Raw genomic sequence first — 107,205 nt, forward strand, 5'->3', positions numbered from 1 at the left:
CAGAATGGGCTTCTCTTCCTCTTCCCCGCGCAAAGCAAAGAAAGGCCCCCCCCCCCCCCCCCCCCCTTGCCCGCCCTCCCTCTCCGCGTGAACCTTTCCGGGGCTCCGCTTCGGCGCAGCAGCAGCAGCAGCAGCAGCTGGGTGTCCGTCTCGTCTCGTCTCATCTGGTACGAGTCTACGTACGAGCCGTCCTCGATGTGATGCGCTGCCGGGGACCCTGCAGGCTTAAATACCGACTATATACGTCCCCCCCCTCCCCTGCCCTGCCCTGCCCTGCCCTGCCTTGCCTTTGTCCTGCGGCGACCCGCGTATGCTCCGCGTGCGTCGTTCTCTGCAAGCGGTCAGTCCCCCCGGATTACATCGCCGCTCGCTCGCTTGCGAGGCCGACTGCATTGCAGCGAAGCGCCGCAGCGTAGTGGAGGCTCTAAACCACTTCGTACTCTTTGCATGGCCGGCGCCGGTGAGGCATGACTACCTCGCCTGGTTGGCCTCCTCTCTGCTCTCCACCTTCCTGACTCCTCTCCTGCTCCTCGGGCGTGGTCGTGCTCCTCCTCTCCCCGTTGACCCCCATTAGCTCACCGTTACCAACTCACGCTTTCCACCGCCCCTTCCATACGCACGACCGCTCTGGGCTGGGACTGGTCCTGAAACGCCCCTCGGGGCCGTAAGAGAGAGGAAGTAGTTCTCAACCGGCGCGGGAGGACAAGGTGGATGCATGTATATCCCGCTTGATCATCGTCGGGGCGGCGGCGGCGGCGGCGGCGGCGGGCGGCCCGGCCCCGTATCAGAGATCGAGCACGTCCTCTTCTTCGCGGACCACCAAGACGCCTCACCGCCCGCGACACGACGACATCGACAACGAGCAGCAGATAATGATGACGAAACCGCGAGGGCCGTCCTCTTGCCCCGCCAGTTCTCCAGCAACCCGAGCGACAACACAAACATCCAGATCGGCGTCGTCGTCGGCATCGTGCTCGGCGCCTTCATCATAGGCCTCTGCGTCTTCCTCTACATGTACCGCCACACCATCCGCTTCCGACACCGACACCGCCGCCGGGGCGTCCGCAAGGCGTCGAGCAGCAAGAGCTCCAAGAGCTCCGACGCCGAGGCGCCGCCTCCGCCCGCCAACGCCCCGCCGCCACCGGATGCGCCGCCGCCGGCGGAGGGAGCTTGATCGGGGGGAGGAGAGGAGAGGGGGGACGGGCCTGCTGACGACTCTGGCATTTTGGAATGAGGGGGGACGACCATTAACCCACGAATGATATAAGATTACAATACGGTAGGTTGAGATTGTGAGATTGGATTCATCAGTTGTGGTCCTGTCTTGCCGACGGTACATGGCAGTCGCAAGGCGGACCGACCCCATGCAACTCGTGTACATTACTTGCGCTGTACTTCACCTGGCCAGTAGGGGAGGGTATGGAAACTACATGCATGGATCGGTCGAGGGCGCGCGAGGTTGGAGGTCTTTGCAATCACGGGGCGCTTCAGAGACGGAAAAGGCACGAGGGGACGATCACACGATCTAATGACTCTTTTGGTTTCATAGTCTGCGATTCAAACAACAAAGGTATTATTCTTCTCTCCTTGCAGAGCGTTGTTCGAATCATGGTTGATGCTCTCACCTGGCCCAGACCCCAACGTGCAAGCGGGACACAACGACGTTTTTTCAACTTTCTCGTTGAGGAATTCACCCGCATCGCCGTCGTCGTCGCTCTCATCATAGTCTACGACCCGAACCACCATCAGCGTCTTGACGGGGCACCCGACTCTCTCTACCTCTCTCTCCTCCAACGGGCGAACCCTCACCGCAGATGAGCGCGGCGAGGCCTCGCCATCTCCACGTCGTCTCTCTGCCGCATGTCCCGCTTGCCCCTGCCGAGATCCCTCACGTCAAAGAACTTGAGGGGCGATAACCTGTCCCTCTGCCGCACAACACGCCGTGCGCTGCCGCCGCCGTCGCGGTGCGTACCCCTCCTGCCGCGCCGCGGGTGCCTCCTGGGCGTGCGCCGCGAGCGCGACCGATCGGCGTGCCGGACGTAGATGCACACGATCAGGGCAGCGAGCCCAATGACGACACTGACGATGATGACGCCGACGACGGCGCCGCTCGAGCTGCCGCCGCCGTCGTCTTCTCCTCGCCGGGAGAGAAGTTGCAGAAGGGAGACGAAGCCAGCTCTGTTCCGGATGATGTCGACTGTCGCCGGGTTGCTCGAGGCAAACATTGATACGCCACTGTCGGAGGAGAAGAGAACAACAAAAAACAACAACAAAAACAACAACGACGGTTCATCTATACGGACACAGGGTTGTCAAGCTTGCCGTCGAGGACAAATCCTGAACACTCGGCGAGGGCGGGCGACTTCTCTGCAGACTCGCAGACATCTCGGCGGCACGCCCACCGTTGGCGCCGTGTCCTGGTTCCAGACACGAGCTCTATATACCCCTCGTTCCGAGAGCGAATCTCGTTACGCACCGTGAGTCTTGTTTGTCCAGTCCCTCGCCACCAGACACACGACGGTTCTTTACTTGGCCGGGAGGGCATATATGCGGCTGCAGTCGTCCATGGGGACAGAGCCACCGTCCCCGCCTTCCCGTACGGCGGCGGCGGCGACGACATCACACACACACAAACACACAGAGAGGGCACGCACCTTTCGGCTGGTCGACTTGGGGCTGGCTGGCTGGCTGGCGGGATACAGTACCCTGTGAGCGACGGCCAAGATTGACGGCGGCGGCGACAACAACAACAGCGGGGGGGGGGATCGCGCAAACTGCACCCAGCAAACTGCCAGCCCGAGTAACTGCAACGCCTTGTTTGCCCCCACCCTTCGTGAGGAGGGCAAGCCGCGCCGTGAGTTGTCATCTTGTCGGCAGGTGCGATGCGATACAAGTGAGGCGTATCGCACACAAGGCAGAAGCTGGTGCTGTATATTCAGCCTCGCGTACGGGGAATGACGACGGCGACGGCGACGGCGACGGCGACAACGACAATAGTAGTTAAGGTGCTACCCGTCATAGCGGGGGAAGCTATTCACTTACTCCAGTCACTCACTCATCACCACGTCCACAACCACCATCACCAAACCAGGACCAAAGTGAATTTGTGTCGGGGCATGGATGGTGTCGGCGCAAACAGCTCACCCTCTTCCCTTAACCTCAAAACGGCGGCGGCGGGCAGCCTCGTTCCCGCCGGGCTGGGATGGATAGATTTCTCAGCAAAGGCAAACGCGGACGGACGGAGGGCTCAAGTCGCACGCCCCCCGCGTGATTTTCCTGCCATTGACTTGTCATCAAATGGTCTTGGAAAGCGACCAAGGGAAGCGCGTCATGATCTGTGCTGCTGTACCACCGGGACGACTTGGCCGAGCCGATTCAATTGTGAGCGTGAAACACGGCATCCATCTACATACCTTTTCGACTCTTGAGTTTCCGGGGCCGTCGCGTATAGCGCCGCGATCACTTCTACTATACTGTATTCCTACCTACTGTCCTGCTGCCGACAAGGGTTCCTGCTCCTCGCCAATCTTCCCCCTTGTCGGCTCATTTTGGCCCCTCCCCTTTTCGGCAATCCGCCTGCCGGATGAACAGCAACGATCCATCTGCCGGATGCCTCCAGCGGACGCACGCACGCACGCACGCACGCACGCACGCACGGCTAATTGCAGCATCTGCCGCCGTGCCCTGTGGCAGATGCGTACGTACGTACGTTCGTATATACGAAGCACGGCGGTATTGATTAGTAACTAAGTTTGTGACTACTGTAGCAACCCATGGTTGTTGCAGGAAAGGAGCAACACCGTGGCGGCGACGACGACTGACGTGATGTCTGATCCCTTGTCGTGTATGGACTCCGTACAAAGTACGTACAGTATACGGTATAGTACCCGCAAACAAACAACGAAAACTCCACCAACAAGGGGGGGCTCCATGCCAACCCCGCCCCCCGTTCCTTTCGGCGAGCTCCATGGAGCATAGACCCGGAGATAGAAACGAGGACATACCGAGTACGTGATACTACGTAAAGTTTTACCCCTCCAGGATCCGTGGTGGCAGCGACTGCCTGCCTAGGCGGTAGGGTGGAGGAGGACCATGCTGTCGGATCATGGCTCGCCTCATGATAGGTAACTTGATGCTAATAACCCTCGTTGTCGTCGTCGCGCCAAGCGCGGAGAAAACCCCGTCCGCCGTCTTTAACCCATCGTGACCACGTCGCAGTAGTGGAGAAAATGCCCGGCATGGCGCTCCGCGATTGGTAATGAATGATCCATAATAATTGTCCAAGGAGAACACGTAGAGGAGGGAGGGTCACGACGCTCCGACCGCGATTCCGCGACCGGTCGACACTCACCCTGGGCAGACAGAGAGAGAGAGGATCCATTCGAAGCTCCTCTTCTTCAGCAGCAGCAAAGGGGGGGCCAAAGAAGAAAAAAAGGGTTGCCTTGTCTGTCTGTGTGGCTTGTCGGTAAACCCCGCCGGTTGCATCATCACCCATTCCTTGCACCTTGCCCCTCGGCCTGCCCCTCCGCGGCTCCAGTCTTTTCTTATGATTTATTTTTTTAGTCAACTATTTTCCCTGTCATTGCCCTGTGCTGCTGTCGAGATTTCGCCGGCCGGCCGGCTGGCGGGGCAGTCGGGGCCGACCCTCCCCCCCGCCCCCCAACCGGTGGATAGGAAGGATGGCGCCAGTGTGTAAGTGGTGATGTGATGGTGCTCGAGGGGCGATGATGCAACGACGCGAAACCGCGGCGGCACCTCCCCCCCCCCCCCGGTGCAATGCGATTGAGTATAACGTTGCTCGCCATCTTTCACGGGCGGTATGCGTGACTCATACCCAGGATGAGAGAGCCCTTAACTCCGAAAGGGGAGAGGAGAGAAAAAAGGGGCCCCTTCTCTTGTGCCGTGTCTACGTAGTGGGACGGACGACTGAACCCTGAGGGTCGAAACGGGGCTTCTCTCGGCGGCTATATGTGTTTGTCTGCAACAAAAAGGCCAAAGCTAACCAACGTAGTCGATGAAGCCCGATCCACCACCACGTACGTAGCTCTCCATCTCCACCCGGAACGATGGCCGTTCATCATTGACTTCATATGAAAAGGGGCCGTCGCCGCCATCGCGCTTCTTCCTTTCCCTCCATCCCCTCTCTCATCACCATCACCACCACCACCACTTACACCAAACCCAAAACCCCAAACCACCCCCAACTTGAACAAAAGACCTTCGCCCATCATGTCCACCGGCCGCACCGTCACCCTCACCTCGGGCCACAAGATGCCGCAGATCGGCTACGGCACCTGGCAGGCCAAGCCGGGCGAGGTCGGCGACGGCGTCTACGAGGCCCTCAAGACGGGCTACCGCCACCTCGACCTGGCCAAGATCTACCAGAACCAGCGCGAGGTCGGCGAGGGCATCAAGCGCGCCCTCGCAGACGTCCCCGGCCTCCGCCGCGAGCACATCTTCATCACCTCCAAGCTCTGGAACAACAGCCACAGGCCCGAGGACGTCGAGTCCGCCCTCGATGACACCCTCGCCGAGCTCCAGCTCGACTACCTTGACGTGAGTAAAAAAAAATAAAAATAAAAATAAAAAAAATCAGAGGCTTGGATGAGTGATTGAATGAGCGAGTGGCCAAGTGACTGACTCTGTTTGTTTCGGCTTACAGCTCTACCTCATCCACTGGCCCGTCGCCTTCAAGCCCGGCAACGACCTCTTCCCCAAGACCAGCGACGGCTCCGAGCTGGCTCTGAACCGCGACGTCTCCATCTCCCAGACCTGGAAGGGTATGTCTCCAACACCTCCTTACAAGCATCTCTCGCTCAACACTGCTTGCTTGCCTTGTGTCCGTGGAGGCTGCTAACAACAACCCTTTTCAGCCGTGACCGAGCTGCCCAAGTCCAAGACCCGCTCCGTCGGCGTCTCCAACTTCTCCATCGCGCACCTCGAGGCCGTCATCAAGGCCACCGGCGTCGTCCCCGCCGTCAACCAGATCGAGCGCCACCCGCGCGTCCCCAACAAGCCCCTCGTCGACTACTGCGCCGCCCACAACATCGTCATCACCGCCTACTCGGCCTTTGGCAACAACGGTTGGGGAGTGCCCCTGCTCGTCAACACCCCCGAGGTCAAGGCCGTCGCCGACCGCCTCGCCAAGGCCCGCGGCACCGACGTCACCCCCGCCCAGGTTATCCTCGCCTGGTCCCAGCTCGGCGGCCACGTCGTCATCCCCAAGTCCGTCACCGCCTCTCGCATCCGCGAGAACTTCCAGGAGATCGAGCTCGACGACGAGGCCATCAAGGCCATCGACAAGCTCGGCGAGCAGCCCCAGCGGTTCAACATTCCCTATACCTGTGCGTCTTGCCCCCTCCTTTACCTCTTGAGCGCTTATTTTCATCCTGCCCCAAACACCATCTCATGATGCTAACTCTGCGCAGACGACCCCAAGTGGAACATCAACCTCTTCGGCGACGACAAGGAGACGGCGGCCGTCAACCAGGTTGTGCTGTAAGGAATGACGAATTTGCGCTGTAATGAATCGATGGGTTGAGAACATGATACCAATAGAGTAAAAGTCGAATAACGTCCACGTGTCACACGCCAGTCGTGGAGTCATAGTGTTCTGAGCTGTGTTTTGCCCCCATGCTATTATGCTTGCCGAATGTATGCCTCCCACGAGCAAACGCCTACACATGCTGCCATGCCAGTACCACGTACAATTGATATCGGTGCGCTGCGTTTCTAGCCCACATATCTAACTCAGTAATTCTTTGATGTCCTCGATGCGCTGAAGCTTCTTTTCCTCATCACTCATCATGCCCAGGGAGGTCGCACTGTCGTCTGGTTAGCAAAGTCTGTGTGTGTGCGTATGTCGCAGTCGCGTGAGCCACTCACATAAACTTCTTCCTCTCCTGGATCCGCAACATCCTCTCTTCCACGCTCTCCTTTACGATGAACCGCTTGATGACGACTTCATCTTCCTGTCCGAGTCTATGCACCCGGTCAATCGCCTGGGCCTCCACGGCGAAACTCCACCACGGGTCCATCATGAACACGCGCCCGGCGCTCGTCAAATTCAAGCCAACGCCGCCTGCGCGGAGGCTGATGAGCAGTACCATGAAGCCCTTCTTCTCTTGAAAGTCTTCTAGCACGGCCGCTCGCGCCCGTTGCGCCATGCTCCCGTCCAGCCGTAGAAACTTGACGTTGGCCCGCTCCAGCGCCGGCTCAATGAGTGACAGGAACGACGTGAACTGTGAGAATATGACCGATTTCATCCGCGGGTGCTCGCGCCGCAGAGCCCGCAGATGCGACATGAGCGCCGCCACCTTGGCCGACGAGTGATTCGCTCCCAGTCGCTGTAGGCTTATACGAGATTTCGAAAGCGCGTCGTCTTCATCATCGTGCCGCACCACTTCAAACAAGTCTCGCTGGTTCAAGGGCGCGCGGCAGTTGAAGCACTTAGCCACAACCCCACGGTCGCTCTCGTGCTTCATAAAGTCCAGGAGACACTTCTTGCATGCCGAGTGCCAACAGCCTGTGACCAGCTGTTCATTCATGGGCTCCTCGAAACAGAGCGGGCATTCTTTCTCAGACTCGTTGCGAATCTCTTCGAGTGCATGCGCGCCAAACGCAAAGTTGCTCTTGGCATCGTCATCCGTCGTGGCAGTGAACTGGGCAACAAGGGATTCCAAGTCCATATCATCGGCAAGCCCTGCTGCTGCGTCCGCCGCGGCTCCCGCCTCCTCTTCCTCCGTGACAATGTCTCTGTTGCGTACCAGCACGGGGTGACAGCAAGACTGTCGCAGCCGCAGAATCTGGGCAAAAATGGTGGTGAACGCCTTCATGACTGTGCCCGCCTCCATATTCTTTGAAAAGGTCCGCTTGGCTTTCGTGAAGATGTAGTCGTACACTGCCCGCTCTTCCTTGGACAGATCCACGTCCACAATGTCAATTTGCTTCGGCGGTAGGGGAACCAAGGGTTGTCCGTCGGGGGTCTTCATGTCTTTGGTGCGTCTCATCACCAGCGGCTCCAGCACCGTCTGCACCACGTTGAGAGCCCGAACAAAGTCGCCTGATTCAAATGGTACGGTGATGAACGTCTTCCAGAACGAGAAATTATTCCATGGCTCGACGCCGAGGAAACGCACGAGACTGAATAGGTCTTCGAGCCTATTGACGATCGGCGTGCCTGTCAGCACCCAGCGATGAGTCGAGGAGATGTCATAGCACGCCTTGGCAGTCTTTGACGATCTGTTCTTGATGTGGTGCGCCTCGTCCAGGATGACGCGAAAGAACTTGAGCGAAAACAGACCGCTGTGAAACGACTTGTCTCCGTTCTTGGCTGCAAGGCTGCTGAACTCGGACAGGACAACGCCGTAGCTTGTGATGACGAGGTCGGGTGCGTTGGACGCGTTGCCACTGCAGCAAAGGGCCTGGAGATTGCTAGACTTTTCGTTGCCGTAATATAGTTCAATCTTCATAGTCCCTTGCTTCGATGCCTTCTCAGCCTCGCTATGCCACTGGGCGAGCAGCGACATTGGCGCCACCACCAACGTCGTGCAAGGCGCATCGAGAGGGGTAGCAGATGTCGTTCCCAGTCGAGGGAGCTGGTTGACGCTTGAAATACCGCCGGTAGACATGCGGGATTTGCGGGCCAGTTCCGATCTATGGCTGTGGACCAAGCTCAGCATCTGAATCGTCTTGCCGAGGCCCATTTCATCAGCAAGAATGCCGCCCAAGCAATGCTGTTCTTGGACTGGAAAGTCGAGAGACAAATCTCCTGAGTAGGGGTTGACATAGAACTTGGACTGACCGCCCACTAGCGGCAAGTCCTTGTCGTCCATGTCCTTGACGGGCCAAGTATATTCTTCCCACAGGGGATGCATGGACGGCTCTCTGTTGCCCCTCTCGTCCTTCTCTTTCGCCATCATCCAATGCAACGACTGCTTTTGATACGGTCGCAGCGTCATTGCAAATGTATCGGCAGGTTCGGCTTCTGGGGTGTTGAAGTCGAAGCACTGGGCTTTCCTGTACAGGGCATCCAGTTGGTCTTGCTCCAACTCCTCGCCTTCTTCTGCATCTGATGAATTGGGCGGCGATCCCGAGTCTTTTCCGTCTTTGCTGTCCTTGCCGTTCGTTGCGGGGTTCTTGGCTTCTCGCTGCTTTTGTTCGTCCATCTCCGCAGCCTTGAGGAGACCGGCCCGTCCGTCCTGGGCTGCAGAGTTGGCGGTTATAGGTTGTAGGTTGATCTCTTGGAACAACCTCACCAGCGCCACCTGTCGTAGTCTCAGCTCCTTCTCGTCCGACGTCTCACTCTGCTCAAAGTACGTAGTCGGACGGTCATCGGCGAGCTGAAACCTCCTGTCTTCGAAAGCCGAGTTCAGGAGAGAGCAGCGTAGCTGTAGGAAGACTGTGTCGTTGGTTCGAAGGCGCTCCGGGGCATAGACGCATGTGCCTTCGAACATGCAGACTTTTTGGTCCATCAGCGTTGAGACCCAATTGGCCGTGTCCTTTGCGAGTCTCCCAATCTCCAGGCCGGACTGGTTCGTGAAGCGCACTATGACATCGACCCTTCGAGATGCGGCCGTGTTGTTGCGAACAGGGGTGCTGGGGCCACCTAGCTTTCCCTTGACCTTGGGCTGCTGGGGCGGCTGAATCTTTTGCCGCTCAATCCTGACGACATCCCCGTGCTTGATTATATTAGAGCCGCTCCGTGTCGCCCATCCTTCGACACCAAATGCACCGACGTATCGAGACTTTGGTATGCTGCGACGGGGGACAGCAGCGACTGGCTGAGGTGTGGACCATGATCCCGCTCGACTCGGACCCTGGGTCGGTGGGCGGCTCTGCGGGCTGTTCTTCAACTTTTTGTACGTGCCATCAAAGTACATATTGACGGCTCGCTCGAGGTTATCGCCGCAGTTGTCTTGTATGATGCGCATGACATCCGGGCTAACCTTGTCGCCAACGAAGCTTTCGAACGTGTCCTGGTCGAACGTCACAGACGATGACTCGTGCTTGAGCTCCGGTGCGTTTTGAGGTGCCGCAGATCGATCTGGAAGTCCTCCATTCTCGGGTATCTCGGCCAGAAAAGCCCGCGTGTCATCTTCATCTTTCAAAGGGCGCCGGTCCAGGGGTGGCGAGCTGCTCGGCTTCGGGCTGAAGGCAATGGGGTCCGACGACTCCTCAGCCCGGTCCTTGAAGAACCTCCGCTTCTTGGAGGGAGGCTCCTGTGACGGTCCAAAATCCATGGCGAGGCGGCAGCATCGGATTGTCAAGGCGCGGGGGGCCCTGGTTGTGAGGGTTCGGTTCGCCAGTGACCCTGGAAAGCGACGGCGGGGAGACGCGCCTGGATTTCAGCGCCCGCGTCGGCGCGACAGACCCGCGTTAATGGGGCACGTGACCGCGTTTTGTGCCCGTTCACGCCGGGATTAGCGGCGCGGAGTTCGGCGTCGCTCCACTGTAATTTTTCGTGAATGGAAGCTCCCACAGCGGATCCATGGATGGAAGAATCCACCTCGTCTCGCCTCGTCCAAGGCTGCTGACCGCGGATTTCGAATTGCAATCGCCATGTCGCCCATTGGCTTGTGACGTTCTTGCATAGAACGGCCGTCTTGCGCGAATTCGCTCGCACAACCAGCCGTATGCATCGCCCGCAGCTTGCCTTGGGCCGCGGCCTGAACAGGCTGGTGCCGTCGCCCTCGTCCCGCCGCTGCTACGTCACAGACGCAGACGTCGAATCGGCGCGGCGATACTGTTTGACGCAGCTCCAGTAAGTATGCGACGGGAAAATCTCATGCCCATTGAGGCCGGATACCTGACAGGATGCCAGCACGAGTGATTATGATGCGCACCTCCTTCGCCGCTTCGTCCCCCCTCCCGTTCAAGACACCTACGCCGCCCTCCGTGCCCTCAACCTCGAGCTCGTCCGCCTCCCCGAGCTCGTCTCCAACCCCACAATCGGCGCCCTGCGCATGAAGTTCTGGCAGGAGTCCCTCGACAACACATTTGCGGGCCGACCTCCCCGTGAGCCCATCTGCCTCCTCCTATACAAGGCGTTGCAGGATCTGGAGGAGAGAGCCGGCGGCGCGACCAAGAAGTCCATCAAGTTCTGGGTATCGCGCCTCGTCAAGACGCGCGAACGGCACATGGACAACAGACCGTACGCGAGCCTCGCTGGCCTGGAAGATTACGCGGAGAATACGTACTCAACCATGATGTACGCAACCCTGGCATCGACGCCTCTGCGGTCTATGCACATCGACCACCTCGCCAGCCACATCGGCAAGGCCTGCGGCATTGTCGCGGTCCTGAGGGGGATTCCGGTCTTGGCGGCACCCGCGCAGCCAGTCAAGACCCCATCAGGCGTCAACGCCCCGATCACGAGGGAGCCGTCTCTGCTGCTGCCCCTAGACGTAATGGCCGAGGAGGGCGTCAAGGAGGAGGAGGTGTTCCGGCAAGGACCCAACGCACCGGGCCTCCAGGACGCCGTGTTCAAGGTCGCGACGCGCGCCAATGACCATCTCATCACGGCGCGGGAGATGCTCAAGCGGCTCAAGGAGGGCCAGGACCCCGGCCACGACTTTGAGCACGAGGGCGAGGCAGAGCACATCTATGGTGAGGAGAATGACACTGTCCGCGAGATACGTCAAAGCTTCGGCGTCCTGCTGGAGGCAGTACCGGCGGCCCAGTTTCTGGAGAACTTGGAAAAGGCAAACTTTGACCCGTTTGCCGTGAGGAGTAGCGGCTGGAGGTTGCCTTGGAGGATATGGCAGTCCCTGTCCAAGGAGCGGCTCTAATGTCCTGGGCCGCGGTGTACCCCAGGAATGCTGTCCGACGCATGTACCATATGATGTGTACCATACTATAACACGCCGCTCGAACGGCAGGCCACGCGAGAGTGGTCAAACCCCATCTCAATGCAGCCCGGACTGGGAGGAGCCGCTGTGCAAGATCGGCACCCATCTTCAGTCACCTGATGTACGGAGTGCTTGGTAGTTCCATGACGTCCAAGTCATCGCTCGAGACAGCGACGACTTCTCGGTACAAAGTACTTCGTATTCTGTACTCCATCCTCGAGTCCTTGATTCGGTCGAAACCAGCATTTCCTGCTAGGAGTAAAATGAGTTATAAGTCAAAGTCGAGGGTGCAGCCATGCCTACGTATTGGTCAATGACAAAGTGATGCCGCAACAGGCTTCGACGAGGCCGAGCTTGCGCCCGCATTGCTACGTAGTGGGCGGAGCCGCTGTTGACCACGCCCCCCCCCCCAACCACCTGAGCCACGCTCGTCCTCGGTCCACCGGTGGCGCCGCCTTCACCACGGCAGATTCTCGGCTGTCCAACCACACACCCACCCCTGCTCCAAATTTCGAGACTGCGTCGTTCGACCCTGCTGCTGCTGCTTGCTTGCTGCGCTAATCTTCTCGATGCCGCGAATCCGTCCCTCCTCATCCTCCTCACCGTAGATGCCGTCGCCAAGATGCTCTACGAACTCATCGCCATCGTAAGCAAGCACCCTGCCCTCGCCCGATCCCCCGACGCACCATATTCTTCTCTGCGCGCGCGCGCCAGCAAGGTAGCTGACAATGGCAAATGCAGGTCCGGCCGGGCAACCTCGCCGAGGTGAAGGAGTATGTTCCCATGCCACTGCACGCACGCACCACCCACCTCAGCAGCTCTTCCACGACAGAGCACCGCTGCCTCACGCGGCTCATGGGCGTGCACCGCCGCCCTCCATGCGACGACACTGACAAACTTTTTCTCGCAGGATCGCCACCACCGTCGGCTCCCTCGTCCTCAAAAACGGCGGCGTCGTTCGCGGCCTCTCCAATTGGGGCGTCTTCTCCCTCCCGAAGCCCGTCTCTGTCCATCAGATGAAGCACACCCATGGCCACTACTTCGTCATGCGCTACGATGCTTCCACAAAGGTCCACGGCGACGTCCGAAACACCCTGCGTCTCGAGCCGCGTATGATTCGCGCCGCTCATGTCAAGCTCGGCGACGGAAAGCTCGAGACGCTGTCTCGATTCGGTGCGCCCAAGTGGAGGACCCAAGGCAGCGAGGCTTGAGAACTTAGCCGAGGGCATGGGCATCACGAAACGAACGACGTAACTCGAGACCTTCAGGTCTCTTTTGGGATCTCAACATGTATGAATACGGAAACCAAGGGCAGAATTCCGGTGGAAACGTGCCCCGGTGCAAATAGCATGGCGTCATTTGCGGTTATCTTGTACAAAAGTACTCGCTGCCGGATGGAAAGAAGCAGCAGGTTGAATGAATTCAGTTTTCGATTCGACAGCCAAACCTCCAGGCCAGAGCGGCGACGAGCGATGCGGTATGCGTGATGCAAATGCCAACGACCATATAGCAATGGTTGGCTTATATCTATCATAAGTCATATCTGTGGCTGATGCTCTCTGGCCATCGTGCAGAATGAGCTAGGAGCTGCTGTCCCGGTCTGCCCAGTCCCCAACGTCTCACAGATTCTCGGCCCCCAGCTCATCAGGCATCCGCATCGACGTCCATTGACTCGGACTTTGTGATGCCCTTCACTCGGCACCACTCGACAAAGTCGTCAATGACACTGGGCCATGCGCCGTCCTCGGTCCAAAAGGACAATGTCTCGTCCGCCATGGCCTTAAGGGCAAACTCGAGAGTCATGTTCCACATGTCCTTGTTGACGGACCGAGTCCACTTCTCATTGAGGAATGATTTCCAGAGCTCTAGCCAGTCGTGGTTGGACGTCTCCCAGGACATTCCTGGGGGGGAGAACAGGATGCTCCAGTAGATCATGGCGTTTTCGAGGCTGAGCGCTTTTTGGTCTCGCTCGCGACCGGCAACAAATGTGTACCGATAGACCTTCTTGAAGAGGGCCGGGTCCATCGACAAGGATGCCTTGAGCCTTCGGATGTGGGCAGCGTGCTCTTGGTGCGTTGCACCGACTCTGAGAACGGCATGAGCATCGCACGACAGGGCCCCGGTCATGATGCAGGGATTCAACGGCGACTTACCCAGTGGCTTTCCATCCGTCGACATAGCCCTTGCGAGTAATCTCTCCTACGCTCGGGGCCTGTACCAGCTCCAGAGCGATGAACAGCTCGGCGTTCTCGATGCTGACTTTGAGTCTGTTGCTCAAATAGTCCATGGTGGACTCCAACTCCAACTTGTTTTTCTCATCGTTTTCGTCGTCTGCAAAACCAGTCAGCAGGGCAACTCAGAAGCGAGGAAGAAAATGTAACCAGAACCTCTTAATGAGTCGAAGAGGCTATCGAGTTTAGCCTCCAAGGCCGACGTCTTGGGCTCATTGCCAGCGGCGTAGAACCTGCAACCAAACTATTAGCTGTCCGTCGGTCGCATCGAATCTGTGGCTGAAGGTTTCAGATCTAGAACAAGGGCCGTATCCCGATGTTCAACTACAAGTGCGGCACGCGTCGGTGGGGATGTGGTCGCCAAATGTGTACCCTTCATGATGGCTGTTGGCCGCGTTCGTTGGGCCTTCGGTTGTCCCTTGCTTCCGCTCGGCCCTTCGCGACGAAGACCAGAAAGGTGCGACTTTGGATGGAAAGCGACGGCCAATGCCCTTCCAGCCCATCATTCCAGTTGGGAGGGGTATGGACGGGCGACTTCAACGTCCAGCCTCGGCTGGTCTGCGAGGAAGACGGTCCGACGCCGAAGCTGCAGCAACGTGGCCCCGGCGTGACCCGACGATGGCGGAGGGATGATGGCGAGGGCGAGACGCAACAGCAGCCTCACTCAGCGGTGGTTGTAGTAGGGTTGAACAACAGTAAGGCATGGGCGTCGGATGGGCATGAGCTTGCCGTGGCATGTTTCAGAGCCGTCGGCGGCACTCGGCCGTACTCTGTTCGTGTGTAGATGGGATGGGCTGGGCCGTCTAGCGGGACCCCACCGCCAACCCACCCATGGCACAATGCATGCGGGCGTGAGATGCGGAAGCGGCAGTGAGGCAATGGGGTGCAAGGATCCATCATGACATTGCGCCAAGGGGTGCGGCGTGGACGACGGGGAAGAAGAAGGCCATGGAGTGAGAGACGGGCGGCGGATGCGAAGGTTAAGGTTGGAGGAGGCGGTAGGGCAGGCAAAGCAAGAAAGAAAGAAAGCAAGCGGCAGGCAGTAGCAGGGGGCAGGGGATTCAACTCACGCGTCGACAGCCTCGTTGATCTTGAACCCAGTCGACTTCAGGTACTACAGCGAATCAAAATTAGCCCAGCACTTGATGCCACGCCGCGGAGAATGAGGGCGTGCCGCGAGCCGATAGGAGGAGAATCTGCGGCCACGGCGTCGTCCGTCGAGGCTGAAGGATCGAGCGAGGACCCAGAGCAAGACGTCGGTTGCTGCATGCCGGTGCTGATGCGGCGACTTACCCTGGTGGCTTGCCGCTCCGACGCTCCCGTCAGCGACACGAACTGGGCGATGAAGACCTTTTGCTGGGCCGTGGAAGGAGGCGGCATCTCGGCTGATGACGCGTGCGCTCGTCGTCGTCACAGCGCGTCGGCGATGGGTGTTTGTTCGGGCGGCGCGAACCGTGGTTGCAGCTTGCGAGGGGAGCCAGTGATGCAGACTCCCGATGCAGTCTGGCCGCGACCCGCGTGCACTAGTCACAGGGCAGCGGCGAGGAGAGGGGGACGGCGCGGGACAGGCGGTGCTCCGGACGCACAGAGGACGGGGCCGTCGAAAGAGACACAGCGAGGGCAGCCAGTTCGGCAAGCAGCTATCCGTGGCAGGCTGGGAAGAAAGCACCGCCGGCGAGTGGGGAGCTGTTTCTGGCGCGAGGCTGCGATGGTGGGGTCGGAGGTTGTGCCGCAGAGCAGATGAGGTGTGCTCCGACGGCTGCGCTGTCTTCGTCTGGTCACGAACACGGCGGCGGGCTGAGAGGTCAGTACGACGTCGTTGTCGAAATACCGCCTCGGCACCTCTAGCTGTCGGGTTTTGCTTGGGTTGTTCGGGGAAAAAGGTGGTGGTCAAAGGAGCCTAGAGCAGTCGGGAAGCTTGAACGAGGCGTTAGGAAGAATTTCAAGTCTAGGTAACGCTCCAGAAAGAGCAGACTCTCGGTGGGAGCCCAGTCTGGGCATTAGGTGCCCCGCGGTTGCGCCAGTGCGGGCGCCCATGACGGATAACCTGGGCACTGTGTTTTGTCACACCTTCAGGGACCCCGCAGTAGCCTCGTGCTCCCACGAGCTCGCGTGCCAGTGCCCGAAGCACAGTGTGCAAGCGGCCACTGCAGCTACGACGTGCTTCTAGTAGTACCTGGGCCCAGGTACCTACCTAGCGCTACCAGCACCTCGCCGTCCACTGTGAGGTCGCCGCGGCGTGTTCGGGGTAGCACCTAACGGCCAGCTGAGCTCCAGTGAAACGGGAATGGAAGGGAGCGGATGACGTTGCGCTACTGTCCAGGCCGGTAGCTTGACCTCCACCCAGACACGCGACTCTACTCTTGCGACGCGTCCCACTCCCCGTCGCAAGACGACGCTTCAACCCCATGTTGTCTGCGCGAGCAGAACCTACACGACGGTCAACGCTCCCGCCTACAGACCGGCCCGCGGGGACACCAACGCGGTTGAACATGCCCTCGTCACCGCCTGCAGATGCCGACCGTCACTCCATCGATCCTGCTGAGCCCTTGAGGGGCTTCGTTGTCTGTTGCACGAGCATCCCGCCTGAGCAGCGAGTGCGTTCACCCGCGACCCTCCCTCCACCGTTCATACATGTTGCTGACCCTTGCGTCTTCCTGCCGCAGACCGAAATCGGGAACAAAGTCGCAGAGCTTGGGGGCATACACAAGTACGACCTCACGCCCGACTGCACACACCTCATCGTCGGCAACTATGACACGCCAAAGTACCGCCATGTCGCGCGTGAGCGACCCGATGTCAAGGCCATGGATGCCGCCTGGATCGAGGCACTGTCAGAGCTTTGGCGTAACGATGACGACATTGACTTCTGGACCCTTGAGAAGAAATACGAGTTGAAGCCTCTGGAAAGATGCGGCGCCAGTGCCTCCTCCAAGGCTCCCCACTCGCTCTTGGTGTGCCTGACCGGCTTCGGCGAAGAGCGCGAACAAATAGCGGAGACTATAGCCACGAATGGGGGCTGCTACACGGGCGATCTCACGCGGAAGTGCTCCCATCTCATCGTGAGCAAGCCCGAGGGCAAAAAGTTCTCCGCTGCCAAGTCTTGGGGCGTCCACACCGTCACACTCGCCTGGCTCGAGCAGACCATCGCACGCGGCATGATATTAGACGAGGACAAATTTGATCCCTTGCTACCAACGGAGGAGCAGGGTGTTGGCGCTTGGATCAAGAAGGACCTCAAACGTACGTCACTTGGTAAGAGGTCTAGGTCGGGGACGGCAAACCCTGCCGAGGATGGTGGCAGGAAGCTGCGCAAGACGGCCAGCATGAAACTCAACTCGCAGCGAAACAGTCTTTGGGGCGACATTTTGGGGCGCTCAACCTCACGCGAGTATTCTTTTGCCAGGGAATCTCCAGTGGACGAGCCGACCCAGGACGCTGCGCATAGCGACCTAGCCGTCGGGAGAGACGAACCTGCTGGTATATTTTCCAACTGCGTCTTCACGACACACGGCTGCGACGAGGCAAGACAGAAGGTTCTAGAAGACAGCATCGTCCCTCTCGGTGGGTTGGTGGTCCGCACGCTTGACGAAGTCGTGTCCTATCCCGCGCCAGCAGAGCCTTTCTTCCGGTTCCTCATTGTACCGCAGCTCTCGCAACCCGATACCCACCCTCCAGCGCCGCCCGACAAGGTCCACGTTGTTACACAATACTACATCGAGCGCTGCTTGCATAGCAAGAGCTTTCTCCACCCGAATAGCAGCGTGTTTGGACGACCGTTCCCGCGATACCCCATCCCTGGGTTCTCGGACCTTACGATATGCGGCTCATCGTTCACGGGAATCGAACTCAACCAAGTCGCTCGAAGCGTGGCACAGCTTGGGGCCAGGTATGATGAGGAGTTTAAACGCACAACGAGCTTGGTCCTCTGTAGGTCGCTGCCTGCCATGCGCAAGAACAAGCGCGCCTTTGCGCTCGAGTGGGGTGTACCGGTCGTGTCTCTGGACTGGCTCGTCGAGTGCATCAGCACCGGTTGCAAGGTTCCCATCGACGACTACATCTTTCCAGAGCTTAAAGACTCGTATGTTGCAAGGAGACGCGGAGACGGGCAACAAGACGACAGGAATCTAGCGAGGCCATCACTCTCGCGTCCGTCGGAGCCCACCCCTACAGCGGTCAAGCTGGAGGCGAAGCCGGCGTCGCCCAGAGGCCAGGGGGTCGATTCTACCGGCTTCGAGCGCGACTCGGCCGAGAGGAGCGACAGCCCCAAGTCGATCCCCGCGGTGAAGCAGGAAGACACCAACACGTCGGCGGACTTCATGACGGCTAGGAGCCGGCCCGTGGACACATTCGCCAGGGACTCGGACGCTCCTCTAAGCGAGCTGTCCTCTGCGTCTATCAACAAGTCCCCATCCCCGCCCAAACACGCCAATGCACCGAAACGCACGCGCTCTGAGCCATCGACGAACCACACCGCGGCAGACAAACCAGCGCGAGCCAGCCGGGGCCCCTCGGCACCTCCCGTCGACTTAGCCGGGGAGACGAGGAAGAATACGGACGCAGACGGGGGAACGGCCCTCAAGGTAGTGGACGAAGAGGCCAAGGAAAAAGCCAAGGCAGCAGAGCGCCAGGAACTCGCATCGACCATCAAGTCCATTCTCTGCTCGACCACCGCTTCCGCCGCCGCGGGCGCAGATCGTCCGGGGACTCTGAACACGCAGGCCCCGCCGTCACGCACGCGTACCCGCCGCATCCTAGGCCGCGCTATCAGCAACGTCTCCAACGCCAGCAGCGCCGACGGGCCCGAAACCCTCCGCGCACCTGCCGTCGCCGCCGCCGCCGCCGCCGACCCGGACCAGGACGACCCCGACGACAACGGATCGCTTGATGCGCAAGCCCCGCCCGCAACGCAGCTCCAGTACGGGGACGACGAGGCACGCGGCCACAAGCAGGCTCTCATGGACCGCATGCGCGGCGGCGGCGGCGGCGACACCCTCAAGGCCACCGCCTCCGCACCGGCCGCCGTCGTCACGGCAGATGGACCCGCCGCCAGCTCGGGACGCAGCAGGGCCCTGCGGAAACGATGAGGCGGGGGGAGCGGCAGCCGACGACAGGGTTGCTTTATGGCATCATGAACTTGTTTCCCTTTTCGAATCTAGATTTCCCTCAGGGGTCGGATGCATGCATGCATGGATGCGTGGATGAAGACATGTGCGACGGAATCCTACCAAGGTACCTACCTACCTACCTAGTACCTTATTAGCATACGACCAGCCGGTAGTATGCATACGAAAATGCTTGGGAATCGGGGAGTTTAGGTACGTACTACTACCAGCAACGGAGATTGCATGGGGCAGCCAAGGAGGCGCAATGGAGGCAAATGGGGGGGGGGGTTTCATGTAACATGCAACATCACGTCACGTCACGTCACGCGCATACTCGGAGCTTGCATGAATCAAGACGAACAAAGTAACTTTGATATAAATATAAATCTGATATTGCAAAGGCAAGGCAAGGCAAGGCTTACAATGACGTGACAGACGTACATACTCAAGACGCCATCAACACCGCGCGACGCATCGCAAGGCACTCACTCACTCAGCCCTGCACGGCTCATCAAGCTCGACAAACTCAACGAATATCGCGGCATCGCGGCAGGCAGCGCCCAACTCGGACATTACGATTCAACACTCTCTCGTGGAGATCTAGCTAGGTGGTGGTAGAGGACGCTTGCATGCCCCCGGCGGTCCCATCCCGCATGCGCATCCCAGTCCAATAACGAACCCCTGGTCGAACCCATTGCGCTCCGTCCGTTGTCCATCTGAATGTGTGTCCGTCCTTCCCAGTCTCGCTTCTCCATGCTCGTGCCGTGCCCGTGCCGCTCTCAAAGCAAAAACCGCCCATGGGGTATCTATCTCACACACGCGCAACCTTTTCTCTCGCCTCTCTTCGTCTGTCCCCTTTACCGCTCGCGCCGATGCGTCGCCCTCCTGGCCCGCAGCCGCTGCACGCCATGTCGCCAAGGCCACGTCCAGCCAGCGCGTACGTTCCATATCTAATGAGAAAGAAAAACCCTCTCTCGCGCGCGAGTGAGCGACGAGGCTGGTCCCAAGATGGGCTACCTAGGCCGCATCGCTGCTCCCGTCTGCGCCCCATGACCAAGAAAAAGACGCCGTGATGGATATGAGAAGAAGACAGCAGGTATAACCGGTAAGGGGTGAAATAAAGACATTAAAAAAAGAAGAATTGAGGGGTGAAGCAGGCACCATACGTGCCAAACCAAAGGTTGTGAATGGTGAAGAGGGGCGGGCCATCCGCGCCATGCGATTATCATCATGTCGCCGCGTTCGCCGCGGCCCAAAGCCCTGGTATCCCAAGTCGAGACTCACTTCGATCGGGAAAGCTATTCCTCCAGCGAAGCACCAGCCTCTTCTCCGGGTCCAGGCAGCTGTTCGGATTGCATCTTGCCCCACTCGGACTCCATGTCCTCGCTGTTGATCTGTGTCAGTACTGCTGTTGCTTGCATAGGTCGTTGCATGGAGTGAAGGGGAAGGGGGTTACTTACGGAGCCACCTCAATCGTGCGGAGTCTCTTTGCTCGGCAGAAATCAAGAAATCGACGAATGGTCCGCTCTCTCTTGAACGCGGCCATGACATCCCCGCGCGGCTTGCCGTCCTGTCCGGCAGAAGCGCTATCGTATCGGCTTATCACAATGTGCACCTGTAGCACGTCTATGTTCCATCTCACCTCGACAATGTCGTCGAGCCGAATGCTGAAGTCGATCGGATGTCGGTGCACACCCCACTCAATAGGCTTCGTGTCTTTGAGGAGCTGGTGCTCGAAGAGACGCCCCTTCTCCTTCCAGTTCCAATACTGCGTCACCTGGATGGAGCTCGTGAAGAGTCTCGTCTTGATTTGATAGAGGCGCCAATCGTGGCTGGCCAGGGGCGCCCCGCTAAATGAGTCCGCGTCCGAATACTCTCCGACGTCGAGGCTATCGTCAGCCGCCGCCGCGGGCGGTGACAGAGTCTTGAGCCGCTTCCTCGAGAATGTGTCAAACGATCCCGCGTCGGTCTGGACAGACGTCGCGTGAGTCAATGTTGGGGACGCCGCATTTTCTTCCACGTCCAGCGGTGACGGCGCCCGGGAGGGGGTCTCGCGGGGCGTGCCACTCTGAGAATGCATGCTCTTGCGCTTCCTGACCGAGCCCTGCGGAGTCTTGCTCTGGCCAGGCTTGTAGCCAGAGGGACGCCCTATGCTCTTGTACCCATTCTTGATCCGCAACGCCGTCAGCTTCTTGTCGTGGTAGAAGTCATGGATGACCTTTGCCACGTTGAAGTTGGCGCCTCTCTGCAACATAAGCTCGTGCAGGCGGTGTCGCATCCATTCAATAGGCGTCACGTCGAGCTTGAACTTGGCCAGCTCTGCAAGGGTCTCGCACATGCGGAACAGCGTGTCATATGAGGTGATGGCGCCCTTGCCGGTGTGAATGAATTTTTTGCTGATGAGCTGATACGGGCTGATCTCGCCCTGCTCGAGGAATTCGAGAATTTTCATGCCACGGTTGACCTGTCGCCCGGTCTGGAACTTGGCCGAACCGCCTTCGCCTCGGGCTTTGGCCTCGAGTGCCAGCGTGTTCTTCTCGCGCCACGTCGCCAGTTGCGCCTCGATCTGCGGCTTCAGGGGTTTCCAACCCAGTTCCCAGTACGGATGGTTCTCGTCAATTTTGACCAGCGGCACGCCCTGAACAATCTCGGGGTATGTATATCTGGTGCCGTCGTGCTCCAAGACGAGATTGGCTCGGGTGATCTCTTCGAGTGGCTCGGAAGCGGGCGGCGTCGGCTGCGGCGATGTCTCCACCGACATGGCCGAAGGAGTGAGGATGTCGCGTGACGGAGGCCTGCTATTTCGGGAATTCGCTGGCGTGAAGCCATTGGCGGGGGTGAAACCGCCGGTGGAGGGAATGTTGTTGGCGGCCGTGAAGCCGTTTACGGCCCTGAAGCCTGCAGCCCCAGCAGGTGTCGAGTTCACAAACGTGTGCTCCCTGGGCTCCTGGGGCGTCGGCATCTGCATGGGCTCCGGGAGAACGGGACTCTTGTGTTCCTTGACAGCGTGGCTCACATAAAGCGACTCCCGAAGGCTAGCGGCTGGGAGCCCTGACGCCTTGGTCAGAGCCTCTCGAGCAAGTTCGGCTCGTCGTGCCTCCCAGGACGCCGCGGTGTCGTCACGATCCATCTCCTCCGTCGTCGTATTGGTTTCGCGTGTCTTGTGCGGCGAAGCGGCAATGCTGGACCTGCTAGCCATGGGCATGTGGCAGCCTTGACGGTTCCACTCGCAGTTTCCGCACTTTTGGAACATGTTGCCACCAAGAACGATGCAGTCCTCAAAGGCCCCTTGGTTCTTATCGCAAGAGTGGCATCGCCGAGGTGCAACCTCTCCTGTTGCCTGAATCATGCAAGACAACCACTTGACACCCTTGCCTTCAGAGCGTTCGTAAATAGTGCTGAGGTGATCAGGTCCAAATCGTCTTCCGCGACGGATCTTTACGGCGCGTTTGATGGGCATATCCTGAATCTCTCTCACCCACTGGTTCCAACCGTCAATCCTCTTCACGGGCCCGATGACGTTGTCGTCCGCATCGACAACGTTGACAAGCACGTCGGCGGAGTCGTGGTTGCTGGAGCCTGAGGTGCCTGCTGTAGCAGACAACGAGTCGTACCCATTCGCATGGCCATTTGTACGGGGGGGTGCATCATTCATGGGGGCATCGTCATCGTGATTCAGGATCTGGTCATGCCATGAGGGCGTCCTCGCCGCAGGCAGAGGTTGGCGCTTAGGCGGTGGTCGAGCGCGGGACGCGCGCCCACTCACCGAGTCCTCGCCGCGATTGGTTTTGAAGAACTGCAGCATTTGAAGGTAGATATGCTCGCGCTTTTCCTCCCTGTCGTGCTTCCGCTTCGCATACTCGTGCTCCAGAGCGGTAAGCTTCATGCTCTTGTCCTCGCAAGCCTGGGCGACTTGGGCGAGGTCCTGCTCGACCTTGGCCAGCTCCCTTGCAAGGCGGTCGCGCGTTTCGGCAAGTTGAGATTTTTTTCCAGACAGCGAGTTGAAGTCAAGCCTAAGCTCCAATGTCGCATCATAATGGTCCTTCTCGGCGGCGGCGCGTGCCTCCTCCTGATCGCGCTCGAATGTGTCCCAGAAGTTGTTCTCCGTCTCATCCCACACCGAGCGCTTCTCCTCGGCAGGGAGTGCGTCCCATACTGCCATCTCGTCCATGTTGTAAGCGGTTGCGCCGGTGAGGCCAATGTTTGCTGCCGGGGGCTTTGACGGGGTCATGACCGCCAACGTTGATGTCATCTCGCCCAGCGATGGAGGGTGGTCCGAACGCCCGGTGCCCTTTCAAAGATGAGCTCCAGGCAGAGGCGCCCCAGGGGCTACCGTCCTCGGGGCTGAACAAATAGAAAAGGTGATTTCGAGAGACGAGGTCCAAGGGAGTCGGCCCATGGGGGGAGCTGAGGGTGGGGGTACCTAGAATAAGACGACGGCAGTCTGCTCCTAGAGGAAGGAAAGCGGCGTAGAAGTGCGTCAAGGCCGGCAAGCGCGGGTGGGCTCGTCTATGTGACGTGCAGATAGGTGCCTCAGAGAGATGGAATGCACTGGTGGATGGATAACCCTGGCTATGGTCTCGCACGTCGGCAGTGCATGAGGCATGCAGAGTCGCAAGCGCGATGGTGGTGGTGGTGGTGGTGGGTTTATTGCAGCGCCGGGGGGCGGCGGTTGAACAAAGTCAAGTAGAGAAAGGCCAAGGGCTAGGCGGAGTTGAGAAAGGAAAATCAACAAAGTGACTGTGCGTTTGCCGACGGGGCCGAGGCGGCGAATCGATCAGTAAATGGAACCGTGAACAAGAAGGCCACCGCACGGTGAGAGTGTAGGTGTAGGTAGGTGGTGAGTGAAGCGTCGTCGTCGGGCAGGCAGGGGCGCCGGGCACAATGGTATGATATGAACTATACGGGGGGTGGAGGGACCGGGTGCTCAATGCGAGGCGAGGCGAGTGTCGGGGGCAAGTTGAAGGGCGCAGGCGTGCGTGTGTGTTCGAGGCGACTATGCAAGCGAGCCGGCGCATGAATAGCCGTCGACAAAGGGTTCGTGGCAGGTGTGGTGGGATGCCAGAGGAGAGAAGGTTTGCCGGTTCGAGAGGCGTGTGGATGGCGCGCTCTGGATAAAATGGGGGGTGTGTGGACTGGCGGACGGTGCAAATGGCAAGGGAACGAACGTGGTGGGCGGGCGGCCGGGGGGGGGTTGCACGTATCTATGTATGTGTGTACATACGTACTATTATGTGTGTAATTAGTATGTGTGTGTGTGTGTGTGTGTGCGTGTGTGCGCGCGCGTGTGTTCATGTATGTATGGTTGAGGTGAAAGAACAAGATTAGGCTAGGCGGAAGCGGCGAAGACTAGTCGCGAGGGCAGAGAAAGAGGAATAGTAGCAGCGCACCGTCGTCGGGAAAAGCGTATTAACATGTCTTGGCCATGGCCAGGCCAGACCTTGGGGTGTGCCGTGTGTCTGCTAGCACTACTAGGTTAGTCCGTCTAGCTTGTCTGGTCCCATTCGTCAGTCGGTCAATCAATCAATCAATCAATCATTCATTCATTCACTCACTCGCTCACCTCGTCTGTCTGTCCGCCCGTCATGCGGCACCCGCCTAGGCCGACTTGGGCCGGGTGCGCTTATAGGGCAAGATAAGTCGCGAGACTACACCGACCGACCGTACGTATCTTGGGCACGGATTACCCAAGCAGGCGCGAGGAGAAAGGGGGAGAAACAACAAGGGCACCGCCTGCTTCCCTGCCGTCGACCAAGAGAAACCCTGCCGCAGTCGGTCCCGACCGTATTGCACTGCACTGTACGAGGCCGAGCGATGACGATGATGACACACGGCCAGTTGGGACGGACGAGTGTCGCATGTACCCAAGGCCGGCGTGCGGTGGGATGCTGTGCGAGTAATCAGGGTCGTCGCGAGCAGGAGATCGGCTCTCTGCTCTAGCTGGGGGTCTTGCCTGGGCGGGCGGGGGGGGGGGGAAGCGATTCGCGATACCCAGACCCGTTTTAGCACCGGCCAGCGTCCGAGGTGCAAAGTCAACCTAGGGGAGGGTTGCCCGTAGTCTTGGATTTTGGTCTGGGGTCTCCCCGACTGATGCAGCCGTGCGAGGAGGCTAATCACGCGGGCGGTGCCGTGAGCAAGGAGGAGGTATCTTACTTTATTACCCTGAGGTAGCACTAACGGAGTACCTAGGTACCTAGTAAAAGCAGTAGCTTTCTTTGTGTACTTTGTACCCGGCGTGGCAACAGACCAGCGAGGTAGTACTGCAACGACACCACCCAAACAGAGATGACGAGAGGAAGAAAACCTCATCTACGAGATGGCGCAACGGGCGCATGGCAAAATGTCTGCAGAGGCGTCCTGCCCTCGCGACATGTACTTGGTACCCGAGGTACCAATTTTGAGACCTTTTGAAATAGGTACGTACCTTACTAAAGGCAGGTGCGATGAAGGCAGGTACAAAGTGCATTGTGAAGCAAGGCCAAGGTTACAAATACGTACCAGAGGTGGTAGTAGTAGTAAGTGACCAGGTAAGGCAGGAAGGCAGGTAGCACCGAAGCTGCGAAAGAAGGCCAGCCAGCCAGCAGCGCTGCCATCCATCGGCGGACGGCAAGGAAGGAAAGGCCCGCGTCCACTTCCGTATCCACATGCACATCCTCATCCGCATCCGCATCCTCATCCACGTCCATGACCGCCATATCCATGTCCATGTTCCACGTTCCGAGCCCACCTCTTGGCTCCTTCCTTTGCGGCTCTGCTTGTTTCCGCCCATCGCTCGCTGCTGCCCATCGTCTCGCCCGCTTGTCACGATCGTTGTTTCGCGACTTGCTAGCCTGTCCATGATGGGTGTTATTATTAGTTCACTCGTTTCCACCTACCTGTCCAGCCGCAATAGTACTACTATAAAAGTCCATAACATATGTACTCAACTTTTTACCACAGTGTCCATCGGCCGCCTGCCCTGTCTCCAATGTCTAGGCTGCCCTGCCTCCTCCCCGGCTTCCTTCCTTGGTTGCTTCCTCCATCCTCCCTTTCCTCCCCTCGGAGGTCACTTTTTAACTTCCCGTGTGTTAATATATATAATCGCCCATGTGGTTAGTCGGCACCCGCGGACTTTGGTGCTGTCATGTCATCAGGGCTTGGCCAACGCGAGCAAAAAGGAGCAGCGGAGCGGTCGGTCACACACTTCTTTTCTTTTTCTTCTTTTTTTCTTCCCTTTTCCCCTTTGCGTGGCCTTGGTCCCACGCCAAGAACCAGACACGACCCACGACCCACGACCGCACGACCCACGACGACAGGTGACCGCCCCCCCCTGCCCTGCCCTGCCCGGCAGATGAAGTGCTGCTCGCTCGCTGGTCTGCGAGCGTACAGTACGTTATTATTAGGTACGAGGTTGTGCAACAGCACTACGACTTCAACTAGCAACCTCGCGGCGTAGCGTGCTTTGAGGCGGCACAGTAGCGCGGGTCTTGCGACGATAGCTGTGCCCAAAAAGTGCCCGACGCCCTGGCCGGCCCTGCATGCCCGCCTTTGGTTCTGATCCAGCATTGTATTATGTCACAGTAGCCGCCGCGCCTTGCGACTGCTATAGTACTTTTACGAACATGTAATGGACCCCGGACAGGGGGCGTATGTATAGCTACGTAATCGTATGGATACTGTGTCGAGTCAAGAATGAATGAGCGCATTACAATGCGAGGAGACTAACTGCCTACCTTCTAATGTTGTAGAAACGGACTTGCTTCCTGTCTACCTGCAAAGAAAAAGCGAGGGCATCCGTGCGACGTGCGGAGTGAGGAAAGAAAGGGAACCTGGGGAGGGGCGTCCATCACCTGGAGACGTTTCGCCGCCCCAGGGTGAAGATGGAAAAAAAAAGGGGGGGGGGGCGTGTGCCATGCGCTGGGGCTTGGCCTCTGCAGCGCACAGCCTGGAATGAACTAGCGCTCGCTCACGTGCTCTCGACTAACCTGCCTATGCGTCCACCATGAATCAACTGACTTTTTTTCTTGCCCCCTTGTCTCTGTCTCTTGGGCGATCAGGCCCATGCAGCAAGCAAGCACAGCGTCGTCGGCGTCAATCGGCTAGTATTGCTGTTGCTTGCTTGCTTGCTCACCTGCTTTCCAAATTCCACACATCTAATATCCTTTCGTCATTTTTTCTGCTCCGGCGTCCCCCCCCCCCCCTTTCCTTCCCCGTACCCTTCCCCTTGCTTTCCCCAGCACCATCCATCTCTCTCTCCCTCTCTCCCGCCCGTCCCAATGCACAGGGTTGCACCTCATGCCACCCTCCCCATCACCCCCAGGCTCATTTCGGTTCTCGCTTGCAAATTGCCTTGTCGGCCGAAAAGAGCATCTCCGAGCCCGCCTTGGGATGGTATGGGCGGGGGTTGCAAGCAAAAAGGCAAATAAATAGGTTACGATACTATGGAGTTAGGGGGGGGGGGAGGTTGGCTCGGTAATAAAGGCACTACTACTAAGTTACATACTACAACCTTCGGACTGCCTGTACGAAACGTACTACTCCGCCGGGACGATACTGTCCGTCTACCGACCGGGAGGAAGTGACGTAACGTAGGTAGGCCAGTGCGGACGGGGCAGAGGAATGAATGGAGGGCAAAGGGGGGGAACAAGGGCGCCCATCGGACGAAGACGGCCAAGCTGGCGCCTTGTTTTGCCAATCTGGTACGACTAGCAAAAAGACAGTTTAGTGTTACCTTGCTAGTAAGGCATAGCAGTACGACGGTATACGGGCGGGCTATGCTTGGAAACGCAAATCACCTCTATGGATGAGACAACCTAAAGAGTTTGCAACCGCATGCCGCGGCCGCCGCGCGCGCGCGCACAACAATGCTGCGTTCAGATCCTGTTCCCTCCTCCACCACCCCCCTTCCTCCCCGTGTGTGTCCCTCTTGCGCGCCGAAACGTTTTCTTCATCTGCACTGCTGCTCGTGCACGCGTCGTCTGGAGTCGGTTGACAAATATGGCAGGCAGCCAGGCAGCCATTCCACCGGGGCAGCGGAGCAGCATTGCGTCGCAACGTCACGAGGTAGGTAGGTAATAAAGGCAATACGTATGTATACTGTATGCAGGGTACGAAAGTAGAGTAGGTATGGTAGGGTAGGGGGTACGGTATCGTTTTGTGCCAAGCACGGGACGAGACACAGATGTGGCCCAACATGACGGACAACGCTCGGCGTTTACCAGCAATTTTTTCCCTTTTCTCTCTCTCTCTCTCTTGTTTTTGGGGGTGTCTTCTGTCCAACCACCCTTGCCTGCCCTTCTCGTGGCGGTGCGTCAAATGCCAACGCCGACGGCGACACGACGACGATAGCCTGCCGGGAGCAACACGAGTGAGCTGGTTAGCAATAGGGCACTGCACCGTAGCGTACCGTAGCGTACCGTGCCTATCTGACATCAAGCGTGGAGCGCGTGACACGCCAAGATGCCACCGCTAAATTGATGCATTGCGGTCCACGGGGAGAGGGGGCGAAACCGCCGTCCCGTATACCCTCGCATCATGCTCACATTTTCCAGCACATGTAACGACTCATCCTGCCGGCCCGATGATCTCTTCTTCAAGCACATTGGTACTACATACTACGCAGACCGTCTTTCTGTGTCCTTATCACGGCATGCACGCACACATGCATGGACGCCCGTCATGTCGACAACGTCTCTCCTTCTCCCCCTTTGGCCTAGGGAGGAGGGGGCTGGGGGTGGGTGCGGGCGCGACGCCGCGATAACCACACGCCCGACATTCATCAACTCCTTTTCGACGTGCTACCTAGGTTAGTTAGCACAAGTATGACGACGTAATACTACCGGTACGTACCCGTAAGATGTGCGCCGTATACCTGCCTATCCGCACATCTAGGCGTCGTAACACGCAACCCAACAGGAGCTAGTATACGGTAGTAGCCAGTTTGCCAGTGTGTTTCTGTCATGACCAGCGGCATGCAACGAGTATACCGAGCCAACAAAGCACGTACAGTAACTAGTACGTACATGCTACGTATCGCCATCTGCTGTTGTAGGCAGGTCGTCCGTACTGTAGATACTGTGCGTTAATTAGGCATGGCTCGGCCTTTTTGGTTTTCAATTCCCCAGCAATGCCGACCTGGTACCCGAACGCCGATCGGACGAGGAGGCATGACGGACGATTGATAAAACCTGCCCAGCCAACCCGGGCGCGTCGGCGCCGTTGCGTATGCGCGCCGCCACGGGGCTCGGAGGCGGAGAAAGAGGAGGAGGATAAGGAGGAGGATATGGACATGGGACCCAAGATTCATTCGGGGACGATAACCCGATCGAGGAAAAAGTGTACAAGAGTACGATGATGCTCGGCGCATTCTCAGGTCTTGACCCATGCTGGGTCCATGCCTTGTCTTCATTTGTCCCACTTTCCTTTTTTAATTAATTTTATTATAAACCTCCTTCATGACTATCTAGGAACGTACCCTCTTTTTTTTTGTTCCCCTCGGTGTGTGTCTTTAACACGCATGCTTCCTTGTTCTGTCCACCCCCCTGCCCCCCTGCCCCCCTGCCCCGTCCGAGCCACAGTGCCTACCAAAGAAGCATTTCCAATCGCGCCGTCAGATCTGGGCGAGCAGGGGAGGAGTCCCAAGGGAAAGACGGGGGGTGTAAGGGGAGGGGTGTGTGCCCGAAAAAAAAAAGATACGGAGTACAGAGACGAGAGGCGTGGCGGTGGTGGTGGTGGTGGTGGCTCGGCGGTCACCTTATTTCCCTCCAACGGCGAACCTCCCTTTTTTCGGGGGAGGAAACTATTCTTGCAGCCATGACCTCTCGCATTTCCCCTTTGGCGGCATGGCCGTCGTGTCTTGCTCATTACCTGACGCCATACGCCCTCCGGACATTTAGCAAGACAGACAGACAGACCACCCGCAGAGACCATCAATCCATTAGAGGCCACTAGGTTGGCTACTAGGGGGTGGTCTGGGCGATCCTCTGCTCACCAGCAAGCAGAGTCGATTAGTTTCTGCCGCTGCCGTTACTTTTTGCAGGCGGGCGCGCGGCCTCTGCAACCCCACCCCTGTTTGCAGACTTGAGCGCATCTACAGACAGACAATATCTTGCGCATTCTCGCTATGGGTGACGGTCTATCGTTCCGCGGCGCCAAGGCGGGACGAATGAGCTGCTAGTACCCTGTAGCTCCCTCCCTTTCTTGCTCTTGGTCTTTGTGCGCACGATTACGAACAGCAGGAAGTTACCTAGCTCGTTCATAGTTGCCCCCGCCGCCGCCCGCCCGCCATCCAACGGCAAATTCCATCTCATGTGTAGCCCCCCCCCCCCCATCCATGTGACGATCGTGGCTCGACTCGACTCCAGCTCACGTCGTCACCCAATCTACCGCAGGCAAAACGGCCAAACGGCGCCACCCCACGCGCGTCCCCTGTGTGATGGAAAAGCAAAGATGCACGTACTGACGTGCTTGCGCAGGCCGCTTTTCCCGGTTCACCTTTCCCGCTAAGGTAAGATACCTATGTTTCTCGTATACTACCTACGGCCTACCGACTCGCTTGCAGTGTCATGTCGACGACAGCGGCGACGACGGCGTCGATGATGATCAGGACGATCCATCCCACACCCCCCCTTTTTTGTTCAAACATCTCCTCCCCTACTTTGCCTGGTGCCTACAATGTATGTATGAGCCGGACCGTTGTTAGCCCTAGGCTCAAATGTTTCAGAACCCTCCCCACGGTCTCGCTCTCTCGATCCCAACGTTGGCGATTATGACTTGACTCTCTGCAATATCGACTTCGCAGCAGCGGCTAGTACTAAGTACCCTGACTTGATGATCATCTCCCCTTCCCACCAACCCCCCCAAGCCCCCCTACGTCCTCCTCATCCCACCAGCCTATCCTTATCACACCGCCCCAATCCAACAGAAAAAGCTCAGCTAGGTGGGGGGTGGCAGCTAGCCTGCCTTGTGCTACGTACCAAGCCGTGTGGCGCGTTCTTCGTGCGGAGAACTCGTGGGCAGAGAGATTCGAATAAGAAGTAAAAAAACGACAGGTAAAACTCCTGTTAGCGAGCAATGTTGGCGAGCAACAACTCACATCATGCAGCTTAGCCGCCGCAACAGCATGCGTATCAGTCAGCCTCCCCCTCCCCTACCCCCCCTTCTCTTTCAGTCGAAACGTGTGTGTTCTTTTCTCTCCGCCCTCTCTGTCCGTGCCTTATGCTTCGCTTCCCGCGTGTGCCCCCCCCCTCCCCCCTTCAAAAGCCTGCCTTTTTGGTGCAGCGGCTGAACCAGTTTCCCGGGACTCGTCGGGGCCAGTCGATCAGCCTTGGGCGGCCCCATCGGCGACGTCCATTTCGAGGCAAGTCCGGGTATTTCCCACTCTCCCAGTCTCTTCCTCTCATCATCCTGCCTGTTACGCCATCCGTCCTCCGCGCCCTCCTCTCCCCCCTCCCCTGCACTCAGCCTCTTCGTTATCGGTTGGTTTTCGCCCTGGCTGCAGCCGTTTTTTTTGGTAGCGCAGGACCAGACCAAACCAAACACGGGGAGAAAGTACTTTGCACCAGTAGCAAGACTGGACTAAGTAGAGACTTCTCTTCGTCCCTTCGCTCAGCCGGGCCGGTGTGGCCTGCACCTCGCAGCCCTGGGCACTAAACTACTGCCGACGCCGCCGCCGCCAGACCACGCGCGCGCGTGGCCGCCCGCAATGGGCGCCCGCGCAGACAAAAGCCTAGACGATGGCGGTGGGCGGCGTATAGAACCCCGTCAACACGAGTGAATGCGAACAATGGGCTTTGCAGGGAAAGGGGAAGCTGTGCGAGCCTGTCACATATCTTGCCCCGTCTCGCCTTTGCTCGTCTCTCTCACTATCTCTGTATCTATCTCCGCCAGTCCAGTCGTTCCCCCATCCCCTCTCCTCGTTCTCTTCGCACTTCCTTTTACAGCGTGGTGACCAGGGCCGTTTGACAAATACTGCAATACTGCAATGGAATCACGGCCCATCGCGCCCAGAGCGAAGCCCTGTTATGCCCTGCCCTGCCTGGCCCATCGGCGATTCCCACTTGAGCAAACAGGTGACAGGTAAAAAGCCAGTTAGTTAGTTGGCTACTAACTTGGGCAGTTAGTCCTCGTCCCTGGGCGTGTAGCCAGCCAGCCAAGCAAGGCAGGCAAGGCAGTCCGTCGTCCGGAACCACGCCTCTCTCTCCCTGTCTGTATTTCTGAAAACGGGCAAAATGGAATCAAAAAAAAGGTGTTGGGGAAGGGAAATAAGCACCGTCAGCAGGCCGGCCCTTGGTGGCGGCGACGGGGAGGCCGACTTGGTGTTTTCGCTTGCACGTTTCGGCGCTGCCCACGCACGCGGTCAAGCAAGCGATAGTGCATTGCAGGCCAGCCTACTAGGTACTACAGTACAGGTCCCCAAGAAAGTAATTGACCTACAAACTCAACTTCGGCACTGTACTGTACCTTCCAGGTTGACGACAGTAATATCCGACAACCTGAATGTACTTGGCTTTGCTGGTGCTGAGTGCTAAAGAAACTAACAGCCACCCCCCCTGCTGATAATGCGGAAAGGCGTGGGTGGGCGTCCTCTCTCCAGAAGGCTGCACAGTACGTCGGAGGAAACACTTGTCTCTGTCTGTCTGTCTGTCTATGCATTCAATCATTCATTCATTCATTCGTTCCCCATCTTCCCCCGGAGACTTTTCCCTCTCCCTCGCCATGTGATGATGCAAGCTCGCCGCTTGGCACACCTGTCCGTCCATCATGCCATATCGTACTTCGTACCTCACCAACACCGGGCCACCTACACACCACACCACCACACGCACGCACGCACGCACGCGCGCTCGCGCAGAGACCATCCACGTTTCCCTCCCTCCCTCCCTCCCTCCCTTCCTCGTCGAGCCCTTGGCCGACATCAATAGTACGGGGGGGCTGTCAAAGGCCTTAGTCACGGCGTAACTACCCCCCCCCTGGCTGGCTGGTGTCACGGCCGCGTCCCCATTGGCTGCGGCGGCTGCGCGCGACCGCCCGTTACCGCTGTGGTTTGTTGTTGGGTTGGCGGTAATAGCCGCCGCCTGAAGAGCTGGGCTGGGCTGGGCTGGCCAAGTCAGGAAAGGCAAGTAACTTAACCTATGTTGCACTATCTGTTGCCGACATCCCACGCTACCTACCTTACCTACACACATGGGACACACCTTAGTACTACACCGACCAGGTACCTAGTAACGTTAGCTGTTGGTATTTAGCATCGCCATCTGGAACACCTTTTAGCTTTCCGCGCTCTGCATCTCGCATGGCAAAGGGCCCATGAACAATGAGTGTCTAGCCGCTAGGAATATGTATTTGCCTTCGCTACGTCAAATGAGCAAGTATCCCGGTCATCGATTAATAATTGGATTGATGCGCATCTCTCACACGCCCCTCCTCTGGCCGGCTGGCCGGCTGGCACGCCCCGCTCCGTCGCTTTCCTGCCCGGAAATCCCACGATTCGGTAACGCCTGCCATCCGTGACGGTCCCCATCGTTGGGTCGTTTCATGGCATCGTGGAGTCGCTTCCGCGGACCTGCGGTTGGCCTCGACAACAAATGGTCCCTCACTCAACAGGCCAGCATGCGCTCCGTCCCACACAACAAAGCCAAGGGGATAAACGTCACGCCGAATCATATACATGCCCCGTCCTCGTATAGAAGAAAAAAAGTCAACGCCACGCAATGTCCCATGCAGAAACAAACACGCAAGCGAGCACCCTGCTCCTGCCAATGTTCTTGGCTGCCAAGCCTCCGAGACCGAGTTGCACCGCTTCAAGAGAAATTGCTCGCCTCTGGATAGTCACGCTGCCCAAGTCTGGTGGGGAATGCGACGGCTCAAAGGCAACAGACAAACCTCTCCGCCTCCGATGAGCCAACGGTCGATGCGTAAGTGACAAGTGACCGCGTTGGTCTTTCACCCTTAGTACTTGGTCGAGTATCGCTGTGCCGTAGGCGAGTACGGCATGTCGTAGGCGCTTGAATGGCCGTAGGGGTCGTCTGTATACACGGTGGCTCGGCGCTCATCCTCAGGAAGAAGCTCCTTGACTTCCCAGTTGTTCATCCTAGTGCCGACGGAGAACTCAAGGTCCTCCCTTGTGATCGAATCCCAGTACTGCAGAGTGTGAGCGCCCAGGTCAGCATGTCCGGCTTCTGGTTTCCGTGTGCCAAGCGGCGGTCCGCTTGGACGAGTCAGAGGATTCAGTCTCACCTTGTACACCATCATGACGGCTAGCAAGTTGCATACGGTTGCGAAGAAAAGGCCGTCCAGGTAGTGGCTCACGGCCGTGCAGATCTTGGCGCTGAACGCGTAGAGGATGACCTGTCCCACGACGAAAAAGAAGATGCCAAACGCAATATCGCCCAGCGGCCACCGGTCTCGCAAAGTCCTCGTCACCAGCAGGATCTGCATGCCGACGTAGATGAAGAGCTGTATGGCGTTGAGCAGGTACAGAACGACAAACAGGCCGACCGTGTTGGTCGGTCCAAGTCCAGCCCAGCCCTTAAAGGTGGCGAGCGAGACGAGGAAGCTGATGGCGAAGGCCACGAGCGAGCATATCCGCAGCAGCCAAACCGACAGCGGCGTGCCGTCCTCGTACAGCTGGAATCCGACGAAGCCGTTGATGAGCAGGCACGTTATCAGCGCGCTCGAGAAGCCGTTCTGCACGCTGACAAAGTACGGATATGGCCCGCTGCCGGGAGGCACGACGCCAGCGTCCACAATGAGAGAAATGAACGTGGTGAGCATGTAGATGTAGAAGAAGGTGAGAATCTCCCTCCGGCCCACGGCTGTGAACTTGCTGCGGACGTGAAGAATCATGACGACCGTCATGACGAGCGCCACAATGTGCATAGCGGACGCGGCGCCCTCGAAAATGATGGTGTTGGCCAGCTCGATGTTGCGAGCGTAGCAGTCGGGCTCGATGCCCACGCGGTTCGACGCCGATAGCACGGGGCCGACATTGGAACACAGGGGCAGCGGCGCATTTTCGCAGATGGACTTGAAGTCCCCGAAGCCCGACATGGCGGCGGCGGCGGCGGAGAAATTGGACTCTCTAGGAAACTCCCGGTCGTCGTTTTATCGTCGTCGTTGTCGCTCGAATTCGCTTCGATCGGGAGGCTCGATCCTACTGCCGCGACAAAGACTGGCCTCTCCGGAACTCAGCCGAGCGTAATAGACTTCGTCCTCCTACAAACAAAGATGCCGCGGGCCAAGGTCCTTCCGTCGAAAATCGTGGAAATGGGTGGCAGGATGGTTGACTGGCTGCCCACCGCACCTTGGGGCTTCGGTTCGATGTCTCGGTGCGCGTGCTGTCTGAAAGGCCGAGAGGGCTCTGTGCCGCGCGCCTGGCCAGCCGATTCGACACACCCGGCGAGAGAAAGGACGCACAAAAGCCTTGTGCGTTGTCCCGGTTTGGCGCAGAGCGAGAAAAAAGGAAGCAGAAAAACACGCGCGCGAAGATGGGCGAGGGGCGGCGCTAAAAACTGCACACAATTTCTTCGCGCTCGTCGTCGTAGTCGTTCTGCGGGGGAGGCCGCGGCGACGCGGGTTCGGTCAAGCGAGTGTTTCTTTCTTTGCAAGAGCGGTTGACTGGAGATATCGCCGTCGTCGTCGTCGTCGTGGAGGGCGGACGGGTGGATGAAGATGCAAGCGAGTGTCTAGGGCGAGTTGTTGCGGCGGCGGCGATGGGATCGAGTGAGTGGCCCGATGGCTGGCTGGCTGGCTGCCAAGGGAGGAGGAGGAGACGTCGACTTGGCCCGTTGCCTCGGAGAGGAGCGCACAGCCACTAAAGGGGGGGGAGGACAGGTCGCTGAGGCTGCGCCACTGCGGCGCCCGCCTCATTGGCGTCGCTGCCCTGAAGCGTTCTCTCTCCCGCCTGTGCGGCAACGGTTACACGAGCGAGGTACGCGCTACACCCCGGAGCTGCATCTTACTGCGAAGTCTAAAGTACCTTGCCTTACCTTGACCATCCTCTCATCCCATTCGCTTTATGCCAGTACGAGCGCCTGCCGATGTAGCAACGTTGAAACCGGCTGGGCCATGCCGTGAAATCCCACTCTCTGCCATGCTCTTCCTCCCGTCTCCTTCTTGCACCCGCCCTCGTGAGACCATGCCTGCCCCAGATACACACACGTCCTCATAGGTACTCTACGCACATACATATTCGTATATACCTTAGTACATAATTGTTCCAACTACCTAACTTAGCACCTGCACCGTTTCCAGACAGTCAGTCGGCCGACCCCGTACCCCTTGGTCCGTGTTCTTGTTTTGGGGGGGGGGGGTTCAGGCCGACCGACCGACCAACCCCTTGACAAAACAAACATCAGGAGAAGCAGGGGGAGTCCCAGTCCCGGTGCCCAGGCGACAGACGAGAAAATGCATGCTACACACCCCATGTCCCCCGGCAGCAAGGGGACGCCCCGTATCTGTGCGACCAAATTGATAGCATACTAGGTACGTACGTAGTACTATCCGAGATGCCGAGGTAATCAACTTGCCAAGCTTCGACGTCACGATGCGTCGAATTACTTCTCGTGGAGGAAGAAGAGTCATCGCCTAGACCGCAACGAGATGAGCACTGGACGCAACCCCGTCATGCAAGGCGGGCGAGGTAATCTTGGTAGATCAGCGGACCCGCCCGCGATCGGCACTCCTCATCTCGTTGGTTCAAGAAACTGCCGCAAGACAGAGGCAGTCCTCAGACACTCACGCGGAAAGGGAGCGAGAGAGCAGCAATATAGCTCTGCTAGTACGAGTACATCGTCGCAGCCACAAACATGGGTGCTGCGATGTGCGCTTCATTCATTCCTTGCTGTACTCATAGGTTGTCATTGCTGACTCTGGCGTCTATCTCGCCTCTATCCTTGGGACGGACGGTCCTCGCCTCGAACCTCAGGCTCCGCCTGATGGTTCCATGTAATGCTATTCCGCCCCTCATACCGCCTCACCCCATCCTTCTTCCCACTCAGCACGTGAGCCGGGGCCAGCCATCCTTTCACCTCCGGCTTCTTCCCGGAAAGGGGCCCCGCGGTGCGAAACGCCAAGCATGATGCAAACCATTGTGGCATGAGAGCGTCTCATTGCCGGCCGTTCACGGCCGGGTCGTGCGAGCTACGACGCGCCCACGACGTTGCCCGGCACCGATAAAACGACAACGTAGAAGGCGAAAACCGCTGAAAATGAGACCTGTCCGTGACCTAACCAACGCCCAGCCATGCCATACCGTGCCATGCATTGTTCTGAAGATTCGCCATCCGGCGAAAACGAGAAAGGAGGAGGAAAAAAAGGAAGACCCTGAAAAGACAAAACCACATCGAGTTGCCAGGTCAATCAGGTGGCACGCAGTCCACCTCACCGCCACCAAAGGCTGTAATGTCTGAGGCTGTAAGGGTTGTGAAAGCGCGCGTTGTGATGGTTCGACTGCCCGGCAGAAGGGTTCCACTCCCGCCATTCCTAGGAGGGGTAGTGGCCCTGATGCCCGGGTTGTGAGCCCATATGGGGTTGATGGTGCCCGCGGTGATAGACAACGAACTCGGGCACGACGCCAGTGCGCACGTCGTGGCGTCGCCCGAGGGGTTGGTAATGCATCTGGCTAGGGGCCACCGGCACCGAGAGGTGGTACTGGTCAAGAGACGCAGATGGCGGATAGAGCAGCCTGTTGACGTGGCGAACCGGCTTGTAAGGACTGGCGCGCTGCTGAAGATAGACACTGGGGGAATTGGATATGGGTGTGTGCACGGCCGACACAGGGCCCAGATGTTCCACCAGAGGCGACGAGCCAAATGGAGCCAGGCTGCCCGGACTGTGATGTTTCGTTGGGGTCCCGTAATTGACAGTCGAGTGACTGATAGGGGCCGCGGCCTGGTAAGCCGTCGCGGGAGGCATGCCGCTGCCCGTCGCAACGGGCATCACAGGTTGCTGCTGCATCATGTTTGCCACAGGGCTCGGCTGGTAGACCGTCGTCATAGCTCGGATTCCGGCTTGGAGCGGTGGCAGGGAGACCATTTGCTGGTGACTTGTCGCGGGTACCTGCGGACCGTACGCGTTGACTCCCGGATAGGGCTTTCCTGCGTGTTGTGCCGGGTTCGTGACAACTGTCAGTTGCGGGATAGACAGTCGCGCCGCTTCGGCGGGACCTGTTGGCCTACAGCTGGCAGAGGTAACGGGCGGCACCTGGCCGACTCTTGCAGGAACATGCCGCTTCGCCGGGTGATCTGCCAAGTCCTCTTCTGGGCTCCGCTTACGTGTCGCAGGAAGATTCATTGCTCGCTTGGGGCCCAAGGGGGATGTAGCATTGGTCTGGTACGCTGGAAAGCTCTTCGAGTGGGTTGACGTAGGCGATAGTTGGATAGCCGTCGCAGGCGTGTACGGGGCCATGTCAGGAATGCCTGGGTGGATCATCGCGGTAGGTGATGGTATCGGGGAGTTAAACGCCTTGCCCAAGGGCGAGGGTACGTGGACGGGTGAGGCGGGAAGATTGAGCGCCCGGTCGTAGTAGTCGTGGAAGCACGCAAGCTTCATGAGCCAGTCCTCCCACTCCGTCTTGGATGCAAGAAGGTTATACCGCATGTTACTGAGAAACTCGACTTCCATCACATGTATCTCCTGGACGGCGAAGCAAGACACTTCGGCCCATGTCTTGTTGGTGTAGGTATTGTCATCGAGAACTGCCCTCGCGCGTCAGCATAGTGTCCAGCCGCAGGCAGTGCGTGGAAAAAAGTGCGTTTGTACATTTGTTGCCGAGCATCAACGCCACAGTGAGGAGACGGTATTCACTACCAGCACGGCCCTTGATCTGTGGCGTAGACATCTTGAGACGGTAGATGAACAAGAGCGCCAGGAAGATGACGTTTTGCGTCACCTGGGTCGTCGAAAGCACGTTGTACACCCATTTCTGAAATTGCTCGTGTGGCTTCGCCAGGCCCGGCAGTCGAGGGATCGGGGCATTGGGCTGTCTTGATCGAACGGACTCGGCCAGCTTGAGGTTGTCGACGGTTTCGAACCAAAAAAGGCACGTCATCTGTGGACGCAGCGTTAGCAAGCCTAGGAAGCGCCCGTGCAACAGCTGCCGTGCTGACCTGGGCCGCGAAGTCAGACAGACTTCCCCCGTTGGGGCTGATACACTTAGGTATCTGCAGGCTGTGGTAGATGAGGGTGTCGGAGCCTCTCCTGCTCGCCGTGGTGTCACCTTTGGCCGATTCGAAGACCTCGGGCGTCGGCGTGGACGGTCGAGTGGAAGGCTGAGGTATTACACTGGGCAGCTGGGACGTCTGGAGAGATGAGCCGTTGTTCGTCCTGCCGTGGCCAACAGAAGTCCCCAGCTGCGCAGCGTGTGTGGTATAGCGGAGCGGTTGCGTGCTCCTCACGTCGTCCACGATGGCCTTGGGCCGAGTAGCGTGGGGAGCCATGGTCGGGTAGCCGTGAATGGCATGGCCGTCGTAGGCAGGCAAGGCGGAATGGTGTGTGGTACTCATGTCGTCGACTGGGGGCGTCCTGAGGCCGCTCCCCGCAAGCACGTCTTGTTCAGTCAAGGAGAAAGGCTTGAGCGTGGACAGCCGGCCTGGGAGCACGAGTCGGCCACGGCACCGAAGAACGTTGGGAGGGGAAGGCGGAAAAGTCGACGTCGATTGTTGAATTCGAAGGGACATGGGCAGGATAGATGTCTGCGTTCGTCTGGTCGGCGGCCCGAAGAGGTGAGGTGTGCAGTGACCAAGGACTGGATTGTCGGCGGTCGACGCGGGAGGTAAACGAAAGCGACAGGCGAAGGTGCCTTGGGGCGGCGATGCGTCAATGGGACGAAAATGGCGGGGCCAGGTTCGCTCGGTAGGCGAGATGATGCGAGTCGCAGCGCCGCTGGATATGCAGGGCCCAAGGTCCGCAAGGGAGGTTAGGGAAAGAGAAGGAGAGCAGGAATAGAGAAGATGATGACGGGAAGCAAGAACAAAGTCGACGGTGTAAGTGTCGCTTGTTTGGCCGCCGCCGTCGTGGAGCTCCGTATCAGCTGGCGATGTGCAGGGGGGGTGCGGCCCCTCGACAAGAGACGCCACGCTTCGCGGCCGTCTGTTCAAGGCCGGGAGCTGTAGGCCAGACACATGACGGAGAATGGAAACAATGAGAAAGTCGCGGCCCTTGGCTTGGGGGATGGGGAGGGACGCAACAGGCCGGGCCGGCTGTTATGGGAGGAGAGGGAGAGACGTCTCGGCGGGATGCTGAGATGGAGGGAGGATTGGCGATTTCAAGGTTCACACGAGCGCTGGTTGGCTGGTGAGGGCGCCCCCAAGGAAAGGCCGGGCCAGGCCAAAATGCGGCGGCGGGTGTCTGTGTCGCGGTGCGGCGCGGCGTGCTAGCAGCGGGTGCAAGTATAGTACTTGCTACGAAGTAGGGAAGGTACCCAGGTACGTACCCTATCCAGTCTGCGGGCCGGCAGGCGGGCGGTGCAATGGGTGGATGGATGGATGTTCCTTCAATGCCCTGCTGGGCTGGGTCCCGTCGGTCGCTGAGGTGCTCCATGGCTGCATGAGGTGGAGGGGCCGCTGATGCGGCGCCAGACGGTGGTGGCACGCCTGCTGTGAGGTGCGCTAGAGGCGGTGGCCCGGCGGCCGTCAGGAGCTCCAGACCACCTGGGCAGCCTGAGGGAGGCGCCTCGCTGTCTCCATGTCCCAGGCACTGCCAGTGGGGGGAAGGGACTCGAGATGGATGGGAGGAGCAAGGTAAGGTACTGCTAGACCGAACGCCCCCCCTCCCCTCCCCCTCTACTGGGGGGTACCTGCGGGGCCGCGTGCCCAGCTTTGAGACGAGTCGAGTCGAGGCGCCCTGGCGGTCGTGTTCAGTTCATGATGGGCTCGCCAATTGGGCCTTGGGTGGCACGGCAGGACCAGGACCACAGGATCGCGGCTACATCTTACGAAAGGGAGAGCAGAAGAACGAGACTTTTGCCCCCCTTGTCTGTGTGCGTGCGTGCGTGTGTGTGTGTGTGTGTTGTTATTGTTGTCAAGCAACCAAAGTAGTTCCGTGCGAGGGGCCTGCCATGGGCTGCTTGCCAGTCGGTGGGGTGTTCGCTCTGGAGGCGAACGAGCCTTTGTCGTGGGCACCTCAACTCAGGCACCTCCCGGTTGGCTTTTGTCCGGGCAGGCGTGCAACGAATTTGGCATGAGGGTCTCTCTCTCAGACACCTGCTGGCACACACGCGGGCGCGGGCGCACGCACACACGCACGCATGCACGAACACAGGTACTTATTGAGAGAGCGGGCGCACGTACACACACACATACTCACACAACACGCTTGGGGGACGGTCACGCACACTCGCAGGAGACAGACACACACACACATTCTCTCTCTCTCGCTCTTTCTTGCGCACGCCTCCCGTCTCCAGCGCCCCCCCCCCTCCTGCGGCCGCGGATGCCATTCTGTGCCATTGCAGCCACTGCTATCCCAGCCCGGGTCCTAGTCGAGGCGGGAGGGCGGCACCCACTAAAAACCCGCGCCAGAGGCTAGGCCCAATGGCGACGACGGCGCCGCGCCTCATGGAGCCCACGCCCAGAGCATCTCGGCAGGGACGGAGCACGGAGTTGCGACCGGAGGAGGACGGAGCATGAGGACGGCTCATGCATGCATTGCGCGGAGACTCGACTTTTTGCTTCACTCGTCTCCGTTCTACTACGTACCTACTGACCTGGCACTATACCTGTGGCACGTCTTGCTCAGCCTGCCGACTGACACAGTGGCACACACGTGCAAGCGCTCCGTTCATTCCACCGTCGGCAAGCTGCTCGCCCGGCTTCTGCCTTCGCTCCAGCGATCGCACCAAGTTGCGTACCACCCCCACCCCCCCGTCTGGCTTGCATTGCATGTTGTAGGTGGCCTTGGGTGCCCGGATGTGCGAGACGGCGGCGGGCACTCGTCCGCCTCAGACGGGTAATGAGATGCACATAGAGAGCCAGACACCAGGCTTGCCCTTGACAGGGTAAGATTACTGAAAGACTCAGTAAGTACGTAAGTACTAAGGTAGTATGTACTTTGGAGAATGAATGTACCGTGCTCTTAGCAAACGTCGCAAACGTCGTCATGCGAGGCACTTCTGGAACGAGATACCCACACGTCGTCCGAGTTGGATGGGCAGCACATGCGCACATTCGCAAGGCACGCACTCGCTCGGTCCTGTCCGTCTGAATGCGCACGTACTTTGATGTCTCCGTCTTCCAAGGTCAGGGTGGAGGCCATTTGGCTTCGAGGTCCCCTGCAGCGTGCGGCACCAGCCCTGGCTGGGAGGGCGGCGGGACTCACAGCGGGGCCTGGCTTGGACGGTTGGGTGATTGATTATGGTCACAGTGGACTCCTGGGCAGGATGCCAGGCATCTGCATCCAAGCCGGCGACAGCCACACGCAACCCCGGGGCCGGCGGTCCAAGGTCTCCAGCAAGAGAGAACACGACACGACACGACACGACACGACAACGACAGGGTAGCGGCTCGTAAGCCTCCCCCCAAGCCCAGCTCCGGATGGCAAGTGGTGAGGGTGGTGAAAGTGGTGAGTGGTGCGTGAGGTGGTACCCAGCCGGCCGCCCAGCACCAGCTGACACTCAAGCCGCGCCAAAGACTGGGGCCAGGCCTGCAAGCTCCGTCACTGGCGCCGCCCCAGGTATGAACCCTGCGATAGGTTCGACCGACTGCCCTCCATTTCATGTCTGTGCCCGCGCGCCTCGCAGGGAGCCAGCCAACAGCCTCAGCCGCCATGGTGCCGCGCAAGCACCCTGCGGCGGAGGAGCGGGACGGCGCTACCGAGTTCAAGTTTCGTGCCGCAGGGCTACTCACACAGAACGTACCAGAGCTAGGCCAGTGGTGACCTGGGGCTCCCACTGGTGGTGGTTTGCTTTGCGCTGGTCGGTGGGTGGGCGCCGTGCCTGCCGGCTCCATGATGAAAGGGCATTGCGGCGCCGACAAGACGAGCAGAAAGCGGTCGCAGTCCGTACCCTCGGCATGGCGTCTTGCTCACTTTCGTGGCATTGTCGCTATCACGGTAGGGTCTCTCTAACATACGAATGGGCTCAGACGGCCGACCCGCATCAGCACCGATACAAAGCAGAGGATCAAGAGTCCTGAAGCCCCGGCGCTGGTTTGATATATCTCGTAGTAACGTTAGTCGGCTTGTTGGGGGACCAGCAAGTTGTGGTGCGACGCGAGCACATTCATTAACCCTACATACTCAGATACCTTGGCTGGTGTAGTTACAAAGGTTTATGGCCCCGAGCAGCTACCTACTTATGATAACGAGCGGCCAACTTGCACATGGAAGCACAGCTGCAACAGGTCGGCAAGGGCAGGTCAGACCCAAGCCCAGAGGACCAAGTGTCTGCCCCCTGGGCAAGCACCTTCCATACCAGACATCACCTTGTTGCCCGTGTGGTGCGCGGTGGTGCCATATTGGTGACGCCAACGTGGGAGCTCCCAGCTGCTCTTTCCGTGCGCCGACTCGCACCTGCCCTGGCCCTCCGTCCCTTGGACCGCACCTGCCATCATCCAGCTCAAATGCATGTTGGTTGTGCCGAATTGCCTTGGTACCTCACCTGACGAGCCTGGATTGCCAGTCAGGTATTATTACTCGCACAAGTGGTAGCGAATGACACGCAGCCCACCAGCTGCTAGTCAGCGTTCCCACCGCCGGGATCTGGCCCGTTGATGACTCTTGGGGACAAACCATCCACGGAGGCACCCGCTTCCGGAAACCCCCAAGCACAGTCGTTGCAATGAACGTGACGTCGATCTTTCTTATCATTTACTACCTTCTTGCCTCCTTTGTCGGAGCGCGGTGCCACAATCGACTACCCGAACACGAATCGAAACCCCTGCGCCCAGTTGGGTACGTACGTGCCTAGAACTCGGACTTGACAGAGCTGCTCCATGTAAAGTCCCGTACGTGCTATACTGTACGTGGGTTATGGGGGGGCAAACAAGGTGCCATCGTCGTCTTTCGCACGCGCACTACTGGGTAGGTACAATTTGCATGCTCCAAGGACCGCAGGTACCAAGCATTTGGGAGTGTTTCGCACCGCTTACATGGCTGTACTCGCACACTCCTGGGAAATGCTCAAGGCACTTCAGGACCTACATTGTACATGAAAGTACCCAGGCGCAGCACGGCAGTCGCGGGGCGCCGAGGGGACTGCACCTTCCAAAGCCCTTCCGTGACCTCTCTGGCAACGCCCATCCTCATCATTGGTAGGTAACCCACCTTTGTATAGCCTCTGGTCAGAGCACTCCTGCTTTTTCATCTCCATCGTGTTTCCATTATCTGTTTCTGCAACTCCGCCCTCGCTTGCCGTTCCTGTGGCGCCAAGTGAACCAAATATTAGGCAAGGTACAGTACCTTCCTACCACGACATACAGCAACTTCCTTGTCGAGCAAGACGAGGCGAGGCGGGCGTTCCAACCAGCTAGCAGTGCCACCGTGCCGGCCAGTCTGTCCTCGGCGCCCCAGCGCCACTTGGGTCATCATTGATCCGTGTGAGGAACCTAAAGGTGGCTCGAACAGCCATGCAAAGCGCTTGCGCGCCGTCGTGGCCAAACTTCACCCAAAGACCAGGCCTAGGTAGGTACCTAGTACCTAAGGTAGGTATTTCCTGCGCTGCGCTGCCACTGGAGCCATCCATTCCACTCCATTCCTGTCGCCCATCCGCGCCCCCAGCTCAACCCAACCCACCATCCATCCACCCATCCCACCCGTCAACCCACCCACCCCTGCTTGCCGTCCAGCAACCCAACGTCAGTTTTTTTTGGCCTCGCTGCCCGTTCTGAGCTTGTCCCGTTCTTCTGTTTGAGACGGATTCCTCGCCAGGAGCAGGCAGCATTTTGGCCTCGGGGCGTCCGATGCTTTGCCCCACAAGGATGCTCCGCCAAAGGCTCGTTACGGATTTCACTTTCTTCTCCCTTGACCCTGTGGCTCATATCATAGGTTACCCAATTGCCGCCTAGATGAGCCGATGGACGCTTGTCATCCAGTACAGTACACTCGTAGTCCCCAAATGCCACCATAGTCAGTCACCCTGCTTTTGGCTCTGCGAGGCTGGAGAACTACTAGGGCCTAGGCTTCCAAACTCAACCGCGTCGTGATGGCACGAGCCGGCTCAGTCTCCGATACGTACGCCCTTGAATGATACGCTTGCCCCCCCGGAGATGCGAGATATGTGGTGCCTAGCAGTCGAGTGCGGTGTCTTGTTTCGCTAATGCCGGGCAAGCAGAACGTCTTCCCTGGCCTGGCCTGGGGACTGATTCACACCAGGGTCCCACCTGGTTCAAACCCATCTCAGGCTTTTGCCAAATAACCACCCCTGACGCAAGAAGTTTGTGGGCATGATTGTTCACACAGCATGTCCACAGCCTGCGGTCCCGCCCCAGCCTGGAGTGATTGTACTCGACAGCTTGGATGTCGTCTCGAGTCACCTGAAGAGTCGATGCCTGCGTCTGTTCGCCCCCCCACAGGACGAGAAGCCAGCATTGATTGATATGCTGAGTGGCCGCAGGGTGTGTTCCGAGGGACTCACAGGCTCCACAGCTTTGCGGCGCTCGGCGGATCGAGCTACGTACCAAGGCCTCCGATGCCATCCCCAAGCAGCGGATCAGCCTATGACGCCAACCGTGGAAACAAGGCCCAAACTCGAACTCATTCATTGCAGCACCAAAGTGTGCACCGCAGCAGACTCCCAAGACGTCAAGAGCTCAAACGCCGCTTATGTTTGACTCGTCAACCGCTGCGGAACTCGAGGGGCAAAGGTTTTGGCTGGAGACGAGACCAGACCAAATGGAGCAACGACCCGTCGAATCCAGAGTGTCGACGACTACGACCGACGGAGCTTGGCGCCAGCGACACGAAGCAGGCACGCGAGACGCAGCCGGGTCATCGAAGTTGAACCCGAAGCTACCGTCGGATGCCAATCAATTCATCACATCACAATCATCACTGGCGGTCGAAGGGATGGCGTTGGGCCACATGTCTCAACTGACAGATGCAGGCTTTGCTTCCTCGGGTCACTACGCAACAGAACGAGACGGTCGACCCGGTCCAGTGACAGACAGCTTTTGTCGTGTACGCGCACCGTCGAGTGAGCGTATGGCGGTTGTGAAGGGACTTGCGGGCGGCTCAGCAACCCAGCAGCCCCTCTGCTTCGACCCTTGCCCGCCCCGGCACACCAATCGCCGGCGGCCTGGGGCGTACGTAGCTGGGCGTTCGTTTGCTCTTGAGACCGTTACGCTCGCGCGGGCCGAGGAAAGAGGTCACAAGGTTCTTTGAAGAGGTCCGTCACGGCCGAGAACGGCTAGTTGCCTCCGTTCACTGGTGCCGCAAATCTCATGCAACGCCCTGAGTCTCCTGACATCTCCAGAACGGCCGTGACTGCTCGACATGGATGAACTCGACACCCGCTCTGGTGGTGGCGGTGACGACGGCGGTGGTGGTGATAGTGATTGTGGAGCCCTGGCAGAATATTAGTCCAGCCTCCTCCTTGGAAAAAAAACCAGGTTCGGCGCCTCGTCACTTCAACCCGGCAGTGTTGTTGGGAATGCCAACAAGGGGCACACGCATGCCACCACCATCCACAGCATCCTTGGCGGCAAAACCTGAAGAGACACGACAGGCTGGGCGCCACCGGCCATGGAGGCGTAAGGGGCAACACATTGCCATATCCGTCCGCGAATGCGACGACATGGACTGCAGAGGCAACAAGCCGCCGAGGGAGGCTCACACCACAGAGCGCTCTCAATGGCTGTAAATCGCGGGGATCATATGCTGGCCCGTACTAGTCGGGCCCATACTGTATCAACGCACGCCTTTGTTCGACAGCCACTGAGCTGGGCATTTCTCACGCAGCGGGGACTTTCTGGCATGCGATCGTCAAACCGCCACGGCGGAAGACGAACCCGCCTTATGTGCACGTGTGGATGGATGGAGTACAATACGAGCAAGTCGGCCGCTTGGCCATCTGGCTGGCGATGGATGCAGCAAGGACGAGCTGTGTGGCGGGCCACGCTGATGACAACGCGTGTTGCATGTTGCGTCTTGCCCATTCTTTCTCGGTAAGTACGAGCCACGTCCAAGTCGCCCCATCCCTGTGCCTCTGTTCCGGTGGCGCGGCCGTGGTGGTGTTCGCTCGCGCGTGGCCGGCCACAAGCAGAAACTGGTCAGTTTGACCAGGGGACCATCACGAGGACCCCAGCCAGCAAGCGGGACGCCCCTCCAACCGGCCCTGGTCGTCCTCTTCAAAGTGCTTGCATGATCACCTAGCCGATCAAAGCAGCTCCCGTGGCAAACGAGTAATGGCTCCACTAGCTGGATGGCTTTTCGTATCGTCGCCCGACGGTCAGTCAATGCATGAATGGAGACATGGTAAATACGTACAGTACAGCACTCGAAGGGGAGACAAATCGACGACTGATTAGCCGGGTTCCGCGCGTGGAGCGACTCACTCACTGGTGGGCACGCAAACACGCATCTCACGCCGGACTGCTCGCTAACTATCCTGGCGCCGGCTGGACGGCATGGGAGCGACAGGCCTGTCTCGACTTTGGTGAGTTCATGGTAGGTATCCAGGCATCCAGGATATCAGGGGCGGGGGGGTGGTCCTCTCGCTCGGTTGGGTCAACGGGATCGGATCCATCGAGATACATTGCCTGTAGCACTCGGCTGGCTGTCACCTTGGCCGTTGCACATAGATGCATGCTCTCGGGTGGCCATGCGCAACGGATTGGGGGCCTATGGTGAGTGAGCCGAGAAAAGCGCATTGGCCGTCGATATGAATGAGCGCCGCATCATCACACTGTGGTTGCGAACAAGGAGCAGGCCCCAACCGATCGGAGCGCAAGCCCATCCTGCATAGACCGTCGGCACCATGTCGTACGTAGTTGGGAGGCTCTGGATGTGGTGGTGTTCCGAGGTGGGTTGCCCGAACACGCCAACTTGATAACTATGTGCTACGACTACGGAGTACCACGACTACTGGCCGATCTGGTGGTGTTTATCATGGCGGCGGTCGTCGTGCCCCCAGGTTGCTCGATCTCCTCCGGCCATCATGATGCCGAGTGTCAGTCAGATGGCGGGACAAAGCCGGGCAAGGCACGGCGCTTCAGTTCCGTGCTTCGCCATGCCCCCCCCCCTCCTAACTGAAGACCTCCACCCCTCTCCCTGCTACAAGGCAGCGGCGATTGTCGTCGCAGCGAGAACGCCATGCGGGCGTCTGTCCCGTGGGACCGTAACACAGGTCCGGCAAAGCGTTTTGGAAGCACGGCGATCCGAGCAATGCAATGGTGCCCAGACCTTTGCAATAAACCAGCGAGGAAGGCCCCTCCACCCCCTACCCCTTGACCTCACTTTTTTGGGCGGGACACGGCTCATGTCCCCCCTCATTCCTTACAGTAAATGCGTCATTCGACTGTCTCGACCGCGCTTCTTGAAAGAGAGAGAGAGAGGCGCCCGGCTGCCTTTTCTTTGGCAGAGGGGGGAGGGGCTGTTGGCTAGAATTGTTTGGAGAGGGCGGGTGCGACGATGGACGCCGTCAGCTCGGACCTTTGCAGCTGGTGTCAAAGACATGTCGATCGCCTTTCTTTGCTTGATTCATACATTCCGTCGGGACGCTGTGAACGCAGAACAAACGGATGAAGCGCACGGTCAACCCAGCAGGCCCCTCCGGCCGCGGACGAGCTGAAAGACTCTCCCTTGCCTACAGCTCGGAGAATGGTACGACTCTCGCGGGATTCTTTTTGTGCCCCGGCGACCGGATCAGAGAGGTGAATATACCCGAGCCCAAACGAGCTGGACCGGGGGTTGGGTGCGAAGGTTATACTGCGCCGTTGGAGCACGCACTTTTACCGCAACGTCGTCGACGGAGCTCGCCTCCGTCAACCCGCATATGGGACGAATGAATTTGATGCATTGCTTTGGCCGGACAGGACAGGACAGGACATGCAAGACAGGGAAGCGCGCTGCAGCAAGGTCAGGTCCTTCTCTTACTTCCCCCCAAGCCCAGTCCCCCCGTCCTTGCTCGTCGTCCATTCTGCATCGGACACTGGGACCCCTTCCCCTTGGTGGTTGACAGATCATCTGCATATTCTGTGTGCGTGCGTGCCAAGCAGGGCCCGGAGGATGTCGGCGGGAAGGGGGGAAAGGCGGCCTCGCGGGCGGTAAAAGCAGTAGCCACTGTCGTCGCTGTTGTCATCGCCGTATGTCCCTCCATCGTCCGTCGGTCCGTCCGACTGTCCCCTCCATCCCGCTTCTGGGTGCCTTGCCTTTGGGAAGGATGCGGTGCTAAAATCGGGTCGCAAGCTGGAGCGCTTGGATTGCCGTCTTGCTTTGCTCTGGACGGGACCGGGACCAACGGCGGCGGCGGCGGCGGCGGCAACAACATCAGGTGCATGATGCACTCCTTGTCCTGTCTGTTGTTGGGCTGCCTGGGTGGAAAAGACGCCCGCCTTAACACCCTTCTTAAGAATCTGCGAGCGCTTGGCTGCCACGGCCAATATTGTCGACACACACAAGTCAAAAAGGAACAGCGGGCGGGGGGGAAGCCCACTCGGCCAACAGCATCATAACGAAAATGCAACCATCGAAATATTGGGGATACTAAGTTAGTATGAACCGAGGTCGTCGGTTTCTGGGCGCATGCGCGCTGGCTGGAGGTTGTGTCGTGGGCATGGACGTTTGCCTTGCCCGAGCGGCGGCGGCGGCGGCGGCGGCGGCGTGTGCATCATCCATCCATCCATTCCCATCCCTGCGTTGCTGCTGTCCGAACCCATTCTTTTTTCGTTTAGGTACTCAAGTCCCAACAGCGGCATCGTCGCCCTGCCTAGGTAGTTACATACCTGTGCGTTTTGTGTGTACCGAACAGCCGACAGCCAGCCAGCTTTGCCTGGCACGGAACCGCACCGAGCACAACCGGCGAGCAAAGCACGGGTAAATACTGGTGATGGGTTGCTCGACGTCGTCGCATGCACATTGGCCAAGTTTCTCATTTCGCCTGCGCAACGGCGGCGGCCGCCTGTGGTGGCGGACAGTTCTGAAACTAGTGTCCGTATGTACTAACTTCGCAAAGGGCACACGGCTGCTTTCCGCTTTCTCTCAGCCCCGTCGTGTTTCTTTCTTTCGTGCTCGGGGAAGAAACGTGCAGTACAGTGCTGCAAGTGCTATACGTGCTACATACGGCGAGATATGTGACTGACTGACTGACTGACTGGCTGCCCGGGAGACTGAATGTGCAGCGGTACTGTAGTTACCCATGCGCCAGTTCTACTACTACGTAGTACCAAGTATGTACAAACTAACACATGGGGCAAAGGATCGTGGCGGGCAAAGTCGCCCGAGGCCCGCGCGCCATGTCATGCGACAGAGGCAAAATGGCCTGCCAGAGATGACACCTTTGGCCCCCTATTGTCACATATCGTGGCTGCCGGGTGGAGGAGAAGTGCGGGCCAGACAAAGCACAATATCTATGGCGTATACTCTGTACATGCGGTCTGCTAGCTGTGTACGCAGTCCCACGAAGCACGATGTGAGCCGTGGGCCCCGTGGCGGCGGCGTATTAACAGACACAAGAAACCAGCCGAAAGGGGTGCTCCGTAGTAATATCTACTTGCTCGGAACCAGATGCAGTGAAATGACTTGTACGAAAACCAAGAGCCCGCTCGTCCCTTACCCCCCCACGGCGGCGGTGGATGCGTCTTGTCGCCGCACTCGACGCTTGTCCCGCCAGCCAGGAAACGGTGATAATAACTGCTAATAACAGCACCAACATGCACGCCACTCCTCCTCCCAGTGATGCTGGCACGAGCAGTGGTAGTTGGTACGTAGCGCCCCCCCCCCTCCTCTGGGGCTGGGGGACCATGCCACCTTACGCCGCCCCAGCTGACCGCCGGACATGGTCAGATCATTTAGCTGCTGACGCCTCGCGGGGCGGAGAGGGGGTGGAGGGGGTCTGCTACTACTATTGACAGGCTTGCTGTGAAACTGATCCTTTCCTTTTGTCGTTTTTTGAGAGAGGAAAGGGGGGGGGGGTTTCCCTTGCTCATCAGCGGCCGGGCCGGTGGTGCAAGGGCCGGGGACATGCCCGATCACCGACTGGGGACGGACTGCACGCGTGACCCGATGATGAGCTGGATGGACTCTCTATTCATCCGCCGACAATCCTGCGCAATTCCACAGGGACGTGGTGGGTAAATAATTGCTTGCGCTTGGTCTGCTACTCGTGGTAGAATGTACAGTACCTGCGCCTGTTGTTGACGACGAAATGTTTTGGGACTCCTGTCCGGCCCGGAACAGTCAGTCCGCCCGCCCGTCATGCCGGACGCACGTACGTACGAAGTACGCCTCTCCTCAATCCTCCTCGGCTTGTGGTCCATCCCGGTCCATCCAGACACCCATCCCCTTGTGCCTTGTCTTGTCATTTGCCCAAGAGTGTTGAGGAGGATCGATGACATGGACAGACGAACAGGCCCTGAACCAGGCACGCAACGTCAAAGGGTAAGCAGAACGCGCGTGACTGTCCGTCTGGCACTATGTATGCCTGTTGCGTGATATCGCAGCTTGTCGTTGAAACGTCCAGGGTAGGTCGGTGGGAAACGGTGGTCTTGGGTGGGTGGGGGGCTATTGGGTTGGGTTGGGGGGGTCGTGACGGGTGCGGTGACTGTTTGGCCCCGAGGCCCCGACATTGGCCGCTTGAGCTGATCCTTCGAAGCCGGAGCCGGAAACCCCCCCGTCCGTGGTGGTGAAGGCGTGAGGGCGATCGATGGCTCGGCTGCATCTTATGGGCAGTCGGCTACTTGGTGTCATTGACGCCCTGCGCGGCTCGTGGGGACGCAGTGGTCGGGCATGGAAGACGGCATCTCTGGAGGGACGGTGGGTGAGTGGTGAGTGAGTGAGTGAGTGAGTGACTCAACGGGGCGGCGCGCGTTCGGCTAGGCGACTCGACAACGCATGGTATATGAGGACGGGGCGAGGCCCTCGAGACGAGCAGGCGGTGCTGCGACGTCTTGTCGACTGGCAAGTCTCTCGACACGGGTCGAGTCTGGGATACTCAACTCACACACTGAAAACGACCATCGGGAGAACGTATAACACAGCATCAGGCAGGGTAAGCCAGCGAAGCGCATCGACGACCTCGGACTCGATCCAAGCCAAGACAACAACAACACCCACCTCCTCCATCATCAACCATGAAGACGTCCACGTCCACGCTGTACCCCAACCCCCGCGTCGCGGAGCGGGTGACGGCGTACGCGCGGCAGCACTCGACGCCGCTGCCGGCTCACATCGTCGACTACCACGCGTGGGTCAACGAGAACCACGCGCGCGGGCGCTACATGATCTCCGACTTCCAGGGCCGGTGCCACGTCTTCCTGGCCCGCGCCGTCGGGGCCGCGCGCGTGCTCGAGATTGGCGTCTACGCCGGCTACTCGGCCCTCGTGTGGGCGCACGCCGTCGGGCCCGCCGGTAGGGTGACGGGCCTCGAGTCGTCGCGCGAGTACGTCGACATGGCGAGGCGGGCGTTTGAGCGGCACGGCGTGGGCGACGTCGTCGAGGTCATTGAGGGGGACGCTCTCGAAACGTAAACGCAGACCCTTCCTTCCCCCCTGACCCTTTTCTTACCTGGAACTCTATTCACCCTCTGAACCCTCGCCGTGTCTCTTCCCTTGGCCTCTCTCGCAAAACCACGCCTTCCCTTCCTAAACTACCCATGCCCTGACTGAGCTGCTGCTGCTGCTGCTGTCCCGCAGAAACATGGAAGAAAGAGGACAAGGCAGCTAACGCAGACGTTTCTCTTTTCTTCGTATCCACAAGCCTCGCCAAGCTCCAGCCCGAGGAGCCATACGACCTCATCTTCATCGACGCGCAAAAGTCGGGCTACCCGTCCTACCTGCGGGACATTCTCGCCGGGTCGCCGCCGGTGGCGGCGGGGGAGGAGGAGAAGAAGGAGAAGAAGAAGACAGCGTCGCGGCTGCTGCGCCCGGGCGGGCTCATCGTGGCGGACAACGTGCTCCGCCGCGGCCTCGTCGCCGACGACGGCGAGGACAACCCCTGGGCGGCGGGGAGAGCGGCGAGCGCCGCCCGGAGCGAGTACGAGACGGACCGCGACGTGGAGCACCTGCGCGAGTTCAACGACCTCGTGGCGGGGAGCGAGAGGCTGGAGAGCTTTCTCATGCCGCTCTATGACGGCGTGGGGTTGATTCGCCTCGTTGACTGAGAGGGGACTCTGTCTTGGGGACGAGATGCAAATGACTTGTCTCTCGGACCTACATGTCAAACTGCCTAGCTGCGCTCTATGATGGCAATACGCGCGCCCCTGTGGCGGATGGCGGTGCGAAACTTCAAACACCATGTCCTTGCAGCATCCTGCTTCTCACCGTAATGTGTTAGTTGGCTGGTTGGTAGGCTGCCCTCAGCGTGGGACTTCAACCCGGCTCGGACCATGACCATTTTCAAGTATGTTGAGGCGGGACAGGTTTGCCTGCATACGGACTTTATCCAGGATATCATGTGTCCTGTAGTCACGTCATCATCACCGTTGGTGTACCCGCAAGGAGGCATGAGAATATGCTCATCGATGCGCGCATAGTGTGAGACAAGGCCAAACCTCATGCAGGCCCATGACCGGATGCATACGAAGTACATACATGCCCAAGTTCTTCCGACCGACGTCGTAGGGGTAGGGGGCGGGGATCCATATATGGGCAGAAGATGAGACGGCGGGGAAGGAAACGATAAGTCGTTGGCCAACGACATGTCTTGGGCATCATCAAATGGACGAAGACCGGGTGGCATACATATGTTGGTTTTGGGCGGACGACCGGCATCCTTGATGATACATATCTCGTACATGGCCCTCAATATCCCTAGGTTTTGCGCGCCCCCCCCCCCGCGGGGGCGCCTGCACACCCTCGCCGAGTGGTGGCAACATATCACATGAATAAGGGGGAGAGAAGACGACAGGTCGGCTCGTACAACGACGACGATGCGGTCGCGCGGGCCGCGCACCGTCAGCCACCATCCATCCATGGGGACCCCGGGGTGGTGGTTGTTCAGTGGTCTCGGAACCGTTGTTTGCATGGCTCCGCGAGGCTGACTGACATGTAGGGAAAAACAGAAGAAGCAAGAAAGAAAGCAAGGACGGAAGGAAGAGCGATTTTGTAACATGTGAGCATAATGTGCTCCTGCATTTGCGTTGTCCTGATTGCCGTTGCGGCGTCACAACGGGGCGTCAAGGGTGTGTCTACTAAACTAACTTATTATACTGTACCACCAAACCTCGTCCGGCCAGCCGACGGGGTGGCAGAATGGGACAGACATACTGCACTGCACAAGCATATACATGCACATGTATGCAGCGGGCAAAAGCAGGGGCAGTCCATGTAGCAATGTTACGACAGAAGTTTGGGAGATATGTAGTAGTAGTATATACGAATGTAGCTGCAGCATTTGTCGCAGCCGCATCGACCGCCTCACCTCACCAGCCAGAGACACAAGCTGCATCGGCAACGAAATCCATGATGAGATCATGTCGATGCTGCCTAGGTATGCGGTGCAGCTGCCCATGGGAAACAGGACGTCGCTGCCGCCGCCGCCGTCAGGTGCAACAACACCACGGGCAAAGTGCATGAGGTATGTATGTATACGAAGTATTGGCATGCATACAAAGTGGCCATGTGTGTGGTGTCCAGTCTGGTCCACTGCAGGAATAAGAGCCGCCTCGTTACGCCCGGCGGTCACGCTCATGCCGGCTTATTACCAACACCAGCGGGCAAGCATGCAGGCAGGGGGGAAGGGGGGGGGGGGTCGCAAGCGCGGGGGGATCCTGCCAGTCGGAACGAAACGGCCGTGGGTGGTGATGGTGACCTGGCATTATCGCAGTTTCCCCCCTTTTCGCCATTGACTATGGGCGCCGGGCGGCATATTTCCGATATCGCCAGTCTTCTCGAGAGCATAAACGTGCTGGTGGTGGTGGTGGTGGGACCCGGGGGGGGGGGGAGGCAAGTCGACGGCGATGATCAGGCGGTATATCGGGCGAGGCGGCGAGGCAGACTCGCCGTGGGGGACATGGCATCTTCTTTTTCAGCCATGCTGTAAAGTCGTAGTTACGTCCTTGGGGTCCTTTTTTTCACCGAACTGCCCTCTGTGATACACACATGGGGGGAGGGCCGTCATCGTCATACATGAATGTGCAGTGCAGTGCCATAGTTATCCAGTCCACTCCACGATGCCCGCCGACTTATCCGACTTGCGCCCCCGCCCGCCCGGCGGCGTAAGAGCCAGCAGGGATGCATGCATGCCTCGATCCATCCATACAGCTATGCTGCTCGCCTCGCTTCCATCAAACCCCTCATCCACCACCGCCGCCGCCGCCGCCTTTGGCCTTGGGCGGAAACCATTTCGGTCGGTCGGCGACCCTTTTAGTACTCAGTTACTCACTCACTCATGTATTCGCGCACTCACTCACTCACTCACTCACTCACACACTCACACACGCTCGCATCGCAAAGTCTCTGCGTCCGGGCCCCCATCCCGGCTCCTCAGCTGAACTCTTGTCAGATCGCCTCGAACCATTGACCGGAAGCCGGATCGTTACTAACTAGTCGAACCAACCAAGGAAGCAGGCGGGCAGAGCACGGACTCGGTGGTGCGCGGCGCTCGCGCGCCCGGAACACAAGGCCGCCAAAGAGTGACTACATTCATACATACGTACGAGAGGAAGAGAGAGAGACAGAGAGAGCAGCTTGAAAGAGGACGAAACACGCGTGGCGCATTGCACGCGAGCATCGCACCTGAACAGAGCCCCGTTGAACTGCCACACAGCACACGAATAAGATCACAATCCTACACAACAAAGCCAGCAGAAAGCCCACACGACGACGACGACGACGACGACGACGGCCAGGCGGCGGCGGCGGCGGCGACGCGGGCACGAACCCAAGTGTGTTTCGCCCATTGCGTTGGAAACGAGAAAGCAGAACAGGGCGGAATTTCTGCGCGGGACTCTTTCTTGTCATTGATTTGACCTGCCCGTCTTGCTGGGCATCCCTCCCTCGACCGAGCACTCAATGCGATAGGACGGGACGGACTTCTGCTCTGCCATTGACCCTTCATTGTCCCATGTCAGAGCTGACAGTTTGTTGACGAAATCGAAGACGACCACGGGATTCTTCTCTATCCCACTCTCTCTGTCTCTCATTCTCCCTTACCCATCTCAGTTTACAGCCCCCCTGCACACGCAGCACACGCACGGGGCATCAAGCACAACCCAGACGACAGGCCGACACGACCCTCGGGCCGACCACATCCTGAAAAGCGGCTCTTATCCAACACATAACTCCTCATCCTTCGACATCACTCTTCGTACCACCAGCCATGGACCGCTCACGGTCTCAGTCGCGGCATCCCTCGCGCCGCCGCCGCCGCCCATCGCCAACCTCCTCACTCTCCTCCTCCCCGTCCGCCTCTCCGCCACCACCCCGGCACTCCCACTCCGCCTCCCGCTCGCAGTCTCGCCGCCCCCCGCGACGACGCTCGTCCTTTGTCTCGCGCTCCCCCCCGTCGTCGCCGTCGTCGCGCCTCGCCCGCTCCCGCTCCCGCTCCCGCTCGTCCAGCAGCGGCGGCGGCGGCGACGACAACAGCAGCCAGCAGAGAAGGGCGAGGAGACAGCAGCGGCACAGGGAAAAGAAGGAAGGGCTCATCAAGGGCTCCGCGGGCCTGCTCCTCGGCATCGGCGTCGCCGCCGTCGTGGCGCACAAGTTTTGGCCCAAGGGCATCCTCTACGGCGGCAAGGAGGAGTGGGAGGCGACGCAGGTCAAGGAGAAGATTGTGCGCCGGCAGCGGCCGCGGCCAGGCTCCGAGGGAGAGGACGACGAGCGTGGCCGTGAGAGCGAATCTCGGCGGCGGTGGGGACGCGGCCGGAGTAGAGACGCTGCTGCCGCGTATTACGACTATGGGCACGGGTACGATGAGCGACGAGGAGGAGGAGGAGGAGGAGGAGGTGATGACGGGTACCGACCGCGGAGGATGCGCAGCCGCGGCGGCGAGAGAGTCTACTACTACGACGACGGCGACGGCGATGGCTTGATGGAGGCGCAGGCGCAAGCAAGGGGGCTCCGTGACGGACGTCTCGCCCCCGGTCCCGGCCCCGGTCTCGGCCCCGGCCCCGGAGGAGCGGGCGACGACAACGTCCGTCGCGCGCGCAGCACCGCCGGCCGCATCATCCAACCCCGGACCCCGAGCGAGGAGCGCTGGCGGCGCGAGGACGAGCCGCTGCGTCGACTGCGCGAGGCCCGTAACGACGAGCGCATGCGCCGCCGCGCCCAGGGCGGCTACTCACCCGAAGATCCCCTTCCCCCCCCTCACGGTCGTCCTGCTCCCCCTCCGCCTCATCCGCCGCCGCCGCCGCCGCCACCTGGAGTTACTATCCCTCCTCCTCCCCCTCCTGGCGTGGTCGTCCCTCCGCCCCCTGGCGTCACTATCCCTCCACCACCTCCCGCCGCGCCACCGGCACCCAAGAATTCTCCAGCGGGATACGTTCAGGAGAGGTATTACCGGAGGGACGGGTCCAGGGCGCACCCAGACGAAAAGATCTACGTGGTGGAGAGGGCACCGTGGTGAAGCGATGTCGCCGGTGCCCGCTCAAACGACGATATGAATTACGACTAAACCACCATCATGATGACGGATGATGAGACATGCATTGACGCATAAAGTGCTTTTAATACGCACCCGTGCTTGAGCCCCGGACCTAAACTGTACAAGATATGCAGCATCATTTATAGCTCTTCATGTGTTCATGCTCTAAAATCACACCTGCCCCATCCGTAGAGAGCTCCTCAAAGTATCGCAGCAACATGCATGTGTAATATCTGTGCGCCCATCATGGCGACCCGGCGGATGCTGGGCTGCTTGTGACCGTCTCTTCCACGTCGCTCTCCCTCGCCCGCACAGGCAGAGCACTCTGGAAAGAGTCCGCTCCCGTTCGCATCACCAATCCCGTCGTCAGGCTGTTCCCAAAGTACCTCTCCTTTCGCGTCAGCCTCCTCTCGCCACCCTCGAGCGCAGAATACGCGCTGCGCGTAGTGCGCATGCGCTTCCGTTTCCCGCCTTCGCTCAGCAGGCTGCTCAGCTTGAGCCGCTCCTGCATCAGCTGGTGCTCAAACGCCACGATGCCCCGGACCCATGGAGCCACGTCCAAGGTGATGAGCTGCATGGTGCGGTCGAAGACGGACGGATCCAGATGGGCCGTGGGTTGCGCTTTGGGCGACACCGCGATGGGGTCGAATGCATGCGCCACGTCCATCCTAGTCAGTGTTTGCCGACGAGAACAAAACGAGACGTCGAGTATCGAGATTGCTTCCTTCTCGTCTACCGGCCTCAGCTCCAAGGCGTCAGATGATTCCTTTAGGAAACTGTAGAGTGTCTGGCGTGCGAGAGATTGCAAGGCAAGTGCCATGTCGGCGTGAGGGCACGTCGAAACCGCGACGGGTTCGGCCTCCAGCAAGGAGCGGCCGATGATGAAATCGTCCTTGACTGCGTTGGTGAGCGCTGGCAACGTTGGATCCACGTGTTCCTGCAACATCGTGCCGAATGCTCCCGCCGAGCAGGTGTCGGCATCACTCAGCGCGACGCACATGTCATCGTACGCCGCGAGGGCTGCCAGACGCTGTCGAGACCTGTCGTCCGACTCTGACAGCGCTTTCGTAGGGCCGCCCATATTCAGCGTACCGAACCACTCTCCCATGTCCAGATGCCACGAATCCCACGACTGACGAAGGATCTCCTCTTCCGCTAGCAGTTTTTGAGGCGTTGCAGCAATCATGTCGCGGACGATCCACCCCATGCCGTGCAAGTACGTCCCCTGGCTGACGACCCGGACCACCTCGCCCCTCTCGTCTAGGTCCGAACCCTTGGGCCACCGCGGGTAGAACCAATCGAGCCCCCCCTTTCGATCGCCAACCCCGAGCTGGCACCAGTAGTTGAGCTCTGTGATTGTGGCCCGGAGATCCTCTCCGCGTGACTGATAAAGGGACTCAACAGCAGGTCTCGCGAGACAGTGACCCTCATTTGCGGCGATGAGAAGACAAACATCGACCGCAGCGCGGATGGGTGGGGGGCAAAAGCGGAAGACGCCGTGGAGGTGGAGGCTTTGCAGCGGTATCAAGCTCTCGTCGTTACAAGTTATAATGAACGGGCGCTTCGACTGGCTCATCAGACCCAAGAGAGTGGCCCAGAATTGCTTGTCTTCCTCATACAGCACGTCTGCTTCTTCGAGCAGAACGAGCGACTGCTTTTGAGCCTTGGGCACCGCCGACTTGGCCGACTCTTCGACCTTTTCTTTCGATTGTTTCTTGGCGTGTTGCTTGCTTGTCGCGGCGGGCTTTGGCTTGAAAAACGACGTCATCATGCCCTGCTTGCCAGACTCCGGCTTGTCCTTGGATCCCTCACTCCCTTCACCTAGCATGGCAGGTTGAGCCTTGTGTTGCTGGACAAGGTGGTTGCGCGTCATGTCGCCCACACGTTCCAAAATGTCCTTGCCACTTCTTCGGCTGCTCGAGTTGATTTCGAATATCTCGAAATCTAGTTCCTTTGCCACGGCGTAGACAGCGGCAGTCTTACCGCAGCCATTGGGACCGCTAATAACGATGGTGTTCTTGAGCTTGGCCGGGTCCTTATTTGACACATCGCCGGAGCGAACGATGGATCGCCTATGAAGAGCCGGTCCAACAAAGCTTTCATCCTCATCGCATTCCGTAAGGTCGTCTAAGTCGCTCTCTTCGTCGCCGCTGTCCACCACAAAACCCTCCAGCTTGTTCTTGCGTCTCTTCTTCTTTGGAGCCATATCGGCCTTGGTCTTGGACTTGTCTCCGTTCATATCTCCTCCAGATTCGACAGCTTGAACCTTCATGGCTACCAGCCATTGTTTCAACAGGCCTGTCTCTTTGCCACTTTGGAGAACCTCGTCCGCAGCTGCTGGTGCGTACTTTTGGGTCCAAGCAACGTTTTCGCATGTCGACTTGTCAAAAGCTGAGAGATGCGTCTCCAAAGAGAGATAGTGGCGACGAATAGCGGGATGGAGCATGATCTGCTTGTCGTTGGCTAGCTCATCGCGGCCCAGTCCGTCAGCATCAACTAAGCTCGCCAACGTCGACCTTGCCAACTGTTTTCGGACTCTAGCTTGAAGCTTGCGCCCACTTTCGAAGCGTCGCTCAGGAAGACGCAGCTCATTAGGGGCAGGCATAAAGCTATCCTCATCCGCAGGGAGGTCCCGCCGCACAGAGTCGAGGTCTATCCGGTTCATCAAATGAGCAAGGACTGACTCAGCTGTGCCGACATCTGTGACATGTCCCTTGAATTTTTTAGGCCCTCCCTCTTCGCGTTGGATCTCCGTTGTGATTTTGTCTTTGATGTCAAGTCCTCGTACATGATTCATTCCTGCAGGAGGCCATAAAGGGTGCATTGCGCCCGGGACTTTGGTTCCTATCGACTTGATACCGAATTGAGGAATATTTGTTGGCTTGCTTGAAGTAAATGGGTTCCTGGGCTTCCTCGGTGAGACAGGTGTCGACATGAAAACCGAGTTCCTTCTCGCAGGTGACCTCGTAGCTTCGGTTCGCTCGTTCTGACATGCGCCTTGCTGGGTCTTACCACTGAAGAAAGGATGAGTCGTCTTTTGTGTAGACGCTTGTTGTGAAGACAGGGCATTAACAGACCCTGTTCCTCCTTTTGCGCGCCGTTTCATCGGGGTAGTCGGGATTTGCAGGTTTCCGTCTAGGATTTGGGCGATCCTGTCGCCCATTTCCTTGCGGCTTCCTTCATCTCGCCCATATTGCAATCGTACAATCAAAGTCGGGCGTTTGTTCGGCTTCGGCTTCGGTGGAGAACCGAGGGTACCTGTCTTGGGATTGAACTTCAAGACTTTCTTAGCAGGACCTTGGAGGGCGGCGGTGGGGGTTGGTTGAGAAGTCTGGGGCTGTGCGTCGGAACCCTTATTGTGTTGCTTGGTCAAGGTGTCCCTTGCGGATGGCGTCGGAACAGCTGGTACTGGTTCTGGGAACTGTGATTGTACTAAAGCATCGTCTGGCTGCAGCTTGGTCAAATGGCTGACTATACCACCATCCATCGAGGTCGCGCCAGTAGCCCCATTCCTCCTCCTGCGGCTTGCAAGCTTTGGTTCAGAATTGTCGCGACCGGAACTAGTCTCAGTTTTTCGTCGCTTTGGCTGACGGCCGTCTTCCCCAGGTGTATCGTCAGTATTGGTCTCCTCTGCATTCGCGTGCGAGCTGGGCCCCGGGCTGTCTGAGGATGGAGCTGACGAGGGGTCACCGCCGGTGGGTTTGGCGAAGAAGGGGTGGAGTTTTTCGGGTGGTCGTTCTCCAACGCCTCCCTGTACCATCGTGGCGACCAGCACCGGGCCCATTGACATACGAGTGTCTCTGAGAGTAGGTGTGAAGGCGGACGAGAAATGGGCGAGGATGGGAGGTTGGAGAAAGGCGTAGGCCAGCGAGCTAAAGGCACGACATGGTCATATATAATGAGGAATCATAAAAACACCGGAAATCAAGCACCTTGAACTTTGCAACAGGGACATCCGTATGGTGTCCTGAGGGAGTCGACGCTGTGAATGAGTGTTGCGCTTGATGTGTGAAATCGTGGAGGGAAGGATCGCGTCACGAGCATGGGCTCCTTCCTGCTAGGACTGGAGGCGTCACGCGTAAAGACGCGCCTTTCTGCCAGGCGGTGGCTGCTAGCCGCGATACGTCAGGTCCAGCGATCGCTCTTGCTGCGCGGAGCCCGCTCGTCCATCCACCCGTTCGGTTGGACCGCCTGCCGTCCGTTTCGTGCCCCACTTGACCACTCAGTCACTTAGTCGCACCTTCTGTCCACCCGAAGGAACACAAGGGCCGCTGGCGCCCCACCACGGATTTTTGCGTCGGCCCGCTTTCCAATAATTTTTTTTGGCAGGCGCCCAGAGCTTCAAGTTGCGCCGCAGCGTTCATCTTCTCGGTGCTGATTCTGGCCTACGACTCTATCTTTCGTGGGTGTATATTTGTCTCGGATCATTGCCTCGAAGCCACCACAATGGCATCCGAGTACAGAATACACCGGCCGTACGTTCTGGCAACGTTGCCTCGGCCGCTCGACCATACCGACGGCAAGATTGCTGCGCGCGAGGTGTATGGCCAGCGAGACGGCCAGAAGAGGAGAAAGCGAACCGAGTTGGCTGTTGGAGTCGACGGCGAGACGGCCAGCATATATGATGTATGGCCTCAGGTGCTGTGTCCAAGATCCAATTGCTAATACAGGTCCAGGTCCCGGCATCGCGGCTCATCACCTCGTATCCCATCCCACCTCAGGAGTCATTCACCTGCTCCCCATACTCCGTCAGGATTCGGCAATCGAAGAGCAGCGATATTTTGCGCTATACATTTGTGGCGACAAAGGACGCTTCATCAAACAAGATCACTCTCTTCAAGGACGTTGTGCACCCCGATGGCAAGACAACCTCGACCAGCCTCTCCCAGCTACTGAAAACCTCGCCAGTCCGATACATCACGGGCTCCTCATCGACGTCGCAAACATCCGCCATTGGAGACATCGTGGTAGTTTGTCAAAATGGTGACTTTGTCTACTTGTCTGGCGAGACTCTGGCGGTGCAGTGGTCTTCTCCCTCGACTTCAACTGTTCAGGACGTGGTTGCGGGGGCCATAGACGATTTCGAAGTACAGCATGTATCGTCTGGGAGCATGTCTGAGTTCAGGGAAGGCATGTTTAAAGGCAGACCTGAAGTCTTTAGTGCGCTTCCGCGGGCGCTCGACTCGAACCCGTCCCTCGTTGCCATGGTTTCCAAAAGCGTCAGTCAAGGGCAAGCAAGCCGTCATCTAGTGGTGCTCGCAGCCATGCCTACGGGCGCCACATCATCCGGATTGCAGAAGCTGATACCTCTCGATGTCATTCCCATCGGAGCGCTTCACGGAAACGACAATGAGGCACCGAATTGCCAGATTGACATCCAGTCGGGCCTCTTCCTGGAACTTGTCGCCGGCAATGTCAGCATCTACGATCTGTCTAGTGCTGTCCCCAAGCAAAAGTCAACGGTCCAGCTGGATGGTGCCAAGTCCTTTATTCGACTTTCGCGACCTTTCATCTTGTCGACCTCGTCTACATCGATCGGTCTGTACAACTACCAATATCGCTCGATACACGCGAAGAGCGCACTCGACTTGTCGGAACTGCCACCTGAAAGCCAAGCCCCACGGTCTTGCCAGCTCATCACCTATTTGCGCAGCCAGGACCTCGTTGTGGCTTTGGTCGATAATGTCCTCGTCTCTGTGCAGATCGAGCCACCAAAGAGCCACGGCAAGAGACGCAAGGACGGCCTCCTAATCGATTCCATCGGCCGAGGGGCTGCGACTGAGATCCGCGCAAAGAAACAGAAGCACGAGGTCCCCTCTATGGAGTTTTCCCGACAAGTTCCGGGTAGCATGACCGAGTCCTACCTGGCAACATATTATCAAGACCTTCAGACTGCCGACCAACTACTTGGCAGCAACGACTTTGGGAAGTGGGAGGAGCTCTTGCGTGAGAAGTTGGGTATGAAGCTGCGAAAGGACACGCCCTTCGCGAATGGAGTTACTGCAAATGGCCAGACCTCGAGTGATCCTGAATGGAACTGGCTTTTCGAGGAGGCATATCCTGCCGTCGACCGCCGATGGGTTATCTACGGTCTCGGCCAGGTATTCTCAGTGGAGTCCGCGGCGTCTGAAGGGGCTCAACCTAGTCTACGCCTCATCCTTCCAGACAGCAATGTGACGACGTATCTGGTCGTCACTGGAAGTCTTACCATGTCCAATATCAAGCTCGCTTTCCGAGATGATTTGGGCCCCGAGGCAGACAACAAGGCGCTTGCCGGCGATCTGATCCAATGCTTGGCTGAGGCAGATCCTTCCATGACCCTACTTCTCAACTATCTGCAGGCCACAAAACTGGGTGAGGTTGAGTTACTACTGGCCATCCGAACGCTCATGTTGAGCATGGACCTGATTCCGGACGCCAAGAAGCTTAACAGCATGAAGCTGCTGACCGCAGACGCGCACGACACCAACGACAAATACGAGATGGATCTTGACGACCTAGAACGGGAGATTGCTGTCACAGAGCACTACTTGGGAGACGAATCGAGCAGTCGATCACGTGGGTTGACCCTAGCCTTTACCAAGCTTTGGCGCCTCCCTGCCGTGTCTGTGGTCAAGGCTCTCCGAGCGACAGTCCAGACCGAAGAGATACTGGCTCTCATCTATCTACTAAGAGTTGAGTTGGTGCGTGGTGCATGGACGACGCTGTATGTCGACCCGACTAGTTTTGAGGCAGAAGGCAATGATCCACCGCCGGATGGAGTCATTACCCTGATTGCTGACCTGCTCGGGCGGTGCCTGGATGCGGTCGGGGCTGGTGGCTGGCTGTTCAACGACGCCATGTTGTGGGCGGACAAGGCAGAAGCTGGCGACTTCCTGACGGCGCTCAAGCTCGAGGTGACGGCCGCCCTGGAGGGGATCGAAGAGGCCGTTACGCTTAACGGCCTGGTCGGCGAGGCAGTCCGATTTGGTCTGACAGCAGAAAAGGGTTGGGCAGCACGGCAGACGTGGAACACCAACAAGCCTATCCCCATGCAGCTGGACGGAAGGGAGTCCCGGCTGCTGCCACTGGGCTTGAAGACAAAGCAGCTGCCTACTAAGGAGAAGGTCGTCTCAGGAGGCGAGGTCGTTGACCGGAGCATGCGAGAAACCGGACACCTCATTAGTCAAAAGGTGGAGGCTTACTCGCTGGAGAAGCTTGCAATTTGAGCCGCAAGATCGCTAGCCAGGCAACCGAGCTTGCCGGGCTGTGCCGCCAGAAGGGAGGGTATCAGAGGCGATTGCGGCTGATTATTTTTGGGGGGGTGACGGGGTGCGAGGGGGACGGCGAGAAGACTCGAGGCCTGTCAGGGCGCGTTGAGGGAACTAACTAGTCAGGTGCTCTACCGATAGGCTCGGTGACCGAAGATGCCGTCGCCATGACGCAAAGGCGGATGGAGATTGGGGCGTCTTACGGGTAGGGTGGGCAGGGCACCGCGCGTTGAGGCTGTTGCATAGCGGTTGCATTCATGAAGGCCGGAGAGCCGCCCAGGCGTTAGGGTGCACATATGCGCGAATAGTTTGGAAGCACTGCAAATACACCAAGTTCTTGCGCAACGCATTACAGTGACAGCATGAGCAGCCAGGAGCTTTGCTGAGGAAGAGGAAAGTTCGGCTCTGGGAGCTTGCCCTCCGGGATCCTTGAGCGCATGTCGTCATGGCGTGGTGAGACGACATCACCAGTAGTGCAAGGTCCAGGCAAGCGGGCAGGTGGTGGTATGTAGCATTGCGATCGCCAACCACCAACAGCCGACATACGTTTTTTCCGAGGTGTCGCAACAGACCATGCTGTACATGTGTACTATAGAGGTCCTCCAAAGTGCAACATTGGGGAGGCTTTTCGATAGCCTTGTTTACCTCGGAGCCCTGTGGTAGGTAGTCCTTGGTCTCAAGCATGCCATCAACCAGCCCATGTGGTTTGCGAGCGCCATGTCTCTCTCTGATCGCCCACCAGTTCATGTTGGGTCGGGAACCGTGCCATCCTGCCGGCTGGTCGGTGGGGGCGAGAGCTACGCACCAAGTTACTTCGTACTCATAACTTGACGGATGTCCTCAGAGCTGTGCGACAAGACTTGGGGAGTGTGTGCGTGCTCCAGGAACGCCCGCGGGAATCTGCACATAGGGGGCGCTAAAGTCTGACTCGTGGGGAGCCGTACGAGGCGACTTTGGATGTGGCCTCGCGCGGGGTTTCGAAGCGCGACAATGGGACGCCCTGCGATGATGTCGGGCAGAGAAACATGGACAGGGGGGATGGAGGCCGGCTCAGTAATACTTGTTGCCTAAATTTGCGGTCCACTGCGGCCAACAGCTCCTGTGAGGAGGAAGCATCGATGAGGCTCTGCGGCCTTTGGGGGTGGAGTTGGTCGGATGGTGGGGACGAAGCCACGATGCGCTGCTGGGGTTGGATGGTTATGTGCATGTGTGGACGGCGCCGAGGGTGATTCGACATGGAGCTGCTTGGCTTTCTCGTCGGCAGACTCGAGACGGGAGCCCACAGAACGTCTGGGTAAGTTGCCGTCGGCCTGGTGGCGGGTGCTAATGCAATGCGCTGCATGAGCAACAGTCTGGCCCATCACCTGGAGTGTCGCGCACGAGTTCCAGGCGTAGGTCACAGCCTCACACGTCGGCCCCGTCCGACACAGTGGAGGCCCAAAGTGGCTCTCACGTCACTGAGTGGGCGGGCGTGTGGCTGCCAGTCATCGGCCCTAGAGTTTGCTATGCGCTGGCACAGCCCCAGCAATCATCGATAGCCTCCACCCCCTAGCATGGCGAGTCGCGACCCTCCTTTCCTTCTCATTCGTGTCGGGCCAGGCCCAGATACGAGTGCGATGGCGAAAAAGCAAACGATGAGCAGAAAATTCTCAGCAGAAGCGGTCCAGGCCGAGCGGGACGCGGACGAGGCCCCATCCGTCACGTAGCACCCAGCACGCCCGAGGCCGCTTGTGAAACTGGGATGGACGGCGTAATGGTGACGTGAGTCGGACTGGGATGACAAGCCGGCTGAACCCTGGGCTGGACTCAATCAATGTACTTCGTACTCGGCACAGCAGTGATCAGTCAGTCGGGGCCTGGGCGCAGCAACACCAACGTCAAGCCCGGTTCGGAGGAGATGGGGCGCGGACAGAGTGCCGGGCAACACGTGCGACAGGCATCATGGTTGGACAGCCCTGAAGGGCCCAATGACGACGTGATGACCGACGTCACAGGCTCTGTGCTGAGGACAGTGGGCCTCGTTGTTGGCGGCCGTGACCGAAGTGTCTGGGATCCAGGCCTGAGGAGGGAGCCTGGCGCCCGGGTAGTTGAAGCAAGCGCGGGGAGCCAAACACAGGCGCGAGACTCCCGTCGTTGGCTCTGGCGGGACAGGCCCAGGGCGCTGGTGGCAGTGGGAGAGTGGGGGGGGGGGGAGGCAGGGGCCCGAGGCGCCAGTCCACGCCCCAGGGTGGCGGGGCGCCCCAGCGGAGGGGTTCGTTCGGCCGCCATGCATGCATCATCGCATCTCCTGCCTATCCTTTGGGCTGGTGCTGGCGCTGCCCGGTTGCTTATTGTAGTGTGGCTTGCGCTGGAGGAGAATGGTGTGGTGTGGTGGATGCGAATGGACGGACGGACAAGAGGATCAAGCTGCGCTCCCTCCCAGCCTCGGAGAGGCTTGGTGCCTCCGTACTAACAGTACACAAGGTTACTCGTGGGTACTGAAGAACAAGCAGTTGAATGAAGTAGACCGGAGCTTCCAGGTTGCAACGTGTTGTGCCAAGGGCAGGCACGTTGGTGACCGAACCGCACCTTCCCAACCCAGGCGAGGGGGATGGCGCAGAATGATACTGGAGGTACCGTACCCAAGGTACGAAGAGTGTACCTCGTACAGGGCCGTGGGCAGACATTGCTTGTTTCCTTCCCCATCCAGGCCGTGGGCTGTGGCAGGTGCAGCCCGCCCTGTCTTGTCTTGTCTTGCCTTGCCTTGATCTTCGGCAAGAGTCACGCTCGCACTCGCCCACCCACCCTCTCTGTCGGCAGCCCAGCACCCACAAACACCACCTTGGACCAAACGTTTCCTTTTTTACTACTGCCTCTCACGACTGACCCTCTTTCATTCCTCCTCTCTTCACCTCCTTCCATCCGCACTTTCAACACCCTTTTCCTCTCGAGACTGCCGTCCTGAGCCGACGCTGCTCGTCGCGACTCGTCACTCTCGCGCACTAACACGAGTGTGACTCCAGTCGCGTACCCACGGGTATACGTACACTTACATCCAGCTCGCACCGCGACTAAGGCATCACAAGACCCGCCCGCATTACGTGACTCAACAGCGGAAGCAGCGCTTGTGTCGTCTTCTGTAACTTTCCGCGCTTACGAGAGCAACACCACATGAGAATTTGAATCTCCGACCAGTCAACGCCTGCGACAAGATAGACGCATCGTCTCCAGCATCACACCGGCATACCTGCGCCGAGGGGGAACCGCGGTCCCCTGCCCAATTTGGCCAGTCATGAGCGGTGGAAGCACTCTCGAACACATCGACGCCGTCGATGCCTTCGCCAGGACCCTTTTCATCCGAGCCAAACAGTACCCGAATCCGTCTCTAAGCGACGTTTCCACTGCCGTGCGCCACCTCCACCTGGCCTTGCGCCATCTGCGCGTCGAGGCTGCCGACCCGGACTCACTCCTCAACAGAGGCACAGATTCTACAGTGTATACTCGCCAAATACAGCCCATTGTACAAGACAGCGATTTCGCACTCAAGCAGCTCGAAACCGTCCTTGACAAGTATGACGCCAACGGCGGCCGTGAGGTAGATGGCATGGCGGACCGGTTGGCCACTGTCCGATCACGGCTCATCAACGAAAGGACTACGGTCGACATGTTCTTAGACACTGTGCAGTTGCACAACCCCGCCAACAGGTCTGCTTGCAATACCGTCCAGAGGAGCGAAGCCAGCCTTGAGGGCATCAAGGACAAAGTCGACAAGATTGCGACCAAGCTCTTCAGCCGCCGCGACAGCACCGGCATGGCGGACGATGAGGACCGACTGTGGCAAGAATTCAAGTTGGAGCTCGAAAAGGAAGGCTTTTCGTCTGACGTTCTCCGTCAACATAAGGTCCGTCGAGATCTATGCAAGCCAAATACGCGCGGCTGACACACATTCTTAGGAGATTCTGCGGGCCTACATCCGCGAACTGGAGACCATGTCAAGCCTCAACGGTGGTCCCCCACCTACAGTCCGCGGGATGCTTGAACATCATAGCCGCGTGCTTGTACCACCACCTGTACCACCAAAGATTCCCCAAAAGGAAGTGGCCCATCCCAGCATGGATAATGAGAAGTGTTTCGTGAGCATGAAGGATGAACGGCGTATGCCCTGCGACGCCCCTATTGCACCGCCGCCTCACAATGAACACTATTCGTTCTCGTCCGATGATGCGGGAAGTGATTCGGGGGAGTCTATGGCCCTCATTTCTACCAAGGATCTGATGGCCATGGACAGTATCCATTCGGGCATGGCCGGCCTGACCGTGCAACCACCCAGCCCAAACGGTTATGGAGTCTCGCCAAGGAGCCATCAAAAGTATCTGACTTCTGGCGTCGCTGGCACGTTGCCGCCACCTGGCCCTGCCGAACTCTCTGGGTCTCCTAATTCTCAGCTTGGATCATCGCCAAACTACGTCCATCCATTTCCACCTTATGGAGTTGCCGGCCAGCAGCCACCAGCATATGGTTCCAGCCCTAGGTCCATGCCGCCGCGCTTGGCCCCTGACCGTTATGGTCAAGATATTCCACTCGATGCCCCATGGACGAAGATTAAGCGCTCCCTGGTCAGTCCTGAGGTTCTTGAGCGTGCCGGCGTGAGATATGAGGCTCGACCGGAGTACGTCGCCGTCCTAGGACGCCTCAGCCGCGAGCAGATCGCCGCGTTTGCCCAGCAGAGCGCCGACTGTCGTACAGCGAGGTCTAGCAAGTATGCGCCTCCTAGAAGAGACGGAAAGCATGAGCATGAGAGACCGAGAGCAGATTCGAAAAGCAGTCGGGATGATGACGATGATGATAGCGTGTTATGGGATGAGAGCGATACCACCGACTACGATGACGATAAAACGCTCGACAAGGGCACCAAGAGCTACCCGTACATCGTGAACCCTCCGACAAAGGACAAGGCGTCTCCCTCTAGCACCGTTATGCCCAAGCCGATACTGAAGAACAAGAACGAGAATCACGTGCGCTTCGACCCGGAGCCCCACGAAGTGGACTCGAGGAATGGCTCTCTCAAAGATGAGCGCGAGCGGCGTCGAGACGGGAGTTCAAGAAGATATCGTGACCCACGCGACCGAGAAGGATCGGGTCGTGGCCGCGACGGATATCGGCGCGAGAGCGAACGAGATCGATATAGCGACAAGCATCGCGGGTACGATGGTGACTACCATCGCCCCCACCGTCGGGGTGACCGTGATCGACGAGGCGACCGCAAGGAAGATCGAACGATGAAAAAGAAAGCCTGGGGCGAGACGCTCGGTGCCGTGGGTATTGGCGGCGCCGCTGCCAGTCTCTTAGGCGTTCTCGCCGAGGCTGCCGTCGGCATGTAACACACAGCACGTGAGACTTCGACAAGAATTAGGATCATGTCGCAAAACATACCTCGACTCATATCCACGACGCTTCGCATGAGATGCTTGCATCTTGACCAGCTTGCAACATACTCGTTTGGATACTTTGGAACTGTACTTTTCAACCTTTTATTTCTACATGAGTCAATTTGTGAAGCAAGGGCCAAGGAGGGCAGGGCGGTTGCAAGTGGCACAATTTCGGGGACTACAGCACCCTGAGACGAGACTTTATTTGATGTACACGCTGACACGACTTACGATATGAACATTGAGCTTGGCTAGATGCAACGTTGGACCGCTATTGTAGGTTAGTGTAGGACATGGGACATTAGCTAGATACCCTACTGGCGAATGGATACAAAGCATGAGGCGTCGATGTTTGCTGACATGACCTCATATGGTACAAGGCGATGATGGTGCCGTGTCGTGCAGATATTTGGACTTGACAATTATACATTTACGCTGCAATGTATGCGTAGGCTTTACCCTGCCCTCTACCGCAGCAGCTCTTCTTCCAGCCTATTCCACCACTCCCTCTTGTCCGCGTCGGCTGGTGCCTTGCCTAGCTTGTCGAGCCTGGCTTTTGGCCTGCGCCGCCACTCGAGGACCCTCATGGGTTGCACCCGGGGCCATTCAAAGTCAGACTGATCGGCGCCCTCGAGGTCACGGACTTCAAAGCCGGCCTTCTTCGAGGGCAGGGTGACACGCCATTCGCGGAACCACTCGAAGCGGCGGGTGGCCTCGGGGCGCTCGAGCTGGACGTGGCCCTGCTCGGTGCGATAGCGGATCTGGGGGTGGAAGAACTCGGGGAACTCGGCGAGGAGGTCGGGGACGAGAACGCGGGCGAAGGGGCCGACGCGGTGGAGGCGGTTGCCCGATGCGGACTTGAGGAGGCGGGTGAACCAGCTGGAGATGCGGTGGTGGGCGTCGTCCTTGCGGAGCTGCGCTTGGAGGCGCCGGCGGCGGGCGGGGGTGGTGAGCGCCGAGGAGGATGGTGGCAGGGCTATGTCGTTTTGGAGAATCTCGTCGAGGAGCGCCTTTTCGTATTCCTCGACGAGGGAGTCGTAATATGGCAGGATATTGTGCCGGATGACGTCGAGCGCGGTGTCAAACGACTGCTTCTTCAGGAGCGTCTTGACGTAGATGTCGTAGTCGTCAAAGGAAGGCTCGACGTTGTGCGGCTCCGACGTCATCACGTTCCAGACCTGTAACACGTCGTCGGCCGAGGTGGCTGTGTCCTGCCAGTCATCGCGGAGTCGGCGCATGGACTGGAAGGGCTTGGAGGCGCAGACATATGTCCAGCTGAGGGTGTTGGACCACGTTGCCGCGGGGATGGGCACGTCGTACCGGCGTGAGACGAAGTCGACGAGCTTCATGCCGAGGGGGATGAGCGACATGGCGCCAAAGGCCTCGACGATGGCGTCGAGGAGGCGCACGGTGGGCCTGAGGGGGGAGTCAGACAGCAGGTCGACTCCGCCCGAGATGTGGATGCCCGCAGGCTGGTCGGCAGCCGCTTCGATCTCGATGCCGTAGTAGCTCTTGAGGATCATGGTGACGTGGTCCAAGGAGCTGGACCGCGCAAAGGCGATTATGGAGGTGCATAGTAGCGCCTCGTCCATCTCGAGTCCGTAGTACAGGGCGCGGACCCAGTGGTTCTTGTAGGCGCTGAAGTCGTAGCGGCGGCGCAACAGGCGTCGCAGGTCCTCGTCGGGCTCCTCGCGCCTCCGGTTCCAGGGCTCGCGCTTGAGGGCGTTGAGGCTGAGGCGCATGTGGTCCATACGCCTGATCCTCTCCCTGGGCAGCGGATCGCGATTGCTGTACATGTGGCGCGCGAGATTGGCGACGCGGGAGCGGTCGAACTGGTAGTACAGGGGCTCGGTGATGAAGCGCGCCTTGATGAACTCGTTCCAGGTCTGCGAGGTGCGCGAGTCCTGGACGCCGTGCTTGGCCATGGCGTTCCATATCTCCTTGGCGGCCCGGTGGCCGACGGCGGCGCCGGCGCAGCGGAGGCATACCTCGTAGTCGGAGGGGGTGAGGCTGTTGCTGCTCGAGTCCCCCCGCACGTCGATGAGCACCTGCAGTGCCGGGAGGAGTCTGCAGTGACGCGTGCGCACGCCGAACTCGTCCACCAGGTCGCCCACGTCCATGAACTGCGTCTGGCCCTGCGTGATGTTGAGGCCGTGGGCGACATCGTGGGCCGGAGACGCGACTGGGTCGAAGCTGCGAAGTAGTTCTGACAAGGTCGGGCCCGGAAGATGCTGCGCTTGTCGCACAGCAGCGTCATGTAGGGGCGACGACGTGTCCGCGAGGATGTCGGTCCATGCCATAAAGGCATCAAAGAGCTGGTCTGTGTTTTTGGTTTGGAGCGCGCTCAAGACATCGTCCAGCGCCGTGCGGTCGCGCCGCGGGAGAAGATACTCTGGGGGCTGGGCATGCTGGACAGTTGCTTGTGAGGCGGCGGCCTGAGATGCTAGTCGTCGTCGACTCGGGGTCGCTGATGAGCTGGAAACGACGGCATTACAGCGAAACGGGGCGTCATGGCGAGGCGCGTTGAGGGCAGAGATGGTGCAGATGCGCGGCGAATGCTGCCAGATTGGTCGCCTCAGCGCCATAGTCCCTCGATGCGGCGCGGTGCGGTGCGATGCGATGCACACGATGGGCGCGCTCGTGTCGAGGGGATTCAGGAACGCACACGGGAAAGAGGGGGCGGCTGCCAGCTTGAGCTTGACAATGGGGCATCGGCCGCTAATTTGGAGTCCGTCTGGAGTCTGGAGCCACAGCGGAGCGGCGAGACCCATTGATGGGGCCAAAAAGTTGGGGTAGTACGGGGAAGAGCATATTGCCCGGTTACTTGCATTTCGGATCAGGTACTCCGTGCTGTACCTGCAGCCCCGAGTGGTGCATACACCAGCTCAACCAGACCCCCACAGGAGCATTGCCGCCGAAGTTTTCCCAGTCGGACCCAGTTTGTGTTTTGCGAGACGACAACCGCCTTGGTCAGGCGAACTCATCTCATCAATGAGCTAACGCGCCAACACCACACACGCACACATTCTTTCACCACGCTCGCATCTCCAGCGCCCGGCGAGCTCTCGCGGTCAATCACAATCGACTTAAAGCAGACGACACACAAGTGACCAAGATGGCCGACGCCGGTGCTGAAGAGACCAGCCACGTCGCCGAGCCCCTCGATCTCGTGCGGTTGCTGCTCAACGAGGTCGTTTTCGTCAAGCTCCGAGGCGACAGGGAACTTAAGGGCAAGCTTCACGTTCGTGACCCCTCCGAGCCGGCGGAGATTTGGAACCATCTTGCTGACGCTGCTGTAGGCGTACGACAGCCACTGCAACCTGGTGCTCGGCGAGGTTGAAGAGACCATCTACGCCGTAGAGGACGAGGACGATGATGAGGATGTCAAGGTGAGAGACGTATTGCCGACAACCGCATGAGGCACATGCACTATCTAACAGGTGCCGCAGACGATTAGCCGCAAGTCAGAGATGCTGTTTGTAAGAGGTGAGTGGTGTATCTGCACTTGAGGATCTCTTTTCCGACGACAGGCCCGGGCCGCTGACTGCTTGAGATAGGAGACAGCGTCGTCCTGATTTCGCCGCAGGTGCCTTTTTGAGGACGGCACTGGAACACAATATGAGCGCTGTGCTACCTTGATGCTATCTTAGGGCTGTGGTGTTGTCCCAGTCGAGCCTCGACTCGTGTTAGGGATGCCTTGTAGGAACTGAGTACGGGGCGAAAGCCTCGGCAACTATTGATCAGAACATCCGCTCGCGGCAAAGCCCTGCTACGAGTTGCGAGCACGAGTCGAAGTCTGCGAGTGAAGACTGGGGGAGATGAGATACGCAGCTTTGAAACGGGACAGCAGACTCACGTTGAGTTCAGGGAGCTTGACGTGAGTGAGAGCAGTTGGTGCGCATGGTATTGCTGCCAACGAGAAGACCACGAGCATATGGATCAATAGCAACTGCCCCCACGGGTGTTTCTGGCGCCATCATACTATACGTTGAATCTGAATGTTGAAATGCAGCGTGGCCCGTCGTATGTACTAATTCGCGGCATCGCCCCCGTTGGTGCAAGTATGCAGGTAGCCGATGAAGATGGCCACAGCGGCACAGGCCACCTGTGACCCGTCGAATGACATGCCACCCATGCCCGCTCCCGCCCCTATCGATAAGGCCCGCTGGGAGTGAGTAACAGTGACCGCCCCGCGACCACTTGGGCGCGATTGATCGATCTATGACTCTTGTTCCTCCATACCAAAGCGACGAGAGACCTGGGAGTCAGTCGGCGAAGTGGTGGCGCAGCGATCCTGTGAACCTCCTCTGTGAGAGTGCATATATATATTTACAACACGCAATCCTGCTCAGGCTCGCTTCAGCCGGAGGCCAATGATTCCTCAAATATCCCGGTAATGCAACTGTCTGTGTTGCCGTCCCACCACCATCATGTCTAGCAAGACAATAAAGGCCCAGCCGCATGAGAAGCGCAAGGGCGAGTCGGTATGATGCGCGAAAGAGGTGTGATTTAACGAATCAAACATCTCACATTCGCATAGGCGCTTAGCGACTTTGCCGAGTACGTCGAGCAGCAGCAGAATCTCCGCTTTCCGGCGTCAAGACGAACAGCCGCCGCGGATGCGACGGCCAGCGCCGATGCTGGAGAACACCACGAAGAGCTGGACGAGCTCTTTGACAACCTAGACCTCGCCGACACCGCCCCGAGGATACCGCTTAGGGACCTGCTCCTGGCCATCGACGACGACGATGGCGCGCACAAGAGGTTGCGGGACCTGGTGGCGGAGCGGATAGACGAGGGCATGGGCGAGACCGTCTTCGAAATCGGATACGAGAACAACGGAGACAGCATGCAGCTCTCCGTGGACGAGTGGAACAGGGCATACGCGAGATTGATGGCCGCCGCGAAGGGGGCCGGCGCCGACTGCGAGCTCCTCCTGACCAAGAACGTGGGTGGCGAGGTCGAGGCGGCGAGCACGGCCGCCAAGACGAGCAAAGACACGGCGTGCAGCGGCAAGATTCTCATACGGAGAGTGCCGGCGACGGTGGAGGATGTGATTGAGACGAGGATAGCGGTCGTCGGAAACGGTAACCACCCCTCCTCGCTCGCCCTCTGCGCACCCGCAGTGTGCTGACGATGGCCAAAGTGGATGCCGGGAAGAGTTCCATGTTGGGCGTTCTCGTCAAGGGAGACCTGGACGACGGAAGAGGCAAGGCCCGCGTCAACCTGTTCAGGCACAAGCACGAGATGGAGACTGGACGAACCAGCTCTGTTGGGATGGAAATCATGGGCTTTGACAGCGTGGGGCGCGTCATCACGTCCGACACGCCCGGCCGTAAGTGGACCGTTTTCGTCCCAAGGTTGCCTGTCCCCCCCGTGCTGAGAGGATGAGGTAACCCCAGGCAAGCTCTCGTGGGAAGACATTGGAAAGCGCAGCGCCAAGGTCATCACCTTCACCGACCTGGCAGGCCACGAAAAGTACCTGCGCACCACCGTCTTCGGCCTCTTGTCCAGCAGCCCCAACTACTGCCTGCTCATGGTCGCCGCCAACAATGGGCTGGTGGGGATGAGCAAGGAGCACCTGGGCATCGCCCTTGCCCTCAACGTGCCCGTCATGGTGGTGGTGACCAAGATCGACATATGCCCGCCCAACATCCTCGAGGAGACCATCACGCAAATCACCAAGATCATGCGGAGCCCCGGCGCGCGCAAGGTGCCGACCTTTATCAAGAACCGCGAGGAGTGCATCAACACGGCGACGCAGTTTGTCAGCCACAGGATATGCCCCGTGTTCCAGGTGTCCAACGTGACGGGCGAGAACCTCGACCTGGTGCGGACCTTTCTCAACATCCTTCCACACCACGGGCGCTACAACTCGGACGCGCCCTTCGAGTTCCACATCAACGACACCTTCTCGGTGCCCTTTACCGGCACCGTGGTGTCGGGCATCGTCAAGTCGGGCGTCGCGCACGAGGGGGATAACATCCTCATCGGGCCCGACTCGCTGGGCCAGTTCATCCCCACCGCCATCCGCTCCATTGAGCGCAAGAGGATACGAGTGCCCGCGGCTTCGGCGGGACAGTCGGCCTCGTTTGCGCTGAAGAAGGTGAAGCGCAAAGACGTTCGGAAGGGCATGGTTGTGCTGCCCAAGCTCGAGGGCCAGCCGGCGCCCAAGGTGCATAGGGAGTTTATCGCCGAAGGTCGGTGCTACCCTACCGCTTTTTCGTCCCTCCCTCCCGCCGCCCCCGCTGCTGCTGCCCGCGATGTGGTGAAACTGACCCCAATTCTGCGCCGCAGTGCTCATCCTCTCCCACGCGACGACCATCAAGAACAAGTACCAGGCGATGCTCCACGTCGGGCCCGTGTCGCAGACGTGCGCCATCATCGACATTGACCGGGAGCTCATCCGCACCGGCGACCGCGCCACCGTCGCCTTCCGCTTCGTGCAGCGCCCCGAGTATCTCGCTCCCGGGGACCGGCTGCTCTTCCGGGAGGGGCGGACCAAGGGGCTCGGCATCGTCAAGGCCGTGGGGTACGACCCCAAGCATCCGCTCATGGGCAGGGCCGCCAACGGCGCCGCGGAGGAGGAGGAGGGCGGTGCCAAAGGCGGCGATCAGCCACAGGGGGGCAAGGAAGCCGCAGCCGGCTCATAACGTGATTTTCATGCCATGGACGGGGGATTTGATGATTTGAGAAAGTGGTTGTTGGATGTTGCGCGAGAGCTCACGATACCAGGGACGATGGAGGGTTCGCATCGCAAGGCGACTGCGGCAACCCGTACCCCCCCGGCGGCCGTACGATTAGGTTTGTCTCTTATCTGGTGGAGCTTCGTCCTCCCTTGACATGCATTTGCAGCGCTTGTTTCCCTCTTTTTTTTTTTTTTTTTTGGTTGCAGAAAGAGATATATGGGCATCACCATCTATGACAGGCGGGGGGAAGGCCATGATGCTTTATTTTTCGACATCTATGAATGAAAACCATTGTACCCAAAGAGAGAGAGCGTGTCATGCATGGACGTCGCTTGCTCCTGTGTACCTACCTTAACCAGCCCCTTCTCTGGGCCAGCCGGATCACGGCGCCGCCGCCGCAATGCAAGGCATCCATCTCCTCGCCGCTCTCCACTCCAACAACTTCTTATTTACTGATGCCTTTCCCCCTCGCCTCGCCTTTTTTGCCCCCATTTGAGGATAGATGGATGGATTGGTGGACGGACGGATAGATAGAACGCACGCGCAATTCGAAACCGCTTCGGGACTCTCCCAACCGCAACTCTAGTCTTTCAAGGCGTCCCACAAACACATTGAGAGAATTGCAACCAAAGCTGACTGAAGGCCACGAATCTTCATCATGTGATTTACAGTTTGTACCGACCACGGCGCACATGGCTACACTGGCCCCAATGCTCCATGCTCCCACCCGCCTCTTCGTTTCCGTCCTCCCACAGGACAGAGTGCCCTATCCCCCCAACCCGAAGCCTCAACGCCACCATTTTCCAACACTTGTACTCCACGCATATACAATAGTATGCAAATGCAAAAACGCCTCGCGTGCCTTATGCTTCATGTGCACATCACATCTCTCGCCTCATGGCCCCCCAGCAGCAACGGCCCCACCAGGGCGTCGCTGTTGGGACATCTTCTCGTAGCCGGCAGCAGCGGTGCTCTACACCGCTGCGTTACGGACTCCTGCCTGATTCCGTGCTCCTGGTAAATCGCTGAGATTGAGCTCGACCGTCGGGCGCCGAATTTCCATGCTTCTGCTGGGCATGCGCCCGCCTGGCGTCCGAGGATGCGACACGTTGACGCGTCCCGAACGCTCTAGTATCCTCGCCGGCGACTCGTCCGAGTCGGAGCCTGAGTCATCGTCGTCATCGTGGTACCCATAGTCAGCCAGCCGCGAGAAATAATCCGCTAGCCCATCTACGCTGGGCGTTCCCACCACCACGTCGTACTGCGGTGGCGGAGTAGCGGCGGGCGCCTCCACCACAATGGCCGGCGGCGCGACGTCGTCCTCAAAGGCTGGTGGGTTGAAGCTCGGATGCCGCATGAGGTGGATCGGACGAGGCTCCGACTGTATGCCGCCCCCAGGCGCCGACGCCCGCGTTGGGCTCGAATCGGCGGGGCCCGAGCCGGACAGATGCGCCGCCTGCGGGGGTGCAGGCAGCACGTCTGCTGAATCAGGGCCTGCAGAGAGCGTGCCCGTCGACGAGCTGGGTGAAATGTCCGTAGCAATCGACGGAGCGTCCGGGCAGCCACACGCCGACTGGAACGGTGAGGGGTGGCTGGTCGGACCCGCGTATGCCGGCAGGTTCGTGTTTGCCTGCGTCGCGCGGCAGTTGAGCACAGTAAACGGAGAATCGATGCTGATTTCAAAGTGCCGTCGTTTGGTGCCCGAGGGGTCCTCGGGGTCCAATCGACTGATTCGCATGACGATCTGCATCTTGTCAGTTCTTCTTCACACATGAACCAACAACAGGCGGGTCCGGTGGTGCGTGCGTACCTTGATCCAGTGATACACATTAACATTCTTCCAGCTGCAATCCGGATGCAACCGCAAGTCCTTATTCTTGGCCATCATTTCGCACGTTGGTATCTGAACGTTGGCTTCGATCTCGGTCGAACCCCACATGCTCTCGAGGCCCAGGTCGAGGTCGCCTAGAAGGTTTGCAGTCGGTTCGGGCAGTGGTTGAGGGTGCCTGTGCGCTCGAGCCGCTTCCGAGGCCCGCCTCCGTTGTGCCATCTCCCGCGCCTCGCGACGCTCAGCCGCGCTGGGTTCGCCGCCGCGGATTGTGGTCACGTTCGACGAGGCCCACGACGAATCCAAGGGTTTGCCGGCAACCTTTTCCAGCAGCAAGATCTTGCGACCCGGGTCTTTCCTCGTAACGCGCCGGTCGTTGGTCCAGTATTCGATGGATTCCGTCGCAAAGACCTTGATCTTGTGAACTTGCACCTTGGCGAGCGGCGTGAGCTTAAAGGCGATGGGTATCTTGGAGCCAATGGGAAAGCTCTTGCCAGAAATGATGATGTCGTAGTGCAGCTGGTCCTCCCATTGCCTGCTGATGGAAATGGGCTCGGTCGTCTCCAAGGACATGGAGTCGGGCAATCGCACTATTGATACCTCCTTCATTCCGTGGAGGTTGGGCTTGAAAGCGCCGGCACGGTCGACCGTAGCGTGCAGCTCCCACCTCACCGAGCCATATTGCAATTTCGTCGTCTCCAATTGGTGGTGGTCGATGGGCAGCTCGAAGGAGTAGTCGTAGGTCCCAGGATAGAAGACCTTGAAGCCTTTGGCCTGGGTCGGGGACGCGACGCCATTGTCGCCCTTGCCGAAGCTGCGCGACTGGACGCTCTGGAGAGAGAGCCTCTTAAGCTCCTTGGCAGTGAGCCCGCTGCGTTGCGACGAGGAAGACGGCATGAGGCTGACGGGTCTCGACGGGGCGGCGAGGTTGACGGTGCTCGAATTGGCAGACCCCGACTTGAGCTGATAGGTGCACTGGTTGCCGTACTCGGTCTCCCAGCCGCCATTCATGGCGTTGAAAAAGGTGAGAACCTGGGTCCGCAGGCTCTCCTCCTCAAAAATTTCCTGCTTCAGCGGGGGGATGCCCTCGGGCCACTCGGTGCGAGCGCGCCCGATGAGCTTGAGCTGGACGGCCTTGATCTTGACATTTTTTGTCACGTTAATCTGTAGTTTGCCGCGGAGCAGGGCGGTGCCCGTCTGCATCTCCCGCTGAGCGTGGCTGTCGTGGTGGTCGAAGCCGGAGAGGAAGATGTTGGGCTCGGCGAGCAGGATGGAGCATGAGACGCCGCTGCCCGAGGCCACCGGCTTGGGGACCTCGGTGACGAGCGACGAGACGGCCGACTTGGCGGAGCGCACCGACATGATGCTGTTGCGATTGCTGGCGAGCTGGTAGGGCGAGGGACGGACGGGACCGCCTCTGGCCGTTGCGGCGGCCATGGTTGCGTCAGCGGGGATGGATGTCGTGGCCGTGCGGGAGGCGGCGGTCGATGTGGACGAGGTGGAGTCGACGCTGGGCTGATGGGGCTGGTGGTGGCTTTGGGGGATTATTCGCGTCTGGGCGTGGTGCGATTGGTGGTTGCTGAAGCCCGTCGCCGGATCTGGACGGACGTCATACGCGGGGGGCGCGATCCTTGCTGCAGTTGGCGTCGGAGTCGAAGTTGGAGTCGCCGTCGCAGGAACCGCAGTAGGGGTAGTAGTTGTCGTCGTCGTCGTCGTCGTCGGTGGTGGTTCTGCTTCTGTTGCAGGGGCGAGGCCGGCGACGGATCGAATCCGCGGCGTCTCGAGCGGCGTGGAGAGCGGACGAGTGACGATGGGGCCAGTCGTGGTACGCTTCAATGAAAAGCTCGAGAGCAGCTTGCCCAGACTGGGGCGTCGCGGCGGCGCCGGGGCGACGTGAGGTGACGACTGGTCTCTGGCGGCAGTTGCTGTTGCAGCGGGCGTCGCGGCGCTAGCGTTGCTGCTACCGTTAGCGGCGGCGCCTGTCACGGCGGGCGGGCTCGTCGCTGTGGTGGTGGTGGTGGTGGTGGTGGTGGCAGTGGCCGCGGCGATGATGCTTCGACGCAGCTTGGCAGCTCGGTGATTGAGCGACTGCGTCTTGCTCTTCTTGGGCCGGGGGCGCAGTTCTCGCGGCACGTAGCCCGGCGGGTAGGTGACGATGTGGATTGCGTGCGGCCGCGAGCGTCGGGGGCCGATCAATGGCGCTGGGAAGCGCGCAGGTGGTGATGAGGACAAGGCGTGCCGAGCCTGCCTGTTATCGGTGCGGTAGAAGATGTTGCCTGTGTTGGTGATGGCCCACGAGCCGTTTTGCAGGCGGTCTTGTCGGCTCGACGCTGGCATTGTGCGCGGTCAACTGGCTTGCTCTCCAATGCTAGGTATGTATGCTTTGTTCGTGACCAGCAGTGAATGAGAGGGTCAAGGACGACGACTGTGGTGCTGGACATGGACGGTGGTGTTGGGCAGACGGAGACAAGGGCCAGAAGAGCCTCGCGAGGGCGAGTGTGAAAGGGAAGTGACAACGAGCAGAGGCTCAAGCCGCCGAACGACAGTTGCTTTGTGACCTATCGTCGCCAGGGCAGGGTGAGGCGGGTGAGGCGGGTGAAGCAGGGGTGGTGCTGCTGCTGCGCGCAACTGACGCATGTCCAAGCGTCACGATCGCATGAAGGACCAGCGATGCAGGACGGTTGAATGGATTGCCGTTCCGCCAGGCACGTACCCGGAGCCGGCAGTCAGTCCCAACGCGCGAGCACGACGCGGAGGCGGTGGCGGCAACAACAGCAGTAGAAAACAAGTAGCGGTCGCGCAGCAGCTCGCTGCGGAATCAAAAAGAAATTCGTTCGCCGTCGTCGCTGTGAGCAACCAGCGTGCAGGGCAGTGCAGTGCAGTTGAACAGGCAAAAGCAACGCACACGCGAGGGCAACGCGGCGAATCGGGATGACAAGAGGCTCGTATAGGCAGGCAGGCAGGCAGGCAGGCACTTTGTAGGTGCAGCAGGAAATAACACAATGACGAGGGCACGGCAGGCAGGGATCAATGCCAATTCGACGAGACGAGGGATTGTTGAGCGAGGGCCGCCCTGGTCACGGCCGAGTCCGCATCCAGAGACGGGAGCGGAGGATGGGACAGAAAACCAAGGCCAGGGCCGCAACTAACTTGGCGGATGCGTCGTGGCACGGACGCCCAAAACGACAAAACGGCGCCGAATCGTCTAGAGAAGTTGGTTGGGTTGGGCCGTCGAAAATCAAGGCAGGGCAGGCGGTCAACAAGCACTTCTTGCCTTGCCTTGCCGTGCACTGCAGAACTTGCAGCAGCAGCAGCAGCAGCAGCATGAAGGAAGACGGGACCAGGGTGACATGAACAACAGACGACAATCAAGCCAAGTGTCTTACGACATGCGTGCGCACTCACTTACTGTGGCTTTACTCACAAGGCCGAGGAGGATGATCCCTGGGCCAGGGAGAGAGAAGGAGGGGGGCGAGGGATCCGGCTGACAGCGACGGCAGCAATCAATCCCTCGTGGTGGGCGTGAGCGTGCGTGCGTGGGCGCAGGCTGGCGGGCAGAGGCAGGCAGGCAGGCTACCTTGCTTGGCCGTTGCTACACAACCGAGCCCCTTCCTCGTTGCGTGCGGACGGACTCAGGCCGTGACTCTGGCTGTTTCTGTCCCGAGGCGCGGTTGGCGTCGAGTTTCAGCTGGCGCGTGTGGTAAATGCGTGTCTCACGCGAGCACCCGGCGCCGGAAAGGTTATGACGTTGGTTTTGTGGCCCGCTAGCACGGTCGACGAACGCAGCGGCGGCGGTCTTGTGCCAGGGAGTAGAGAGACGCAACGCAGCGCACAAGAGGATGGGTGGATAGAAAGGAAAGGCTGCAGCAAGAAAATAAAATAAAAAGGGAGGCTTCAGAGTTCAAAAGGAGTAGGTACGGATCAGAAAAGGAGGGCGGCCAAATGTCGTCGCGGGTTTTCTTTTCGCAGTACCAAGGCAAGGTACCTACGGAGGGTACCTAGGGCATTCTCTGTGAACAAGGTAGCTACAAGGAAGGCAAGGCAGGAAGGAAAGAGGTATTGACTGCCTACTACTAAGGTATTCGGACGGAGGACGACGTACAGTAACAACCTGAACTGAACTTTCCCAAGTACCAAGTTACTTCGCAATGCGCCAGCAAAGCAGGCAAGTGCACGTGCATGTGCATGCAGTTTCTGCCGCCCTCGGGTCTTCGCATCCGCGCCTTCCACACGTCCCGGCCACTGGGCTGACCACTGAGGCCTGACCTTCTTTTCTCCGCCGCCCGCTCGGTCCGGGGTGCCGGAGTGTAAGCCCAGCCCCTGCCCGTGCGCCTGGAACAGCCCTGTCAGTGCACCGCCAGTGCAGTGGCTTACCCTGCGAGTGCCTCCATGTTTCTTTGGTCCAGCTGCCCGGGCGATGGAACCTGGGCCAGGGTCCCCCCGTAATAACCATGATGAGTCGTCTCCCTCCGCATCCTTACCGTCCTCCCTTCATCAACAATAGATGGATGGATTCTTCCATCTCGCTTGCCATCCACCACCACCTCATCTGGCAGTGTCCACTGACTCGAACATGAGAACTGACTGCACGCCCGCCCGTCTCGCCCGCCGCCACTGGGGCGGTTCCACCGTCCCTAGCGCCCGACTTGGGAGCCGACCTCTGAGAGAGCACGGGCGGGGAGTCGGCCTCTGGGCCAGAATCTGCGACCTTGTTGATTACAGAATAGCCCGTGATCGGTTGCGACGCCACGCATCGCAGTGGGTGTGTTGGCGCTACGCGGCTTGCATCTGTGCTGACCGTGGATGACGGCGAGACAATCTGCTGTATGTACTGTAATCCTCACCCAGACCAGATAGCAAACGCCTCGCCGGCTTTGGTGGAGAAGGCGCTGACGACGCCGCTGTTGACGCCACATGCCGATATTCACCGCAACGGCAAGCAACAGCGGATCCGGGGTCCATGGAGACTCGGACACCAGGACGGCCAAATCGAAGCAGTGAAATGAAACTCTAATTCGGCGACCGCGGCCCCGCGGCTCGGCAGGGCTGGGCGGTTTGGTCCATCGTGGCCTCGGGCTCTTGGGCCGCATCGCCAAGTCTGCTGGTCTTTGGCAGGTCAACACCAGGACTCGGTGCTGGGCGAGGGCAGCCATCGCCATGGGGCTGCCATCCCGCCCTAGATTGACGGACTCTATGTCACTCGGTGCGGCCTGGCAACCTGAGCTCCGTCAACTCACCTTTCCTTCCAACATCAGCCACGATGATGTCGGTGACTTTGACGCCAACGAAATTTTTTGTCATGCGGACCCCCGAGTGACTTGGGCGCGAGACCTGCCCACCTGCAGTTGATCTGTTGATGGTTCGATGGACGAATATTTGGGTGGACTAGTTAACGGGAAGGCTGGGCCCAAGCACCCAAGCCACAAGTCCACCATTGCCGGAGTATCCGCCCGCCGTGCTGGTTACACCTGCCGACCCCGAGTTTCCTCCTCGCCGACTCCGATCCGGGCATCGGCCCCACGGCAACGAGCAAAGGCTCTGCAACACTACTTGCCAATTGCCGCGGCTCGATTACCCTGCGTTCCCAGGCCTTCCGGGTGAGCCGTTTTCGCGCGCGTGCCGACTGTCCTGCAGCCACTGGGATCAAGACAGGTGAGACAAGTAGACGAGTAGACGATTAAAGCTCCTGAGAGACACGACGTGGCGCTGAGAACGAGAGGCTTCCATTGTTGTCTGCGACTGTCCTCGTGCCGCGATCTGCACTTGCCGGAAAGCAGCCACACGCGTAGATGGGGTCGCTCTAAAACCACACACAAGATGTTGGCGCGCACTTCTGCTTGCACGTCATTTGGCATGTATGCTGTCGATGGCCTCTCATCTGCGGTGAGCAGGCAGTGCAAGCCAACGGGTCACCGGCACTTTTGGCGCCCCTTGCGGATGCTCTGCCTTGATGAAGCACATTCGCATGGCTGCGACACCAGACTGCGAGAATCATTTATCCATGCATGCATGCATGCATGCATGTATGGCTGCCATCCCAGCCGGTGCTGCACCAAGCCCGAAAGCCCGGCGTGCTGCCTAGAGTTGCTACTCGTTTCATCGTCAAGCCAAAAGCTGCAAGTTCAGTGATGCTGGCTTCCGCAGGGGTGGCTGGTGGAGACGGTTATGCCCGAAGACTTGGCTTGGCCGGAGTGGCATCTCCAGGCCAGGCCGACGCCACAAACGTCATCACATGGTCTCTTGCCAGGATTTTCCACGTCGACTCGACTCCTTGGACAGCATCTTCATCACCACGAGCCACCCAGCGCCAGCCCAACCCTTTGGGGCGCAACACGTGCCTGAATATCATTTCCCCTGGCCATGCTTGCCATGCATGCATACTAGCGAGGAGCTCCTTGTGCAATTTCGGGCGAGATGCGCATTTGGAGCCCCGCCCGCGTGACCGCGCCCTGATGCTGATGCCATGGTGATGCCATTGATGCGCGCTGCTTGTTTACGGCGGCGCGCCGACAGCTCCAAGCTTGGGAGTCTGCACGCCAGGCCCCTTCTGCCCCCCTCGATCGACGCCTCTGACCTCTGACCGTGCTCGCAGAGAAAGGCAGGCGAAGAAGGCTTTTGTGAATGGCCCGCAGCAAGCAAGCCACTTTCGGCAGAGCGGCGCCGCCACCCCACCGTGCCGATTCTGGAAGCCAGGGCGGCGGCGGGTCATTTGCCATGAAGCGGGAGAGCGAGTTGCTGAGTACTAACTTGGTAGCTCGCTCCGAGAATAGAGTCATTGGATGGACCCATTGGTGCTCTTCATGCGTGCGGATGCGCTCGGCGGGGGGTTTGTCGAGACTACGAGAGAAGCTCTTGGGGCAGTTCAATGACTACAGTATACGTGCTCCCGCGTCGCCGCCTCGGCATCGGTAAACGTCCCACTGCTCTTGGGTTGGGTTGGGGCCTGACAGGTGCCCCGCGACAGGACCAACAAGAGGAAGAAGAAGAAGAAGGAGGAGGAGGAGAAGAAGCAACGTCGTGGTGACGTCGATGCGGAGAGAAAACGAGTACGTGGTGCCCGAGAAGATAGATGACGAGTCGGAAAGCACGACGACGATGTTTCCCAAACCCAAGAAGCACAGGACGTGATCGCACCGGACGTCCATCCATCGTGGGCATCCTGCTGTAGTACATTCGGCGCCGACGTCCCGAGATTCGGGACGCCACGAGTAGGAGGGTGAGAGCGAAGATCGCCCTACGAAGTGGAACGCAAGCGCTTCCTCACCGATCAGTAATAACACCAGTTGTAGGAGCGGCGACTGGCCGGGGCTGAGAGAACGACAGCCCCTGCGCATCGGCAGATCAGTCCATTGTTGCCTTCCCCACCCCACTGCCTCTTTGTTTTGCCACCACGGGTGGATGCCCCGTGAGGACTGGGCGGCGGGGGACCCCTTGTCTAGCGAGTGAGTGATGGAGTTCTTATTGATGGAGTTATGGCTGTAGAAACGCTCGGCAGCTTCGGCGGGGAGAGGCCTGTTTGCCGTGCTCGCGACTTGTTTGTTATTATTTCTATTATAGCTATCCCGGAGATCTTTATGACTAGGTCTCTATTTATTTGGCTGACGAAAGCATGCGCCTGGGGCATGACTCATCCCCCCTTGCGATGGATGGCTGGGCTATTCTGTCTGGTTTGGTTTGTTTTTGTACACGCATGTGTTATACATTTCAGTAGATAGCACGTGTCTATAATCCACCAGCCAACCGCGCATTTCTTACCAGGGTGCAGTTTTGTTGTTATGGATTAGGCTCCCGGGCTATACTGTGGTGGTGACGCTATGGCTCGTCGTGCACGATGTGGCAACATCCGGCTGCCTCTATTGAAGGTCGAGCTCAACCGAAGTCTACGTTCGAGATCTTCAAGCCGTTTTCATACAAGGGAGACAGGTTTCAACAACGAGGAAGCACTAGTGGCCTGTACGAGTCGATGATATCTGTTGGCATGGTACCACTCTGTAATGCACTTTATTATACTCCATGTTGTTCATTTAGCCCCGCGAGATGCGCGTTTGGCTAGGCGGGTATCTGGGTATAAAAAGTGTGTTGACAAAAAACAGAAAGATAGGCAACATAGGGTTTCTCAAGACACAATTTGCGATAGTTCGCCTTGACATTCTTAACACAAGCGCCAAATCATCAAGATCCTAACTACAATATAACTTGTCATGCACTATATGGACTTCTCTAAGATACCAATTAGAATACCATACTCCTATACACGAGAGCCCCCTCATCGTATGAAATAAACGCACAAAGTCTTGTCAGTATGTCTATAACTTTCTCAAACAATAGTGCCACATCCTTCGCCTCCGAGAAAGAAAAAAGGGGGGGTCGTAGAAAGCCCAGTTATTGGCAAACCACAACTGGGCTCTTAGGACATGGCAACGCCGAAGATAGCGACGCCGGCGGCGAGCGCGACGGTGATGAGGGCCGAGTCGACGCCGGCGGCGGCACCCTTATTGCCCGCGCTCACGACGGGAGCGGTAGAGCTGGCCGCCGGGCTGGAAGACGTGGGGCTGCCGCCCGGGGCGCCGGGGGCTCCATCCTTGGAGCCGGAGGAGGTGGTAGCGGGAGCACCGGGGGCGCCGGCGTTTCCGCCCTTGGAGACGGTGGTGCTAGCCGGGGCACCGTCGTTTCCGCTCTTGGAGACGGAAGTGCTGGCCGGGGCACCGGGGGAGCCAGGGGCACCGTCGTTTCCGCTCTTGGAGACGGAAGTGCTGGCCGGGGCGCCGGGCTGGCCATCCTGACCACCTGTACCGCCAGGGGCGCCTGGGTTGCCATCCTTGCCGCCGGTACCGCCAGGGGCGCCGGGCTGGCCATCCTTGCCGCCGGTACCACCAGGGGCGCCGGGCTGGCCATCTTTGCCGCCGGTACCGCCAGGGGCGCCGTCGCTGCCGTTGCCACCAGCGCCGCCGGGGGCGCCATTGCTGCCCTGACCACCGGCGGCGCCCGGAGCGCCGTCCCTAGCGTCAAAAGTGCGGCCGACCGGGCCTAGTCTTCCACCTGCGATGAAGGCGGTGGGCGAGGGCGAGCTCTTGGCCGCCACCGAGGTCAAGGTGGCGGGTGTGTCGCGGACGTTGTTGCCCTGCTCCGCGGTGACGGCGCTGAGGAGCATGAGCGTCACGGCGAGGGAGTTGCTGAGCTTTGGGGCGACCATGTTGGGCTAGAGATGTATATGTCTGTGTATGTGTGCGTGTGTGTCTGTGTGTATGCGACTCGACGTGTTACAAAAGTGGCGCGCTGCGTGGCGGTTAGTATGGCGACTGTGTATAAGACTGAGCAGCAGAGCGCCTTACAGGAGAATGCGTCTAGGCTGTCCAGGTCTTGGCTCTTGTGTTGAGTGTATCTTAGATGAACGTATACTGGAGACATGTTGTCGAGTCGGCGGGAATGTCGTCGGCTTTTATATATTTCAACGACACAACCAAGCATGGGCTTCTCTTGGCAGTGACTTACTCGTTACCTGCCCCTGTCGTTGCCGTTGCCATCGTAGCTGGCTACCTGCAAACGAGCATAGCACACCATCGTAGGAATGCCACGGGGCCGCCGACATATGAGGACAGGATATCGGTCAGGCCCCGAACCCGTCCGAGAGACGTGCTTGTCAACTCCTCGCGCAGCAGAAAGTGAAGAGAAGAGGTGAAAAACAAAATCTGTACGAAGTACAGGAAAAAAAAGGCAAAAAGGAGGGCCGAAACGACACTTTGCACAGACCTGGACATAGCCGCAACCGGTTCCATCCTCGTCGCCTCCAATTCCATCATGCCGCTGGTCCTCCACTTCGACCGCGGCCAGCGCACATACGTATCGTACGTAGTGGCAACGTCGCCGCGTTAGGTCTCGTGGCTGTACCGCCCGCCTGGCCTCCGTCTTGGCGTCGCGGCTTTGCGCGGCGGCTCTTGATGTGCTGTGCGGTCGGCTCTCGGGGCCGCCTCCCACTGGGCGGGCGTGCTTGGAGGGGACTTGTCAACTTGAGGGGGATGGATGGATGGATGGATGGATGGATGGATGGATGGATGACTGGATGGGTGGGTGGGGTCGCTGGTTTGTGTGAAAACGTAATTGTATCTGGGGGTTGCATCAAGAGGACGCGTATGTATTGCGCTGAAGAAGCCCTGCCGTTTATGCGACGACTCTTTATATGTACCCTGATTGCCCGGATACCTCGAATGAAGCAATCTACCGTACAATGCGCCAAGCAGACCACGTATCCCTTGGATTGATAGACTTCCAATAATGTCGACATGCGGACGACATGGCGTGACTTGTCGGTATGATCTCGAGGGTGTCCCTTGGACTGCCCTTTTGGTTAGGTCGAGACACAGCAGCTTGAGGTGGCGTGGTGGCTATACCGGTGTAGTAGCAGGACAGGTTAAGGTTGTTGTTTGACATATCCGATGTTTTATGTACCGCCTGCGGGTCAACTGACTCGTCTACATGTATGCGCGCAACCTGCTCGTACCTCGTACACCAATAACCCTCATGTCTAGTATGTACATGGTAGGACAGCGACCCCTTTTCACGTTGTGAGGCATGCCACCAAACCTTACGGGGGGCCTGGGAATAAAGTTCATGGGCCGCATTGCCTCATGCAGATATGACCGTCGCTACCGCAGGGATGGACTGCTTCATGTTTCTCTTGCATCGTCCCTTTCCATCGGCGGACATGCGAATGGCTTCGTCGGCCGCAACTGAGCTTTTTCAAATCATGCCGGTCCGGGAGGTTCCAGTCGGCGAGGAGGAGGTGCACGCGAGAGGGGGCGAGGCGGAGCAATGCCCACTGTGCCGCGATGCCGTGCGTGTGGTCTGACGGTAGCCATGGCGGTGGTGGTAGTGCTGCTGCTACCATGCTGAAAGCATCGACGAATTCCCAATGGAGACTGCGCGGCGACGAAAAGGCCGATGTGAAGATCCCGCTGTGGATGCGGATGCTGTGCTCGGGCAAGAACCCTCAGACACGGATTCGGAATCGGAACGAACTCGTGTGTGCACCGGCAACGCTGAGTACGAAGTAACTACTTCGTACATGGCATGTATTGATATCGTATCCGCTACCGAGTGCGCTGCCTGCCTCTTGGATTCATACGAATCCGGGTTTTCGCCTCATGGAAATTTCAATGGGTCCCGCCCTGGGTGCGGGCGAGCGCCTGCTTTCTCTAAACTCGACGTCTATGTAGAATTCTCTTTGTCCCCAATCTATGCTTTTCCCAGGAGTCACATACAGCCTTGCAGTACAAGTTGCGCTCCGGTCAGGTGCGCGTAGATTCAATACTTCGATGAGAGGGACCCCGATGAGTGGAAGCTGAGATCAAATTCCATCCATGTATATGAAGGTGTGGTGTCAAAAGTGTCGTCTCCCGGCATAACGAAGAGTGAAGTCCGAACTCCGTCCATATATATCAGACTATTTCTAGACGCGTCCTCTCGGGGCCCACCAATGTCCGAGTCTTGTTTAAGTCACTTTAATGTTGCTTCATTGTATCCCGGGACTGCACCGCCTTGTGCCCGGGCCGACCGTCTCTCTCTCTCTTCACTGGCTCTGAATCAGATATAGCGGTCTTTGGGCCCCCACGGCGGCGTGGGTATGGAATTGATCCCTCTTTCTTCGTGTTCATCACTGAGGATAACATGAAACATAGACACTGCCTCAATCCGGGAGCGGGAATGCCGTCCGTGTGGCCCTCGGCTGAACGGTCGTCTCATCCGGACACTCAAACACCATCGTCTTATTCCCACGATCGCGTACGAATCAAAAGTTCTTTCTTCGGTCCCATGAGTCGAACAACACACTATCCGGACTCTGCCGCGAATGTCAAGTAAAAGGGGCTTGCCACATATCTTCAATATCACGCGCGGAGCACGGCTCCTGATCGCCGCACCATACTGTCTACAGGCCGTATCACGGACCCCTTTCAGCTGTCAAAATTAATTACCGCAGCCATCGCTATCATGAGCACGGCTTCATCTGCTGGGTGCCAAGTTCTGTCGACGCCTGCCCGGGTTGCTCAGTTGTTCCTCATATCCGTGCCTGCCGGCATCCGATGAGTGTACTGTGCTATTAATACTGTAAATTGTATCGCTCTGGCGAAAAAAAAAAAGAGCCTCGCCAAAGCGTACATGCGAGTGCATTCTCATGGCATTGTCCTATACTACTCCTTACAATTCATAAGTTAGAAAACGGACTTCGTTGAGGCTGCACAGCGTCGCAAGATCAAGTGGGTCGAGCGAGTGCGGCTAGGCCAATGGGGAGAAGAGAGATCGATGTGTTACGCGTGACGGCCTGTTGCTATCCTTCGCCATACGTATAGTATACGTTTCGTATTCAACTTGATACGAATTCGAATGCTAAAAGACCTTATAGGCCTGGACGAAGGTAGCCTACGGCGAAACCCTATGCCGAAATATTGGCTGCTATACGCCATGTCAGACATGTAAGTTTACCAGAAGTCCATAGTTATTGGCGTGTACTAACTGAGCGGCCCCGGCAAGCTGGATGAACTATGAGGTATCATGTAATTTTATAACAGGAGGAGCCTTCGTTATGCACAAGAACTCATGAGCGCAGTTTCCTGCTTCTCCCACAGCCCATGTTTGCATAGCTTGTCCGAGGCAACTGAATTACGTCCTGTACGCCGGCGCACAACGGGCTGCGGTGGTCGGTGCGTGTCAGCCGAGGCATCTTCACTAAAGCCGCAGGACGAGCGACGTGTTGACTTGCTGCCGTTCTCAGACTTGGGAAAGGAGGATATACACAGGTAATACAGTGTCCGGCATACAATCACCGGGCATACTAGCCAGGCGTTTGGTCAGAGTTGACGGTGATGAAGACGCCGTCCTTCACCAGTCACGCTAGAAAATGGCTGAGATGCGCCGCGGTAACGGTTCGTTAGAGTAAGTTCTCGAATAGTACTTCGTCTTAGAGAAGCTCCTTAATTAACGGATACTAAACGTTCCTTACTCTAGTCACCGCCTAGCGTATATCTATTATTACTAGTATTTAGGTTTATTAGTGCTCTATTACGTCAATTGAGCGAAAAAGGTATACCGGTACGCTAGTGTCTAAGTTATGACGTCTTTTATACTATAATATATCCGTGAATAACTTCTATAACTTAATACGCGGTTTACGAATCATCACGAAAGTAACCAACTTATAAAGTAATAGTTAAGCTACCCTTATTAACTGCCCGGCTATCCTATTATTATTTAATATCCCGCTTACCTATTATATTAGTTTACCCGAACGATTTATTGATTTCTGCTAACGGTAGAAGAGATAACCTTAATTAGCTAAAATATATACTAGCTACGTAACAAATACTGAGAGGCTATAGCCGGCTCTAAGTCGCAAACCCTTAACGTTCTACCTGTAAGTGTTTTAGGAGCAGCATAAGAATTTTGCAAGCATCTATTCTCGGCCCAGTAATGGACGCCGCAAGGTCCGAATTGCGGTCCTAGCGCGAAAAGTGATTAGGTCAGGCAGTCTATTGGCTCTATCATTGAACGAAGAAGAAAAGCTCCATGTCGCTCTTGCAGGATGCCCTTGCAAGTTTGCTTTCATCTATGCACGGGGCTCGGCAAATATCACGGCACTCACAGTCCCCGTCAAGACGATATTTTATACACCGAGCCGGTAGTACGCACAAGCTGCTCGGCTAGAGAAGTAACATGAAGTAGCTTTACTCAATACAGCGGCGACTAGCCCGGCGCATACCATACATACACGGCAAGGAACCCGTACATGTACTGCTCGAGGGCAGTGACTTAGATGACTTGAAATATACATCCGGCGGGGAGATGCTACACCTATGTGCTCTTCAGGGACTGGACATTTTGTGGCAGCTCTGAGCGAGGTTTGTGGCATGAACGTCTGCCTTGACCACATAGGGAACCCTACAGTGGCTAACAATTGGGACCCCTGCTTTAATCCTGCAGGCCTAGCAAACTTGTTGCTATGTCACGGACATGTCACACTTTACAAGTGCTAGCACGTAGGCGGCTACCGGTGCAAATAAAAGGCAGGAATTCCCCGGGCTCTGTGCCAGCATTTTTCTGTGGAATGAAACCAACAACTGCCTGATCTTTGTTGCAGCACTCAGGAGCAGGTACGCACTCGTGTACTTGCCAAGTACATCTTGTCCAGGAACTTACACATCAACGTCTCGATGCCCATACACGCCCACACACCCAAGATGACACCCCAAGGTGGGGAACAAGTCGAGATCAAGGTCGAAGACGTAACGGACCCATCGCATTCCATCGGACCACTTCAGAATCAGCTGGAGCGCAGTTGCCTGGGTCGGGCCGACGATAAGGCCACGGAATTTCGAGAACTATATCACGAGGTCTTGCGGGTTAGGGAACTGGCACTGTACGTCGTCGGCGGCAAGGGCCGGGAGCAGGCGCAGCGGCTCGCGGCAGTATTGCTGGGTTCCGACTACCCCCATGCAAGAGCCGGAAACGCCGAGTCCGCCTCGGGCGTCCCAGGGGAAAGAGAATGGCCTGACAAGGCACCGAAGAACCCTGCCTCCCTGGAGGAGGAGCTCCGTCGACTTCGTGACCGATGCCGAGAGACCGTTATAATGCAGCACAACAGCTGTGGTCTCCTAGGTCGCCAGAGTTTCAAGGGCGACGCACACCATGGCGAAGAGGCCGCCGCGGCCCCTCCGTACGTCTTGCCGCCACGGGATCTTGACGCTCTGTGCGGGCGGCACCGGGGACTGGCGGCCATTTTGCCCCTACGGAACAGCAGCCCCCCGTTCCAGGCGAAACGTGAGTTCCTGGAAGAAGAGGCAAAGTGGCTGGCCAACGCAAGTAGCGTGGCAAGGCTGTGCAGGATGGGGACGGTCATTCTCGACTCCGTCACATACGGCATCGGCCCAAGGCTGACCGAGCTGCGGGCGATCAAGGCCGGCAAAATGCTTGACAAGTGCAGCTGTGCTGATGCCCCCAGCCCGTCGCCGGGACACCTCGCAGCACGGGGCGGCGACGAAGGGTGCCTTGCTGCGGTTGACATGAGCTCTGACAAGGATGGCGGCCGTGGCAAGGGCAAAATGTCTACGACGTCGACCACGGGCGAGCTCGTACAGGCGTTCATCAAGCAGGAGGACAGAGATATTCCCGACGAGCACCATGGAATCCAGCTTCCTGCAGCCGCCGAGGATGTGGGCAACGGCGGCAGCGGCAGCAACGGCGGCCCCGGTGCAAACAACGGCGCCGGAGCTGTCTCTGGGTCCCAGACTGCAGGGCGGCGCCGCCGCTCTGGGGCCTCGAGACGTGCACATCGCCGCGAAAGGCAAAGAACGAGCCGAGGACTATTCAGAGGTCCATGTGGCGGCTTCCAGCGAGCAAGATGCAGCGACGTCTCACAAAACCGATCCGGAAGTGGTGTGCCTCTTCCGGGAAGTGCTCGACACGTTTGTCGACGGTGGGCCCCTTGGCGACATGATGCCCCCCTGGGTTCTGCAACGACAAGCGACGGTCGAGACTCTGGACCGGAAGGTGGATTCAAAGCTCTGGCCATGGGGCTCATTTTGGCTCAAATGCGGGGGAATCTTCGTGAATGAGGAAGACTTGTCATGTAAGGGAAGACGATGATGGCCTAGCGACAAAAGTCTCTGCTCTTCTCCGTTGAGAGAAGCCACAACAAGCTCGACGGTTAGACAGGCTCGGCGGGCATTGGCCACGCCCGTACAGGAAGCACGTTTCCCCTCCTTGTTTCTCTGGGGTAACGTACGCATACTACAGTAGCTTAGGATCGGTAGTAGTTAGTGAGAGATGGCTTGGCAACTTGCATGGAGCGCTTAGATTAACGGCGATCCATGTCCGAAAATGTCGGATAACCCGAACTCCCCGCCACTTCCCAAGGTAGCATCCCGACTGGAACTTCTTGACGGGCTTGGCCATCCATTCGTTGACGGTCGAGTGAATCGGTGAGGATGCACACGGTGCGACCTTGATTCAATCAGTGTTAAGAAGACGAGCCATTCGGGGAGAAATTACTGTCGACTTTCCGAGTTCTGTATCAGACGGGGAGCGGAGAACAAGGGTAATGAGGTTGCATCCCGTCGTCCGGGAAGAGCCATGACAACCGCCTCTTGCCCCGCTGTATGTGAAGAGCCAGAACCAAGGACATGTTACTAGTACCTGGAAAGCGGTCCGAGAGTGCCGAGGGAGCACGGTGTGGCCAGGCCAAGTATTGACCGCATCGCTTGCAAGAAGGCACTTGTTGTTTCTCGTTGCGCCGGCATCCATGTCTGCTCCCCCTTGATCCTGACTGCCAACCATGTGGGATGTGGAGTCGGGAGGCGGGCAACCCGGGGGAAGGGGGAAGGCTTGGAAGCATGCCGTGCCGTGATTCAGTGCATAACAGCTCAGGACTTGCCCGATATGGGAAATGACCACGACGAGGGACGTACGTACGTGAACGCCTCCGCTATCTGCTGGTGTCATTGAACCGCCCATGCCTCTACGAACCGGGGAACGCGCGGGGAGAATGATGACAACCAAGCGGCCCACCCCCATGATGGTTGCAATTCCCCCCCCCCCCCCTCCTCTCGGCCTGGGGTGTTTCTGTGCCCCGCCATCTCCATCGAATCTTGTGGCACGCGGGGCGACCCTGGTCCCTGAATCTGGCGGGAGGGCAAAATGCTGGTAAAATGTAACCAAAAAAAAAGTTGGCCGCCGACGTCTGTAAGTCAGCCTGCCGTCATGCCGGGTCAACCGACCGTCCTGGTCCTGCCGATCACGACATGGACGGGCGCAAGGATAAGCCTGATGCTACGTACGTATATCCAGGTCTCGCCATGAATACTTTTGTAGACGCCAAGTCGTCAGTCTAGACGTCTGGTGCCCTGTGTTGTGATTCCACTTTGCCGGCCTTGTTCTGGTCCATCTGTCTCTTTCCCCCACAACGGGTGGCCCCCCTTTTCCACATACTTTTCCACAGATTCACCCACAATGAGGACCGGCCTCGGTTCTGTCGTCGTGGCCCTTGCGGCAGCAGCGGCGACGGGCGTCGTCTCACCAACGCTCGCCCTTGCCGACGATGGCCTCACGTTCGGCGGCGGCAGCGGCCACGACGACGTGCTCCGCCCGGGGTCGCCCGAATCGGTGGGCATGCGCTCGCGGCCGCTCCGCGACATGGTGGCCAACCTGACGCGCTTCACCGAGACGCGCAACTGGACGTCGCACTCGTACAACCAGGTGGTGCCCATCGAGCCGGGCGGCGTGGTGCTCGTGGCGCGCCGGGGCGTCGTCGTGAGCCACTTCGCCTTTGGCAAGAGCAGCCTCTGGGCGAGCGTCAACGGGACGCACGGCGAGCTGCTGCCGCGGCACGAGCAAGAGGACGCGAGCGTCGACACCATCTACGACATGGCCAGCCTGACCAAGATGTTCACGACGGTGGCAGTCCTGCGGTGCCTCGACCGCGGCCAGGTGGGCGACCTCAACGACACCGTCGCCCGCTACCTGCCCGGGTTCGCGGCCAACGGCAAGCACGAGGTGACGCTGCTGCAGCTGCTGACGCACACGAGCGGCTTGCAGGCGGACCCTTCGCCGGGCCTGGCCGACGCGTCGACGTACCCGACACACCAGGCCAAGGTGGACGCCATCCTGGGCCAGAAGCTGGTGAGCGAGCCCGGCACGGCGTACCTCTACTCGGACCTCAACTTCATGACGCTCATGCTCGTCGTGGAGGCGGCGGGCGGCAAGAAGCTCGACGCGGCCATTGGCGACTTCACGTCGCAGCTGGGCATGCGGCACACCTTCTTCAACCGCGGCAACGTCGAGGGCGCCGCGTTCCCCTTTTACCGCTCCATGGCGCCGCAGGAGTTCCAGACGGCCGTCGAGGGCGACGGTCCGTCCATCCCCAAGCGCCCTCAGCCCGTGCGCGGGACCGTCCACGACGAGAACGCCTGGGCGCTCGACGGCGTGTCGGGCCACGCGGGCCTCTTCTCGACGGCCGCCGACACGGCGCGCCTCTGCCAGATGCTGCTCAACAACGGCACCTACGGCGGGCGCCGCGTGCTCTCGCGCCGGGCCGTGGACCTCGTCTTCACCAACTTGCTCGGCTACCTGGGCGAGGACCACGGCGTCGGCTTCGAGCTCAACCAGTACTACACGGCCGGGCCCATGGCCAACATGCTCGCCGCCAGCCACACGGGCTTCACGGGCACCTCGCTCGTCGTCGACCGCGCCTCGGGCACGCTGTTTGTGCACCTCGCCAACCGCGTCCACCCGTCGCGCGGCTGGGCGAGCAACAACATTGTGCGCGAGACGCTGGGCGCGTGGGTGGCTACGTCTCTGGGGAGGGACGTCGAGTTTCCGCTGTGATGAGGGTGATGATGATGCTGTTGTTGTTGAGACTCCATCGTATATGTGGACACAAACAAACACCCAAGTCATCAAAAATGATTGGCATCAGCCGCAATGGTACATGATTCGCGGTTGTAAATACTATTCTAAATAAATAGAACCATGAATGAGGCTGAATCAAGTCGTGTCGTGCCTTGCGCTAAATCCACGGGGCCAGACCAAGACAAGATGAAAATGCCCTCCAGTCCGTTCCCCCTACTACTAGAAGCAGCTTCCCTGGCGGCATTAATCACCATGACCCCATTGATCGGCAGTCATCCTGCTCCGACACAAATCCCGATCCCTCGCCCCCAACCAGCCACACTTGCAGAGCTTCCCAACTCCCCCTCCCGGGCGCCCGTGGCCTGACTTTCCCCCGCTTATCATCACGGCCTGCCCTTGCTGCCCCAGACGGCGATAAACCACCGCCCGGCCCGCAAGTCCCACTCGCCACGTCCAAAACGACCACAAGCTTGTTTGCTCGACGTCTTGATTCCCCAGTCAGGGGGTATCCCTGCGCCCGCGCCAGTTCGTCCTCATCAGCCTATACTAAGTTAGTCCGCGGTCCCTCTCGTCCGGCCGCACAGCTTGGAATCTTGGTGTCCCCCCTCTCCCCAAGCAGGAGAGAAGCACAGCGGAGACTCCGGCAAGCGTACCGACGGGGCAGGCCATACATACACTGCCAATGCCAGCTAGGAGTGGGAGGAGGAGGAGGAGGAGCAGGAGGAGATGCTAGGACCGGGTCAGTCTTTGCTATTTCTCCGCGTGTTCGCCGCCCACCGGCTCAGCCCAAGGGGGCACCCTGGATGCAATGTTACATGGTGCCCTGTGGAGGTGAATGCGCGGTGGCTGGCCGCGGTGGTCATGGATCAAGGCTCTTGGACGACGAGATTCCGGCAAGGACCGCGAGGGTCATGACGATGGAGAGTCTCTTGGCCCGTTGGTCTCTTGCCACGATCATAAGAGGCTGCTTCAGCTCTTTTCCTTAAAGACGAAGAAAACCTCACATCTTGGCTCCCCATCCATTGGCAAGGTGAAACGTCTCCCCGGTGGATAAGCAAATAATCCCAAGATGCATCTCCCACGCCTCACCTCCCTGCTGCTGCCGCTGCAGCTCGCCGCCGCCGCCGCCGCCGCCGCCTCTCAGCCGCCGCGCGGACGCTGCAACGACGTCGACATCCTCGCGGGCCAGCACGTCGTCTACTCGTGGGCGGCGAGCAGCGCGCCCCCGCAGGAGCTGCTCGACCTGACGCGGCAGGGCCTCGTCGGCGGCGTCATCCTCTTCGGCGAGAACATGGACGCCAACACGACGACCAACGTGGCGCGCCTCAAGGCCGCCTACGACGCGTCCCCCGCGCCCGGCCTCCTCCGCAGGCTCACGGGCCGGCGCGCGCACTTCTTCGTGTCCACGGACCAGGAGGGCGGCTACGTCCGCCGCATCGCCGGCGCCGAGCCCAAGCTCTCGGCCAAGCTCATGGGCTCGGCGCCCGACCCGGCGGCCGCGGGCAAGGCCGGGGGCGAGGGCGCGGCCGCGGCGCTCAAGCAGTTCCTGCACAACGTCAACCTCGCGCCCGTGCTCGACGTGTTCCGCGAGGCCGGCGACTTCATCGACTTCAAGGAGCGCTCCTTTGGCAACTCGTCGGCCCAGGTCGTCGCCGCCGCCGTGCCCTTCCTCGCCGCCCAGCAGGCCGCCGGCGTCGCGGGCGCGGCCAAGCACTTCCCCGGCCTGGGCGCCGCGCCGCACGACGCCAACACGGACCTGCAGCCCGTGACGCTGACGCAGTCCCTCGGCGAGCTGCGCGACGTCGACATGAAGCCCTACGAGGCCGCCATCGCCGCCGGCATCGACATGGTCATGACCTCGTGGGCCCTCTACCCGGCCCTCGACGCAAAGTACCCCTCAGGCCTGAGCCGCAAGTGGGTGCAGGGCGAGCTGCGCGGCCGCCTCGGCTTCCGCGGCGTCACCATCACCGACGCCATGGAGGCTGGAGCCATCGCCCCCTTTGGCGACGCCGCCGCCACCGGCCTCCTCGCCAAGAAGGCCGGCATGGACATCCTCCTCGCCAGCCAGCGCAACGTCACCCAGGGCGACGTCATCCGAAAGGCCATTGTCCGCGGCCTCAAGTCCGGTGCCCTCGACCACAAGGAGTTTGACGCCGCCACGAGGCGCATTGCCGAGATGAGGAGCAAGATTGTGGCCTAAGGAAGGGGGGGGGAGGGGGAAGAGATGGGGCTCATGTGCCGCTCTTCGAAACTAATAAAATAAACAAATAACACAACATCTTGGTGATGACCCGACAAGTATCAGACTGGTAGATAGATAGGCAGAGAGCGCCGTGACCATGGGTGACAGTAGACGCATGCACTCTGGGGTTCCCGAGCGACGGCCTGTCGCCCCCCCCCAGGCTTATACCAGAAAACACACATGCACTCCTGACTGGCGGCCCTTTGACCACAGCTAGAACCGTCAGGGCATCACGTTTGCAGATCAAAACGGGACTCTTGCTTCGCTCTCTAGATGAACGTGATCCTCGAGTCCCCAACATAAAACACTGTCTTATCGGCCCAGCGTCATACCAAGTGTATGTACACCCCTCCCCTCGCGCATTCGACTTGGAACCCTGCTGCTCTTTCGCTTCCACAAAAAGCCACTCAGCCCACAGCGTCCCCAATCGTCAGATATAGACAGCCTCTCATCAAGCGTGTATCCCACAGTCAATCCATCACCAAACGAACGTGGCGCCTCTGTCCAGGTGCCACAACGCATAAGCAAGGCTGCCGCTGGAGACGTGGCATCGCGCAACCGGCAAGCCTATGCAAAACGCCGCGCTTTTGAACGTTATATATCGGCAAAAACAGTCAGAGGAAAACCAACCCGACGCCACGCGAGGCGGGCAGGTCCGGGCACGCTGGCAGCCAGTCGTACAAGCACCCGTGAATGTCGTCAGATCGTAACATGGCTGGCTGGTGTAGCCGACCATGGCATCGCCGCCACTCCTCCATGCAGGGTCCGCTCAACTTCGGGGTATCTCCAAATCTTCGCCCCCAACCCGTCATTTCCGCCGAGACTTGCCCAGGATTCTCGAATGTGCCCATCTGTCCAGGCGGCTTCGTTCCCCGCTCCCTGTAGAAGACCGGCACGCACCCTTCCCTTCTTAATCTGCCAAGACAGACTTCTCTGCTCTGATCCGCGTGTGGTTGGCGTGAGCCTCGAGGCATTGAGTCATCAGTCGCGTCACCGGCCACACCGCCGCCTTGTCCATCATGGCAGCCGTCACCCGAAGGATCTTGGTGGCGTAGCCGCTGTGGCCGTCGCTTAGCAGCGCAGACTCGACCCCGTTCATGCCGCCTGACGACATCTCGAGAGCGAGTTTCAGTTCCGCAGACGCCAGCACCTCGCGGATCTTGTCCAGCAGCTTGATGTCCTCCTCTTCGAGTAGCATAATGGCCGGCACCTGCCCCAGGTCCACCGCGTCCTGCCCCAGAATGCCCAGATAGCGCCCGACACGATCTTGCAGAGTCGCGACCCACTCGGCGAGCACCTGTGCGCAGTCCACCGCGCACAGAGCCGACTGCAGAGGGAGCTCCCCGCTCGTGAAGTCGGCAAACGTGTTGTTCAGCTTGTCCGACATGGCTAGAGAGTCGGCGGCGTAAAACGCCGCCTTCCGCAGGTGCTTCTCGCGGATTGACGTCGCCCGACTCGGCACCGTGAACCCGTTGGCAACAAACTGCTGGACCCCAGGAGACATGGGGTCGAAAGACGAGCCCGGCATGCTTGGAGAGTCGATGAACACCGAGTCCGCGGCGGCGGCATCCGCGAGCTCCGGTCCGAGGGGATCCGGGTTTGCCGTCGGGGAGAGGTCGGCATGCTGAGTCGCGTCATCGCCGCGGGCCAGTTCCTCCGCCATCCCTTGCCAATCGCGCTGCCAGGCCTTCTCCTTTGCGTGGGAAAGGTTGACAAAGAGGCGCACATACGCCAGGTCTAGGAGCGGGATGGCGTTCGCAGATAATGGACCCTGGCCGTATGGATTCGGCCGTTCAACGCTGTGGCTTGGATTGCTGGCCCACGCCACCTGCCACGCCTTGAGCGCAGGCTCAATGTGTCGATGCATCTTCTCCGTCTCCTCGCTCGTCCATATCCGATTGTGGTGCCGCTGACGCGTCTCCCATATGTAGTTGTGCAGGGCGAGGATCAGCACAAAGCACCCCATAGTGCTCGGTTTCAGACCAGTCAATGGGCCTTCCGTTTCGTCGACCGACGCGCCCATGGCCTTCTGGCTATTCTTTAGCGCGAGTCGTTTCTGTTGTCGCTCGTTTGTCCGCAGGAGCTCTCCCAGAGCGTCATAAAAGGTCATTCGGTTATGGTTTGCGGCTTGGACCCCGCCCTTGGCGACAAACGCCGCGCTGGACTCGGCTGCGTAGAAGTCCTCGTCGCAGGGCAAGTCGAGAAATATCTCCGAGTTGGTCAAGGCCGGCGTGTGGTTGTACGCAGCCATGAGGACGCTCGATATGATGAAGATGGCATACAGCGTGCGCTTGCGTTCCTCCATCGTCTTCCACCGCAGCCACTCCTGATGGTGTCCTTCCTGCTCCGGCGTACGCGTCCAGCTCGAGTCGTCGGACATCTGAACGTCCTGCTTCGCTGAGGCATCGTCGGGGTTGGGCCGTAGCAAGCCTGCAGCTTGGGCGAGGCTCACCAGGGCGACGCAATGTGTCGAAGCAATGTCGCTGACCGTCTTGTCCGCGCAATTGTGACCGTACACGATGTTGATCAGCATGGCTTGAATGAGCCACAACGGCACGGAAGCGGGGCTCTCGCTTCCGGCGCCATCCTGGTCTAAGCCGTGTCCGCCGCGGCGCGCATCGGCCTTGCGGATGTCCGATTTCCGCCGCTCTTCGAGGTACGCAAATATCATCTTCTTGGACATGTCAAACAACTCCCTCGACTGCGCGTGCTCCAACTCGAAGAGTGCGCCGACAGCGGCCATGGAGAGGAGCAGACAGCCGCTGCCACCTACGCCAGGCAAACGCCCATTTAGAGACGAGGACAAATCAAACGACAGCGTAGCAACGTGCAAGAAGGGAAGATGGGGATGGAAGTAGGTCAGGTAGGCCCGCACATATCGCTGCAGATCCTGTGTACTGGGCAGGTTCGCTGCCGAGGCGGAAGCCGTGTTGGTACCGGGCTGTGCCTGGGGCGAGAGTGGCGACGTCTGCGACGTAAAGGAGTATTTACGGCCACCAAATGGCGGGCACTGGGAGAGGGCGTTCACAATGGCAATCCGCGTGGCATCGGAGATGGTGGTCACAGGAAGGGAACCGTGGTTCCCGCCGTTGAGGGATGACGGACTTTCCGGGCCGGCGTTGAAGCCAAGGGTCTGGGACAGGTTCTGCGTGCTGAGCCCCGGCACGGCGGATGGGCTCAGCGAGCTCAGTGATGGTGGAGGCGTGGAGAAGTACGGGTCATTGATCTTTTGAGAAGCTGGCTGAGGTGATAGAGGAGCTCCGTTGAGGAGGTCAGGAAAGACCGAACCATTCAGATCCATCGCAAACGGGTTCGGCATCTGCGGAGGTCCCATAACCGAGGGTTGCCACATGGTGCTCGTCCCGGCTGGCGCAGGGTGGTTAGATCCATCCAACATCACATCGCTTATCCCGCTCTGGCTCGTCGTGCTGATCGCAGACGGGCTTGACCCGTCGACCACGTTCTCGCTGGTGTGAAAGGACATTTGGTGGTCGAATCCCGTGAGCCAATCCAGGCCGTCGTCGAAGGGCTGGCTCGAAGCCACGTCGTTGAGGCTTGCCCCAAACGGCGACGTCTGCTCCATGGCCATGGACTGCGGAGAGTCGTTGTAGTGCAGGGCATTGGGGTTGATGGTGGACCCCGGGGTGAAGAACATGCCCTCGAAATCAAACTCTGGGTTGAAGGCGGCCAGGGGCGGCGCAGTTCGCAGCCCGTTGTCGAAGTCACTACTGTTGATCTGCGTCGTCTCCAGCTTGGGCAGGCCGTGCTGCATCCCTCGCTGGCCCAGAGCCGCCGACATGCCACCAAAGACATGGTCCAGGTTGTGGACGGGCAAGCCGACTAAGCTTGGGTGACGGCTGTGCGCGGCCATGCCTCGCGCGACCGAGGCGTTTGCAGACGCTATCATTTGCATGGCGGCACCGTCAACATGGCTGATGGTGTTCGCCCTCGGCCGCATGGAGCCGGTGGCCGAGTTGCCGCCACCCGTGGTACCAGCCACGCTGTTTTTGCGGGCTCTGCTCTGGCCCGGGGCGACGCCACTGGCGGATTCTCGGCGATTGCGAGGGCGAGACGACGGGGTCGTCGTCTGATGGAGCTTCTGCTGATGCCGAAGCAGCAAGTCACGGCGGGCGAAGCATCGCGCACACTCGGGGCACTCAAAAGGCTTCTCCTTGGTGTGCGAGCGCTCGTGCCGCTTCAAGTGCTCCAGGCGGGCAAAGGAGCGCTGGCAAGTCGCGCAGACGTGTGGTCGCGGCTTGTCAGTCTTGGGGGGAGGGAAATTGGCCGGCGCCTTCGTGTTGACGGTAATTGTCGACGCTGTAGATAAGGTAACAAGTTGTCAGCACAGGTCCGAGGAGACCAAAAAAAAGGGCGCATCGCCGTACGACGAGTGCAGATACGGGCGATGGACGATGGACGACCAAGTGCACACATCAGGGGCGCTGAGGCGCGAGAACTGGAGGGGCAGTGCCAGAGAGACACGAGGCAGCTAATAAGCAGGGCGCGGTCGGGCCGCGGGGGACTCACCAGAGTCGTCCGTGCTGGGCGGGTTCGCGGCGGCGGCGGCAGCAACAGCGGCGGGCGCCGTCGTCGTCGTAGGGTTTGACATGGTGGGAGCGCGCGACAACCGAGGGCCAGCGTCGTTCAGAACCATGGCAAGCAGCGAGTGTTATCTCGCCCGACGTTGATGGTGCAAGGCGGCGTCAAGACGGGCGGGCGATTGCAGAAGCAGCAGCGGAATAGGACCTTCGTGTTGGGCGTGGCTACGCGGCGCTGGTCGTGGGGCAGAGCTTCGCTGACTGAGGCAGAGCGATAGTGGGGGGGGACCCGAGGTGTCGGTCGGCGGCGGCGGCGGCGACGGGCGACGGCAGCGAGAGCTGGCTTGTTGGGTCAGAAGGAGGGGCGGCTGGGAACCGAGGAAAAGGCGTGCTCAGCAGCCGACAGGAGCATGTCAATCCGGGGCGCAAGCGGCGACAGAAGGCAGCATCACCATAACATCTATCGTTGCGGGAGCTCGTCGGTGCCGGGCATGCGAAGCAATTGCTTGCTTGGAGGAGGCGAAAGGCAGAGTCGGGGAGGGAGGAAGGAGGGAAGGTTTGTTGGCGGTGCGGGACGGCGACAGGATAGAGGGCGAGCCAGGACCGTACCGTGCAGGGACACAGTGCGCGCAGACTACACCTCACCTCACCCCCGGCCTCCGACGCAGGCGCTCGCGCAGTGGCGCGCCTTGGGCCGGCAGCGGTACCAGTGGGCAGCCTGCAGGCGAGTACTGGTACTTGCTCGCGGCCGTGTCGCCTTCAAGGTTGGTGGCTCCCCGGCGTTGGCCAGTCCCAGCACCGCGCCCAGCCGTAAGCAGGGGCGCCTGGGGAGGTCTGTTGGGCGGATGCCGCGTACCCTTGTCCCTCCCGTGACGGCACCTGACCCATGCCGAGTACAGTACAAGCGCCATGTATCTGATTCCACAGCGTCCCGTCGACGGCGGCCGCAAAGGAGCAGCTCCCAACAGCTCAAGCCACCGACAGGTGCAGGGGGGACGGCCAGCGATACTCTCTGGGAGGACGGGCGTTGAGCGACCGATGGGAGACCTCGATGCCTGCAATGCTAAGGAGCGGGATACCGGTACTCACTCAAAGGTACTCGAGGCGCTCACGGATGGCCGCCGGCGTGGTCCCAAGTCCACGTCGCGCCCAACAGCCAGCCAGCTTGAAAGTACCTCTGACAAAGGTCAGTCGCCGCCTGCTTTCCGCCGTCAGCCACTGCGCTGCCGGCCGGGGGCCACAACCACCGGGAGCGCCCTGGGCAGTGGAAGCTGCTTGGGATCGAAAGGGGACCAGACCAACCCACCACCGCTGCTCGGGCCACGCACGCACCCTGAGCGTCTGGCCAGCTCTACCTTGGGCGAACGGGTAACTACCTCAGGTGGTTGTGCCTCGCGGAGGACGGGGGCCGGCGGCTGCTGGGTTCGTAGTTGGTACCCGCCCGTCTCGACGTTGAGAGGAGCTTCTTTCCGCCCGGAGAAATAACCACTAACTATTGCCTGCATGTGTGCGTGAGTGGGTGTGCGCGGACAAAATGTGTGGGCTTTCCTGCGCGCGCACGCAGCTGGCCCGTCGATGATGCATCGCCGCGCATTTTCCATGTCACTTTTTGGTTCGACTTATCGATCCTGCTGTCGGCAGGAGGAACATTGGCGGGGCCTGGACGGACCGACGACAGACAGCACGACGGGGCCGATACGCTGCCCGCTACGTCCCAAGTCTCATGGTGGGACACCGGCGCCGACAGCGTAGTCGGGCTTTGCGGGTTGCCAGCCACACGCACCCAGCGATGTCAAGTTCCTCTGCAACGGACACGATGCCGTTTCTGCAGCGAGTCAGCGCCAGCAGCCCCTGGCCGAGAGATTCACGAACGTGGACATGGACTCGACTTGACGATGGTGGCGAGATGTGGCCGCGACGCCGTGCACGGAGACAGAGACCGGCGGCCGGCGTCCGTCTCGACTGACTTGCCCGATGGAGACTCGCCATGACGCCAAAGACATGGCTGTGCTGCGCAGCACAGCGCAGGGCCGACATCTTGTTTTCTTCGCTTCTTCTCGCGCGGCCGGTGTCGTCGTCGTCTCGTTCCTGTCGCCTTGGCGTCGACTGGTCTCATGCGGCGCACGCCGTTTCCGGGCCTGGTAGCAGGGACTCGCACACCCACCCACGGCGCAACTCCAGCGGGTCGCCGAATGCCATTGGGCACCGCAGGGGGCGGCCAGCGTGCTAGAGACGCACGACACCTCTGGGGGAGCTGCCCTGGCCGGCTGGCCCTGAGCTCGCGGGCGGCGGCGCCGCCGCCGAGGACGGCGTGAGCGTGGATAGGACGGGACGGGGTGGGATGCACGTATGTGTGATGGACAGGGCCGTCCATGGCACAACGAACTCGGGCAGCGCTCGTCTACAGCGGCCTACGCCAAGGTACTTGGCTGGGCCTGCATATGCCGCCTTGAGTAGATGTTTCTTACCTACGCTCAGGTCAGTATAGTACTACTTGCTGCCAAAGGCTGGGGGGAGGCGCGGGCTCGCTTCCCCCGAAGCGCCGAATACCGAGACGGGCAAAAGGCCGCGGCGCAGCGCCTGCAAGTGGCCCGTCCGCGTTTGCGTATCAGCATCACCGGCCGGCAGTGCTTGCGAAGTCTGATAGCCAAGCTGCCTTGCCTCTAGCAGAACAGAAAGCTGCAGTACTTGCTGAATACCTGTACAACAAGGTACGTACGAACAAAGGCTACTTCATACCTGGGAACGGTTTGCAGGTAGCAGGTTGGCTTATCGTCATGACGTGGGATTAGCGGCAGCGCGCCCATGGCCAACCGGGCAAACGCACAGCGGGTGGTGGAGCGCATTGCAGCGCGCGAACTGCGCTCCAGCGAGATTGCCGGCAGCATGCCACGCCATGCTACCTGCAACGGACAGAGCTCATCATCCCATGTCGTGCCTCGGCGTGCAAGACCAATCGACTCCTGACGCTTGTCGAGTGCATCGGTTCGCCGTCCAAGGACTTCCACCAACCAGCCGGCCGG

General features: G+C 59.1%; 28 protein-coding genes across 32 annotated transcripts; 15 read left to right on the forward strand and 13 right to left on the reverse strand.

Annotated features, from left to right (window-relative positions):
* Positions 1-715: 715 nt before the first annotated feature.
* JDV02_003549 (uncharacterized protein) lies at positions 716-1,174 on the forward strand (the record flags this gene model as incomplete). Its single annotated transcript, XM_047984681.1, has 1 exon — positions 716-1,174. The coding sequence occupies one exon, from the start codon at positions 716-718 to the stop codon at positions 1,172-1,174; it is 459 nt and encodes a 152-aa protein (XP_047840655.1).
* A 631-nt stretch (positions 1,175-1,805) lies between these two features.
* Positions 1,806-2,225, reverse strand: JDV02_003550 (uncharacterized protein; the record flags this gene model as incomplete). Its single annotated transcript, XM_047984682.1, has 1 exon — positions 1,806-2,225. One exon carries the CDS (start codon positions 2,223-2,225, stop codon positions 1,806-1,808), a length of 420 nt encoding a protein of 139 aa, XP_047840656.1.
* Positions 2,226-5,155: 2,930 nt separating this feature from the next.
* Positions 5,156-6,566, forward strand: GLD1 (D/L-glyceraldehyde reductase). The gene is made up of 4 exons (XM_047984683.1): positions 5,156-5,556; positions 5,663-5,780; positions 5,874-6,344; positions 6,429-6,566. The coding sequence occupies exons 1-4, from the start codon at positions 5,230-5,232 to the stop codon at positions 6,500-6,502; spliced, it is 990 nt and encodes a 329-aa protein (XP_047840657.1). The 5' UTR covers positions 5,156-5,229; the 3' UTR covers positions 6,503-6,566.
* RAD5 (DNA helicase rad5) lies at positions 6,184-10,307 on the reverse strand. Its single transcript, XM_047984684.1, has 2 exons — positions 6,886-10,307; positions 6,184-6,824 (listed from the first exon to the last, which is right to left on the reverse strand). Exons 1-2 carry the CDS (start codon positions 10,239-10,241, stop codon positions 6,746-6,748), a joined length of 3,435 nt encoding a protein of 1,144 aa, XP_047840658.1. The 5' UTR covers positions 10,242-10,307; the 3' UTR covers positions 6,184-6,745.
* A 163-nt stretch (positions 10,308-10,470) lies between these two features.
* JDV02_003553 (uncharacterized protein) lies at positions 10,471-12,070 on the forward strand. Of its 2 annotated transcripts, none has more exons than XM_047984685.1 (2): positions 10,471-10,762; positions 10,823-12,070. In XM_047984685.1, exons 1-2 carry the CDS (start codon positions 10,635-10,637, stop codon positions 11,787-11,789), a joined length of 1,095 nt encoding a protein of 364 aa, XP_047840659.1. In that variant the 5' UTR covers positions 10,471-10,634; the 3' UTR covers positions 11,790-12,070. The 2 variants fall into 2 exon arrangements, with proteins under 2 accessions (XP_047840659.1, XP_047840660.1); XM_047984686.1 differs by having other exon boundaries at positions 10,516-10,766; positions 10,823-11,934.
* A 341-nt stretch (positions 12,071-12,411) lies between these two features.
* JDV02_003554 (uncharacterized protein) lies at positions 12,412-13,295 on the forward strand. Its single transcript, XM_047984687.1, has 3 exons — positions 12,412-12,495; positions 12,591-12,622; positions 12,760-13,295. Exons 1-3 carry the CDS (start codon positions 12,472-12,474, stop codon positions 13,058-13,060), a joined length of 357 nt encoding a protein of 118 aa, XP_047840661.1. The 5' UTR covers positions 12,412-12,471; the 3' UTR covers positions 13,061-13,295.
* Positions 13,271-16,030, reverse strand: DCN1 (Scaffold-type E3 ligase). Its single transcript, XM_047984688.1, has 5 exons — positions 15,374-16,030; positions 15,151-15,194; positions 14,237-14,313; positions 14,003-14,180; positions 13,271-13,935 (listed from the first exon to the last, which is right to left on the reverse strand). Exons 1-5 carry the CDS (start codon positions 15,458-15,460, stop codon positions 13,494-13,496), a joined length of 828 nt encoding a protein of 275 aa, XP_047840662.1. The 5' UTR covers positions 15,461-16,030; the 3' UTR covers positions 13,271-13,493.
* Positions 16,031-16,432: 402 nt separating this feature from the next.
* Positions 16,433-19,459, forward strand: DPB11 (protein kinase activating protein dpb11). Its single transcript, XM_047984689.1, has 2 exons — positions 16,433-16,677; positions 16,747-19,459. The coding sequence occupies exons 1-2, from the start codon at positions 16,489-16,491 to the stop codon at positions 19,165-19,167; spliced, it is 2,610 nt and encodes an 869-aa protein (XP_047840663.1). The 5' UTR covers positions 16,433-16,488; the 3' UTR covers positions 19,168-19,459.
* A 304-nt stretch (positions 19,460-19,763) lies between these two features.
* JDV02_003557 (uncharacterized protein) lies at positions 19,764-25,367 on the reverse strand. The gene is made up of 4 exons (XM_047984690.1): positions 24,749-25,367; positions 24,576-24,679; positions 20,646-24,412; positions 19,764-20,571 (listed from the first exon to the last, which is right to left on the reverse strand). Exons 3-4 carry the CDS (start codon positions 23,435-23,437, stop codon positions 20,484-20,486), a joined length of 2,880 nt encoding a protein of 959 aa, XP_047840664.1. The 5' UTR covers positions 23,438-24,412; positions 24,576-24,679; positions 24,749-25,367; the 3' UTR covers positions 19,764-20,483.
* Positions 25,368-33,568: 8,201 nt separating this feature from the next.
* On the reverse strand, positions 33,569-35,927 carry CHS7 (Chitin synthase, class 7). The gene is made up of 2 exons (XM_047984691.1): positions 34,402-35,927; positions 33,569-34,305 (listed from the first exon to the last, which is right to left on the reverse strand). Exons 1-2 carry the CDS (start codon positions 35,212-35,214, stop codon positions 34,114-34,116), a joined length of 1,005 nt encoding a protein of 334 aa, XP_047840665.1. The 5' UTR covers positions 35,215-35,927; the 3' UTR covers positions 33,569-34,113.
* Positions 35,928-36,911: 984 nt separating this feature from the next.
* JDV02_003559 (uncharacterized protein) lies at positions 36,912-40,486 on the reverse strand. The gene is made up of 3 exons (XM_047984692.1): positions 39,273-40,486; positions 38,926-39,214; positions 36,912-38,861 (listed from the first exon to the last, which is right to left on the reverse strand). Exons 1-3 carry the CDS (start codon positions 39,840-39,842, stop codon positions 37,648-37,650), a joined length of 2,073 nt encoding a protein of 690 aa, XP_047840666.1. The 5' UTR covers positions 39,843-40,486; the 3' UTR covers positions 36,912-37,647.
* Positions 40,487-45,542: 5,056 nt separating this feature from the next.
* On the forward strand, positions 45,543-45,929 carry JDV02_003560 (uncharacterized protein; the record flags this gene model as incomplete). The annotated part of the gene is made up of 1 exon (XM_047984693.1): positions 45,543-45,929. One exon carries the CDS (start codon positions 45,543-45,545, stop codon positions 45,927-45,929), a length of 387 nt encoding a protein of 128 aa, XP_047840667.1.
* A 3,740-nt stretch (positions 45,930-49,669) lies between these two features.
* Positions 49,670-50,539, reverse strand: JDV02_010848 (uncharacterized protein). Its single transcript, XM_047992586.1, has 2 exons — positions 50,040-50,539; positions 49,670-49,974 (listed from the first exon to the last, which is right to left on the reverse strand). Exons 1-2 carry the CDS (start codon positions 50,187-50,189, stop codon positions 49,801-49,803), a joined length of 324 nt encoding a protein of 107 aa, XP_047840668.1. The 5' UTR covers positions 50,190-50,539; the 3' UTR covers positions 49,670-49,800.
* Positions 50,540-52,378: 1,839 nt separating this feature from the next.
* Positions 52,379-54,622, forward strand: JDV02_003561 (uncharacterized protein). The gene is made up of 2 exons (XM_047984694.1): positions 52,379-52,777; positions 53,011-54,622. Exons 1-2 carry the CDS (start codon positions 52,386-52,388, stop codon positions 53,411-53,413), a joined length of 795 nt encoding a protein of 264 aa, XP_047840669.1. The 5' UTR covers positions 52,379-52,385; the 3' UTR covers positions 53,414-54,622.
* Positions 54,623-55,423: 801 nt separating this feature from the next.
* JDV02_003562 (uncharacterized protein) lies at positions 55,424-58,018 on the forward strand (the record flags this gene model as incomplete). The annotated part of the gene is made up of 2 exons (XM_047984695.1): positions 55,424-55,468; positions 56,869-58,018. 2 exons carry the CDS (start codon positions 55,424-55,426, stop codon positions 57,814-57,816), a joined length of 993 nt encoding a protein of 330 aa, XP_047840670.1. The 3' UTR covers positions 57,817-58,018.
* JDV02_003563 (uncharacterized protein) lies at positions 57,471-61,851 on the reverse strand. The gene has a single exon (XM_047984696.1). It carries the CDS (start codon positions 61,622-61,624, stop codon positions 58,079-58,081), a length of 3,546 nt encoding a protein of 1,181 aa, XP_047840671.1. The 5' UTR covers positions 61,625-61,851; the 3' UTR covers positions 57,471-58,078.
* A 318-nt stretch (positions 61,852-62,169) lies between these two features.
* Positions 62,170-65,362, forward strand: JDV02_003564 (uncharacterized protein). Its single transcript, XM_047984697.1, has 2 exons — positions 62,170-62,460; positions 62,511-65,362. Exons 1-2 carry the CDS (start codon positions 62,281-62,283, stop codon positions 65,040-65,042), a joined length of 2,712 nt encoding a protein of 903 aa, XP_047840672.1. The 5' UTR covers positions 62,170-62,280; the 3' UTR covers positions 65,043-65,362.
* Positions 65,363-67,892: 2,530 nt separating this feature from the next.
* JDV02_003565 (uncharacterized protein) lies at positions 67,893-70,957 on the forward strand. Its single transcript, XM_047984698.1, has 2 exons — positions 67,893-68,964; positions 69,017-70,957. The coding sequence occupies exons 1-2, from the start codon at positions 68,356-68,358 to the stop codon at positions 70,442-70,444; spliced, it is 2,037 nt and encodes a 678-aa protein (XP_047840673.1). The 5' UTR covers positions 67,893-68,355; the 3' UTR covers positions 70,445-70,957.
* On the reverse strand, positions 70,903-73,263 carry JDV02_003566 (uncharacterized protein; the record flags this gene model as incomplete). Its single annotated transcript, XM_047984699.1, has 1 exon — positions 70,903-73,263. The coding sequence occupies one exon, from the start codon at positions 73,261-73,263 to the stop codon at positions 70,960-70,962; it is 2,304 nt and encodes a 767-aa protein (XP_047840674.1). The 3' UTR covers positions 70,903-70,959.
* Positions 73,264-73,450: 187 nt separating this feature from the next.
* Positions 73,451-74,591, forward strand: LSM3 (U4/U6-U5 snRNP complex subunit lsm3). The gene is made up of 4 exons (XM_047984700.1): positions 73,451-73,733; positions 73,792-73,881; positions 73,942-73,978; positions 74,050-74,591. The coding sequence occupies exons 1-4, from the start codon at positions 73,608-73,610 to the stop codon at positions 74,088-74,090; spliced, it is 294 nt and encodes a 97-aa protein (XP_047840675.1). The 5' UTR covers positions 73,451-73,607; the 3' UTR covers positions 74,091-74,591.
* Positions 74,592-74,680: 89 nt separating this feature from the next.
* On the forward strand, positions 74,681-77,739 carry JDV02_003568 (uncharacterized protein). Of its 3 annotated transcripts, XM_047984701.1 has the most exons (5): positions 74,681-74,976; positions 75,033-75,579; positions 75,639-75,827; positions 75,895-76,692; positions 76,790-77,739. In XM_047984701.1, exons 1-5 carry the CDS (start codon positions 74,923-74,925, stop codon positions 77,143-77,145), a joined length of 1,944 nt encoding a protein of 647 aa, XP_047840676.1. In that variant the 5' UTR covers positions 74,681-74,922; the 3' UTR covers positions 77,146-77,739. The 3 variants fall into 3 exon arrangements, with proteins under 3 accessions (XP_047840676.1, XP_047840678.1, XP_047840677.1); XM_047984703.1 differs by having other exon boundaries at positions 75,033-75,827; positions 75,885-76,692; XM_047984702.1 differs by having other exon boundaries at positions 74,723-75,579; positions 75,885-77,739.
* On the reverse strand, positions 77,475-82,911 carry JDV02_003569 (uncharacterized protein). 2 transcript variants are annotated; one of them, XM_047984704.1, is made up of 3 exons: positions 82,419-82,911; positions 78,992-81,339; positions 77,475-78,925 (listed from the first exon to the last, which is right to left on the reverse strand). In XM_047984704.1, the coding sequence occupies exons 2-3, from the start codon at positions 80,444-80,446 to the stop codon at positions 78,155-78,157; spliced, it is 2,226 nt and encodes a 741-aa protein (XP_047840679.1). In that variant the 5' UTR covers positions 80,447-81,339; positions 82,419-82,911; the 3' UTR covers positions 77,475-78,154. The 2 variants fall into 2 exon arrangements, with proteins under 2 accessions (XP_047840679.1, XP_047840680.1); XM_047984705.1 differs by having other exon boundaries at positions 78,992-82,911.
* Positions 82,912-85,858: 2,947 nt separating this feature from the next.
* Positions 85,859-86,343, reverse strand: JDV02_003570 (uncharacterized protein; the record flags this gene model as incomplete). Its single annotated transcript, XM_047984706.1, has 1 exon — positions 85,859-86,343. The coding sequence occupies one exon, from the start codon at positions 86,341-86,343 to the stop codon at positions 85,879-85,881; it is 465 nt and encodes a 154-aa protein (XP_047840681.1). The 3' UTR covers positions 85,859-85,878.
* Positions 86,344-87,416: 1,073 nt separating this feature from the next.
* JDV02_003571 (uncharacterized protein) lies at positions 87,417-89,178 on the reverse strand (the record flags this gene model as incomplete). The annotated part of the gene is made up of 2 exons (XM_047984707.1): positions 88,342-89,178; positions 87,417-88,285 (listed from the first exon to the last, which is right to left on the reverse strand). Exon 2 carries the CDS (start codon positions 88,200-88,202, stop codon positions 87,417-87,419), a length of 786 nt encoding a protein of 261 aa, XP_047840682.1. The 5' UTR covers positions 88,203-88,285; positions 88,342-89,178.
* Positions 89,179-93,237: 4,059 nt separating this feature from the next.
* JDV02_003572 (uncharacterized protein) lies at positions 93,238-94,642 on the forward strand (the record flags this gene model as incomplete). The annotated part of the gene is made up of 2 exons (XM_047984708.1): positions 93,238-94,321; positions 94,368-94,642. 2 exons carry the CDS (start codon positions 93,238-93,240, stop codon positions 94,640-94,642), a joined length of 1,359 nt encoding a protein of 452 aa, XP_047840683.1.
* Positions 94,643-95,992: 1,350 nt separating this feature from the next.
* On the forward strand, positions 95,993-97,378 carry JDV02_003573 (uncharacterized protein; the record flags this gene model as incomplete). Its single annotated transcript, XM_047984709.1, has 1 exon — positions 95,993-97,378. The coding sequence occupies exon 1, from the start codon at positions 96,005-96,007 to the stop codon at positions 97,376-97,378; it is 1,374 nt and encodes a 457-aa protein (XP_047840684.1). The 5' UTR covers positions 95,993-96,004.
* A 734-nt stretch (positions 97,379-98,112) lies between these two features.
* On the forward strand, positions 98,113-99,614 carry JDV02_003574 (uncharacterized protein). Its single transcript, XM_047984710.1, has one exon. It carries the CDS (start codon positions 98,472-98,474, stop codon positions 99,600-99,602), a length of 1,131 nt encoding a protein of 376 aa, XP_047840685.1. The 5' UTR covers positions 98,113-98,471; the 3' UTR covers positions 99,603-99,614.
* A 196-nt stretch (positions 99,615-99,810) lies between these two features.
* JDV02_003575 (uncharacterized protein) lies at positions 99,811-104,702 on the reverse strand. Its single transcript, XM_047984711.1, has 2 exons — positions 104,172-104,702; positions 99,811-103,961 (listed from the first exon to the last, which is right to left on the reverse strand). The coding sequence occupies exons 1-2, from the start codon at positions 104,296-104,298 to the stop codon at positions 100,555-100,557; spliced, it is 3,534 nt and encodes a 1,177-aa protein (XP_047840686.1). The 5' UTR covers positions 104,299-104,702; the 3' UTR covers positions 99,811-100,554.
* Positions 104,703-107,205: the final 2,503 nt, after the last annotated feature.

This window comes from Purpureocillium takamizusanense, chromosome 3 (assembly GCF_022605165.1).
Source record: "Purpureocillium takamizusanense chromosome 3, complete sequence".
Classification (NCBI taxonomy): Eukaryota; Fungi; Ascomycota; class Sordariomycetes; order Hypocreales; family Ophiocordycipitaceae; genus Purpureocillium; species Purpureocillium takamizusanense.

Excerpts from the sequence above, each read along its gene's own strand:
- RAD5 (XM_047984684.1), bottom strand. The coding sequence starts at position 10,241 with ATGGATTTTGGACCGTCACAGGAGCCTCCCTCCAAGAAGCGGAGGTTC. Across the intron at positions 6,825-6,885 it reads CAGGAGAGGAAGAAGTTTAT|TGCGACCTCCCTGGGCATGA; the intron begins GTGAGTGGCTCA and ends ACCAGACGACAG.
- JDV02_003553 (XM_047984685.1), top strand. The coding sequence starts at position 10,635 with ATGCATCGCCCGCAGCTTGCCTTGGGCCGCGGCCTGAACAGGCTGGTG. Across the intron at positions 10,763-10,822 it reads TACTGTTTGACGCAGCTCCA|CACGAGTGATTATGATGCGC; the intron begins GTAAGTATGCGA and ends ACAGGATGCCAG.
- JDV02_003569 (XM_047984705.1), bottom strand. The coding sequence starts at position 81,346 with ATGCCAGCGTCGAGCCGACAAGACCGCCTGCAAAACGGCTCGTGGGCC. Across the intron at positions 78,926-78,991 it reads ATGTGTATCACTGGATCAAG|ATCGTCATGCGAATCAGTCG; the intron begins GTACGCACGCAC and ends GACAAGATGCAG.
- JDV02_003557 (XM_047984690.1), bottom strand. The coding sequence starts at position 23,437 with ATGACATCAACGTTGGCGGTCATGACCCCGTCAAAGCCCCCGGCAGCA. Across the intron at positions 20,572-20,645 it reads CGCACGATTGAGGTGGCTCC|CGAGGACATGGAGTCCGAGT; the intron begins GTAAGTAACCCC and ends ACAGATCAACAG.
- JDV02_003574 (XM_047984710.1), top strand. The coding sequence starts at position 98,472 with ATGCATCTCCCACGCCTCACCTCCCTGCTGCTGCCGCTGCAGCTCGCC.
- JDV02_003559 (XM_047984692.1), bottom strand. The coding sequence starts at position 39,842 with ATGTCCCTTCGAATTCAACAATCGACGTCGACTTTTCCGCCTTCCCCT. Across the intron at positions 39,215-39,272 it reads TGTCTGACTTCGCGGCCCAG|ATGACGTGCCTTTTTTGGTT; the intron begins GTCAGCACGGCA and ends CTGCGTCCACAG. Across the intron at positions 38,862-38,925 it reads GTTGATGCTCGGCAACAAAT|TTCTCGATGACAATACCTAC; the intron begins GTACAAACGCAC and ends GCGCGAGGGCAG.
- JDV02_003575 (XM_047984711.1), bottom strand. The coding sequence starts at position 104,298 with ATGGTTCTGAACGACGCTGGCCCTCGGTTGTCGCGCGCTCCCACCATG. Across the intron at positions 103,962-104,171 it reads GCCCAGCACGGACGACTCTG|CGTCGACAATTACCGTCAAC; the intron begins GTGAGTCCCCCG and ends CCTTATCTACAG.
- CHS7 (XM_047984691.1), bottom strand. The coding sequence starts at position 35,214 with ATGTCGGGCTTCGGGGACTTCAAGTCCATCTGCGAAAATGCGCCGCTG. Across the intron at positions 34,306-34,401 it reads CCGTCATGATGGTGTACAAG|TACTGGGATTCGATCACAAG; the intron begins GTGAGACTGAAT and ends CACACTCTGCAG.
- JDV02_003564 (XM_047984697.1), top strand. The coding sequence starts at position 62,281 with ATGGCATCCGAGTACAGAATACACCGGCCGTACGTTCTGGCAACGTTG. Across the intron at positions 62,461-62,510 it reads AGACGGCCAGCATATATGAT|GTCCCGGCATCGCGGCTCAT; the intron begins GTATGGCCTCAG and ends ATACAGGTCCAG.
- JDV02_003563 (XM_047984696.1), bottom strand. The coding sequence starts at position 61,624 with ATGTCAATGGGCCCGGTGCTGGTCGCCACGATGGTACAGGGAGGCGTT.
- JDV02_003554 (XM_047984687.1), top strand. The coding sequence starts at position 12,472 with ATGCTCTACGAACTCATCGCCATC. Across the intron at positions 12,496-12,590 it reads TCTACGAACTCATCGCCATC|GTCCGGCCGGGCAACCTCGC; the intron begins GTAAGCAAGCAC and ends TGGCAAATGCAG. Across the intron at positions 12,623-12,759 it reads AACCTCGCCGAGGTGAAGGA|GATCGCCACCACCGTCGGCT; the intron begins GTATGTTCCCAT and ends TTTTTCTCGCAG.
- DCN1 (XM_047984688.1), bottom strand. The coding sequence starts at position 15,460 with ATGCCGCCTCCTTCCACGGCCCAGCAAAAGGTCTTCATCGCCCAGTTC. Across the intron at positions 14,314-15,150 it reads ATCAACGAGGCTGTCGACGC|GTTCTACGCCGCTGGCAATG; the intron begins GTGAGTTGAATC and ends GTTTGGTTGCAG. Across the intron at positions 14,181-14,236 it reads CCTCTTCGACTCATTAAGAG|ACGACGAAAACGATGAGAAA; the intron begins GTTCTGGTTACA and ends CTGGTTTTGCAG.
- JDV02_003568 (XM_047984701.1), top strand. The coding sequence starts at position 74,923 with ATGTCTAGCAAGACAATAAAGGCCCAGCCGCATGAGAAGCGCAAGGGC. Across the intron at positions 74,977-75,032 it reads AGAAGCGCAAGGGCGAGTCG|GCGCTTAGCGACTTTGCCGA; the intron begins GTATGATGCGCG and ends ACATTCGCATAG. Across the intron at positions 75,828-75,894 it reads CACGTCCGACACGCCCGGCC|GCAAGCTCTCGTGGGAAGAC; the intron begins GTAAGTGGACCG and ends AGGTAACCCCAG.
- JDV02_010848 (XM_047992586.1), bottom strand. The coding sequence starts at position 50,189 with ATGAGAAACTTGGCCAATGTGCATGCGACGACGTCGAGCAACCCATCA. Across the intron at positions 49,975-50,039 it reads GGTACACACAAAACGCACAG|AATGGGTTCGGACAGCAGCA; the intron begins GTATGTAACTAC and ends AAACGAAAAAAG.
- LSM3 (XM_047984700.1), top strand. The coding sequence starts at position 73,608 with ATGGCCGACGCCGGTGCTGAAGAGACCAGCCACGTCGCCGAGCCCCTC. Across the intron at positions 73,734-73,791 it reads AACTTAAGGGCAAGCTTCAC|GCGTACGACAGCCACTGCAA; the intron begins GTTCGTGACCCC and ends ACGCTGCTGTAG. Across the intron at positions 73,882-73,941 it reads ACGATGATGAGGATGTCAAG|ACGATTAGCCGCAAGTCAGA; the intron begins GTGAGAGACGTA and ends CAGGTGCCGCAG.
- JDV02_003565 (XM_047984698.1), top strand. The coding sequence starts at position 68,356 with ATGAGCGGTGGAAGCACTCTCGAACACATCGACGCCGTCGATGCCTTC. Across the intron at positions 68,965-69,016 it reads ACGTTCTCCGTCAACATAAG|GAGATTCTGCGGGCCTACAT; the intron begins GTCCGTCGAGAT and ends ACACATTCTTAG.
- JDV02_003561 (XM_047984694.1), top strand. The coding sequence starts at position 52,386 with ATGAAGACGTCCACGTCCACGCTGTACCCCAACCCCCGCGTCGCGGAG. Across the intron at positions 52,778-53,010 it reads GAGGGGGACGCTCTCGAAAC|CCTCGCCAAGCTCCAGCCCG; the intron begins GTAAACGCAGAC and ends CGTATCCACAAG.
- GLD1 (XM_047984683.1), top strand. The coding sequence starts at position 5,230 with ATGTCCACCGGCCGCACCGTCACCCTCACCTCGGGCCACAAGATGCCG. Across the intron at positions 5,557-5,662 it reads TCCAGCTCGACTACCTTGAC|CTCTACCTCATCCACTGGCC; the intron begins GTGAGTAAAAAA and ends TTCGGCTTACAG. Across the intron at positions 5,781-5,873 it reads CATCTCCCAGACCTGGAAGG|CCGTGACCGAGCTGCCCAAG; the intron begins GTATGTCTCCAA and ends AACCCTTTTCAG.
- DPB11 (XM_047984689.1), top strand. The coding sequence starts at position 16,489 with ATGTTGTCTGCGCGAGCAGAACCTACACGACGGTCAACGCTCCCGCCT. Across the intron at positions 16,678-16,746 it reads GCATCCCGCCTGAGCAGCGA|ACCGAAATCGGGAACAAAGT; the intron begins GTGCGTTCACCC and ends TTCCTGCCGCAG.